A 104,099-nucleotide genomic window follows, 5' to 3' on the forward strand; every position below is an offset into this window, starting at 1 on the left:
CCTGTCTCTTGTAGCTAACAAAGTGAGAAAGAGCCTGTGGCCTAGGGGCTAATACTTCTGCTTAACATGCAGACAGCCCAGGTTCGAATCTCGGAAGGGTATGTCTGGCTGATGAAAACCAAATAAGGTTAGAAATAGCTATCCCAGTACTCCCTTAATTCTTTGTTAGCAATCCAAATTTTGAAATATATATATATATGAATTTAGATCTTGTATGAAAATATGATGGTCAAATAAATGTAGTACACATTTTATCTTGGTATAAACATTAGGTCCAATAATTCTCTAAAAAGTCTTTCTTTTCTTTTCTTTTTTTAGCATTCACTACCCAGTTGCCTCCTAATGCAACCCTCACCTACCCTAGTTTAACCAAGGTGCCCACAGGACAGCCTCCTGTTGAAAGGTGCAGTATTACTCGATATGGAACTTACAAAGCAACACTTACCATTGTAGGTATGCATCTGCATCAGTAAGCAAAGAATATCATTTTGATAGATAGTGTGTGAAGCGTTTCAATTTCATTACATGATTAAAATAGCTTTTGGGTTCCTGCTATGGTAGAATTTTTCTGTACACAAAGGGCAGGATATTTGAACATTTTGTAGTATCTATTTTAAAATGAAGCCTTAAAATAGTATTATTTTGATTGCCTTGAATATCATATTACCAATAGTGTTATAGCTAAAGATTTCCATCCATGAACAAAAAGAGATTTCTTTGTACAGTGGAATTTGTTCCATTGGAGGAAGATTGCTTTTGTCTACTAGAGTTCTTCCATTCATAGAAAGGACCCAACTCTACCAATTATCCTTTGTGGAATATTTAACTAAATACCTCATCAGCAATATTTATGTTTGGCTGGGAATGTTCTTGTCACTTTGCCTAGGTGTCACCTTACACATTATTTTAAACCAAATTTCAGCATACAGCATAATTGTTGCCTTGTTCAGTTTTGTCATCTTGTTCAGGAATAGCAGAGTCCCTGGAATGATATAGCAAGTTCAAATTAAGGAGTCATTCTGAAAATGATAGATATCCCACTGAGTTTATATATATATTTAATTTAAAAGAAAGATGAGTCCTAATATTAAGGTAACACTTTGAGTATAATGATGTACATATTCTTAGCTGGAGTAGTGGACAAAATTCTCAAATTCTACTCCATTTTTTTTCAAGAACCTGAAATTATCCATATACTGGTATAGTTCATATACATAGTATTAAAGAACCTCAATCCAAAGTTTCAGTATTGGAACTGCCCATAATATATATTTTTTTACATTTATGATTTGTAACGTACTGTGTGATGGTCTGGAAGATAGGGAGTAATTATGTTGCTGTTATTTTTTTAAAATGAGAATCAGACAGCGTTATCTTTTTTCCAACAATAAAAAACTACCCCTAGCTTCAGACCTATCTTTTTACCATCTTGGTTATAAATTATGGATCATTCATATCATTCTTTGGGGCTGGAATTTAAACATCTAATGACCTGAGATGCTTTAAAATATTAAATGCCTGAACCTCTCTCTGTGAGGATTACAGGTCAACAAAAATAAAAAAATAAAAAAAATAAACTTTTCTGGGTGACAATCTGAAACAAAAACACAAAGACATGACCAAGAATAAATAGGATTTCATGACTCTGCCTATTTTTGGGTCGAAGAATCAGAAACTATTGTCAACAAGAAACTATAAGCTAATTATCCCACACTTGAGATCTAGAAAAAAAACACTTCTTTTCCTTGTTTTCAAATTTTGCACTTAAAAAATCTTGGTATGTTATCAGTGGCTTACTTTTGACAGAGGGAATCCTTGACGTAAACATTGTCCAAATGACAAGTGTCCAGATGACAGCTACTCAAATTGGAAGTTCCCTGGTTGATTTCGTGGTAACTTGTCAAGGGAGGTATGTTTTTCCTGGCTTTTCTTCAAAAACCCCCCAAAACAAATCCTTACATATTGTGGCATCTTATGCTACACATTTAAATAATTCCTCTCAGCTAATTGAAAGAGCCCTGTACAGAAGACCAAGGAATACCAGTATAATTATCTTACCATGGTTCACTGTGTTAATGTATTGCTAAACACAGAGGTTGAGAAATAAGAGAACTGCAGTCCAGCATGCGTGGATAGGACTAGAATATGGAGGAATATGGAAATAATCTTGAAAACATTATGCAGTTATGCAGTTAAGGGAGATGAAAGCCCTATTAATTCTGGCAAAAGAGAAAGCATGAGAAAGAAACTTAAAATAACCCTACCTTGAGGGGATAACTCTGTCAGATTTTCAATATTCTGTTATTATATCTTAGAACAATGAAGTAGCGTTCTTGTAATGCTGACCTGATCTGTTTCCTGACCTGTCCTACCTCAAATGACTGGCATTGGGCTGGGGACTGTTGAATCATACTATTTGTGTAGCTAAATCATGTGCCTTGGCACCTGATTTTTCTTCTGGTCCTCAGCAAGTGGCAGCATCTAGCTGACCATGACTGGTACTGGAAAGAAAAAGAGAGCTTGGTTGGATGTAATTAATACCAGTGTGTACTTGGCTGTAGCCTAAAGCCCTGAGCAGAGAAATGATGAAATGCTGGCCATTTCTTTTTCTTTTTAGCTAAAAATTGATAAGAGGTTTAATTAGAAATTTACAAGACTTTCTCTTCTAATTTACAGTAAGCGTCAGAAAGACTGTGAAATGTGTGTGTGGGTATTTTATATCTAATACAACAGCAGAAGGGTGAAATGTCCCTTCCTTCCTTCCTTCCTTCCTTCCTTCCTTCCTTCCTTCCTTCCTTCCTTCCTTCCTTCCTTCCTTCCTTCCTTCCTTTGAGTTTGACAAGAGTTCTGCCAAATTTCCCTTCTAGCTCAAGTTAAAGAAAAAATAGGAAAATGTCCCCAAAAGGCATGCCGATACAAGAGAAAACAATTTTCTGATATGTGTGGGAGAGAACCACCATTCAGGGGCTATGTTAATTCTGCTCCAGGCCAAAGTGGAGGAAGAGGATGAAATCCAGGAGATGTTTTCTTCAACTGGATTTATTTCTAGGCAATTTACAAAATTCAGTTTACAAGATGCAGACAAGATTCTAAAGGCTGCCATATGGGAACGCTCCATGTATTCTCTTTTGCAGTTGAGTTGGCTTCATTGTAATATATTCAGTAAACAGGGTACTAGGATTTATAAACCAAAAGATTAAGTGGAGCATTAATATTTTTAGAAGGTTTAAAAGAGTTACCCTCCTTGTGAATAATAATGATCATAGTGTGATTGCAACATTTTACTTCTCCTGTTTGGTCATCTTTATTGTTTGAAATGACATATTGTTTTAAATACATATATGCCATGCTTAAAAAAGAATAATAAATTGATTTGAACCATTTTGGGCAGTGTTATGAAAAAACATTACATATTATAAATTAGTCCATTGGTTCTGTATAACCCAAACTGATTAACTACCGTATCTCTTTTTGTCTCTTTTCCCTACCCAGTCTACCTACAGATGCCTGCACATTAATTGCTGATCCCACATGTACAATTTTACAGAGTGAGTCATGTCACCCTGTTGATGTTGCTGATATATGTTTCCTGACCATAAGAAGAGCCTTCAATGAATCTGGAACTTATTGTGTCAACATCACACTGGCTGATGCAACAAGTCTAGCACTCACAAGTACTTTGATTTCCATCAATGGAGGTAAATCCTGATTTTTTAGAAGTTGGCATGGTTATTTCTCAAGATATGTTAATTTTTCAAGTCTAAGGGATATTGCAAACTTGACAGATTAACAGGTGCTCATAAGAACCTTTCCACATTCTAACATTACACTAATATACAAGCATAGAGTTCCTAAGATAGAGAAAAGTTTGCTTCTTAGGATAAATATGCATAGCAATTCATCAGTTTCATCTGAAGTTCTTGGTCCTTCCTAACTCTATCAGCCCAAATCTGAATAATAATTCTACTAGTGCCACACTTTCCCAAATGTCCGCATTTGAAGAAATGTAGAATGAAAAAGACTCAGCCATTATAGTATGTGCTGTGTGAGAAGCAGTGTTGTGGGAAGAATGTTTTTCTGACCTTTCATACTCAGGCAAGTATAGAAAGACAGATCTAAATAAACAGAAGTAATGCAACTGAAATAAGTTTGGAGAATTATTGATTTTTCTCTGTATTTTATATTATTTATTTATTTGGTAAATTTATATATCACCATTTCATGTGACTCTGAGTAACAACAAAGTTACAAAATAATATAACATAATAACATCCCCCCCCCCCCCAAGAAAAACAAAAATAATTTTAAAATATTAAAAACAATAAAAGCATTGGTTTTAATTAGGAGACGGGTATGGTAAACCCATATGGTGAGATTGCAATATCAAGCAATGTAGAACATATTCCAGAGCATTATAAGAATATATTATTCACTAATTAAGTTCCCTTTATTCTGTTTTCTTTAATTTATTCTTTAAGCTAAAGCATCCTTTTCAAGAACAACAGAAGGAATTCTGGTTACATCTGGTTTCTTGGTGGTTCTTGCTGGTTTCCTGGCTTTCTTTCTTTACAAGTAAGTTGCTTGGTATAGTCCAGGGGTAGGCAACCTTGGCTCTTTTATGACTCGTGGACTTCAACTCCCAGAATTCCTGAGCCAGCATGGCTGGCTCAGGAATTCTGGGAGTTGAAGTCCACGAGTCATAAAAGAGCCAAGGTTGCCTTCCCCTGGTATAGTCATTAACATGGATCAGACCATTGGTTTAATGATTTATAAAATTTTCAAACTGATATAATACTGATATAAAAATTTGTAACAGAAGGTAGATTCTATTTACCCATAGAAAAAAGCAAAAACCCAGTGGCTTTCCTTCTCTATCTGACTCACTCCTGAGATATAAAACACACCAACCCATTAACTCCCTGGTGTTATTTTTCTTTTATATTCTGTTTTTTTTTCAGATTGCTTTTTAAATTATTCATAGAAGCTTCCAAATATTACCGGACAGAGTGTACAATATATCTATGATTGTCAAGAATAATGTCAAAGCTCGTCTATCTTCTTTTTCTGCAAAGGGTTGAGGCAACTGTACTTGGTGTGATATTGAGGAGTGGAAAATAATAATCCAAACAGCATAGAGATCCCGTAATCATTAGAGGAGAATATTTGTAGCTCAGAGCTGAATTGTGGGACCCTTAGTGCCCTCCAAGTTTGGTTGCTTTCTTGCCGACATTTCATTACCCAACTAGGTAATATCATCACTACTAAAAGGAAGTGGGGTTTACTCCTTGTTCTTTACAAGTAGTAAACAACAATCCAATCAAGGAACTACCAAGAACATTCCCACCAATACTAACAGGGTAAGCCACTTGTATATAGAGATCAAACAGAGAGCCAACTCCACTTCCATCCAGCCATAATGATGTTACTTAGTTGGAAAATAAAATGTTTGCAAGAATTAAGGTCAGAGAATACCAATGCCCCAATGTCACAAGTGAAGGACAATTTAAACCAGGGGTAGTCAATCTTGGCTCTTTTATGACTCGTGGACTTCAATTCCCAGAATTCCTGAGCCAGCTTAGCTGGCTCAGGAATTCTGTGAGTTGAAGTCCACGAGTCATAAAAGAGCCAAGGTTGACTACCCCTGATTTAAACCATAGTTCCTGCCTATAAGTTTGAATCTGAAGCTGCAATATCCCATTGTCCCTGCTTTTTAAAAGGTTTCACAACAAGAATATACCTCGCAATGACATAGTATTTTTTTCTTTATGAAAGAACTCTGAAAACATTTACTTACTACTGTAGTATATTCCATTAGTGAGTGATGCAGTAAATTTCTATAAGCACAAAATAGGTTATTTTCTTTTTTGTGTCTCTCTCCTTTAACCCTGATATATATTATCAACAACTGTTATCTAGAGCTGTATTAAAAACTTTTTTCCCAGTGGTTTTTTTCACAAATATACATGTGCAATAACAATTTACAGAGAAAAACAATGCAATCCAGGAATTGTGGGTTTTGTTCATACAACAGGAAAACTTTTAATAACTTGATCTTCACATTCCTTTAGGAGATATAAAGAATATAAACCTATTGAAAGAAAATCAGGCCAAGGGAAATCCAGCGAGGGACTAAGTGTTTACTTCAATAATGTCAAGGCTGTTCTTTTCCCAAGAGGCAATGAGAGAGACCCTTTGCTGAAAAGCAAGCTCGGAATTGTCTAATTCTTCAGGTTAATATTTTAAAATCGCATGTTAAAATTTCAAACTTTACACTCAACTGTAATTCACTGTAGGAATGCCTTAAAAAGGGAGGAAAGATGGCATACTTGCATTACATACAAAATAAAAGCTATTATTCAATTCACTTGAAATTATAAAATAACAGAACATAGAGAAAATGTAATATTTTAGTTGCTTATCTTGGATATGCTATAATGTATCAGTTAATGAACCATTTATATTGGGTATTATATTCAGTATCTTAGATTATTGCAGAGATTTGTCTAGGCAGTCACTGGGAGTCAATACTGCATGAAAAGCATAAATAAATGAATAAATAAAATCATTTACTCCTGAGGTTCAATAAATGTCTGCTTGGCTGAGCGTTTTTCTTTTACTAAGCAATTTAAGCTTGCAGTGAATTCTACTGAATTTAAAGGAAATTATTTCTGTGCAAGCATGCTAGGATCATGCTTCAATGCAAAGTTCCTTCATCTTGTATACTCAGTCAGCTTCAAGTTAACAAGTTTTAAAATTAGTTTGAAAATTACAGGCAGTGCTCGACTTACAACAGGTCATTTAATGACTGTTCAAAGTTACACTGAAAAAAGTGACTTATGACCATTTTTCATGCTTAGGACCACTGTAGCATCCCATGGTCAATTGGTCAAAATTCAGATGCTTGGCAACTGACTCATAGTTATGACAGTTGCAGTGTCTGGGGTCACGTGATCACATGGTAATTTTGCAATCTTCTGACAAGCAAAATCAATGGGAAAGTCAAATTCACTTAACAACTAAATTACTAATTGAACAATGCAGTGATCCACAATAACTGTGGCAAAAAAGTTGTAAAATGGGGCAAAACTCACTTAACAACTGTCTAACTTAGCAACATAAATTTTGGGCTTAATTGTGATGATAAGTTGAGGACTATCTGATTATTAGCTGGATGCTTTGGATATCCCTTACTGTTTAATTAATACACAGTTTAAACACAGCTTGGAGAACAATTTAAAGGTGTATAATTTTTGGTTCTTTTTTTGTTTTTTTAAATTCAGTCTAGTGCATTAGAAGGGAATTTCTTTTATACTAAGAGAAGGAGAAAGTGGCTATGTCCAGCAATAGCTTTGTCTGTACTTCCTCAATATGTATCTTTTTAGAACTGTTATGAAAGATTAGGTGAACTCAGATTCTCACAATTGTGGGAGAAAAGACTTTTAAGAGGGAACTTGTGAATTTATTTTTATCCTGATGTTGATTTACGCATTTTCTGTCCCTTCTCACTTGGCCCTTGAGATACAAGTTGAAATCTGTTTTCTCTACTAAAGGAGGATATCTCCAAAATTTATTATAGGTTTGAAAACACAGGTCAAATAACACAAAGACAGGTTCAGTAACACTTCATGGCAAGACCTGAAAAACAAAGAAAATAGAATGTACTTATTTTCAAGCAATGAGGAATTAAAAACATGATTGATTACAAAGCCTACTTGTTGTTAAATATTTGCTGCTATAGGTTAAACTCTTACTGTACTCAAAAGCTTCATGCTAAAACATTTATTAATATTGAAATTGCTTAAATTCTTCCATACTATCTATCTATTCATCTGTGGCTATCCAACACTTTCCCCAATAAAATACAGTATTATCTTAGTCAGTGCTTTTTTTGTAAAAAAAAAAAAAAAAAAGGTGCCGGAACTCACACACATCATACAACCCGCCTTGCTTACCCTACAAGGTTCCATCCAAAAAAGGTGCTGGAACTCCATTCTGGGCGTTCTATGAGAAAAAAAGCCCTGATGTATGATGTTGTCCTGCACTATTTTATGATCTGGCTTGAACAGCAGGTTAAGCCATTTACAAACCCAGTGATTGGATTCACAGATCTCATCAAACAAGCGCGCAAAGGAATGCACTTTTACTCAGGTGAATCCTAGCACAAAAGAATACTTGCTATTCTGGTTTATACTAGACATATTAGAAAACATAATACAGGTAGTCCTCAATTTACAACAGCTTGTTTAGTGACTATTCAAAATTACAATGGCACTGAAAAAAAATGACATGAGAGTTTTTCATACTTATGAAAGGCCACGTGATCAAAATTCAAATGCTTGGCAACTGATTCATATGTATGGATGGTTGCAGCGTGCTGAGGTCATGAGATCACAATTGGCAGTCTTCTGACAAGCAAAGTCAATGGGGAAGCCAGATTCACTTAACGAAGAGATTCACTTAATTGTGGCAAAAAATGTTGTAAAATGGGGCAAAACTCACTTAACAAATATCTCACTTAGCAACAAAAATGTTGGGCTCAGTTGTGGTCATACGTCGAGAACGACCTGTAAATTATTTGTTTGGCATGAAAAATGGCACTCATACTGTTGATCTGTCTTCTCTATAGATAATATGGATGCTTCAATAAGCACAGTGCTTGGTGTCCAAATTTTGACTCAGGAAGAAAGATATATTTTATTTTGATTTTATTTTGTTCAGGATGGGGCTCATGTGACCTTGTATTCGAAGTGGACTTTTTGTGAGCAATATAGAACTCCATGGCATGCATGGATCTGAAGCAAGGGGATTTTTCCTTTGACAGACATGAATTATAGGTGGAGAATGATGCACATATGTTAATATTTGTATCACTTCTCCATACGTGAATGAGCATGCAAGAGGATTTGGTCCTGCCTACCTCAAAAGCCAAGCCCTCTTCACTGACAACCCCAGACTTTTAATATCCCACCTCTTGGGGTCAAAAGAATTAGCAAGCACCCACTACTGGTCTAGAGCTCTGATCTGGAACAGAATAAATGACTTGTCTACATGCATAAGCTGTGCAGATTTTGCTACATTTATTTTGTACATTTGTAAATAAACACAACGCTTGCAAATCAGTGAACTTCAAAAAGAAAGCTAAGGCTGGACAAATGCTATGGATTATCAGAGATTGGTATTGAAAATGTGAAGATATCTCCTATCCTACAGAATTCCAAAAGAATAATTTAAAAATTCTAGCACTTGGAAGCAGCTGTACACCTATCCAGGCTTCCATCTTAAACTGTAATTTCACCTTCCTTTCTGAAATATATGACATTCCAATGATCAAAAATCATCAGAGTCGATAACAGCAAAGCTGGCTCCCAGGAACAAATTCACTACGAAGACTGTAATGCATCGGCTGCAAATGCAAAGATGACCAATAGATGGCAGTAAAGAGATTGTCCTGGTCTTTGTGAAGCCCAGATATACTGGCCCTGGATTTAATAAAATACTCCGAAGCCCTTTCCATCCTTAACCAAACAGCGCCTGCGCCAGCAGTCCTGCCTGTCACGTGAGAAACGCAGCCAATCCCTAAAAGCTATTGAATATACACCCTCCAATCAGGGAGGAGAGGGAGTTTCCTAGCTAGATTCCCTTTTGGGACGGTTCTGTTGCCCCTTCCGGATTTTTTCCCCCCTGTGGAATCGCGAGGCGCCATGTGGCGAGGGAGCCTCTGCCTGCGGCTGTTGCAGACTCTGAAGTCTCCGGGAAGCGTTGCTGCGACCGGAAGCGCCAAAGGTGTCCAAGGATGGGTTGATGCCATGACCCGAAGGGCCGCAGCGGCTTCCGTCTTTCCTTCGTGGATGTCCTGGGTAGGATTACGAACGTTTAGCACCGTAGGGAAATCTGAGCTGTGGGATAGAGAAGAAGGAGCCGGAGCGGAGTTTCAAAACTTGCAAGAAGCGGATAGAGATGGGCAGGAATCGAGCATCAGTTCAGGTATCGATGGAGCTGGCAGTCGTTCGGTGAAGAAATGTCGCAGCCAAGTCGACCTTGCGTCCCGTTTACTGGCAAGGCTTTAATAGCCTCACTGTACGGTAGAGGCAGCTGGCTTGACGATTAGGCAATCGATATATTTATTTTCTCCCCACGGCTCTGGGAGATGTAAATCAGTGGAAATATAACTATTTTGCGCGATAATGGTGGTGGTGTTGCAGTCTAAACTCCTGACTTGTAGCTAAACCGACAGATCCTTAAATCCTGATGATCAGTCCAGAGAATACTTTATGTGTACAAGGGTGGGAAAGGTGGCTTGCAGAGAGTAATAACAACACAGAGATGGTGCTGCCAATCATTAAGTGGAAACAGGAGCGGTAGAAATGTAGGAATCTACCTGAGATCAGTTCCACTCCTGCCAATACTGGATGACAACAAATTATGATTTTACATGCCTTTGTAGTTTTTAGAAAATTGGATGTTCATTCTAGGTGTAACAAAGGAAACTGTGGAGAGAGAGGTCAAGAACTGCTTCTTCTACCTGTTCAGTTCTAGTTCAAGATCTTTCACCTCTTACCTTTCTACATAATTTACATTTTAATCATTTAAGCATTGTCTCTTTCAGATCCTGTTCCTTCAGTATTCAGCATTGATGATATGATATCACTTATGAGACAAGAAAATGCCAAAGATATTTGTGTTATCAATTTGCCTCCAGAAATAAAATACAGCAATTATTTTATAATTTCCAGTGGATCTTCTACAAGACATCTTCATGCCATGGCACAATATTTGGTAAAAATGGTATGGCATTTTTATTCTTTTAGAGATATGGAAGAATTTTTACAAGCTACAATTGAATGACCAGTTAAGGGATGGAGAGAGGTAGATACTGCAATATGAGTGCTGATTATATTGAAGCAGATAGTATTTCTAAGCTGCAACTAAAGAAGGATTAGCTTTGACTGCTTGGGAAATAAAGCCTGTTATATGAATGTTTATAAATATTAAGCATAATGCAGAATTTTTTTTCAGCAGCTATATGTTTCATATTTACAGAAACGGCTTTGATTTTTTACTGCATTCCTACAATAGCAAGGTCTTTTTCGTGGAATAAGCCAATATGTACCCTGCCTCATAATTTAAGACAGGTGTAGCTCTAGACAGCTGGTAATGCAGCCCCCGCAAGAACTCTCCCAGAGGAAGTTTAATATTTATATACATTAACTATATTATATATCTTAGTGTGGCCCAAGACAATTAATTCCTCTTCAGTCAATGTGGCCCAAGTGAGCCAAAAGTTGGACGTGCCTGAATTAAGATATCTTCCTAATATAACGTTAATGTATGTTATTGTGTGGTGGTGATTCTCATTTGCTGAATTTTAAAAGATATTTCATATTAATTGGCAACATATTTCACCTGTATAACTAATATCAAATTCAGTAAGTCTTAAGAAATGCAGAAACATAGTGTTAATTGTGGCCAACTCCACATGCTGAAAATAGCAGTGCATGAAGATATTTAACTCAAAACCAAGTTTGAATATTTTGCTAATATATTATTAAATCCAGATTAAATCAAACTTCGAATAGAAACATTGTTATCAGTGTGCCCTGGGTATTCATGATTAAAAAGTCTCATTGATTTGGATCAGGGGCTTCGCCTAGGGGCTAGAAAATTGTAGCATTCAATCAACCTTTTCATATTACATTGTAACTGAAATGCATCCTTTCAGGGAGGATGTTTAGTGCAGTGGTTAAGGCACCGGACTAGAATGTGAGTTGTAGTTCCATCTTAGGCCTAAAGCCAACTGTGACAGTAGGCAGTTACACATTCTCAATCCTGTGAAGGGGGCAATGACAAACAATTTCCAAAATCTTGCCATAAAGGAATTGCAGGGACTTGTCCAGTCAGTTGCTAGGAGTAAGTATTGACTTGAAGGTACTAAAAGACAAAGAAAAGAAAATCCTAGCTGCCTAGGATGTGACACTTGTTAAAGAAGTTGGACTTTACATAGTAATCCTATGCTCACTGGGATAGAAGTTTTATTGAATCAGTAGGGCCTATTTCTATATAACGAGATATAAATGCAGGATCAACTGAACAGTTTAAATGTTTGTAGAAGGTCTATATTCTGTTAAAAAGGATCTCATTGTGGCGATGATTCATTAGAATTTTCAGTCATTAAGCCTGGAGCTGGAAAGTCATTTAGATCCTCAGTATCCTTACCTACCAGCATTGATGAATCCCACTCTGCAGAGGTGTCACTGATTGTCCATACATGAATTTGTTAATTCATAAGAGCAAATTCTCTGGCTAGGTTTACTCCAGTTTTATTTATTGTAAACATACGGTGAACCCTAATGACCAGTCATGTGATGACTTCATCATAGGGCTTTCAGTTGGAATAATTGAGCCATTGTCTAAAGAGTTAGATGAAGGTCTTGTTGGAGGGAAAAATATCTGTGATATTTATTTATTTATTATTTATTTATTATTTGTAATTTACTATTCCAGTCTTCTAGTCTTTCTAATCAACCATATCCACTTCTTGTAAGGACAATTTTTTAGTATTTAAGTAATAATAAGATTACTAATAGTCCTCTACTTGTTATGTTCTCAAACATTCTTCCATCTACCTACAGTAAATACTCTCAATTTGACTAACTGACTGCCTGTATTATAGTGGAAGAACTAAAATTAGTTTTATGAGATAAAATGCTTGGAGTTCCAGCTTTGTTTTACATTTTGTTATCAGCATACAGTGCTTCTGCAGTAAACATCTTATCACAGTTAAACCACAGCTGATAGTGATGCTGTGTGCTTCAATTAAGAAACCTCCCATCCAATATTTATAAAATAAACCTTAAAATTATCGCAGAGCTTGCATATGTGCAGCCTGCTGTATCGCAATCTCGTCAGAAGTCCCAACAATTTAAATGAACTCTATTAATTGTTAATATACACACAGGTATTCACAGGAAATAATCTATATCTTTATTTGTACTTGTCTTCCAGTACAAGCATAAGAAGAACGATACTGATCCTCATGTTGTGATAGAAGGAAAAGAGACTGATGACTGGCTATGCGTTGATTTTGGTAAATATTGTTATTACTGGTAAAGTAGAGAATGCAAGTGATTTTATTCACATTTATTCATTCATTCATTCATTCATTTCTACCCAACTCAACCAACTGATTCTGGGTGAATACAATGATAAAATAAAAGAATATAATTATTCTAAGTTAATTATTTAACAATGTTTTTATTGTTGTAATTGTTTTAAAACAATAAAACAATAAAAACATTCACAACATAAAAAACACAAACAGCAGCTATGATGATTAACCAGCTAATAGTAAAGCCAAGCAGCAGATCCTTAATCCATTCTGAGCCTCGTGCCCAGGGACATAGCCAAGTTTTCAAAGCTTTGCAGAAAACCAACAGGGTTGGGGCCATTCTAATCTCTGAGTGCAAAATATTCCAGAAGGCAGAGGCCACAGCAGAAAAGGCCTTATTCTGGCTCTCACCAGTTGACACTCTTTGGCTGATGGGATCAGCATACCCAATCTGTTGGATCGGATTGATGGGTACAAAATCTCTTGGAAAAAGACAATCCCTCGGGGTAACTCTGTCCCAAGCCATGTAGGGATTTAAAGGTGACAATCAGCACCTTGTATTGCACCTGGAAATACACCCGCAGCCAGTACAGCTCATAGTAGTGTTACATGTGCCAATACCATTTATTACCTGTACAGCTGCATTGTGCACCAGTTGAGGTTTCTAAATGTTCTTCAAGAGCAGCCCCATGTAGACAACATCACAGTAATCTAAACAGGAGGTTACGAGGGCATGAATGAGCAGGGCCTCCTGGTCCAGGAATGGGTGCAACCTGAATGTGTGCAAATGCTTTCCTAGTCACAGCTGCAATCTGCTCTTCAAGGAGCTGTGAGTCTAGGAGGACTCTCAGATTGCTTACGGGATCTGTCTGGGCTGGTGTCACCCCATCCAGAACTAAAGATGGAAGAACCTTGTCGCCGGAAGGTCCAAATACCCACAACCATTCCATTTTGCTAGGGTTGGCACAGAGCCTATTTGCCCCATCTAGATTCAAATAGCCTCCAGACACAGCACAGCATCATTCAAGGGGCATGGAACAAAGATATAAACCTAGGTGCCATCCACATGTTGATATCTCACTCAAACCACCTTACCCAGTGGCTTCATGCAAATGTTAAATAAGAGAGGAGGGATAACTGAGCCCTGAAGCACCCCACAAAATAGAGGCTACAGCCTTGATCTCCTACTTATCAACACTGACTGAAAGTGACCCTGGGGGAAGGAGGAGAACTAGCACAATGCAGTCTCACCCCCAATTCCTGGAGCCAGTCCAGAAGGATACCATGATCAATGATATATGCCACTGACAGGTCAAGAAGAGCCAAGATAGTTACACTACCTCCGTCCCTCTCCCACCTAAGGTCATCCATGAATGTGATCAGTGCCATCTCAGTCCCAAACCCTGGCCTGAACTCCGATTGAAAGGGTTCTAGATAATCTGCTTTATCCAAGGTTCTCTGCAGCAGCCACATGACCATTCTCTCCATTATCTTCTCTAAGGAGGGAAGATTGGATATTGGGTGAAACTGCCCAGCTTGTTGGGTTGAGCAGTGGTGCTTTGAATAGGTGCACTACAACCTCTTTAAGAGCTGGTGGGACCACTCTTTCAAGGAGGAATTAACTACCCCCCAAAAAAATTCCAATCCTACATATACTCTTTAATAAAATGAGAAGCATGTGAATTTAATACAAAAATGGCTATACTAGCAGCTGAGAGAACCTTAATCCATTTTGGCAAGTTCCATGGGCTCAAACTTCCCAGGGCAACTGGCAGGACATAGCTCCCATCTCTTCCACAGATCCTACTTTATGAAAAGGAAATATATGTGACTTTGTCAGCTACATGCATCATATTCCTCGCAGTGACACGTTAGGTGAATTTTGGTATTATTCCCTCCAAGTCATTCAAACGGGGCCACTTGGCAATTGCCAGACGCAATAAGGGCAGAGAAATAGTTATACTTCTTCACTCTTATCACCATATGGTAGGCCTTAATAGCAGTTCTAGCTTATGTCCGGTCATCTTCTCTTCTTGTTTTGCCAAAAGTGCTCTAATTGTCAGTCTATTTAAGATCACTCGGTTCCTTTATATACATTGGAGAGCATCGGGAATCCTGGGTACAGTGTAGAGCAGTGGTGGCAAACCTATGGCACACGTGCCAGAGGCGGCACTTAGAGCCCTCTCTGTGGGCACGTGCGCCGTCACCCTAGCCCCTCCTTACCAGCAGCCCCCCCACAGAGTTGCCCCCGAGTGCAGCCAAGGACATAGCAGCCAAGCAGCAAGGACAAGACTCTGCCCTTGCGCCCCATCGCACGCAGTTGATGCTGTGGGGCACAGGGAATGGTGTGGCTGCCATGGAGCTGCTGGGCCGCCTGGGCAATCTGTGGCAGGCCATGGAGGCGGTGGGTGGCCCTGCAGGGGGTGGGACGGGGGTGGGGGGTGGGGCCGGGCTTTGAGCACTCGGTTCGCCATCACTGGTGTAGAGGTTACTTAGGCACAATCTGATCTACTTTTTGCTGTTCAATGCAACCACTAATGTTCTCAGTCGAATAAAAAAATCAGGTTATATGTGATTGAGTTTACAAACTGAGAATGCTTCACCTCCCAGAGATTTTGTACTTCTACTCCATTCTTATTTTCCATCATTTACCTCACTTCCAGAGTTTCAGACTTATGCTTTGGAAACCATTATACAGGGTTTCAAAGGGCTATGGATTGCCCATGCTTGCCATAATGACAAACTACATTTGAGTTTGCATACTAGCATAATATTACCTTTGAACTCAGAGATTGATTGACCCAAGACATATATGTGAAGTAATTTCTTGCAATGTGGATTCAGAGGTGTGATTATTGATCAAAAACCTCTTTCTGCTTAATGTAATTTGCAACATAATTGGTCACAGGTTTCAATTTTCTTTCAAATGACACTGAATCATTTCTCATTAACATAAAATGAAATCCCTTGAAATAATGGATAACATTTTTATATTAAACTTCCCAATCTATTAGGAAAATCTGAAATTATAAAAAAAACCAACTTGTGATTTTAATAGTCCTCTTGGAACTGCTTGCAATTAGGATTTTTTAATTTACTTTGAATTTCATCAGGAACTCATCATAGTTATAATCCATAGATTATACTTCCCCCTAAAATGATTTGGTACTAATTATAGCCCTTCTGGATTTTGTTGGAGTGGTTCCAATTACTATCTCTAATCCAATATCTATGTATTAATTGATTTACTTAGCAGTTTTTACAAAAATTGAAAAATCAATCTGATAATTTTGTGACTGCTGTTGCTTCTTTATTGCTTATGTGAACAGAACATAAATTGTTGTTAGCTGTCTGGTTTATTGCAGAGCTGTGAACATGGATATGGATTTAAAAGCTTCTTTGCCATCAGTTGAATGCCTACATGTATTTGTACATAAATGCACAGAGAATTTTAAACAGGATTCATCTGAAAAGGCAATTGTTTCTTCTAATAGATTTCTGGATGATTTTTGGATAATTTCTGGATTCTAATAAAAAAAATTGATCATGTGAATAACCTGCTCCACTCTTAATAAAAACCTTGTTTTAATCTTCAAGTGCCAACCAAACAAGATTCTCCTGGTTCTTATATACAAGCCTGTCACACGAGTCTCTGTAAATCTGTCACTTAGTACAGTGATGCTTAAGTTTGTGAATACTTTTGAATTTTCATAAATATGACCTAAAATGTAATTTGTTTTCCACACAAAATATTTTTATGTCTTTATTGATGGATATTATTCAAAGCTACATATTTATGACTGCAGTTGGGAATTTTTATTTATGTTGTAATAATCGTGGATTGAGGCACTCATATGACAAGACCCAATTTTTTACGCCAGTTGTTACGTGAATAAATCCGAATCCATTCTCCTAAAGGATATTTTGCTGTAAACTGGCAAAAACAAGGGTTACAAATTGCAGTCACATGAAGTGAGACACTGCAATCAGTCATAAATGTGAGCCAGTTACCAAACCCAAAACTTGGCTACATCGCTGTGGAGGGGAGAGGTGCCACATTTTACAATAGCCAGAATTGCTTTACAGGCTGTTGTAAATTCCAGCAGTGGTTAAATGGTCAGTTATGAGGACTACCTTTATTAGTGTGTGGCAAAACAGAAGACAGCAAAAGTCGGCAGCGGAGATACTTGGCAGAGTTTAGGGGGAAAGAGTTCAAAAGGGCAGAGATGGGGGGGAGAACTAGGTGGGTGGAGCATATCAGGGCAGAGAAAGCATGAGATCCTCCTGTAATGATGGTTCTGTCCTGCCCTAACAACTGCAATTGGTACTACTAGAACTTTCCTTTCTAAGTAATAACAGTTGTGCGATGTTTTATCTAGCAAGTGCATCGCTTAGTGATGGGAAGTTCCAGTCCCAGTTGTGGTTGTAAATCAAGGACTACTTGCTCTAATATATGGTCTGACTTTTAAGATCATGAAACCTAATTTAACATGACTGGCACATATAGAAGCTCCCAGGGTTTGCCATTCCTGCTTACTTGGACTGCCACATTATGGAAGGCATTTAACCTGAGGTGGGTCAGAAGGGTCTGATGTACTAATCTCATTCTTCACTTACTGTGCTGCCCCATCTTCTTGCAGGCAACATCGTAGTCCATTTCATGTTGCCAGAGACACGAGAAATCTACGAGTTGGAAAAGTTGTGGACACTCCGCTCTCATGATGATCAGTTGACACAGATGGTTTCAGAAACTTTACCTGATGACTTTGTGTTTGAGCTAGATTCGAAACAGCAGTGATTCAACCTCACATCGAAGGATCAGAAAGAACTTTGCCCAGTGGCTCGCAGTGGTCCACTTGAGTCACTGAGCCAATTCTTGGGAAGACGACGACGAAATGGAGCACATCAAGCTGCAACTATGAAGTGTCAGCATTAGGCAGTATTGATAAGTACAGGTAGTCCTTGACTTAGAACCATTCATTTAGTGATGAATGGAACTTTGAAAAGTGACTTACAACTGTTTTTCACAACTGTTGCAGCATCCCCATGGTCACAGGAACAAAATTTGAATACATGGCAATTGATTCGGGTTTGACGGTTGCAATGTCCCAGGATCATGTGATCATCTTTTGCAACCTTCTGACAAGCAAAGTTAATGGGAAGCCAGATTCATGTAAAAACCCTGTTACTAACTTAACTACTGCAGTGATTCCCTTAACAACTGTGGCAAGAAAGGTCATAACATGGAGCAAGATTTACTTAACTATCTCACTTAGCAACAGAAATTTTGGGCTCAGTTGCGGTTCATTAAGTAGAAGACTACCTGTATAGAACTTATGAATGGGAAGTCAGTAATGGCCCGTGGGAAAGACACTGGCTCTTGTTGGAATGGCGAAGCTTTTGACATGTGGATAATAGCTATTTGAAATAATTCCTGTCGACATTTGGGTCTTTTGGATAGTGGCTTGTTCTGACATTGACTGCTGTGCTACCTATGTCATCAGTCGAATAAAGTTTTTTTGAAATGTTTTTAAATTATTCTCATAACTTTATTTTGGTGTATTTTTTTCTAATGTCTGTTGTTACCCCATAAAATCTGATAGTTCCAATAATAAAAACTCAGTATAGGGAGAATTTACTTTGAACTGGTATCATGTTGAAATTCAAGGTAACTAGAAAATGGTTGCAGATGTAATGGTTTACTCAGTTTGATGCAAGACGTAATGAGGATAGAAGGCAAACTGCTGCCATGGCATTAATATCAACTAGATTTTCCACAAAATAATCTTGATTTTTAAATTATCTCTAATTTTCCTAAAATAATTGGCAATAGGATACCATTCCATCAAATTGAAAATTGCATTTAAGAGTGATTTTGAATTAACTGCCTCTTTTCCCTATTCAAATATCAAATAGGGAGGGCTTCAGCAGAATTCTTTGCAGAGCTATCAGAAGATGTTTACGTTCTTAATTTAGGCAAGAAAAACCAATGCACAGGTATAATATGAGTGGTACCTGATTCAATAGTGGTAACTATGAGAGGAATCTTGGAGACCTAATGGACAGTCACTTACATATGAGCCAGCAGTGTGCTGCAGCTGTTAAAGAAGCCAATGCAGTCCTAAGCTGCATTAACGGTTAGAATCAAGATCATGTGAATGTTAATGCCATTGTATACTGCCTTGGTAAGACTACACTTGGAATACTGCATCCAGTTTTGGTCACCATATTATAAAAAAGATGTTGAGACTCTGGAAAGAGAACAGAAAAAAGCAACAAAGATGATTAGGGGACTGGAGGCTAGAACAAAGAACAATTGCTGGAATTGGGTATAGTTTAATGACAAGGAGGACTAGTAAGAGTGACATGATAGCAGTGTTCCAATATCTCAGGGGCTGCCATAAAGAGGAGGGAGTCAAGCTATTTTCCAAAACACCTGAAGGCAGGACAAGAAGCAATGGATGGAAACTGATCAAAGAGAGAAGCAACCTAGAACTAAAGAAAAAAATCCTGGCAGTTAGAACAATTGATCAGTGGAACAACCTGCCTCAAGAAGTTGTGAATGCTCCAACACTGGGAGATTTTAGGAGTTTGGACAACCATTTGTCTGAAAGTTTATCCTGCCTGAGCAGGGAGTTGGATTAGAAGACCTCCAAGGCCCCTTCCAGCTCTGGTATTCTGTTATAGCAGTTAAATTGACCCTAAATTTTTAATTATGTAAAAACTAAATCTGATAATGATAGGAAATTATTTTTAGATTTTGCTTTGGAATGAACGTATCAGGGCTTACACTAGCCCAATCAACCACACACAAAACTAAAAAGCTTAGTTAACTATCTTGTAGCTATTACCACCATTCATATATGCAGAAAAACCTTTAAATTAATTTACAGGCTGCGTTCATGCAACAGAATAATTACAAGGATGTAAAGCAGGGGTGTCAAACTCAATTTCATTGAGGGCCACATCAGCATTGTGGTTGCCCTTGGGGGACCGGGTGGGTGTGGCCTACTGGGTGGGCGTGGATGGAATGGGCATGGCCAGCTCTACATCATTCGCGTCAAGGGTGCCTGTGGGGGCCTGTGTAGGAGTGGGACAGATCTGAGGGTCTCTGGCAGAAGGGGGTGGGACCAGGGCAAATGCCAAGGCATGGTCCACTGGAAGAGCCTCACTGTTCCTCTCAGGCCATGTGAGGGGAGGCTGGATGGTGGTGCGGGCTGCCCGGAGCCCTGGGCAGCAGAGGTCAAACAACCAGTCTGGCCCTTGAGCACCCGCGGCACCAAGCCCAGCCCCACTTTCCCAAGGGGGTGCCCAGCTGCATTTATCTCCTCAAGGCTGCTGCTGCTGTGCTTGCTCTCCTTAGCCAGGTCGCTCATGATGGGTACGAGAGCAAAGTCAGAGGGAGGCCCATTCCCTTTCCATGGGAGTAGACCCGGCTTTGTATCCAAAGCTTCCTTAGCAATAGGATGGGAGACCCCCAGGATAGGCCAGGAGGAGGGGGCAAGTGGATGGTGAAAGGGCAGCAGGGCAGGACTAGACTAAGACAGGAGTTCCCTCAGACCCTTCCTCTTTCCTTCCTTCCTAAGTACAGAGTGGTGGGAAAATATTTGAGATGAGAGGGAGAAAAACAGGCAAGAAACGCAGCTGGGGAGGTGTCACCCTTTGTGAGGAATGAAGAAATGAACCATCACCTGGAAATAGCCAGCACATGGCCCTCACCTACTTCACATATCTGGCTTGGTGGGCTCTGGGAGAGGGGATGCCATGAGCAGCGTGAGAGTCAACATAACCTGTGCAATGCCACCCAGCCCCCAGTCTGCCTGATTTCGGCAGGTAGAGGGGCACTTTCTTCACAGCGCCAAGAGGCTGAACCGGGCGGCGCAAATCCAAAAACAAGCGCAATGTCGCCCAGCCCCCAGCCTGCCCAGTCGTGCTTCTTTTTGGATTCGGGCCGCCCAGTCCAGCCTCTCGGCACTGTGAGGAGAGTGCCCTGCTGCCTGCCAAAACCCCTCCTCCAGAGCCCATCAAGCCGAATAGGTGAAATAGGCGAGGGCCATTTGCTGGCCACTTACAGGCAATGGTGCATTTCTTCATTCCTCACAAAGGGTGACACCTCCCCAGCATGCACCCAGAGGGCAGGGCCGACGTAGCAGGGGCTGGTTCCAGATGGTCTTGTGGAGCTAAGACTGAATGCGTTTCAGCATAGATGGCCACCACAAAATTGTACATTGGCTCCCGGCCGGCCTGGGCCAGGGCCAAGGCAGTGGGGGCCATTCCCTCACTGTTTCCAGGATGGCTTCGCGGGCCACATGAAATCATTCCACAGGCCACATCCGGTCCCCGGGCCTTGTGTTTGACATGTCTGATGTAAAGCAAAGTTGTATTTTACCTCCCTTTCATTTTAATTTTTGCATCAATGCTATGGCAACAAGATTTTAAAAATTAGATCACTATCCAAACCTGACTTGTAGACTATTGTACTACTCCTACATTATGTAATGTAAGTAGGTTTATTATAAGTACCCATTTGTTCAGCATCATCACAACTCTGAATGGTTGCTAAATGAGCAGATGTTAAATGAGGAATACTGTACCTGTAAGAATAAAGTCAAACATATTCAGGCCCTCTATACTTGGGAATTGTTTTCCATGCCACTGGCTTATGGAGGCCCCAAATTCAATCACCAAGAGATCAGAAGTATATCCACAATCTGGTTGGGGTTTTTTTTATTTGTTTTTGCATAGAAGGTAATTATATGGTGGACTAAAAATGTTCTGATTTCAAAATAATGTCACAACCATTTTATGACTCCTAAATGTGTGCATATAATTTAAAACCATTTGAAGTTGTTCAGTCAGGCTTCTTAAGGAACTTGTTTTTGTTTTTTATTGTTTCTCACTCAGTCTTTTAGGCTGAGGCTGGAATAGTTACAATTTAAACCTGTACCAAGCACTCATTAGTAGTTCAAGCTAATCTTTAACCAAAAGTATCTGGCTTTTTTTTAAAAAAGACAAATTTTAGACTTCCTTATAGAAACTGCTTAGTGTCATCGTAAAGAATTGTGGAGTTTCCCTCATGTATGGATTCCAATGGAATTTCATCAGGCTAAGGTATTTTCATGAGAGCCAATTATTGCCTAGAAAGCGATCCCATCCAGGTGCCATTATATATTATTCCACTCAATGCAGAAAAAAATAGTGCACTTACCCATTATCAGTACATTATCACTCCTAAAAAACGTTGGAAGAGCTTTTACGTTTACCTGCTATAATGCCCTCCCACCATTTTGAAGAGAAGGCTCTGAAACCTAGCAATTCTGCCCTTGTGATGAGGGGGAAATTGAAACTTTGGGACTTGTGGTTATGCTGTCATTTTAATAGAGCCGTCCAAGATATATATATTTTCCTCTTCATAAAACAATACCTATGTAGGACAGAGACTGGATTATCTTATCTGCTGCTAGGAAACCAGAACACGGGGATTTCAGGCAGTGTTCCCCAGTTCAGAATCCAAGCTATGACTGAATGCAAATGACTTTTGCACAGAAGCGATACTGAATCCGAAGTTACCATACTCGGTAACTCATTTTTTTTCTTTCTAAAAAATATCATTCCAAATAACTCTAGATTTTACAGGTTGTCCTCCCTGAGCAACAATTTGGACTGGCAACTCAACAAAATTTGCTAATTGAAACCAGGTAGTTATAATCTTACTTTACCATTCCTTTGTTTCACAGGCCTGCTTAGATCATAAAAGCAAAGATAGGGCATAAAGTTATTTTTTATCACTGGTCATAATTGTGGTCACTAAATAAGGCAGACATTAAATAAGAAAAATCTATATTATCCTGCTTCTAGTTGGTTGGATTACAGTTGTAATAATCCCAATCAAATCCTAATTACAGCAGATATCGGACCTTTTCAAATTAGCCTAGTTTTAAATTATTATGTCTAGTATGTTTATGTATTTATAATCAGTTATCTACCTTAACTATGACATTTTTACTATAGATTTCAATTATATTTTTTCTCTAGTATTGTATATTTTGTAATTCTATGCCAGTAATTTATCTTATTAGTACTATATTTTACTTCTTTGCATTTTTTTAAAAAAAGTATGTTTTATGCTGGTCTATGACCGAAATAAAAACAAACATACTAAATCAAATGGAGCTACCTTGACGTCAATTAATGCTGCAACTTACAAAATGATACAAAATGTTATAACATTCAAAATATTAAAGATCTTTGAAAACTGATCAGAAGATCAGAATCAGAAGTTAGTAACTACAATATAAAGTGTCAGCAATGTCTGCTTTGTGGCATGGCAGCAATCAGGTTGTGCAAAAAGCGAAACCCCATCTGTGGGATGCGGGCAGCATGCAAAACCATGCCCCCTCCGGTCCATGGAAAAACCTCTTTCCACAGAACCGGTCCCTAGTTCCCCAAAAGTTGGGGGCCGCTGCTTTACTGGACATACAAGAGTTTGTTAAAATCTTGAAGAAATTTGTGTGATGGGATAAAGAAGAATTGAAAAGAAATAAAAACCTATTTTGTCAACATTTAAGTGAATTAAAGACTGTTAGAAGGAATATAAACTTGGTTTATTTGATCAAGATAAAAAATAAGGCATTTTGTTGCAATGATTGCTGACACCAAAATTGAAAAGTTGATATCTGTTTAACCTTATAGAGGATGAAGATATTTAAAAATTTGTTTATACTTCTTGTGATGAGGTTTAAAGTCACTCCTTTATATATCTTTCTTTTTATTACATTCTTTTATCTTCATTCTAGAAAGGAAAAAGCTCTTTCTCTAATTTTATAAGTTTGTATTGGTTGATACTACTATAATTCTTAATAAAATTATATTTGAAAAATGCTTATATATACATAAACTAATGCTTACAAATAAATTTCACTCTGAAAGCATGATCAGTATTTAAATTTGATAATAAACATAAAATTCAGAGCTACTATTTTTACAACTAACTACTTTAGATCAAACAAATTGCTCGACTTCTGCTTTATTGTCACTGCAATAATTTTTTCAGAAAATTAGTCTCACAAGATTTAGTTAACAAAACTACCCAATACTATTTATATGTTTGATAGAGTTATACTCAAAGATGTACACAAAGCAGCCTGCCAGTCTATTATCAGTATTAAATTTTCCAAAATAAATCTTTAGGCATGAAGGCAAATTTATCCCACAATTTTACAATATGAATATTGAATCATGAGAGTTCACTTATGCTACATTATCAATTTCAGTTCATTCTCTTCTTGATGAAGCAAATTTCAGAATCTTGCAGCTGTGTGTTGTGTGTATTTAGAATCATAGTATTAGTACAGCCTCTTCTTTAGGCATCTTATACATAAGATTAAATATGAAATATATCTGAACTACAAGTCTGTGAATTGCCATGTTAATTATTCTTTTCAGGTAAGGATTTCCACTTCAGTCCCATGAATCAATACATTTTTAAAAAATGGACATAAACTCATAAGATCTCCACCATTTTTTCAGTTTTTTTTAACCCCTCACTCTTACCAAATAAAACAAAGACACATTTGTCTTATAGTAGGAGTTAAACTCTTTATTCCATTCAGAGGCATCTGGCAAGTGAAGCTGCATAGGGGGCACATTACAGAGAAGAAATGATCAATATTTATTGAACACTGAAGTCATTTAAAAAATCACTTCCTAGCTATATGAAATACTCCATGTTGCCATATCTTAACTGAAACTAAAAGACATGATTTTACCACACTAAACTACAAATTTAAAGAAAAATGACAATATTTATGTCAGCAGGTGTAAATGTAGCAACTTATTTTGTAAAATAAAGCTATTAAGGAAAACAATCATATCAATCTTTGCCAAAATTAATATCGGACTCAAGATTTAAAAAAATCATTATGTCCATCTCTTACTTCAGTAAATGTAAAAGTTCATTATAAGAAAAAAAAATCTCCTAAAGTTTAGGTAAAGTATTGTTCCCCTTCCAAACCCCCAAGAAACTTGTTTTTCTTTCTTTCTGCTAAACTACAACATATACTTGTATTTTAAGCCAATTAGTAAAGAAAAATGCAGTAAAATAAAAGAAACTTCCCCCCCCAAAAAAAGTTATCTAATCTGTATAACCATAATCTTTGGGCAAATGATCTATTCTATGTAGAAATGCCTCTATTTTCTTATCAATCTAAGAGGTAGATCAACAAAATGGTGAAACAAACTGTTTTTGCTAATTGTGCCCCTCCAAACAGTGCAGCGTAGCAGTTCCAATCTTCTCATGCACAGAAATATTACAAACAAAAGGGTCCGAGGTAATAGCATGGCTCGTGCACCCGGAGAGGCATGCACACGCACAGCAGTCTTTATGCACCATGTGTTGCCACATTGTTAAACTGAGGTAGACTGAAGTTTGTGTAGAAACTTGAATGCATATTACCACAATCACAATTCAAATTACATTCTGAAATTAAAGAAAAAATTAAAATTTTTCTGTGATCCCTGCTTTTTAGTACATATTTTTAGTTTGTGGTTGTTGCAGAATGTGCATAAATGCTGCTGTAACTTGTTTGTAAGCCAAGCTTGAGGTTGTATGAATTCATTTGTTTTTTAAAAAAACCCTTCGAAGTGGCTTAGCGTGGCCTTTAATAGAGGATGTGTAAACTTAGCCTTTCATTACCTTTAAATGGGATCATCAAAGTATGTTGATCTCACCTCCCTCACCAACACCCAATACAATAACTGAAAAGAGTATGAAGCAATTGCTGGAAAGCAGAGAACCCATGCCTCCAAACTGCTCTAATTGATCAAGCATATTATCAAACTCAACATGAAGCTTGCTCTTTGAATCAGAACATACAAATGGGCTGCAAATCTTTTAGCATTAGTAGGCAGAGAGTGATGGTCAAAGGCACAAAGGGTTCATGCATTCAATCAAGTAATACAAGGAAAAAAATGTCCAGTTCTAACAGATTTTCTAATGTTTACTCAGAAGTCCCAGCCTCTTGCCATCACTTCCTTGTTCTGTTCCCAACAAAGTACCATCAATGTTTTTCATCCCATCTTAACAGAAAAATAATGGCATTGCTGCAATGAGTATATTGGCATTTGTTTAGGTTATAATCTGAACATTCACTGATTCCCTACTCCACCCCCACCCGCCCAAAAAATGATTGTGTTGATACCCTCATATATAATCTGAAACTAATTTTTTTCCATCTCACTCCTGTCAGCCAGCAGTTAGAAGTTACCCACAACACTTGTTCTATCACAATAAATTCTGCAGTGCTCCTAGACTGTTGGCTGATCAAATTTATCATTTTTTAAAAAAATAAAATGCTCAAAAACTATTAGCTTTATAAAGTATACAAAATACAAAAAAAAAGCAAAAAAAGGAAAAAAGGAATAATTTCTTATTTGAGGTATTAAATGCCTGAGGTAGTTTAGTAAAATGCATATTCATCTTTTTATGCCTGGCCAACATCACTGAAACCTCTTAGTTTATTCATGGCAGTATTGTATATAAATGCAGCCAAAGGGTTTTTTAAAAAGCCACTTGGTTAACATTGGGAATAACACTTAACCTCTTTGTTAATGCCCTTGTTCTAAACTCCAGTCCCATCCCCAAATCAAACCTTTCCATTATCTTTGCTTCTTTTACAAGTGGAATAGAAGAGCAATGCCTTTACTTTTTAAACCAATGAACTCAAAAGAGAAAGCTTCATTAAATCAATGCCTAATACTGCTGGGGAACAGTAAGAACCATGAAAGAAAACTAGCAAGTTTATGTTAAACTGTGAGAATAGAACAAAAGGGAAGTGAAGGGGGCCTTAGTTTAAAGCTGGGTTTCAAAAGTAAGAGAGCCTAAAGAATACATTCTCAGAGACAGTATGCCAACTGCGCCTGGTTCTCAAACAAACCGGCTTGGTGAAATTTTTGTATATCATTCCAACAGGTGCCCATAACCTGTCCATTACAGTTTAGTCTCTCTCTCTTTCTCTCTCTCTCTGTCTCTCTCTCTTTGGTTTGGCATCTGTCTCTGAAGGGTCTTTTACTAAACCTTTATTTTCGTCTCTGCTGAGGCTGTCCACTTGCTGCTGTTTTCTGTTGTTGTTGTTGTTGTCTTCTTACCTGAGCCAGTATTTCCTGAATTTTTCGTTGGGCAAGCTATGTGACAGAGAAGAATTGCCATTAGAGAATTTCATGCCTTTTTCCTCCAACTGCTATCCCGTTTCTTAAATACATTTGAAACTGTGCACAACCAGAGCACATCTGTGTCTGAAATATTTCATCGGGAATGACTGCAATTACAGTCACAATTCTTTAACCCATTTTTCTGATAAATAGAAAAATCAGTAAATAAAAAAGAAGCAAACTAAATAAGAAAAGTTGTACACCACCACATTGCCAATGTGGGCCTATGCTAGACAAAACAGGGGAGAGCAAGAAAGATTTTTGTGATTTAAAAATAACCAAAATAGTAAGCCATTGGCATTTACACACAAATCACTAGTTTTAAAAAAAAAACCTTTTCTCAAAAGTACTTCAAAAGGAAATATAAAAGTTAGTGTACAGGTAATCCTCAATTTACGACCATTTATTTAACAACAATTTGAAGTTATCATGGCTTTGGAAAAAGTGATGACTCATCCTTGAAGTTATAACCATTGCCCTATCCCCACAGTCATGTAATTGCAATTTGGGCACTTTAGATTGCAGTCATGTGGATCCAGTCATGTAATGACTTGGTTAATGACTGTGTCACTTGGTGATCAAAATTCTGGTCCCAATTGCAGTTGTAAGTCAAGAACTACCTGTAACAGATAAGTTCAGTGGGAAATGCCATGTGCCTTTTGAGATTGCAATTATTAAACAATGAAAAAGTCAAAGAATTCTATTTCAGACAGAAACTTCCACCAACCTGGCATGCATAGAAATGACCAGTAATTTTCACAACCACCTGATCATTTTCATCTGGTGTCTGATCACGAGGAACAACAACTTCTGCACTTGTTAAATTCTGAAGCTCATTTACCTGTTAAAAAATTGTAAAATTGCATTGGCTTTTCAAATCTTGTAACTGAGACTTATTCTTTGTGGGTGTACTCAAGAAAATAGTAAATTTGTTGAAATATAAATTATATTAAAATAGTTAGCATAATTATTCCCAGTGTATGCAACTATTTATAATGTTTTATTAGAAATTATTTTTGAGAGGATAATGTCTAAATGAGTATTTTTATGAGAGACTATTTTTATTTTTTAAAAAATAAAACAGTAAAAAATGTGTGCTAGCAGGTGAAGAAGATAGGGAAGGAAATCAGATTTGTGGGTTTGAGAAGAGTGGGGAATAGGAGGAGAAAGAAAAGATGTAAAAAATGCGGAAGTAAAAGGATTTGCAAGAAAAGTGACTCAGTATAGATTGTAGATAGCATACAACAAAGTAAAAGAACCATACAAACAAAGCAGAATAATACCATCAATGAAATTCCATAGTGATTCCCAGAAGAATGAAAATAATTGTGCTGTTGTACTACTTTTATGAATTGTCAGGAGGGAACAAGGTTCTTAAATTCCCCCCCACAGTATAGGACAGTGATGGTGAACCTTTTAGAGACCGAGTGCCCAAACTGCAACCCAAAACTCACTTATGCATCGTCGGGTGCTGGGTGCGTGTGGCCCATTGGGTGGGCGTGGCTGCGGTGGTAACAGCAGACTGGGTGGGACTAAAAAGTTCAATCAATCAATTCCAACTTTGCAAGACCTTTTTTTTCCCCGGTGAGAAGTTGAAATTGACTGATTGATTGAACCTTTTTTTTTTTGTACACGGCGGCGGAGGCCTAAAGTGAAAAGGTTTTATAAAACCCAGCTGAAGGACTAGGACTGGGGCAACAGCGCGCGTGCCCACAGAGAGGGCTCTGAGTGTCGCCTCTGGCACCTGTGCCATAGGTTCGCCACCACTGGTATAGGATGTTCCAAAGTACAGGGTTAAAAAAGAGAAAAGGTCTGCCTGGTTCATCTGAAGATCCCAAGGTGACCTCAGGCTGTAAGGAGCTGGACAAGGCAATACATAGCAACTGCCCAACTAATTCTCTTACTTCCTTTACACTCATTCCTGATGGGGCTGCATTCCATATGAAGGAGGTGGTCGGTCTGTAACTTGTGAGTCTTTCTGGACTGTGCCTCCTTCAGCAAGTGGAGCTTTGGCTGGTATTCCTGTGGTAGCCCTTTTCAGAGCAGGAAGCTTTCTTTAGTTATGGTCAATCACTTCTTTATTATTTTGAATTAGGAGTACTTCAATCTACTTTATTAAGGGCTGCGCTAGAGGATTACAGTCAGCCCCTGATTACAATGGGAATTGGGACCAGAATTTCGGTCATTAATTATGAAATTTTGGTCAGTAATTTTGCCAGTCTGACATAAGCTATGGGGCGGGGGGGGGGGGGGGACAGAAAGGAAGATGGGGAAACAGAAAGTAACCTTCCTATATCTGGAGTCATCCCAAGGCCAAGGACAAGGACCTGGGAATGGAATGTAACACCTCTCCATCTGTTGCAGGGATAGTTACCAAAACATCTTCAAATGTGAGTGGATGATGGAGAGATTGTGTGTGTGTGTGTGTGTGTGTGTGTGTGTGTGTGTGTGTGTGTGTGTGTGTGTCAAAAAAGGGAAAGTTATCTAGGGAATCTTCGCATGTGAACTCTTAATTCTGTCTTTGCTTACTGTAAACACTTGGCTTTTAGTAAAAGTAATCTTTTTGCTACAAATGGAGTCGAAAGTGTTTCTTTCCTAAAGGACCAAGCTGGGCCAGGTCTGACAGTTGTGGTCATAAAACATGACATCACATGTCTCTGCTTAACAGCAGCAGTCCCTACAGTCTCTGTTGCCATTGTTAAGTAAATACCTCCTCACAACTTCCTCCTAGCTTCCAACAACCAGAGTTAGTGGAAAAGCCATCAGGAAGTTGCAAGTCCCAGGGGGATTGCAAGCAGGCCCGCAGTAAGGAAAGTGGCTTGCAGTGGCTGCTGCCCAGCAAGAGACGGTGTGTAAGTGGCCAGGTGGAAATATGACAAGGTTTGGGGGGAGGATGTGCAGAAAAGAGAGACTTACCCAATTTATGACCTTCTCTGCTGGCTTCCCTCTTGTTTCGGTTTGTGGGCAGGGAAAATCGCAAATCATAATCATGTGATAATGCATTTGGGAGAGGAGAGTCTCAAAGAATCTGTTCCTTGGCCTCGAATCAGAAATTTTTGTTTTATAAGATAATCTGGTAAAATATTTTTTCATGTTCTAATACTTGCCGTTTTGCCACCTTTGCCAATAACTCTACCAGCAGCATAGGATGGCACTTTTATATGAGCTTCAAGTTTCACTTCTTCTTTAGGTCCAAAAAAATTTTCTTCCTTAAGTTTCCCATAGATTCTCCCTTGGGCCTTTAAGTAAAACAAACAAACAAAACCCAGTCAATATTATCAAACACTAAATTTCAGAACATAATGCACAAAGATGAAGACTGTGATCTTTTTCACCATTCCATCCTTTTCATTTTCTTCTGTCAAAATAACATAAAAACAGCAGAAATAAATCCCAAGCTTTAAGAAGTCTTAAACAATTTTTTCCCTCATCAACTAGCTCAAGGATATTAGAATGTGATTTTCTAGAAGGACATTGGAGCTGATTTTCCAGAGATTAATCTGCAAGCAGCCAGTGGCACAGTGATCAATAGAGTATGCCTCTCAAGATTTTTTAAAATCACCTTTTTGGAAGATATAATATCCGATTTGAATGCTGCAACAAAAAATGCCCAGTAATAAATATTATTACAAGTTGGCCATAAGTGAAGAAATATGGGTACATTTTGCTTCATGCACAACATATCTAAACTTAATTCCAAGCCATTGTTTGCCTCAAGCAACTGTTTGAAATGTAGAAAGTCCTTCATATCTTACTATTGTATTAAAGACTTTATATGCCCTTTATTTAACAGTCAAGCTGTACAATTTTGGCACTGGTGTCATTTTTTAGTGGAATTAAGTTTTCCAATTATCTTCAACATTTATACCTTTAAAAATCACAATGGCAGTTTTAGTTTACTGGGCAGCATTTTTGTATTTATAAACAGCTTAGTAGTATCTGATTATCTAATTCAAGCAGAATGTTGAAACTGTTCAAAAATGTAGCGGTGCACAGCTTTTTGGCTATTCAAAATGCTATAGTGACAGCTACCCATTGTTTCTCTAACCCAAGTATAGGAAAACATCTCAGCAGATGAGAGCCATTCTGATGGCCAAGGGCCATAGAGAGTTTTCTTCCCATGATCTAGAAATGAAATCACATTTTTGGTGATGTTAGGTTGATGATTGGGAGGGTACTGCAAAACAGGGGACTAAGGTAACAAATTATTTGCATATATCTGCTGTACAAACAAACAAAGAGTATTAGAAACTTTAAAATGATACCTTGAATTGTGCCTCAGGTGGTCCAGTAATTATCACCATTCTCAGTTTGGCATCTGGTCCTTCAGGAGGTGCTATCTAGAACACAAGTGATATATTTAAGAGATCATTAGATCCTCTTCCATTCCCTGGACTCTAATCAAATCAATCAATGTTTATTATGGTCAAAGATCAGCACTACTAATAAAAGCATTAACACAATAATAATTGTAAAAACAAAAATAAAAGACACAATAATATATTACAATTGGTGATGGATTATCAGTGGGCAGTTAGAGTCTGCTTAATTCTGCATACAGCGTAAAAGAATTTGACCACATTCAGAGAAACTATTTTTTATTGATCTGACAACAGTAGTTGCATGTAAGAGTATTTCCTGAATATTTTATCAGGTGAGCTGTTATAAACTGAGTTCATGAGTCTTTATAGAAGATACAATATAGCAGGATGTGAGCTATAGCTTCAATGGCCCTTTGTACACAGGGGCAGTTTCAGCTCATATGATATTTTTTTCTATCCGTTGTCCAAAACTGCTGTGGAAAATGCATTGCAGCATGCTAAGGTTAATGGCCTCCAGATTTTTGGGATGGTTATTGTTGCTTTAAAGGAGAATGAAATCACTTTTTTAAAAAAGAATACACTTATTTTAATTCTAAAACACATTGGTTAAACATCTTTTCATGAGAGTAGGCATCCAGATAAGATTCAATGGTGGACTAGATGTCCCCAAACAAGAGTGATCTGGTTGTGGCAACGAATGGCAGCCAGCAGGGATTTTTGAGTGGTAAAGTTGTTGTTCCAGATAAAAGAAAAACTAACAAGTTGTCCAACTGCCCCCTGGACTGCTGCTTCTCATGACGAGATGGAAGGTTTTCTTGAGAATAGAGTGGCAGAAGGTCAAGGGAGAAACAGTGTGCTTCCATACACAAGACACAGCCTTTTAAAGGATACCAAACCCTCAAACCTTCAGTTTTAAATACAATCAACTGAAGCCTTTGAAAACAGTGAGACAAAGAAAACTCTGTGACTCTTAGAATTTTCTTTCTGAATTACAGAAACTAAAGCAAAAATGAAATAATACTTTTAAAATATTTTAAAACAGCAATCTTTAACAAACTTTTTGGGATGATATAAGGCAGCAGAAATGACTAAGTGTATAGAATCAATACATGATTTTCAAAATTAAGAAATGTACCAAAGGGTATTCTTGTGTACTTTGTCAGAAAGAAGATTAGACTCAAGTTTTGCAGCAGCATTTTATTATCAAACTCAAGATTAATAATGCAGATGTGATTGTACTTAAAAAGAAATCCTGATCAGAATACTGAACCAACAAAATTATTTTTTTTACTAACAAACTCAAATAGAAAAAGATACCATTTTGATGGGTTTGGAAAGAGTGATCTCCACATTTAATCATGTCTACCATGACTTGCAAAAAAGCCAGAAAATCTTAGGTTAAAATAGATATTGTGATACAAATAATTTTAAAGATTAATATTCAGTTGAAATCAGAGCTCCTCTTGCTGAGACTAAGGAACAGTTAGGAAAGAGTTATGGAAAATTGTTTTTTTATATTATAATTTCTGCAAGATTAAATTCACAAAAATTGAAAGACTCTGAAATAGAAGAATGGCTGGTGAGGATAACAGAATTAACAAACGTCAAAACTGACTTGTTGATAGAGAAAGGTCAATAAGTACATTTATTAATGACTGGAAATTCCTTACAAACTGTTTTGCTGGACAAAGAAAAAGACAAAAATTAACATGATTTATCGGTTTGATTAGAAAGGAATGACTATTGATAGAAGGAAATTTTGTTGTACTATTAGAGAGGGGGAAAAATATAAATCTACTTAAAAGCTGCTTCTTTTCTTTCTCTTTTATATTTCTTTCTTTGTACTTTTTCACATATTTCCTCTTTACTTTTCTTACTTTTATCTTACAAAATTTGCATTGTTTTTATTCTTATAAAATTCAATAAAAATTATTTAAAGATCTGTTTACGGATTTTTACAGTACAGCTGTTAGTAACAATCTTTCTCTCTAAGGTACTTCTTTCATCAGAATCATATCTTTATGTAAATATATATCCTGCTATCAGAGATCTACCATTTTGGTAACTAGAAATTACTGGAAAAGAATTATTTATTGTGATTTATTTGATTAGCTGATTGTGAAGAAAAACAGTAATATTTTTTATATCTTCTATCTCCTGAAAACTAAATGCTTTCTGCTATAATGCTGCTGTACTGGCTTTTCTTTACTCAGCAAAGAGCTGACCTACCTGAACTAAAGTGAAATCTAGACAAGTGGACTTCTCAAATGGTGAACCATTTGCTTCTCTTGTTTTGAATTAAACATTAAAAGTTGTGTGGAAACAATTAAGCTGCACTTCAAAAACATGGCCTAAAGCTTTCATGCTAAGAGCAATTATGTAAAAGTCACGACCACCAAGAGGGTTTGGTTTCTTTTTTACAACTTCTATTTCGCCTCTCAAATAACTTTTAAAAATATTCTTATAATTATCTTGTCTCTGAATGAGCCAGGAATACCCATTCTAGAAACAGGAAGTACCAGTTATTGCTTGATATGCAAGGTAGGGTGTCTGAGGTAGCCACAGAACAGGGCCTGCAAAAACTTGCTCTTAAGAGTCAAGAAGACTGTGGTATAAATATCTGATATTACCTTAATAGAGGCACCTGCAAAACGAGAAAGTTGCTTGATGTGCTGCCCTTGTTTGCCAATAATGGCTCCCACTGCTAAGGCTGGGATAAACAGATGAACCGTCTCAGACTCTAGTTGTTGCTGAAATGCAAAAGCAAAGAAAATACAGGCGGGCTATGAACAACCATGAGGCTAAACTTACTCTTAAGCCAAGATTATACCTATAAATATTTTGATTTAAAAATGTAATTAAATACACAATTTAAATCAAATACATAACAGAGAAAGATAATTACACACACAAACACCCAAATCTTTAACTTCAAAAAAAGCAGTGGTTTAAAATGAAGCGTAGGCAGTAAATTCAGAACATATGCAGTAAAAAAAATAGGTTTAAAAGAGCTGCAGCCTGTTCAATATAGAGAATTTTATCAAGTTTTGCTAATGTGTTTCCCATTTTTCATGTTTTTTTAAATATAAACTTTTATAAAGGTCATAACAGAATTATAATTGATTAATATCTTTATATGTCTGTCCATCTCACAAGACGTGACTCTGGTCAGAAACGGTAAAAAAAAAGGCATGAACAGTAAGGATACCAAACACAATCATATTAAAACACATAAACACATACACTCATGTACACATACATACACAATTTGATCAGCAACAGAACCACATTAAACTCTTTGTCAATTCTATATGATTTATAAGTATAATTTTAAAAGGAATTAAATGGCACTAAGAATTCCAATGGTGGAGATTGCAAATTCCATATTGAAGTTTGACATTTTCAAGAGATCTTACTGCATGTAATATTATTGTTTATACAACACTAGGACACTCCACTGATTTTAAAGAAATATTTTAAAGAAATATTTCAAGTATTATTAATGGATGACATAAAAAAAACCTGAAGAACATCTGAACTTGATTTATTTAAAACCAAGTTGAGATTGTAACCATTCTTTTTGCAGCAAATATATTCAGGTATAAGGGTTTTAATTTATAATCAAGTCTGACTTTATTTCTATTATAAAATTTAATTTAGACTATTTTTTGTATACTTAAATACTTGTTTTATCATTTTACAAGTTTTTCAAATGGATGAACTTGCTCATCTGTATTATAATAAAATAGCTGTAAACGTTCTACCATTATTTGTGACGATTAAATACATAACACTTAATTATTGTTTTTTAACAAGTATGTTGCATTTCTTTGTGTCAAAGAGAAAAAAGTAGTCAAGCTTTACAATCAAAACTGTTTTAGAAAAACTATTGAAAGACTAACAATAGAAATAACCATCCTTAAAAATATCTCACTGAAATACAAATTATATAAATGCATGAAGATGAAAAGAAAGGGTCACATATACACATTTTGTCTCTAACAACCTATGCAGATGCTAACAATACTTCAATGATTTAATCTTTGCATAAAGAAATCTTTGGTTTAGTACCTGGCGTCTGTAACTGTAGGAGAGAAAATGGCAGAACCAGGGGAAGGAATAAAAAGTTTTGATTTATTATGTAGCCACAAAATCCAAATCCCCTTGATAGTGATTGGCCCTCATCCAATGCTAACCAATATTGACTATTGGTTGAGAAGATTCCTGTGCATAGGTTTTAAGCAACAAATCATGTGAGGGCTTGGTTTTTCATGCCTGACATTAGGGCAGTCAGAAACCAAGAAAGCTGCCAAGAGCTTTAGACAGCTGTCTAGAAAATTCTGGAAACTAAAGTTCATCAATCTTGAACCAGATTCGAGAAAAACAGGAGAGACCACATGAACTAGATAAGTCATCTTCTTCAGCATAAGATAGCTTCTTGTGTTTTTCTTAACCCAAATCATGTTTATTGGAAATCTACCCCCCAAAGAGAAATGAATGAGAGCACAATATAATCCCAAACAAAAACACCTTATGGAAGAAACTCTGAATCATAACATTCTTGCCATAATGACATATCACCCCTTAGATTACTTTCCAGGAACTCTTGTTGAATCTCTCTCACACACACATATACACATACTACAATTAAGTAAAAGGAGCTTGAACATATGGTTTTAAATAAACAAGCTTCAATGTGCAATATATTGACAGAGGAATATGGCTAGACTATAATAGAAAAGAATTGTTGTATATTCCAATAGGACAGCGATAGACATAATTTTCAAACGGTAAACTTATCAGAACAACAGAATAACAAAGTTGGAAGAGATCTCGGAGGTCTTCTAGTCCAACCCCCTGCTCAAACAGGAGATCCTATACCAGTGATGGTGAACCTTTTAGAGACCAAGTGCCCAAATTGCAACCCAAAACCCATTTATGTATCGTCGGGTGCCAGGTGGGCGTGGCACATTGGATTGGAGTGGCCCATTGGGTGGGCGTGGCTGCGGTGGTAATGGCAGACTGGGCAGGACTAAAACGTTCAATCAATCAATTCCAACTTTGCAAGATCTTTTTTTTCCCGCAAGAAGTTGAAATTGATTGATTGAACCTTCTTTTTTTGTTGCCCATGGCGGCAGAGGCCTAAGCGAAAAGGTTTTATAAAACTCAGCTGAAGGCCTAGGACTGGGGCGACGACGCGCATGCCCACAGAGAGGGCTCTGCGTGCCACCTGTGGCACGCGTGCCATAGGTTTGCCATCACGGTCCTATACCATTCCAGAAAAGTGGCTGTCCTACTTAACCCTAACCCCGCTCTTCTTTGTGGCAGCCTCTCTCAAATATTGGAACACTGCTATCATGTCACTCCTAGTCCTTCTTTTCACTAAACAAATTCAATTCCTGCAACCGTTTTTCATGTTTTAGTCTTCAAACCCCTAATCATCTTTGTTGTTCTTTTCTGCACTTTTCCCAGTCTCAACATTTTTTTATAACATGGTGACCAAAACTGGCTGCAATATTCTAAGTGTGGTCTTACTAAGGCTTTATAAAGTGCTACTAATACTTCACATGATCTTGATTCTATTCCTCTGTTGCACTGGCTTTTTTGGCTGCTGCCGCATACTGCTGGCTCATATTTAAATGATTGTTCTTTAACAAGATGTATATGAATAAGAATCATGTGCTCAAAAACCAAGTTTCCTCCATTTATTTCTGGTTCTCAGGAACATAGCTGGTCATACTTTCTTTAGATGTATATACTCTTCTCTAAATATTCTGTGAATTGTTATTTTCTTCACATGTTGTGCTATCCTAATTCAAGATTTTAATATCATAAAAAATCACACTAAATATTTCCATTAAACCAGGGAAACCAATATATTTTCATGCAATATATAAGTTATAACCTACTGTGCAAAATATACAAAGAGCTAAAATTACCCCAAATGGAGGATATGAAGAGGAAGCAGTGGCTGGAGCAACACCCACTGTGGGAGGTGGTATCCCTGAAGAAGAAGGTGGGAATAAACCCAAGGCATTCAGATTTAGCCCTGGAATTAAATGTGCTTGAAGCTGGAATAATATGGAAGATAATTAGTTCAGCAACATAATTAAAAATAATTACTATCTTAAATAAAGAATTCTTTTTTGATTAGCAGTCAAAATGTAAATAATTTAAATGGAGTGAAATTTCATGTAGCTAATTAATTTAAAAATTAATATCAGAATCTTTATCAACATCTAACTATATATACACTACAATTCTGACAAAAGCAACTATTAATTGGTTCTATGAAATAATGTAACATAATGAAATATTTTCACTAAATATTATACCTTTAAATCTGCATGTTCTACAATTTTAGCCTTCACAGATAATTAAATACATGAAGAAAGATTGCAACACACACTAAGGAGAAATAAGAACTGTCTTCTTAAAAGAATTGACATTATCATGAAATCACTTGAGGCTAAAATTTTCTACTTATTATGTCTTTCAATATAATGGCTTACAGCACCTTTCAATCACAATAATCAAGAGAGAATGAATGCACTTGCAACTGGAGTACCTAACTAACTACTCTGGACCATTAGTAAAGCATCATAATCAATGCATTAACACGACCCATTTAGACAGTTATGACTTCTTTCTGAATCAAGTATTACCTGAAAAAAAAGACATGCCTTTAAAGAAATGCTGCACTCATAAGCATACATGTTCAAATAATGTCTTTCAAATTATTTTCAAAGACAGTAAGTCTACCTTAATAATGTAATCAGGAATATATAAAATTCTATTTCTGACATTAACACAGAACTAAGCAGGCAAGGCTTTTCTAAGATGATCATTTGGACTCTCCAACTGTGAATAGGGATAATTGGGTGGTGCCTATTTGGATTTCTTTAATATGTATTCATTTTATTAGATTTTTCCAATAGATAGGACAAAATATAAACTTTTTTTCCTGAAACTGATTTAGCTCTATTGTAATTCTTTGGACAAATACTAAAATAAAATGATAGCAAATTTACACCCCTCATAAGAAATGCACTTACATTCATAGCAGCAATATCATTTTCATATGACTCCCTGATTTTCTTCATTATTTCCTCCTCAGCTTTGGCACACGTGTCAATACTGCCTTTAATTGTAATGGTTCGTTCTGGATTATATAGTGTCAAGTCCTGCAATCTTCATAGCAGAAAGATGTGAACTGATATGCATGTAATAGCTAATATATAAAGCTGAAACTGAAAATAATTATTTTTCAAACAAACCTAAGTATTTATAATTCTTCAGATAAAATAGTAGACAAAGCTTTAGAATATAGAAATCCTAGATGTACAATTAGTAACCCAGGTTCAAGAATGCCTGACTGTCAGCCAATCCATTTTCATGAATGATATAGTCAACTGGAATGCCAGTCATTTAACAAAATATAGTTCATTAGTTGAGTCATGTCGCGACATGGATTGGTTGAGAAGAAAAGCATATAGTATGCAAGAAGCCAGTAGGATCTAGCCTCCCTTTTAATGTCTTCTACCTTCAGAAGATAATGTTCAACAATTAAGTTTCTACTCTTCTAAATCTGATTATTTAAGTGTACGGGTTGTATTCGTGTATATTAAAAACCACATATTTAACATGTCATCACATTGCTCAGTGTTTAACATTTTGAAGCTATACTATTACTTTTACAGCTGCTATAGGGATAAAAGGCTTCACTGTTCAATTCATGGCTATTGATATAAGCAATTTATTGCAAAATTGAACAAATCCAGAAATGTGTACAATTAAAAAAAATCAAAACATGAGTCTTTTGACAATAAAACGCACTAGGATAAATTTCTTTTCCTCTTTCACAAATATATGGATCCTAATCTTGTTCCATCTAACATGCAAACACAGACACATACACATATAACAATTATTAAAACAGACTGAACACAAAATGTATCTTAACTACAACATACTGGCCAATTCAAATGATACTACCTGTTACAACTTTTCTATTTAAAAAAAAAAAAACCTCCCTCACAAAAGTGAGGATCAACAGTTCTCTGTGCTACTGACTTACAAGAGGGAAGGAGACCTGTGATTCCCCTGGCTTTCCAGATGCAGATTTTTAAAATGTATAGTTTAAATCAATTCAGTATCCCTGTGGAGTTTACCACCGAATACTGGACTTACTGCAGAATGTGTCATGGAGAGTTCCTCCTCCCATGTACTTGGAAGCAAAGCTGATCTTACTAGATTTCCTGCCTCAGGAGGTGGGAGGGAGTTCCCACCCAGTTTGAGAGCTGTAGTCCATTGGGTGCCATAAAAAAAATTAAGAAAACTGCACTGAAGTGTTTTCTTTTATTATCCAACAACTCCAACAAAGAAACATAAGAGGAACAATGCAGAGAAATGGAGAACAAAACAAAAGAATATTTTTTTTTGATTCTGAGGGGCACAGGGAGCTTGTGATAAAGAAAGATGATCTCTTAATAATTTGCAGTAGCCCTCAAAACTGAGATCGGTGAAAATAGGTTGATCTCCTTTCTTTCAAAAATGTTGGAAAACACTGCCCCTTAACTGATGTATCGATGCCTACTGTTAGAACTTGCTACAAAATTATGTACAACTATGTAAAAAAGATTTGAGAAACATCTGAATGCAGTATGGCCTTACATAGATTCCCTAAAGGATGACGCATTGATGTCTCAGACATCCATCCTTTAGACAAGGATGTTTGCAGATTCCTTTAGTTCAAGTTATTCTTCACTGGTGAGTAAAATGCCACTCCTGATCCAATGTTATATTAAATATTACCAAGGTGTGCAACTTTTCAACTCAAATAGAGCAACAAAATGAAGCCAACACTGACGTAAAACAAAATATATTCCCATCTCACCCCAATAGTTTGGATTCTTGTATAAGCATCCAATCCTTTCTTCTTTCAAATATCAAGACAGAAGCAAGAAACACAGTTAATACCCAGTAGCACACCATTTAAACATAAAATGTGAACAGATGTTTCTGAACAACTATTTTGTTTTTAGATTACTTACACTTGTAAAACAGTGTATCTTTTTGCATCTGTAAAAAAAGCAGATTCCATCTCCAATTCTATGAGCCAATGCAACTATGTCAAGACAAAGGACCAGCCCCAAGCAACTTAAGAACAGAATGAAGAAGGACTCTATAATTTACATGAAAACATAAACTCTAGTAACATATGCAACATAGTATGCATTCAGGCAACAGCAATTTCTTTGAGACACAATTACACTGGGAAATCTGAAGAATCCCTACTGGGAAACAAAGTACCATTCCCTGTGGGCTACCAGCAACCTCTGACATTCCTTTCCTTGAATTTAAACCATGAATACTCAGTGATACAGAGCAACTAGAGAAGCATTTGACCCTCAATCCCGATTCCTTTTCACATTCAAACTGGAGGCATTCAAGTAGATTTTTGTTGCCTTGGTAGCTGTCTATTTCCTCTACCTAACCCAAACAAGAAATGCAGCATTCCTTCTCTGCCTATTCCCAGTCTGAGAAAAAACTGTTTCACAAACTATTCATTTTCCTGATAAAAAAAGAAGTCTTTTAATTGCATGGTAAGCATATCAGGAATGGGGGATGATCCTGTCAAAATCAGATGCAGAACTCTGGGTGGAATGAGCTCTCTCTTTGTGAATGAGTAAAACGCATAAGAGATACAATACCTCTATTGATAGTTTTGTATTGTGAGATCATGATAACATTGCAGCCACTTTACTACACATGGGATTATAGCTGAGAAAGCTATACTATATTCTTTCAAACTGGTACCAAATAATTCTCTACTAGTACACTTGCTAGAGCCTAGAAATATACTACACTGGGGGAATAAGACTTCTTCTGAAAAAACAAGATATGAATTTGGAAAATAAAGATGAAATCTCATTCATCAACTCTATTCTGATATGACTCAGAAATTACAAGGCCTTAAAGGTGATTATGAAATTTGAGTCATAGTCAAACTGAGTCAAAGTTCACTAACACTGAAGAAAAACAGCAGCTGTTATTTTCCCTTACATGAGATTTATGTAAGAGAATAGCATCAGCTGCTGTAACTTCATAGTGGTTGATCAAAAAAACACAGTATTGAAATAAAAATATTTAAAGGACAATAAATTATTTTAAAATGGTAAACAATCACAAATATAGATGCATATTACATGGAAAAATGTTTTGTGAATCAAACAGTTTTGGCTTTGACATTTGGCCAGTTCATTCATTCAACACTCTTTGGTTCTGGGCTTCAGCTAGGACAAATTTTGGTACAGTGAGTAAGACAAGGCCTTGTCCCTCTTTCCACCTAATCTTCCTCAACATAGTCTGTGCACCAGCCCACACTCTTAATTTTTCTAGCTCCTTCCTTCTCCCTAGCCACCAACATGCTTTAATTAAAATGTGGTGTACCTAACAGGCTTATTTGCTCTTTTCTCATTTTTCTTTCCTTCTCCTCCTTAACTGCCAATATAAGCCACTCCTGGGCTTGCCTTTTCTGTCCTCTTATTTCTGGGCACTCAAACTGGCTGTTCCATGGCTTGAATGTTTTACACAGCCTAAATTAAAAAGCTGTTTGAAACCTGAGCCTCATTTGCCCTAAGAAAAACCTAATGATTAAGGAGCAGCTGAGTCTCAGTCCCAATGTCACAAACTTTTGGGGGAAGCAGTGAAGCTTCGCCAAGGGCCCTACTGTGCAGCTACCAAGTAGAACAGAGTAGCAAGGCAGTTTGTGCAACACAGCTCTTGTGAAGCCCATCTTTCAGTGCTTCCCCCTTTCAGCACACATATGGGGTTAGGCATTCTTTCACTGATTCCCTCCTGTCCAAAGACACCATCTCCATCTGAGGTCTGCCAAAAAGGAAACATTCTCTTGCCTCACTGTCTCTCTCCTGCCCCAAAGTCACTTTAGTGCTTGCCAGGCCTTTTCCCCCTTCCACATACCAATTACAACTCCTATTCTCCACTCATCCATCTAAAAAAGAAAGGCCTATGAAACAATTTCTTTGGGCAATGCCCTCCCCCCATTTGCTGAATATGCTGTATGTTGAGTGCACCTGAGGCTACTGACAGATTGATTTTGATATGCTTCCCCCCCTTGTGTGTGCAGTTGCTTATTCTCTTCCAATCCATTTCTCTCCAAATAATATAAATACAAGGATTAATTCTCTTCTTGTAAATTATCTGTGGGGGTAATCATTCTAAAGGACAGGAGAATAATTAGGAAGCAAACAAAAGCTAAAGATGTGAAACTAAGTACTCTTTGTCATTTTCAAAAAAGTAAAATGTGGTCATGTGATCTCTCACTTAGCAACTGGTTCAGTTAGTGACAGAGCTGCCAATTCCAACTGTAGTTGCTAAATGAGGCAACTTATACCTTCATCTCCAATAATCAGCTCAGAGCAGGTATGAATAACTGTCAAGAAATTATAATTTTTTTCTTTGAACCTGTATGTGTTTTGTCTGCTTTTCTTTCTTCCAAAAGGTCCATGTTACGAGAAACAGGGTCAAGAATATGCAGGTACAATAGTGGCTTTGCCACTTTTATCACTACCATGGAAAGCTCAAAAGTGATCTATTCCATTACATTCACTTCTGATTTTTCTATCACCATCATACTAGGTATCTTTTAAGTCATTTCATTTCCCACAGTTCCATGGAAAATAAGGAACTGTTTGGAATCAGAAACTAGGAAAAGACCTTACTGAACTTCATCCAGCACATTTTTTGATGGAACTTTCTGCCAGGTGGCCAGGAAAATCTTCAAGTGCTTTCTGGAATTCTTCTGAATCCATTTGCAGTAGACTATTCTAAAGGGCCTGACTTCCATGCAAAAGTTCTGATCTTTTCATCTGCAATTTGATAAGGAAGTGATCTGACCACAATAAAACACAGATGTCAATGTCCTTCATCTTCAGATAACATCTCATCTGCTCTGAAGTAAAGATCAGCTCCACTGTGTCTTGCCATGTGTTGCAGGGATGGAATTACCTGCAATAAACTCCATGATCCCTATGGAAGCTATGAATTCACAAGCCTTCCTCAGAACATGGAAGCTGAAGTAACCCAAGATTAAAAGCTTTAGAAACTCCAAACTAGTGCAAAAAACTTCCATATTAAAAAAAGTAGTAATGAAAAATATGAAACTTGATAATATACAAATGAGTATGTCATGAAATTCTAGTCAAATTTAGAGACAATAGAATGCACTGCATTGGAAACATTAACATCTCTTGGGAATTCTGTAACATTTTTCAAATGCAATATACTGAACTGAATACCTGAGAAACTAACATATATGTCATAATCTTTATTTGCATTTATGTGCATAAAAATAAGTTTATGGTGTAACAAATGATATTTCTATGCCAAGAAAATATATTATCGCATAGACATAACCGAATGGAATTAGCAACTCTGTGAATGCAGTTAATACTTTTTTCCTAAAACCCTGCTGGCAATTAGTAGTTCTAACAAGTATATCAAAATTGATTTGTTATATCCTTCCTTGAAACACTAAATACTTACGGAGATATTGTGATTTTAGTGTCAGTATCCTGTTCAATTTTTTTCAAATTCCGTCCCTCTTTACCAATGAGTCGGCCAACAAAATTATTATGTGCCAGTATCTTCAAGGGAATGTCTTCTGTGCTGTAAACATTCCAGACATGTGTATTAATGAAAGTCACATAATTTATCAACCACAAATTAAGAAGCAGAGTCGTTTTTCCATGATCAAGTTTGTAAAGTTTATTATATAAGCAAGAAATTCTTAAACTATCTAGGAAAATTAAATTTCCTCAAGAATAAAAGTTGAAGCTTTAAACCCATCATTTCCAAATTGCTTTGAATATATTTACCTTTATACTATCTACTGAATATCAGTAACGTGACGTTACGACGTATCATAACTTTTTTTCCATTGTCAGCAATGAGGTGGGCGCAGTTTCGCCATGACGCATCTGGCCCATGGGCCAGCAGTTTGACACCCCTGATCTATATGATCATTAAGAACACAATTTTTGTGTTCTTTTGTCTATTTTTTTCAATATATATGGACAGGATTAAGATGTAATATTCCTTTGTATATGTTTGCCATACTTAAGTATTTGAGATAGATAGATAGATAGATAGATAGATAGATAGATAGATAGATAGATAGATAGATAGATAGATAGATAGATAGATAGATAGAGGTAGGCAGGCAGACAAAAACATTTTTACTCACTATTTAGTGTCTTGAGCTTCCTTTTGCATTATTTCCATGATAATTTTACAAGCAGCTGAGCATCCTTCTGGAGTAGAATGGATTGTGATTGGTTTTTCAGCAGCTCCTGCATTTTCTTTACGATGAATATCAATCCTGAAAAGAGGAAAAAAATCTCAAAATATTTGTGACTTTCAAAATCTGAGTCCTATGAAAATAAACCAATAGAACCAAATTCAAATGTCATAACTGTCAGATTATAAGTATGCATTCTCATTAATATTGTGATACATTCAGTTCAATCCATTTGGTCTTGTTGCCTAACCTCATTTAGTTTGCATCTGCCCTAAGATGAATGAGCATACAGAAGATGTTTCTCATCAAAAAGCTCCTTTGAGGGATTAAACCAAGTCCTCAAGACAGTAATTTGTATATATTTTAATCCAATCAAATTTTAGACAAAGTCTCTCTGAAAATAAGCTTGGTTCCATGGAAATGATTTGTCACTATTGTATTCTGGGATTTTTTTTCCAGCTTCCCTATCTGAAAGCCTTGTAACTTTCAAATGACCTATTATACTTACCTTTTTAAAGATCAGCCACAATAACTCATATTCACCCATTATTTAATATATACAGAATAATAATGACTTCTATATTTTCCCTCCCTTGGGACTTGCAAAATTTCAAATTCTTTTTTCTCCTTGTAGTGCTAATATAGAAAATCAAGCCTTGATCAACTGCTTGCCATCCATCTGAATACTTGTAGTACTCCAATTCTAGACCTACATTAATTGAGGGTCACTTTCAGACCTACAACTCTATGTGACTGAAGAACACATTTTGGTTCAGTGAGGAACAGGATGTTATGCTTGGCTTTTAAACAAACCTAAAAATTCACTCAAAAATGGATGTCAAAATAATCAATAAAGTGCAAAAACCTGCAATCAGTGAATACAGCTAGAAAAATAGGCTTCAGTTTTATTTGCTTCAACAAGGACAATACAGGAATAGTACAATGAAATGCAAAGTCTTCATTGGATATTGTTCAATGCAAAAATACTACCTCTTCATATTGGCCTTATTCAGATTCCATTCTGCCAGATTATAATTTTGATAACTGGAAACATTTTATAGACATCCATGCTTCTCTTATTCATACAAATGCATCTCTTCCATTCTTAGTTCACAAATTGACTATGCTTTCAGTATTCTACCTGAACTTGGTTTCAACTTACAGAAATCTATTTTTTTTTTATTTTTAAAAAAATCTTTCTTAAAAGAAGTGAAAGTATATATTAAAATATCATACTGAATGCACTTTTAAAAAATGTTTTAAAAACCCTACCTCAATTAAGTTTATTAAACTTCATATAGTGACTTACTTTGACTGTGTCTGCTTTGTGATGTTTCTGATTGTGGCCCCTTCTTTTCCAATAATAGCTCCTACGAACTGGGTTGGAACAAGTATCCGTAATGGAACATCAGACTGTGGTTTCTGTCTTGTTGCTGCACCTGGTGAACCTTGTCTAGGGGGACCTCTCTGCCCAAATCCACGTCTACCTTGAGGATGCTGCTGAGGTGGTGGTTGGGCTGCCATTTCATCAGGGATATATGCAACTTTTAATGAATAGTTTTCAAGCTGGAATCCGTTCAATTTTTCTATTGCTCTGTACAAGTTTACAAAGAAAGTAAGTTGTTGCAGATGAAGCAGCAGAACAGCCAATCAATTATGGTATAGCATTTCATTGGGAATGGTAAGCTGTCCCATCTGGCTCATGAGGTCATAAATAACCCTTCTCTTTATGCCTAAAATATTATCTCCTTCCTTCCTCATGGGGAAACACCTTAAGATGACTCGAAAGCAGCATTAATAGCAACTTGAAGCAGAATTTCTCTGAAGTTCTGCCTTTTTCTTATTTCCTTAGGGCAAAAAGTACTTTAGGAGCCAGCATCTGAAAGTGTTCCCAGTAATAAAGTGTTTTGTCTGTTGGCTTTTGAAGAGCCACATTTAACTCCTTTCTCTTTATAGATAGGTAGAAATTGCCAAAAAAAGAGCCCTCTGGCAAATGAAGATGTGATTGGCTGGAAACTTAAAACTGCTTATCATTGGCAGATGACAACATGATAAGAGGAAGAACTCTTGTCCTAATTTATGACACTACAAGTAGAAGGAAAAGAACTGGACTTTGGGCTGGATCCCATTCTCCAGCATGCTCAAGAAATTCAAATTCCAAGTATAGGTAATAACTGTCCTATTTAATGATCATTTGGATTTACAACAGAGGTTAAAAAATGGTTTACAATGGGTGCTTGAACTTACAATGGTTGCAATATCCCTTTGGTCGTGGTTCAGGCACTCAAAAATTGGTGCACATTTGTGACATCTGAAGTGTTCCCACAATCATATATGATCACCATTTGTGACTTTCATAGCTGGCTTCCAACAAGCAAAGTCAATGGGGAAGCCAGCAGTAACTCACAAGTTGTGGTTATGTGATCCTGCTTAACAACCTTGGGTGATATACTTAACAACTACAGAACTCACGTTGTAAGTTGGACAAGATCATTTTTCACATAGAAACAACACTTATCAGCAGAGTTGCCAATCCCAATTATTATTAAAAGATAATTATCTTTTGATAATTTGAATTGTCATTCTTTCATCTTCCTTTCTGCTTTTTCCTTCATATTATATGACTCTTCAGACCCCAAATCTGAAGGTAAGGTTTTATTGTCTGCTCTTAAGTAAAGGCTTTGCCTTTTAAAACTACAAACTACAAATCCTGCATGAATAGGAAGGGGAAAAAAAAATTTCCTCCTGCTCTGCCTTCCCCAAATAACCAAGTTTTAGAAAAACCTATATACAATTAAAATATCTAATCCAACATCTGTCAACTCAAAACATGAATTTCTCATTGAATTCCCCATTTATATTATCAGGGGTCTATTTAAACCATTTGTCTTCCTAACAGAACAATTCCTGTTTCCTCCATTACTCATTTTTGAATCAGTGTAGCAATATATTATAACGTTAATCCCTCACTCATACCAAACTCACCTCAGATGAGAGGATTAAATACAGCAGTGAAAGCATCCTTATTTTCTTTCTTTTGAAGGGCAAACAGCCAATCTGACTTGGCAAACTTGCTCTTTCTCCCTTTTTCTACTTACATGCAGCTGTTCATGAACTGCACCTGGCAGCCTGGAGGCAAGTGTTACTCACTTAGGCAAATATCTAATTACAATAATGTATAAATTAATTGAAATTATCAATTGGTTAGTACTGACCAATTTGTAACATTAAAAAAAATGTCACGGCGTACTTGAAACCTAATTAACCAAACAACTAGTTTACCTTTTCTTATATGAAAAGTGAATTTAGGAAAATAGTTGTGACTTTAAAATCATAGCAAAGTAGTATCTATGAATATTTTATTCATTATTAAAGTTTTAATCCACATGCATGTGCGTGCACCCACATATATATTTCCCAGAGACAAAACAGAAGAGGATGGAACCCAATGTGAACAGCAGCTTACTTCAAAACTGCATCCTTGTGAGGGACGTGTACTGAAAGCAAGGTCTACTAAAGCAGGGGTCCCCAACTCCCAGTCCGTAGACCAGCACTGATCTGCAGCATGCCAGCAACCGGACTGTGCAAACAAGAGAAGCCCTATCCATGGGATGCAGGCAGCATGCAAAACCACGTCTCCTCCTGCCTGCAGAAAAACCTTTTTCCATGGAACTATTAACTGGTGCCCAAAAGGTGGCAGGCCACTGTACTAAATCTTTCAACAGATAAACTGTTTCTTGTAGGGAAATGATCTGATACTATGTTGTTCAGCCAACTCTTACAACACACAATTCTAGGAACCTTACTTCTATAAAGGCTCTTTGAAAATTGTCAATTGCATTAAATGATTGAGGAAAAGCAAGTGTAAAGAACCATATAGAAAAAAAATAAGCTATTAATTTCAGTTAGCCACTAGGTGGCACAGAATTCCATTTTAATATTTTCACTGTATTGTGGAGTGACACTAGATTTACCAAGCAAACGTAGATATCAAAATATTACAAGTGATAAAATTGGTAGAAAAAAATATCCAAGTAGTAAAAGTGCATATATGTGTAGTAGCTATTTTACACATCTCCATTTGTAATTTTATGGTATTCTTTGATGCAGCGTTGAGTCAATATCACATTTTTTTTAAAGTTAATGTATCCTTTCTGCAACTGTTTATCGCCAATAATACTCTTATATTATAAAGGCTATACAGGTAGTCCTTGATTTATAATCAGTCACTTAGTGTTTAAGAAAAAGGAGACTTTGCGGATATTCTCAATCATCCAGGTCATGATTCTCCCAAAGCATCCAAAAAGCATCTGGACATTCTTGGTGCTTTGAAAATGTTTCGCTTCTCAATTGAAGAAGCTTCTTCAATTCAGAAATTGGGGGAATTACAACCTGGATCTAAAGTTCCAGCAGCTTTTCCTCCCATCCAGTGTTCACATGACCGCACTCTGGATACTCAGCAACATGACTACATTTATGTTCAGTTGCAGCACTCCACAGTTATGTGATTGGGTTTTATTTCAGCCATAACTTCAAGCAGGGATCATGTCCCTTTGTTCAGTACTGCCATAATTTCAAACAGTCACTGAACAAGCACTAGTAAGTTGGGGACTATCTGTATACTATAAAATGTGATTCCTCACATGTATATGGCACTATGATTTTAAGAAAGTACTCTTGACTTAGCAAAAATAGGGCAGGGCATGTAGACAGATCAAACTTTTACTGGTGCCTACTGCTGCAGAATTTGCTTTTACTAGAGTGATAGACAATTATGAACTGTGGTCATTTTATACAAGACTGTACAACCTGCTGTACCTAGTAGAAGTCCAATTCCTCTGTTAATGTGTGCATCTGTGGCAGGAGATTTTAAAATATAAATTCCACCAAATTTTCAATAAATCATTGCAGACATAAAATAGCAAACCCACTGATAAAGGATGTATGATTTTGCAACTTCTACATCTCTCCAGTATGTTGATATTTCTGCATTTATTTTTATGGTTTGATTTTATAATGTTTTTAATTTTATATGTCACATTGAGTCTTTTTTGGTCTAATAAATTGTCAGTGATTACTCAAATGAAGGTTTCATTGCTTCCAATTCTGCAGTCTTGAAATACTTAACTAAAAACTGAAAAAGACTTGCATCTAAAAATAATAATAAAGTACAATAAACCCAGGGGTAAATAGGGGTAAAACTGGAATGTGTGTGGGTGTATGGGAGGTATATTATATAAACCAGAAGAAATACCTCAGTTTCAGATAAAGCCAACAGCTTTCAATCCCTTTAAGACATTATAATCTTCCCAAAGTTTGGCTTTTCTTACTATTAAAAAGAAATTAAATGAGTGTTCCAGATTCAAATCCTTCTATAGTTGTCTTCAATCTGGGCATTTTTTACTTGTACAGATCAACTCTTTTCAAGAGGACATCTGGTCAGAGACTTCAGGAAACCGAATATACCAATTAATGAGGGAACTGTTTGATGTTAAATCACCTTACTCCCTTATAATAGTTTACAAGTGCAATTCTACAGTGCAATTAGATATGTTCCTATTCAAAACGTAATCCAACTAAGCTCAACATGCAGGCTAACATATAAGCAGTTGGATGAAGAGTGTAACCTTAGTATTTTGATTTTAAAAAGTAAATATAAAATAAAAGACAAATAAGAGACTGTATCAAATGTTAATACATAAGAGAAAAACTATTTTAAAGGTAGGAAAAAAACTAAAAATAAATAAATGAGGACTTACTGCCTGGCCTGGTCCTTATTGGCGTATGTTACATTTACTACTGCAGTCTCTGTGTCAGTATTCACTAGAACAAAAAAGGATGTATCGAAAAAAATAAATTAAAACTTCCTTTGATCATTTCATTAAAAAAAACTATTTGAAAATTACACCACCTTGCTCACAGTTTTCCACAGTTCCATACTGTGCCAGCAAACCATCCAGGACCTATTAAAAAGAAACAAAGTACAATGTAAACTTTACACAAGCTATACAAATTTATATAACAATCTTTCAGCATAATATATAAAAAAGTAAAACAAAAATCCCAATTATGTTTATGTCTTACAAAGTTAGTGACATAGTTTTTCCAAAGTTTCATAATCTTTATTTCTGAATGTGAAACTTCCACATTCAATTTGATCTCTAGGAATTAAATGAATCTGTTAATAGCAAATTGTATGGAGTTACTTGTAAATAGATAAATATACAGAATTAAATTATATCTGTAACAGTTCATCATACTTTTGTTTCAAATACATACTGGATAAAACTTTACCCTATTCAAGATTTAAACAAAGTTAAAGAGATTTCAAGATGTCAGAGTAAACTGTAATATGTTACATACAATTGAACAATTACCATTAAAGTTACATTTCTTCATTGCAAAATCACCACAGGAAAAAGTAGACTCGAGACTTAAATCAGCACATATTGAAACAGACTTTGTAATTACTATAATTTTCCTCAAAATCAAAATAAAACCATGCTTATTTAGCAAAATGGTAGACTCCGATAAATGCAGTATTAAAAATATTTCAACTGCTCTTATTGTAGTTAAAAATTTACAAATAGATTTTAAAAAATAGATGTAGAGGTATTTACAAAAAGTATAATATTTACAGGAATGTTTATTGTAAAGGAACCTGAATTGAGTTAATGTGCTTAAAGGGGGAGGGGGGAAGCAACAAACAAGTGATTATTTTTTTAACTTCAATAGACTGAAAAATTCCTTGCATATTCTGGAATGTAACCTTTCAGGTTAGACAGGACTTAATCAGTAGTTATAATAATTATTTTTAAATTTTACAATAGCTAGCAATTTTATTATGACTTAAATACTTCACAGAGACAGAGATAGAAATGTTCTCTGTGGCAAGATTATGTTCTCTTCATTCATTTTAAATAAGAATTCACCCTGCTCCCTTTTACAAGCGTAACCTAGTCTGATCAAGCAACAAATAAGGTTTATGTAGAAGCAAACCACTTGAAGGGACTTTATTGGATATATTTATCCCAACAAACTTTTTAAACCTATTGAAAGCATCTTTCCTGATGCCTGGAAGCTGATTACTAAAACATGAAATATAATAAACATACTTTTAAGCTAAATTATTTTTTGAGCAGAGGAAATGAAAAATCGTATTTCTACTGGTTAGTGAGTTTTGTAACCCACTTTTCAAAGGAAGAAAACTGTTGGTTAGATGAACACTTAATTCATGTCTAGAACAAACACCCAAAGTCAATGGGATGCAAATTTAAACCTATATCCAACCATTATTTTTGAATCACTTTTTAACACAAGACAATACACCTTCCTTTTAATATTAATCTTTGTCTAATGTTGGCTTACTCCATCATGATTCTTATATTCTCTCTTTGTGGGGAAAAAAAGAAACTGAATGCAATGAGTTTATAAATAGACATACTTTTTCATCAGTAAATATGAAAATAATTTCCAATATAAGCAGCATTCTATAAAGGCAAAATCACTATAAATTGAACGCAAAAACAAAATAAAGAAAAATAACCAAGGAGTTTATACTCAAACCATAACCACTGTAGTTCTGGCCTCACAATCTAATAATAATTTCACTTCTTAAATCCATATATACACGAATGAATCCAAGAAAAGCATGAGAAACATTTGCATTTATATGCTATCTTTCTTACTTACCAGGCTTTTCTTACATTTTTATAACTACTCCCAATTCCTTTTTGATTTTATCAAGTGCAATACATTTTACTTTTATTCATAAACAATCAAGTCCTTTAGTTTTACTCTAAAAACAAACCAATTCTTTCTAAATTGTTCATCTGCCTCTCAATCTTCACATGTAGCCTTATTGGGCAATAACAGAATTTCTAGCCAAGCTAGTAGTGAGATAGCAATCTTGATGAGCAACTGAACAGAAAAATTTGTTTGTATGAATATTTACTCTAGTTAGAAAATAATGTATTCCTTTTTTATGTAGGAACTCTAGCCTTTGTCTAATTGGGGTCTCCTCCTCTTGTTATAACACAGATGCCTTTCTTGCACACAAGAAGCTGCAGTTTTTATACTATAGGCTTTCATTCATCAGACACTAAAAGCCAAGTCATACAGTATTATAAACAGTGTTACCCTATATACCCACTCAAAAGCCACAATAATCTTTAACAAAGAGCCACCTAAACAAATACTATATTAATATTTCTAAGCATTGAAATCAAATATATATAGTTCTGTGAAAATAAAACAGCCCTTTTGGATTTCCTCAGTTTTTGAGTATCTTTGCTACTGTGTGTTCTTCATGTGAGTTCTACATAAAGAAAATGAATGAAAAATAACACCAATGTTTTATTTATTTTATAAGCAAGTAATTTAACATGCTATATGCCCATATAAAAAAAAAATCACCTTTAGGATTCAAGAACCAGTTTGCTTTTTCCCCCAGGAACTGTAGTCAAATGTTTCCTGTAGCTTCTCATGTAGCTGTTTAAGAATTTGCGACTCCAATTTGTTTAACTGTGCTTTCTTTATCTACTTTCAGAACTTTTGTGGAGGATAGATGTTTGAGGTCACATTTATACAAAAACATTTGAAAATTCACGAACTTTTAAGAAGTTCGTACAAAATTTGTCTATACTGATTACTAGCATCATACAAATTATGCTATATGAATGAATTAGACTATAAACATCATGAAGTTGGAAGCATTCCTGCCCCAGAGCTAATTGCCTCAATGTAGGCAATTGGGCATTCAGGATCAAATTGGGGAATCTTGAAATTCTGTCCAGTAAACAAATCACAAGCATACAAACTTGGTTGCTCTTTATGATCCCCGATTTGTTCAACACACCATATTTAAAGTATATTATGTACAAATCATGATATATGGTTTATTTATTTCAAATCTGTAAGGTTTAATAGAGATTTTAATTCTTAGTATTACAGCCAATTATTTAAATGGTGGGTGTATGTGTATGGAATTTATATACACAACCTCTTACAATTTCATGCATTTTAAAAGTAGTCTGTCAGTAACAAATCATATTTCTGCATGCAAGCTTTAGCTGAGACACCAGCTTTGGTTACTTACCTGCCTATATTTAATTAATCTATATGTACACTAACTTTACTTTATGAACTTTCTTTCATCTAAATTTAATTCATTTCCCACTATATCAAACTACTTTTATCTTTCTTTCTATAAGAATGCTTTTATGGCAACTGCTCCAATGTGTTACCACCATTATATGAAAATTTCTATTTTCCCCCCAGACATTTTAAATATTTTATTTTTACTACACAACTAAGATATCATTCTATTATTACACTAGTGTACAGTCTCTCTAAAATGGGGGAAAGTGGTGAATAATAGAGATAAGTACTATTTTTGATAAATAAAAAAATATTCAAAGACTTCTACAGCTCTTCAACATCCAAAACTTATCAAATAAATTATTTAGGCAAACAAATATAAATTTTACAAATTATATCTGGGAGAGGCACAAATAGAAAGGAATCCTCATATTCTTGGGATAATTGCTATCTTGATTTTATAAAATCTCTAGCCAGCATGGTACTCTGAAAATATTTAGAGACAGAAGATTAATTATACAAGTTCCATCACAATGTTCATGTTTCTAAAGATCATGAAAGGACTAATGAGCCTTTAAAGTGGGAATAAATGAAAAGGTTACTATTCACTTAGAATTGTACGTTAGAACTCTGAAAATATTTAACTCCAATTGCCCTCCATTTAACTTCAACTGTCCAATAGGGGGCAGTATAAATAAGTATTTGGATGCTTCTGCTCTTCAAAGATACAAATTAACAACTCAAGAACAAAAAACTGTTCTTGTCAAATTCTCTGTATGCTAACAGTTAGAAAAGAAAAAAGTGACAGAACAAAAGGCAAGATGGTAGGCAAAAGGCATACCATCAATTTATCCTCTTAAACAGGTTGAAAATTTAAAAATGAATGCCTACCTCCCACTGCAAGTGTGGTGGAATATTTCGGATTTGAAGTTTTCGACTCCTAGTGATAGAAGTTGGGGGAGGGGAAGAGAGAAAGATTGTTATTTATTTATTAAGTTAAAGCACTACTGAATATTTCTAACAATATATGGGGAAAATCTTATGACAGAAAATATGTCTTACTTCAAGCTTTTTAAAAAATAACCAACAGAATGGACTGTATTTTAAGATATTGCGTTTTATGTTTAATGATGTACTGATACTGATTTTTTGATACTAGAAATGCATTTCTTTCAATATAACCTCCCCATGCATATTGTTTAGATATGCAATTAACTGCTTTTTACACTTATACAAGTTTATTGATTTATTTAGAAGGTGCGTACGGCTGCCCACTTATTTTCAGTGAATCTGGGCACTTACAAACAATAATTTGTATGTTATTGCCAAGGTTCAAGTTCCCAAAATGGCATCAATTTAATTAGCACTTAAATTTCTAAGACTATATGTCTCTCAGATTTTGATCGACTATTACATTCTCATCTGTTTTTAAATACACATCCAGATATGAAAGCTTTTTATCTCCAACAGTACAGCAAGATCTTACTTGTCTTTTTTTTACTCATCTCATAGCTGCTTTTGCCAAAAATGAAATTATCTACACTCAAACAAAGTCATGTATCACATAACCTCTAGGACCTACCAGAACATGGAATCATGTATAGCAACACCCAAGAAATAAATGCATTTTAAGTCATATATAACTATACATAAAATATATATACTGCATGTAATAGATATCAATGCTTTGAAACACAAAAAACCTGGAAAAAAATATTTTGAAATTTAGTTAGGTATATATTCCATTACATATTACATCTATTACATAAAACCCAGTAAGAAACACCCCTAAATAAATTTTAGATGCTATGTCCAGTATTAAATTCTGTGCTTTCAACACTTATCTTTACTAGTCTAATCGTTTCATTCTTTTTCTTCTTATATATCCGAGATATATAAAGCAGCAATGCTGAAGATGGTTCTAATTTGTCACATTTTAACTATACCCAATTTATGGGCTCCAAACACAAAAGAGCCAACAACAAACAAGTCCCTAGACAATATACACAAACAAGCATTCGTAGCTATTACTCACCACTACTCCATTCTTTCTCATGCTACTCCTACAACTCCAACTACCACCCATGTGAGTTCGGCTGTTCCTAGTGAGCATCATTAGGCAAAATTATTGTCATAAGTTCTTTTAACTACATCCAATTTACTGGGCTCCAAACATAAAAAGCCAACAAAGCAAGTTTCTAACAAACACACACAAACAAGCATTCACAGCTATTGATCGCTACTCAACACTACTCCATTCTTCCTCACTGCTATTACTGCTCCTACAACTTGTTACTATACCTTGTGAGTTCTGCTACTCCTAGTGAGTATTCCAGAGAAAAGTATCTCCTTCTAGCTGCTTCAGACTGCTTTACTTAAACATACCTTCTTCTTACTGTCTCCCACACACCACAACCAGCTGTCTCTGAATACAGCTTTTATAGTCAAGGTTGCAGTGCTGGCCAAGGAAAGAGCTTAAAGAGACAGGACAACAGCAGCACAGGTGCTTGCCGTTTTCTGGGCAGTCTGCTTTCTCACATAAATGTGAGAAAAAGCATCAACATTTCAAGACAAAAATAAATTAAGAAATTCCACCTAACTAATTAATTGCATAGAACTTAAGTTTTTACAACAGCTTGTCTTACATTAAGAGTTCTTCTGAAAACAATCAACCAACCAACCAACCAACCAACCCAGTATTTGTTTGAGATTCTGTTCTATCTATTCTGGAATATAAAAAGCAATGGAATTAAATTTATGTACATCTAGACTAGAAATAATGTAGAGTAGGAGGAGTAGAGTAGAATGGAATAGAAATAGAAATAGAATTGCTTTATTGGCCAAGTGTAATTGGCCAAGGAATTTGTCTCCGGTGCGAAAGGCCTAGGTGTATATGCAAAGCAACAGAGTAATAATAACCATAATAATGATACCAATAGAGAAGATGGACAGTATAATAATACTACAGCTATATAACATAGGTAAATATATTTAGACATAAGACAGGACTATGAGAATTAGGCGTTCAGCAAAGTGATGGCACAAGAGAAAACTAAAACAATGCTCTTAATATATATAAAAGTCATTTAGCTCTTTTATATAGGGCAGGCAGGCTAATATTTTCTTGGTTGCTCTCTTTCCTAAATTTCTTCCTACAGGTTAGCTGATGGCAGATAGTCCAGAAGGAAAGATAAAATAATTGCTATTGGTACAGTCCTGGGGAACTGTCAATTCTCATTTGACTTAAAAACAATTTATAGCCTGGAAATAAAAAACTGTTATTTTCCTTGATGGTCATTTTTAAAGCAAAAAAAATCACTTCAGAGAACTTCATTAATCTCTGGAAAGGTTCTTGATGTTAAGTACTTGCAATGTTTACATTAATTTCTAGAGCAGCTTCATTAGTCTGTAACCATTTAAAAGTCTTATGTGATCTCCAAAGTAGCTCCATATAACTAGACATGCTTTGTCATCAAAGCACTATGCATTTCTGAAACAGTACTTCTACAATCTGCAGCCCGGTTTTAAGTGATTTACTGTTTGTGAGTTTGATGTTTTCTTTTTATATACTGTAAGTACCCTTGGATTTTGCAATATTGTTGCTCTAAATAGGTATTTGAAGAAAGATACAAAGATACAAATACTCAGCTGGTTCACCAAAGTTAGTTGTTACTTCCAAGAAGAAAATGCAGACACTGGACTTTCAAAAGAATTTTTTTTCTTTATAGAACTGAAGGATAAATATTCTTCTATAAATAGTATAAAGCAGGGGTTCACACCCCTCAGGCCATGAACGGGCAACTGAGCAAAGTTTAATCTGCACATGCACAGAATCTAGATTGTGTACAGAACCACCACCACCCCCGGTCCATGGAAGAATCGTCTTCCATGAAACCAGTCTCTGGTATCAGAAAGGCTGGGGATCGCTGCTATAAAGTATGCTTATTTAGTGGATTCAGTTGATGATGAAGAAATTTAGGGCTAGATACTTGTTTTCTTTTGCTTATTACAGAACCAACTAGATAACCTGCTGAAGTAAAATAAGAGATTTGTATAAGGGAAGATGTGACAATCTTAGATAAGATGATGAAGGATAAAGATTCTCCTATAGTAACCAAAAACAGAATAGTTTAAACCAGGGGTCTTCAAACTTGGCCCTTTTATGACTTGTGGACTTCAACTCCCAGAATTCCTCAGCCGGCATGCCTGGTTTAGACCCCTGGTTTAAACAATAGTCTTTTCTGCAATAAGGTATGACTGTGAAACTGAACACTGAGAAACAGTTTTGAATCATTGTTTGGAGATGGTTACTAAGAGTACCACGGTCTGCATAAGAACAGCCAATGTTTCAGTCCTGAAGAAAATAAAGACTGGCTGCTGCCCTGATACACATTATTAGCAAGGAAAAACTCACATTCATTTGGCATATAGTGTAAATGGATGGAGCAAAAAAGAAGAAGAAGAAAGAACTATGCTTGGTAAGCTAGTGAGGGAAGTAGAGAACAAAGACAACACATAAGATAAACAAATGGAATCAATGATATCAGTGGGAATATCCCTGGAAGAGTTGTGGATTATCACAAGGACCAGTCAAGATGGGAGGCATTTGTCCATACACCAGTAGTCAGATCAAACTTAAGGACACCAAAATAATTATAATTAATGCTGATTGAGTTATAATCATTGTAATTTGAGAAGTGAAGGATTTTTCATGCGATGTTTCATTATCTCAATTTTTCTATTGATATATATATTAAATTGATATTCAATAGAAGTTTTGTTACAATAATGCACTTTGATAACAACAATAATAATAATGTTGGAAGGTGCCCTGGAGGTAATCTAATCCAACCCCCTGCTCAGGCAGGAAACCCTATACCATTTCAGACAAATGGCTGTCCAGTCTCTTCTTAAAAACTTTCAGTGTTGGAGTATTCATAACTTCTGGAGGCAGGTTGTTCCACTGATTAATTGTTGTAACTGTCAGGAAATTTCTTAGTTCTAGGTTGCTTCTCTCTTTGGTTAGTTTCCAACCGTTCGGGTGCTTTGGAGAATAGCTTGACTCCCTCTTCTTTGTGGGAGATATTTAGAGATATTGGAACACTACTATCATGTCCCCCCTTGTCCTTCTCTTCATTAAACTAGACATGCCCAATTCCAGCAATCGTTCTTTATATGTTTTAGCCTCCAGTCCTGCCTTCAGGTGTTTTGGAAAATAGGATGACTCCCTCCTCTTTATGGCAGCTCCTTAGATATTGGAACACTGCTATCATGTCACTCTTACTAGTCCTCCTTGTCATTAAACTAGACCAGGGCTTTTCAACCAGTGGTACAGGTACCACCTGTGGTACATTGGCACCTGGCAGGTGGTACGCGACCATCCTAGAAAAGTGGAAGCGGGGGAGGGGAATGAGCTGAACCGGTGGCAGAACCACACAAGCCTGAGAGAGAGACGGGTGGAGCTGCAGGGCTGTCAGGGCTCAGCGGAAGCGCCAGGATCAGTGCCAGGCTCCAGCTGGAGCTCGGCGCTGATCCTGGCGCTTCTGTGGAGCCCAGAAATAGCACCGATCAGCTGGAATGTTGCAGCCTCTCCAGGGTCTTGTGATTTACATTCAGATGCTTGGCAACTGATTCATATTTATGACGGTCACAATGTCCCAGGGTCATGTGAAGTGACCAAAACCTGCTGTAACCACCCAGCAGATGGGTGGAATAAAAACCAAATACCCCCCACCCCACCCCTGCTGCCCATCCTCAACAGAAATGCTCACAACAATGAAAACCTCAGACAGGAGGAAGAGCGCCACCGGGCGGGCAGGCAGGTGTCTTGCTCCGCTGTGGCTTGGGGGGCACTTTTTTCGTGCCATTGTAACTTTGAACAGTCACTAAGCGAACTGTTATAAGTCGAGGACTACCTGTACTTTATCACTTTTTTCCTTTTTGGGGGGGGGGTCAAGTTTTTGACACCTTGCTAGGCGACTGGTGGTACTCAGATATTGCCATATCCTAAAAGTGGTACAATGGGTGAAAAGGTTGAAAAGCCCTGAACTAGACATACCCAATTCCAGCAACTGCTCTTTGTTCTAGCTTTCAGTCCCCAATCATCTTTGTTGCTGTTTTCTGTACTCTTTTCTAGACTCTCAACATCAGGGTGACCAAAACTGGATGCAGTATTCCAAGTGTGGCCTTACCAAGGCATTGTAAAGTGGTATTAACACTTCACGTGATCTTGATTCTATCCCTCTGTTAATGCAGCCCAGCACTGTGTTGGCTTTTTTGGAAGCTGCAGCACACTGCTGGCTCATATTTAAATGATTGTCCACTAGGACTCCATGATCCCTCTCACATCTCTTCCAGTCCTCTAGTAGTTCCCCTGTGCTCCAGGATCTTTGAAAGATATAGTTCAGTGTGGTTCTGAGATCACATCTGCCAGTTCCTTGAGAACCTTGGGGGGTAATCCATCTGGTCCTGGTGATTTGAACTCGTTTAGGGTGGACAGGTGCTAACTTATCATTTTCTTGCCTGTCTTAACCTATGTTTCTCATCTGTTTTTTACGATACTGTTTTTGATAAGTTGGACTGTTTTTTCACCTATAATCAGCAGAGTTTCATATAAATGTTTTAGGCTTGATTTAATACATTGCAATATTAATTCATGATTGAAAAACACTAAATATTTTCTTTCTTTTCTTCTCTGAATACATAATATGTATGTACAACTTGGCAAAAAAAATCTTATTCATGCAATTGTGTAATGAGTTTTTGGAAGCTGAAATTATATCACTCTTAAATACTTGTGCCAAATAAGTACAGAAATCAAAAATTGCCCAATGTTGATATATTTTAATAAACTATATCCAATAATAGTTTAAACCAAATCCTAAAGGGATAGCATGTGTACAGTCATTCTTAATATATATTGCTGATTTTATCAGTTGTCCTATTGAAGGACAAAGCTCTTCTTTGTGAATAGGATTGAAAAGTTGTCACTGTAAAACTACTGCATGTCTTCTTGGGAGTTGGTATACAGCAGCGGCCCCCAGCCTTTTGGGCACCAGGGACCTGTTTCTTGGAGAGAGGTTTTTCCATGGACAGGAGGGGGTGTGGTTTCACATGCTGCCTGTATCCCACGGATGGGGCTTCATTTTTTTGGGTGTGGTCCAGTTTCTGGCATGCCATGGACAGGTGCCGGTCCACGGACCAGGGGTTGGGGACCCCTGGTATACAGAATTTCACACCATTGTTTTGCTTCTTGTGTTTTCTAGGAGACTTCATCTAAGAATGGGTTTGCATTAATCTGTGGATTATATTCAGTACATTTTTATTTTCTATTGTATTCTAAAGAGGCTACAGAAGAACTAAATCAGCCTCTCCCAAACATTTGTATCAAAAAGATTTCTGGCTGCTCTGGCTGTATTTTTGTTTCCTGATGTCATTGCCAGCAACAGAAGAGAAATGAAATTTTAGAACAGGAGTTCAAAATTTTTGTGATATGATACTATCTTTATTAAAGGAAGAAGTTAGCTGTGTATATTTCTTCTGGTTTGTGATTGCATCGGATTTCTCAGGCATAACTCTACGAAGGTATGCTCTTGCCATTTTAGGTTGCTGTACCAACTGAATCTATAATGGTTTTTAAAAATTTGTAAATCTTTTGAATTTTCAATATTTCTGCATAAGTATAATGTAAAAGACCATTTCTCCACAAGTCTTAAAACTAGATAAATTAAATGAATGAACCAAAAAAGTTATACTTGTTCATTGATTTTCTGAGGAAAATGCTCCAAACCTTCATATTTCTGTATAGCAAAAGTATGTGGACCTTTGCTTTTAGTATTGTAAGCAGTGTGACCTCTTGGGAAGCAGTAATTTCAACTAAATGTTTTCAATAACTGTCAATAATTTCTGTCTATTGGCTTAGAGAACTTTTAACCCATTCTTCCATAATGAACAGCTTCAACTCAACGAGGGCAGGGGGCTTCAGGTCCTTCCATAATACATTTCCATAGGATTAATGTCAGGATTTTAACATGATCATTCCAAAACATTAATTTTCTTCCCCTTTAGTCGTACGATGTGTGCTTTGGATAGTTATTTTCCTTCATGATCCACTTTCTTTCGAACTTCAGTTTACAGACAGATCCCTCAACATTTTCCTATAGAATTTGCTGCTACAGTCCAGAATGTATAGGTCCCTCAACAATGGCAAATTGTTCTGGCTCACAGATAGCAAAGTGGGCCCAAATGATAACATTACAACCACTTTCACAAATGGATAAAGGTTCTTACATTAGAATGCAGTGTTTGCCTTCATTAAACATAATGCTTTTCATTCAAGCCAAAAAGCTCTATTTTGATCTTATCTGTCTACAGAACAATTTTTCAAAAGCCTTTGGGCTTATTTTTGTGGTCTTATGGGCTCATGAACACTAACATTTGCCAATACAAAAGAGGCCCTTTGTTCCTTAGACATTACCCTGAGTAATTACAAGTATACTTCCCTGAGTATTACAAGCCTTGCTTTTGGTGTGATCTTGGTGGACATTCCTGGGGAGTTACAATGGTGTAAATTACCTCTATTTGTACCCAATCTGTCTGACAGTGGAATGGTGGAGTCTTTGGAAATAGTTTGTAAACTTTTCTACTCTGGTGAGCATCAACAACTATTTTTTGGAGGTTCTCAGAAATTTGCTTAGTTTGACCATTACCCATTTGCACATACCTTGATTGTAAAGAGCAGATTTGAATAGCAAATATCTAGAAATCTGTTCTTTAAAATAATGTAAGATTTCCACACTCATACCTAATTATCATCCCTGTGACTGAAACAGTTGTCTCTAATTTGCCACACAAATATGTGGTTTTGAATCATTTTCTTCAATAAATCAATGAACAAATACACTGTTTTTTTATTTGTTTAACTGCTTAACTTTTCTAGTTTTAGGACTTGAGGGGCATAAGAGATCACGTATTAGGTCACCTTTATGCAGAAATATTGAAAATTCAAAAGATTTCGCAAACGTTTAAGCACCATTATATTCCAAAAAGCCAAATGTAGCTGTGGTGATACATGCCTTGGTTACCCTTAGATGGACAATGTGAGTGACACTGAGCAACTACTGAACTATTGTGTGAAACTTCACTGTTCCAGAATGTGACAGTAACAATGGGGTTGTATTATATTTTTCTTTACATGGAATTATCTGTTTTTCTGAAACAGTTGCAGTGAATGCTTATGTCTTCTGAGCACAATTTAAAGCATTTGTCAATAACTGCCACATCCTAAATAATCTGATCCCAGTGTTTTTTATGGATCATCTCCTTCTGTACTTGCCTGCCGTCCTTATACCTGATGAAAAAGCCTTTCCCTAAAGGTTAATTATTACAAATGCATACAAGAGAAAGATCCATTTCAGAAGTCTCACACTTTGAGAAGTTCAAGTTGTCAATTTTTTAAAATCGGAATTAATTATACTGCCTTTTGAAACACCTAAATCTAAATCTACCAGAAACACTTTCTCTACTGAAGTCACCAAAAACATATCTTCTATCATGAAAATTAAAGATGAAAAATGCAGAAGGAATAGAAAAAAAGTATAAGAAAGGAAATCTCAGGATTTGCTAACTTCTCCATTTTTGTTCAGTCATATACTTTTTCAAATTTTAATAACCATGTGCAATGAAGCACAGTTGTACCAGGACTTCAAAATAGTGCTAACACTTATATCACTTGATTGTTGAGCTTGATTGTTTTCTTGCAGACATTTCATGACCGAGCTAGGTAACTTAATCAATGCTAGAAGGGAGAGGGGGTTTGCTCTCATTTTATATACTAGTGGTCTGCCCAGTCAATGTTGATGAGAATGGTCTTGGTGCTTCTTTGGTTAGGATTTTTCCTTCCCATTCAAAATTACTACAAAAATAAATGTGACCTGCAAGCTTTCCATCTCTTCTTTATAGCATAAATTTCACATAAACCACAAGGTTCCTAATAAGTTTTTAAAACAAATATTGAAAATTATCATCCTTCCGCAGGACCACTTTGCAATAATATTTATTTCTTTTGTTTAGATTCATTGGCAAATATGTTATTACATGATATTTATCATATTTTTGCTATTTGGTTTATTTAGTCCTTGAAAACAAATACATAATCCTGGCTTCAATTTCATGAACAAAAGATTAATTTTCTGAAAAGAACATTTAAGTTTTATCCTCCAAAATGTTTAGTGTATTGTTATATAGTATATACAGGCTGTTTCAGCATATAGTTTGCATACCCAAACTTGCAAGAGTTGTGATCATTAAAACAAGAATGCTAGGTTTTCAGTATTGTTTGATATTACTGGGTCTTTAAGAATATCAGTAGAAAATGCCCAAATGACTGTGGCTAGTGAAAAAAACATATGGCTACATTTGTTTCAAGCAAGGATTACCTGAACATTGTATGTAAGGTAACTGAAAATGACATTAGTACAAAGTATTAACTTCATTTCCCAAGGATCATCTTCAACTATCTTTCTTTCTAGGTCTAATGTTATATTTACAAAACATTTCTCATGACTCTAACCCATGCAATCTCTGAATATGATAACAGAAATAGAGTGCTAAGAAAATATCAACATAAAAGGAACAGATGTTAATGGACTCCTCTAAACGAGCTTTTTTTTTTAGTCCCAGATAGAAAATGCTACCCATTTTCTGATCCAGAACTGCTTTTCCAATCATAAAGTCTGTGATTTGGACCACTAGAAAAGAATGTTATTAATTCCCTTTCCTTATTGTAAGATGAGTTATTTTTAATTTCATTTTCCTCCACAGTTCTCTGTATGTGAGTCAGTGAGAAAACAGTGCTTAAAAAAAAGTCAGACAATAACCTAAATCCATAGCAATATACAAACCACACATATGAAATGACTTGAAGACCACAGATATCTAGTGAGAGAATTCTGATGCAGAGATGAACTATGATTTGGCAATACAATATATTCATAAAATATATGAAAAAAGCATAGAGGGGGCTGATCCTCCCAGCAATTCTCTTCTGATGTTTATTTTATATTTGTTAGATTTATATGGATGCCTATCTCATTAAAAGTGACTGAGCAGAGTGTAATAAACTAATAAAGCAAAAAACAACATATTACTTAAGATTAAGATATATAAACCCAAGGTATGGAGAAAGAGAATATACCTATCTCAGTAGTGTAATTATCTGACCATCTTCCCTGTTTCCTGGGACCCCAGACCTGATGACTTAAGGACTACAGAGCATCAAAAAGGATGGAGTTAACCAAACATTTCAGGAGAGAATGTTACACAAGTCGGCAACCATGGCAAAGAAGATCATCTCCTAAAATCATCAAATATAAGTCCCTGACAAATGGTAATTGCAGCAGGCCATCTCTGTTTGATCTAATGGGACAGGCTCATATAATCAGGCAGAGGCGGTTCCTCAGATCATGAAAGTCTTTAAAGGTTAAAAGTTAAAATCAGCAATTTGAATTCAACCTGAAAGCAAACTGGCAACCAAAGCAGCTCATGCAGCAGAGGTGTGACATGGGATGTTTTAGAAGCACACACAACTTGCCCACTGCATTCTGCACCAGTTGAAGCTTCTAAATATCTTCAAGGGCAGTCCTGTGTACGAAGTATTACAGTAATCCAATATGGAAGTAACTAGGGCATGAATCATTGTGAGCAAAGTCTCTTGATCAAGGAAAAGTCCTCCCAGACACAACTGCCACTTGTTCTTCAAGCAGTCATGAATCTGGGAGGATTCCAGAGTGTGCACTGAGTTTTCCTGGGACAGTGCAACCTCATCCAAAACCAAAGGTGGCAGAGTCCTGGAATCACTCAACCCCCAAACGCAGAGCCGCTCCCCTTGTCAAAGTCCAGCTGAAACCTGATGTTTCCCATCCAAATCCTAACAGTCTCCAAGCAATGGTTTAAGACATCCATAGCATTTCTTAATTCACCAGGGCAAAGATTTAAAACAGGATATCATCAGGATACCTCACACCACAGTGACAGATGAGCTCATCCAAAGGCATCACGTAGATGTTAAAAAAGAGGGAGCACTGAACCTTGCAGCAGCCTACATAACGGGGGCCACCGATGGAATCTTTCCTCCCCGATTAACACAGATTGGAGAAAGAAGGTGAACCAATACTGTGCCCTCGACCCCCAAACCTCTGAGCCTATCCAAAAGGATGCCATGGTCAATGGTATTGAAAGCTGACAAAAGGTCAAGTAGGACCATGTAAGAGGTTCTATAAGCCCTCTTTACCCAAGACAGCTCATGTCACCCTGAACAGGGCTACAGGGCATCAATCTGTGGGCACATTATGGTCAGAGAAATACTGGCTCTTCCCAGCCCTTACTGTCACAAGATCAGCCTTAATAGCCACTCTAATCCTTATTTGATCAAGTTTATCCATTACTGAGCACTAGTAGCGCCCCAGACATCTCATCTCTTATTTCGTTTTCTTCAACTCCTCTGTGTACCATAGAAAGTCATGAGATCCCCAAGAGGCAACCAAGACTTCTAATGGAGCATGGAGCAGATCAACAGAAACCCCTAGCTCCCTCTGAAAGGCTTAAGAATGTACAAATTTATGGAGTTTTAAGCTAATTTAACTACGATTACAAATGCAAGATACTAAGCCTCATACTGAACTGAGCAAAATTTTTCAGATAAGAAAATAAGGCAAAGATATATTTACCAGCAATGTCATCCAAATCTTCATAAACAACTTTCAAATACTTAAGACAGGGAAATGGCAAACTGACAATAAATTTTCATTGCTATTTTGTAGTTATTTCCATCATGGCAAAACAATAGTTTTTTTTAAATTGTTTGGGAAGTTTCAACATTATTTATATACAGTTTCAGTATGTGCAGGTGGTCTTTGACTGACAATTTAGCACCAGTTTTAAGTTATGATAAAACTCCTCAAAAAATACTTGTAACTCAGTTCCAGTTTTGGGCAAAAACACCTCTTAGCGAACAATGGGTTTGCTTAATGATCCCATATTCACTTGATCACCACCATTAAAAAGGTTATAAAATGCTCTGTATGACCATCATGGCATGGGGAGGCTCCATTATTGTCTTAAATCAAGGACTATCTATATTGCATTTCACCTAGGTATAAAGAAAAACCAATCTTCATAACTGAAACCAAAAAGAATTGCAGTTGTTCTTCAAGCACATCATGTAAGATAAATTACTATTTTAAATTAAGAGACTATTTGATACTTTATTTTTAAGACAATTTCACACCTTTATCCCTAAAGCAATCATAATGGAATGCAAGCATGTGAGTTGATTAAACCCACCAAGTTCCTATGCTAATCACCAAATCTCTGTGCTAATTTAAAAAATTTAGATCCTCTTCCAATATACTAATAATATATCAATATTTTTAATCCAAAATTCTTCAGTTTAACTATTTTGCTGAATTTATCATTAATGTTTAATACATTCTAAATTACCAAAGTTGTCCTAAATATGTTTATTCTATAACATCACAGTCAACATAAAGTTTTAAATTAGGAGACCCCCCCTTTTTTTCATATGTTCGTATCTCCAAATAGGGATTTAAAAACAAATTTAGCTTGTGTATAATAAACCAATGGGATTTGACTTGGTCTCTGTTCTTATTTGGTATCTATTGAAATTTTAAATTAAACTTTATACTAAAATACTTTTACCTTTTTTTAGATAAACACCTGTTCAAAGAGCTAAGCAAACATCTGATATAATTTATTTCCAGTCTGGTCTTAATTTTGTAGACTATTTATATTTTAAGAACTTTATAATATAAATATGGAAATTCCTCAAACTAGATAAAATTATCTAGTTCATAACAAAATATTGTAAACTTTTTTTAAAAGCAGAGTGTTTACTAAAACAACTATTAAAGGCATATTAATTAAATGCACAGGTACAGTGTAGGTACCAGTTATCATAGTAACTGTGAGAGGGATATCGGAGTCCTAATGGACAATCACTTAAATATGAGCCAGCAGTGTGCTGCAGCTGCCAAAAAAAGCCAACATAGTACTAGGCTGCATTAACAGAAGGATAGAATCAAGATCACGTGAAGTGTTAATACCACTTTATAATGCCTTGGTAAGGCCACACTTGGCATATTGCATCCAGTTTCGATTATCACAACGTAAAAAAGATGTTGAGACTCTAGAAAGAGTGCAGAGAAGAACAACAAAGATAATCAGGGGACTGGGGGCTAAAACATATAAAGAACAGTTGCTGAAAAGAAGGACTGGCATGATAGCAGTGTTCCAATATCTCAAATATCTCCCACAAAGAAGAGGGAGTCAAGCTATTATCCAAAGCAGGACAAGAAGAAATGGATGGGAACTAATCAAGGAGAGAAGCAACCTAGAACTAAGGAGAAATTTCCTGACAGAACAATTAATCAGTGGAAGAAGTTGCCTTCACAAGTTGTGAACGCTCCAATACTGGGAGTTTTTAAAAAGAGACTGGACAACCATTTGTCTGAAATGATATAGGGTTTCCTACCTGAGCAGAGGTTCAACTAGAAGACTTCCAAGGTCTATTCTATTCTATTCCATTCTATTCTATTCTATTCTATTATTCCATTCCATATGTTTAGATCACAGAAACAGCTGACAGAAGTTGCTTGTTAGAACAATTATAAAAAATTATAATTTCAATTATATTCAATCCCAGAAGGAATATAATAATTTAATGCAATCTTATTTTGCTTTGGCAAATAGAAATATTATTAACCTAGTCTGCAAGCCACACAAAGCAAGTCTGATGTCAGAAAAAGAGATCTATGGCTTGGGCAGGGCAATCCTAACCTACCCTAACCCTTTCAATTCAGTCTCTAAAAGGTTTTTCAAAATCATGAGATGCAAATGCAGCATCTCTCTATAATAGCTGTCCTGTGAGTTCTCCTGTGTGGTCTGAAATGCTATTTAAACTGCTAATTAGAATGCTGTATTTATTTACTTTTGCTTGATATTAATCCTAAGTTTCCTCCAGGAACTCAAGGCACCCTATTTTTAAGATATTTTCAGTACTTAAAAAATTAAAACAAAATACATTTGTCTACAAGAGAATTATATAAGAAAAATATAAAATATTTGATTTATAAAAATTTGGATGAAAAATTTCTCTCAGCAGGAATAAAAAAAAGAAATGGAGTTGTTCTATATATATATTAATCCTCAACTAAAACCAGAAAGCCTATTGATTACTGAACATGATAGATTGATGAGACAGAATATTTACTTACATCGGGCTAAGACTATGGTATTGGGAATTCACGCCCTTGCTTTTATAACTTTTGTAACTCAAGGAGAGATTAAAATTGGGTACTGGAATGGAATGATTTTTTTCCAACAAATTTCTTACTCAAGATAAATTACCAAAACTTTTTTTTAGTTTAATGGACAATATAAACTTAGTGGATGTGTGGAAACAGAAAAATGGTAATTCTAGAGAATAGATACCTGCTTTTCAAAAAGATAAGGAGCCTTTACAAGAATAGAGTATGATTTGGATCTCAAAGAACTTCACTGCTGAAATTTGAAAGTTTGGTTCGTAAAAACAAATCACCTTCTTTTAGAGGGAGATTAAAATAAATGTTATGCAAAGAAGAAACAGTGAAGGATTGTAAAATAACAAATTAAATAAAGGCACTATTTTAAGAATAGTTTGGGACACAAATAGTTTTTTTTAGAGGTTATTTTATACAATGTAATATTGTATTAAAAAGAAGAATGAAGAGAAAACACAGGGTATTCTGGATGATTAAAAAAAGAAGAGTTAAAGAAAATTACCAGAGAAGTATTTATGATTAAATCAAACTTTTACAGCAACAGTTAGCACGGTTAACAGTAAAAGAAAATGAACTATGTATATATAAAATATATGTATTTTTTGTTGTTGTTTTGATAGTGGGCATCAGAATTTCATTTTAATGTGTGACACTGCACACGTAGAAAAATGACAATATCTTATCTTATTACGCTATTATAAATGTTTTGACAATAAACGTTTACAACCTTACAACTTCTATTTTACAGGGAGGAAAATTTTAGAGACTAATACAGCACTAATATCTAAAGAGGGACAAGATATGATTTTAATAAGAAATTATAGAACAATATCATTATTGATTATACATTGTTTACAATAATCCTAGCTAATAGATTGAAGATAATTTTGCAAGAATTTAATCATGAATATCAGTGTGGGTTTTTACTTACAAGACAATTAAAAGATAATGTCAAAACTGCTAGATATTCTAAAATATTTATTACAAAACAAACTGCCTTGATTTGTTTAGGTGCAGAGAAACCCTTTGAAAATTTGAAATGAATTTTTCTATTTTCAATTTTGGAAGATATGAATTCTGGGAAGAATGTTATAAAATGGCTATAATCGATTTATACCTCACAGAAAGTACAAATTATTGTTAATGGAGATTTAACAAAACCATGTGAAAAAGGAACACAACAGAACTGTCTTCTTTTTGTGTTCTTGACATTTTGAATAGAGATGTAAGATAGGATGAGGGAATAAAAATTTAAAAAGAGACTTATAAGTTAAGAGCTATGGCAGATGACAGTGCTGTTTCTGGAAGATCCTTTAAAAGGTATTAGTGGGTAAAATAAAAGAATTTGGTGCATTAGCAGGTTTCAAGATTAACAAAGACATTAACACAAATAAAAGGTAGACCAGAGGAATGCTGTGGATATAATTTACTTGGACTTCAGTAAGGCATTTGATAAAGTAAACCACAACTTACTACTTGATAAGATAGAAAAATGTGGGTTAGACAGCATCACCACCAGATGTATTTGTACCTGGCTGATCAGCCATACTCAGCATGTGGTCCTCAATGGAACTGCATCTACATGGAGGGAGGTGTGGAATGGGGTGCCCCAAGGCTCTGTTCTGGGCCCAGTGCTCTTCAAAATCTTCATCGATGCTTTGGATGAGGGGATAGAAGGGGAACTCATCAAATTTGCAGACGACACCAAGCCAACACTCCAGAAGGTAGGCTTAAAATACAGGAGGATCTTGACAAACTTGAACATTGGGCACTATCTAACAAAATGAAATTCAATGGTGAAAAAAGGTTCTACATTTAGGCAAAAAAAACCAAATACACAGATATAGTATAGGTGGTACCTTATTCAATAATAACTGTGAGAGGGATCTCGGAGTCCTAATGGACAGTCACTTAAATATGAGCCAGCAGTGTGCTGCAGCTGCCAAAAAAGCCAACACAGTGCTAGGCTGCATTAACAGAGGGATAGAATCAAGATCACGTGAAGTGTTAATACCACTTTACAATGCCTTGGTAAGACCACACTTGGAATACTGCATCCAGTTTTGGTCGCCACAATGTAAAAAACATGTTGAGACTCCAGAAAGAGTAAAGAGAAGAGCAACAAAGATGTTTAGGGGACTGGAGATTAAAACATATAAAGAACGGTTGCTGGAATTGGGTATGTCTAGTTTAATGAAGAGAAGGATGAGGGGTGACATGATAGCAGTGTTCCAATATTTCAGGGGTTGCCACAAAGAAGAGGGAGTCAAGCTATTCTCCAAAGCACCTGAAGGCAGGACAAGAAGCAATGGATGGAAACTAATCGAAGAGAGAAGCAACCTAGAAATAAGGAGAAACTTCCTGACAGTTAGAACAATTAATCAGTGGAACAACCTGCCTCCAGAAATTGTGAATGCTCCAACACTGGAAGTTTTTAAAAAGAGACTGGACAACCATTTGTCCAAAATGGTATAGTTTCCTGCCTTAGCAGGGGGTTAGACTAGAAGACCCCCAAGGTCCCTTCCAACTTTATTATTATTATTATTATTATTATTATTATTATTATTATTATTATTATTATTATTATTATTATTATTATTAATCATCGCAGTCAGCCAGATGTTCAGACTGGACTTGGCATTTTTGTCTACCTATTGAGTCCTTACCAAGGACCTGGGATAGGCAGATGTGGATGTTTGATGGTATTACAGATATCGTTGCAGGATGGAAGCAATTCCTAGTAATTGCAATTGACTACTGGCGAATTTTTCAATGCCAATGGTGTTCAAGTGGTGCTCCAGTTGTTTTGGGATTGCACCCAAGGCGCCTATTACTATTGGCACCACACTTGCTTGCTTTTGCCACAGTCTTTCTATTTCTATTTGTAGGTCTTTGTATTTTGTTATCTTCTCCAGTTCTTTCTCGTCTATTTTGCTGTCTCTAGGCACTGCCACGTCCACTATCCAGACTTTTTTGTCTTTCTTATCGACAATTGTTAAGTCCGGGGTGTTATGTTGCAGGTGCTTATCTGTTTGAATTCTGAAATCCCAGAGCAGTTTAATTTTATCATTTTCTATGACTTTCTCTATTTTATGATCCCACCACTTCTTGCTTACAGGCAAATGATATTTCTTGCAGATCTTCCAATGCACCATTGTTGCTACTTTGTCATGCCGTTGCTTGTAGTCAGTCTGTGCAATATTATTATTATTATTATTATTATTATTATTATTAGTAGTAGTAGTAGTAGTAGTAGTAGTAGTAGTAGCAGCAGTAGTAGTAGGTTATAAAATAAAAAATTATGAATAAAATGGGTTTTAAGATTGAAAGTAAATATATGGGTATTAGTATGATAAATAAGTATTGAATATAAAGTTTTACAAGATGTAAAAAAAAGGTGGTTTGGGATTACCCTATTTAAAATTGTATTTTGCAGCTTGCTATTTAGTTGGATGAAAGAGTAGATGTTGGTAGAAAAGATTTGGAGCTAAAAGCACATGACTTGAAACTTGGGTGGTTTGTATATTTATAGTAGGATAAAGCCACGTTTTTACTCAAGGCACCCTATTTTTCCACAACAATTGAATAGCTTGAGCTGAGAGATTATGACTGGTAGAAGTCACTCAATGAGCTTTTACAATTATGCTATATTTAGGGTTTTTTATTTCATTACTCACTACTGTTTTTAATATTGATCCTATTATATTATTCTTGTGATATTTTATTTCAGTAAATTTTATTGTTCATCTTGAGACTATAATATATAAGGAATATAATTTTTAAATACAATTAACTCTTCAAATTATATTTTTTTCTGAAGATGAAATAAACCTGTTCTATTTTTACTGATGCAATTTCATAAGTGGTATCCAATTGCTAATTATTGTGTAAGCATCATTCCACTTATGTATCTTTCATTTACCAGCAAATCTGTTTAAGAAAATATCTAATAATATATTCCCTTAATAATAATAATTACATTTTAAATCAAATTATTAAACAACTAAGACATCATCTATTTAGGCTGCTAATTCTAATACAGTTATAAAGCATTGGCGGGGATTACCCTACCAAACATTTCTAATGAAAAATAATTTTGTATTAATTTCCAATTTATTTTTTTCTATTCCATTCTATTTCCCTCAAACACACATAAACAAGCACTACATAAGAAAAAAAAGGTTTGATCCATTTTACTCACTACTTTGCTTATTTTCTGAGTAATATTTTTTCTAGAATCTCAGGAGTTATCTATCCCACCTGATACAAATGTCTAGTATAAATCTCAATTTCTAACTTCAGGAGTTAACAAAAAGGCATCTTGGTGAACAGCATGCTAAAAATTCAATAGCATATTTTAGAAAGGTCAGCCAAATGGACATAACAATCAAAGAGATTGTAGATTTTTTTTGTAAGTCTTACAAAAACTTAGGTATAATACATACAAATACAATTTGCAATATCTTAAAAGAAAATACCAATAAAGTATTATTTGGTGTATTTCATAAGAAAGTTTAAGGTCAATTTATATTATAAAATAGTACTACAGAGTACTTTTGCATGATTATATTTGTGACACATCTGCATGGGGCACACTGGAGCTTCGCAGAAGAAAGTCTATGTAGAGACTGCCTCTGCATGTCCTCCTGCTAATAGATTATGATGATACCCTTCTCCCCACAACATTGCCCCTCCTTTGGCAAGCACTATAAGGAAGCATTGTAATATGAAAATCAAGGCATATTCTATGCATTTTAGTCAAAAACTATGCTTACTGGAAAACCTTATCAGGATATTCTTTATGACTGTCAAGTAAAGTATTATTTCAGACTCAATGAATAGAAAGTATTCACTTATGACCATAATTGACCCCAAAAGTGAGACATTTGTTAAGTGAGTTTTGGCCCATTTTACAATCTTTCTTACCACAGTGAAGTGAATCACTGCAGATGATAAGTCAGCAACACGGTTGTTAAATGAATCTGATTTTGCTTGTCAGAAGTTTGCAAAAGGTGATCGCATGACCTTGGAACAGAGCAACAATTGTAAGTATGAGTCAGTTGCCAAGCATCTGAATTTTGATCACATGATCATGGGGTTGCTACAAAGGTCAAAAGTGTGAAAAACGGTCATAAGTCACTTTTTTCAATGCTGTTGTAACTTTGAATGGTCACTAAATGAACTGTTGTAATTGAGGACTACCTGTATTCAATTGGATTGCAGAAAAAAGAGAAACCTATTAACTAAAAGTAATAATAATACAAATATGAGGAAAACAGGATACAGGGAAAAGAATTATGTGAATTTGACATGAAAAAATCTCTAAAAACATATTGAGGCACAACTCTTATTCAGTATTTTAACTAGCACATTGTAACTTTTATTTTTCTCAGTAGTGATTTACAGAATGCCTTTCTTGAATTTCATGTTTGTGTTCTACTGGGAGATAAAATTCATAATTTGTGATTTACCTACCTATTTAGTAAAAAAAAAACACAAAGTCATATTTTCTCTGAATCTATACTATTTGTGCATTGTAGCTTTATAGCAAAGACAAAAAATACTTTATTGAAATTACATGTTTTATTTTGACCAAAAAATGAAAACCAATTTTAAAGACAAAAAAGCTTAATGCAAAGTTTTAAAGACTTCTTACTAAGAAATTCTTCAAGAAATATTCCAGCTAACTGCAAGTGCACAAGCTCCATTGTATTAAAAACACCCATATGAACCTCTCCATGTAGCTTTTTGTTAATAAGAATTCTTAGTTCTGGAAAGGGAAGGTCTTTCTTCTCTCAAGTTAATGTAAAATTTCACATGGGTACCCAAAATATTTCACAGTAAGCTCTACTGGGACGAGTAGTTCAGTCATCTGTAAAGAAATATTAATTCTGAAATATTTCTTGTATGTCCGCTTTAGTCTCCTTTTCTAATATGCATCAAATACTATAGGTAGCACAAGGGACAAAAATTTCAATCACCAAGAGGTGGGGTTGTAAAGTGACACAATATGTGACCGAATTCCTTAGTGAATTCAATTGTGGCATACACTGTTGCTGTGCTGTGCCCAGAAGGTCTTTGCAAAAGAGCTGCTTTTGCTTTCCCCTCACTCCCCCTCCCCCCCCCAATCAAGCCTAGCCCTCGTGTGGCCCAGCAACCAGGCCATCCAGGCCTCCCAATAGGAACAAGAAGACAGCATGTGTCTGCTGGATGGCACAGCCCATGATGGAAAGGGGTCAAAGGGCACAGATGGAGTGGGGATAGGCAGGTGGCAGAAGTTGATATATGCTCTAAATGCAGAATTTTGGTCATATGACTGCAAATGGCATTGCAATGGCTGTAACTTTGGACATGGATTGTAAGTCCCATCATTCTTAACTTCAGTCACTGAATGACTGTTCATAATTCAAGGACTACGTATATTCCACCATAAGCAGAGTGTTTAGGTTTAATCACTGACAAAAAGTACTGTATTCTATGAGCTAGTCTAGAGTCTGCATTGAGCATATTTAATACTGTTCACTTAAAAGATGTGCATCTGCATAAAAGTTAACATATAGATAATTGATAATGTACTGTTTATGTGATTATCAGTCAACTAGTGATAGAATCAGTATGATACAAGTAATCCTTGCTTTTCAACCACAACTCAACTAGAATCTCCATCACTAAATGGTGTGGTGATTAAGTAAATTACGACCAATTTGTGACTTCTTTTTTTGCCATGGTTGTTTCATGTAGCCATTAAGTGAATCAAGCTTCCTCCGTTGACTTTGCTTGTCAGAAAGTCACAAATTGTGCTCGCATGATGCAGAGATACTGCAACACTGTAAATATATGTCTATTGCCAAATGCCTAGATTTTGATCACATGACTTGTGGGAATGCTACAATGATCATAAGTGCAAGGACCATTCATGAGTCACTTTTTTCAGCACCATCGTAATTTAGAATGATTGTTAAACAAATAGTCGTAAGACAAAGCCCACTTGTAGGTTGATAGCTTTAAAGCGATTTTTGGATCCACTGACTTGGATACAAAAATGAGTCTTTAAAACATCACACAGCTAGGGTTGGTTTTCCTGGAACAGCATAATATTGCTACCTTAAGTAGTCTGATTACAATAAAAGGAGTACATAAAAATTACTTATGTGGACATAACTCAAGGAGAAAAACAGATCTACAATAATCCAGCCCAGTCTGATTTTCAGGCAAGTTATCATAGGAAACTGATAACGGAGACAGTTTATCATTAATTTATTACTATCCCTGAATAGGAGTTTCAATAATTTTTCCATAATTTATTTTATTTTTGTACTAAAATTGTATGTTGTCAAATCGAGATGGGCCCGTCATCTTACAACAAAAGAAACAACATATGTAAAAGTAGAAACAATAAACATGAATAGCTAAAATGTCCAAGTAAACCCACCCTCAGTAAACTCAAATCAATAAATGCAACCCCCACCAAAATCAAGGAACTCCTCCATCAAAATGATCATCAACTACTCAAGTCTCTGTTGAATAAATGTCTTCTTTGCTTTCTGAAAAACCTGTACCAAGAAGGAAAAATCTAAATCTAAAGAAGCCTGTAAAGATGGTGTCATTCTCCACTTCCATTCACTGTAAGGATTCAGCAGTGTGCATTTCTTCATAAGGAAACAGTTTCAGTTCAATTTCTAAATTTATTTTTTTAGGATGGGAAGCAGAAGTGTAAATTTTACTTTAAATATAAATATGGCCATCATATCCTATATGAAGGATTGGGGGCTATTCTATATATGATACAAGGTATGAAACAGAAGTAGGAAAAGAGATACCAGCTTCATCCAAAGTCAAAATAAATAAACATCTTCATACCTGCATGAAGTCACAGAGCTTATTAGGCTATCAATCTGCTGTTGAAATTGGCAACCTATTTCTTGTGTTCTGCCAGTTTGGAACTCAGGGAAGAAATGGTTTCACAGACTATAAAAGTACCTTATTAAATCAAACAAGACTCCTGGTAAATGCATGGACACATCTATGTAGTGTCTTAGCAGTTTTATAAATAGATTGCCATTAGAATTTTTTCAATCTAATATAAAACCCAATAGAGATATTCCTTGACTTATGACCACAATTAGGATCAGATTCTTCATGATTTGAACTAAGCAGTTGTTAAAGAGAGAAGTTTTGCTCAACAATCACAATCCCAATATCCCTGGTTGTAGTTGTTAAGCTATCTTATGGGTTGTTAAGCAAACAAAGTCCCAATAAGGAGTACATGGTACCTTGGGGGGGGGATAGGGATACCTCTAGGAGGCTCCACACAGGAGCTAAAAAAGCCTCTGGCAAAATCCAAGAAGGATTTTCATCCCCTGAGCAAAGAAAGGCAGGGGTGGCCTGCACTACACTTTCTCGACCAACCTATGGCATCCTGAACTTCTTATCTTACTCACTGCCTGTCTGCTGTCTGCTTAGATTTTGTCTCTCTCATCTCTTGAGACTTGCTGAAAGAGTTGTCTGCCAAAGGACTTCAGCTTCCCTCTATGCACAGAACGGAACTTCACTGGTGATTTGCAGGAATGGAGCTCAAATCTTCAGGATTTGAACTTCATTTCTGCATCCTGCCAAGGAGTTCAGCTCTTTTGGCAGTTTTTTCAGCTAGCCCCCTAGAGCAGACCTAGGCATTTTATGGCTCCGGGCCACATTCAGCCCTTTGGCTGTCTCTGTTCAGCTCACATTGCGGAGGGAAATAGGAAATTAGAAATCACATGTAAATAAGCACACTGCAGGACAGAAAAGAAGAAGCTGATTTGATCCGGCTCTGTGCAATTTCTGTGCGCTACTTCAGTTGGCTGGCAACTGCAAGTGGGCATGTAAAGTGCTTTTCTGCACCTGTACACTGCTGGCCCCTGGAACAGTTGAAGTGACAGGGCTGAAGACACCAAATTAGATTACACTGCTTCAACCCTTCACAATACCCCAGCCTCCCATGTGGCCCCTAGGGAAAATTAATACCCCTGCCTTAGAGACAAATGAGTCCTCTGAAAGGGCAGCAATAGCTTGCAACCTTCCCTGTCAACTTCCCATTTGATTTTTGGAGGAAGCTGGCAAGAAAGATCGCAAATGGTAATCACATGATAGCAAGGTGCTCAGTAACTGGCCATCAGTGAAAAATAGGTTGCAAAGTACCCAGACTGCAATCACATGACTGTGTGAGTGGTGCAACATTTTGGCATGGCCTGAAGTGCTTTCTAAGTACCCTTTCCAAGACCATCATAACTCAGATCATCATTACATGAACAGTGTTTAAGCTGAGAATTATATATATTGGTTGCTCCCATCCAAGCATTAACCTGTTGCGATCCTGTTTAGCCTCCAAGTGTAGATGAGGAAAGCGAGATGCCAGTTATCACCTTATAAAACTTACTCTTTTGTCCAGACATTCAGAATCCTTCAAATGATAAGGAAAATTCCAATTTGCAAAGAGAAACTGATTCTAGAAAATGTGCACTTCCCAAAACTATTTTACATTTAGAACTTTTCCTAGGAATAATGAGAAATATGAAACCAGCGAATCCTTACATCAATAGATGTGTGTACCCCTTAATTCCCAATACGAACCACTATGTTGGTTCTGAGGCCAAATCTGGGGTAGGGGAGGAGGGAGGGAAAGTTCATACATTTGCCCTTCATTCAGAAAAACTGGACAACTGTTGGTTATTTTGCCAAACAAATGAGCAGCTGATGGGAGCAGGGCAGTGGAGAAGAATAGGTGGGTAAATGGCTGCCTCATTTTAGTTTTTCTCTCATAATGTTCTTGTTCTTTCCTTCAACATTTTATCAGAGGCCCATAGTTGAAAATAGCAATTTCAAACCATTTATATGCAGTTATCATTGCCGTAACCAAAGAAACAATAATTTTACGAATCCTATTATATTAGCCCCAAAATCTGTTTCCCAATGATTACTCATCAATAATAAAACAGTTCTGATGTTGATTTTGTCAACATTATCATTTTCTGTGGCAATTCCCATGGTTACATCACTGGGTTTTTAAATGTTTTGGTATATGAATTGGTTTGAATCTTTTTAAAAATATTTTAATAAATAACTAAAAACTGACCACTTTGCTAAGTTAACCCCACTAGTAAAATTTAGTACTATGTGAGAACTGTTATGTCTGCTTTCTCAGGCCAGAAGACACACAAATGCACATTCAGGGCTGCTACAGAACCCTTTTACATTAATGCACACATGCAACCAAAGCCTGATCGACCTCTTTCTCCACCTTTCTATTCACGGTTACAAGGCAGAAGCAAGTAGGTATATTAGAAATGCCTCCTCCTAGATCACCCCTGTAGTGTACTACTGGTATTAAAGTGGGCAGTGCACTATAATTGCTTCTTAAGATTAATTTACAAAATTTAAAATTTCATATTAGTAAAAACATCCTATTCTAAGGAATACTTGCATTAAAAGCAGATTTTATTTTAGATTCAGTTTTTCAAAATGTTAGAAAGAACAAGAAAATTAAGGGACTTATATGTGTATAATTACGGTTTGTTTCTGGGATGGCATTCTACAAGATAAACAATGATTACTGTAAGAGCAGTAAGCTTACATTATATTGTGGAACTGGCTTAAATGGAAAATCATTCTGTTTTACAGGATATAACTAATTTAGAGGTCAAAAGAGCAGTGACTGTACTAATGGTAAAACTAGTTCAGCTATATTTGTCTCTATTTCATTATAGGAAGTATGGGATGAAAGTTAACTTCCTTTTTCTCCTAAGTATACTTATAAGCCAATCTTTAAACTTTGTATCAGCATACACTGATACTACTGGTTAATTTTCCAAGTATGCTGCATATTTTATCATCTATGTCAAAAGCCATTCTACTGTATTTCTATGAAAACATAGCACCAGTATTTTCAATTACTTGTATTTTATAAAACCTGGTTATGCATATGATAAAGTAAAAGATAAAGATGCTCTTGACATTAGTAACTGCATCTTGGCAGTTTTCTTGGCTTATGATCAAAGTAATTTACTATTGCCTTCTTCTAATACAGTTGGAAGAATCTCAGTCCAGTTAACCATCCTGGAATTCCCTGACAATCTCCCTCCACTAATCAGAGCCAACAAAATTTATATTTTGGGATTATCCACAATCACTTTGGTAGTGCTATTCCTTTAGACATATTTTATAGACTTTTTAATACAACGATTTGGATATAGAACTATAAAACATAAAATCTAATATGAAAGCCAATATGGGGAGACTACATGACAAACTCAAAACCTTTAATCCCTTATATAGAACTAGATTTCTGAAGAATATTTTTAAATATCGATCAGATTTTCAGTATTTTTCTTACCCATATATTAAAAGAATTATTAGACAGTTTACATTTTTTTAATTATTCAGTAAACCAGAACATACCACATTTTGTGCAGAAATCTGATTTGAATACAGTATGCATATGGCAACCCTGTAGTCTATCTATACCCTTCAAGTAGTTTGTACAAGTACTAAAGTTGCTTTTTTTTTAATCACCAAATTTAAGTCTCTCATATAAACGTTACCAAATGGAATGGCAGATGAAGGCAGCTCCTTTTCCTCATAGCTGTTCTTGATCCATAAAACATTTGACATAATTACTATGAAAAACAATTTAAATTAAGAGGTCAACAAGCAAACAGTTTCATCTCTTGAGCCATCTCCCTCTTCCAGTTCCCTAAATCACAAAGCTTCTCAATTTGGGAATTTGGGTGGCAGAGATGAGTTTATAAAATGTTCAGACAAAGAAAAGGAAGGCTTAACCTTGGTACCTGAAGTATAAGAGTTAGAAGATTGTTTTTATGTTTGTTTTAATGTGCAGGAACAGTTCATAATATACCAGGCACTGCTATACATGAGCTTGGAGACAAAAGAATTGCTGACTATACTTGTTTCACTTCTAATCATCTGTTACAAACTAAAAATACATGGTTAGGATAGTAACACACATACATATTCCCCCCAAAACACACAGAGATACATGCTGTAAAATAGATTAGCATCTCTTCTCAAAACAAGAGTAATACTTCCCAAGAAGATTCTAATTTTAGGGATAATGTCATACCTGTGAAACTTGCAAGGATTAAATAATATTTATATTCCTCAAGGACTGACTCCATATAATGTAGCCCCAGCCAGCAAGAATCAGGTTCCACTCCAAAGCTAAACTATTCAGATGATACTAATGTTATTTGAATAATCAGTCTCTGGTATGTATATCACCCAACAAAGTAACAGCTGCCGAAGCAAACTAAAAACTATCTAAAAGGCATGCATACAAAGATTTCCAATATGCATGCATGAACTTGTTTTATATAGTTTTTCCCTTTTGTGGGAAGTGAAAATCATAGTTAAGAATACTACCCATTCTTTTCAAACATGTGGCTAAATAGCAGCACTGTTACAATGTCATTTCCAAGTTCTGAATAAAGTAACCTAAACTTCCATAATATAGTAAGATATTTTCTATTATTCATAAAGTTGTGAACACCAAAATATTATATTCTTATGATCCCTTGAGGTTTCCTAGTAAGTTAGAAACCATTTTCTGAATATAACTATATTATACATATTTTGCTCTTCTCCATCTCCTCTGTTTCCTCTTTTAATCTATTTGGAATATGCAGACCACTCCCACTCTCACCCCACAAAATTTACCATTTGCCTGTCTCCGGATTTCAACAAGCATTCAAGAACACTAAAGTTCTATACTGCTTTTCACAGAAGATATAAAGGTTAATTCTTTAAATATTGATGCAACATATTTTAATTTAGGCGCTCAAACTGCTGGAATGCAATGACTTCTTGAAACTTTTTCCATAGAAAAAGAGGTACTTCTTGCAATAACTGGCCCTACAAATGTAATTTATATTTGTAAGAATATTGAAACCATTAATATGAGAATAGATGGATTAACAATATACCCTTGGTCTCACCAAACTAAGTGAAAGAAAAATATCTAGTAGAACAGAACATAAACTAGAATAATTATATGGAAATAGACATGCCTCTAAATAGTTTGGAATTTTTATCTCACACAAAAATTCTTGTTTTAATACAATTTTTTCTTAATAAATATAATTGTCAAATGACCAATTGAAATATTTAACCAATCAGATCAGTTCCAGATCAATTGGTACCAACTGTATACATTTTCTACTAAGAAACAGAAGCGGAAAAAGAAAGGGAGGAGAGTTTATAATGCATTTTATTACTAAGTTTAGTAATAAACTTAGCTAACTTAAAATTTATAAAATACCAATTAAACATATATTTTGCTGTAAGGTTATTCAATTATCTATACAGATCTTTATACAAAGAACTTTAAAAAAAGAAGTTATAAAAGAAAAGCCATTAGCAAGCAATGAAAGATATTTCTTCCCAGAGAATGTTAGTTTCTTACTTAAAGAGGATTGTACATTTTTAAGTGTTAACAATAAACAATATTATTTACAAGCAAACACATTGTTTACATTATTTCATTGGGAAGTCTTTCCAAGTTCAACAAGACTTTATTTCCAAATGCGCATAGAGCTATAGCTTATATTTTTATCTAGCCTTCATGTCAGATATTATACATATGCATTCTGTATTCTATTAAACATTTATATCATGTTTTCACAAATACTTTAATCATTGATGGCATTTTAAATAATTTTAGCAAAAATCTCTTCAATGCAAAGCAGTTGAATTTGCAAATAAAATAAATGTATTTGCAGATGTTGTTTTTCAACTAGATGCTTGGTATATTTTTTTCTGTATACTCAGCTTTAAAGCAATAACACAATGAAATAAAAATGAAAATATATCAAGAAATTTTCAACATTTTAGCATTTGGTACTGCTTGATAATAATAATGTATTACAAAAACTCATTGTAGTTTCTCATTTTATAAAGTATGATGATGTTAATATTGGCTATTGTACTACTTTGCATGATACTAATTTGAAATGTATATCTTAAGAAATTTATTTATGGTACATATTTTCAAAATTGATAGCGTATACCTGGGAACTAGGTCTTAATTTTTAATGAATTTTTAAATAAGCTTATGCATAATGGATATTACTAATGATTTTACAAATGAAATATGAATGCTTAAGTATTCAGTAAGCATACCAAAATAAATACCAATAGATTTAAGATACAACAGGTAGGGCAAATGACATTGGTATCCTGCCAACTACCTAACCCTTACATTTCCAACTAAATTTCTTTAAATAGGTTTTATATGTTTTAATTCTTAATATGAGATAATCTAATTTATACGCCTCAAACTTTTTATGAAGGTCTTTAAAAAGATTTTTAAAAGTTTTGTTTTGAAGATTTGTTTTCATTTAGTTAATATTCATAACTAGGTTTAGAATCCTAATAAGAATAACAACAAACACAACAAAAAATTGTGTTTTTTAAATGCTGGGAATACTTTATAACCCTGATCATTCAGGAGGTGAAAACAGATGTACTTGTCCCAAAGTTAAGTTGCTCTAATAGGTAGATTCGTATGTATCAACTCCATAAAAACTGTACTGCTAACTACTCATTTCACTGAGTTAACAAAAAAAAAGACTAATTATGTATAAGCAATATATTGTCATAAAAAATTTAACTGCTGTCTACTATATAAGAATATCTTTTGATGAGAAAATACTTCAACTTCAACATGTTGGCCCTTCTCAAAATAACAGTATCTTCTCCAATTTCAGACCACCAGCCTTGGAAGATGACAAACCTTATATATCTTTTTAAATTTCAGCATGCTAATTCTTAATGTTAAATTATTTATTTTAAGTTCATTGCCTTATAAAATATTTTAATATTTAAACTTTTAATTGTAACAAATTTCACTACAATCACAACTTTCTTGACAGCTTCCCAATAAATATAATTACTAACTTCAGATTAAAATACTTTCTCAATCTCTTATAAATAATGCAATTTTCAATTTAGACATTAAACTATTATGTGTATGTAATAAAATACCTTTGTCTTTTGGGAACTGAATGTTCAACTTCTAGGAGTTTACCATGCAGCTCCACTTTACCTGCAAACAGTAACACAACTCATTATAGAATGAATTATGTGCTCTCTCATGCCTTCAAATCTTCTAATGCCCTCATGAATTGAATATGTAATGATGCAGAACACGACAAATACAACACATTTATGGGTTTTTTAAAATTGTTGTAGGATAGTGGGAAAGTCACAAAGGTTACTTTAGAAGAGGCCAAGATAAATGCTCAAACTAGTACCAAGAGGTCTTCCTTATTTAAAGTGGATGCTTCATTATTTAACCTGCGCTTTCCAAAATGTGGAAACATTAACTGCACAAAGACATATACATATGTATGTCTCCCTTGACGAAAAGAACAGGCCTCTAATAACTTGTCACGAGGAAACAGGAACTGCTGGTTTCAGTGAAAAATGAGCGCGCTCCCCACGCGTTTTTTCCTGGAAATACACCCTCTTATGTCTTCTTTCATATGCCTACTCCCACAGTCACCGGCTGAGACAAGGTTTCCCCCCCCCCTCAGAGGTGGAGGAGAGTGAAAACAGGAATCAAATGAAATCATTCAGTTTAACCAGCCTCCCCCGTTCAGCCCGCCAAGTCGTCTTTCACACAAAAACAGGATGTAGAAACTGAGAGGTCGAGATGCTCAGTGAATGCCTGAGAGCCAAAGGAAAAGCGAAATGACACCCAGAAACAGCGGCGAATTGGGCTTCCAGGCCTCGACCTCTCTCCTGAAAGAGGCAGGACGCCGAGGAGGAGGAGCCCTTTGTTGTTTTTGTTTTAAACAGCCAAAGTTTGGCTTCTAAAGTGAGAAGGAATCAACTGCCCCACATTCGATAACTCTTCCCCCCTCACAAATTCGAAATAAATGGGGAGGGGGCGTGATTTAGAGAAGCCAGCGAGAATCTCCGGGCGCGCACGCTTTGCGCTTCCAGCAAAGCTTGAGGCGCCGCACGTTTTCTCCATGGAAAGGCTCGTGTTTCCATTTCCACCTGCCCCACGGACAACTGGAAACTTACATCTCTCTGCCGCGGTACTCCGTGTGCCAGCGTTTTTAGATCGAGAGGGAGCCCCTGCGCCACGAAGTAGGTGGCTGCTAGTTGGGCCCTGGCTTGTGCGTTTCTGCGCGCGCGCCTCCCTTTCTACTACTGTGGGCGACGTTTAGCGCGCCTTCTCTCCCTCTCCGCACGCCGTTTTCTCGAACGCATTTGAAACGCTATTTTTTTTAAGTGGGGGAGAGAGCGAGCAGCAAATTCTCCGAGCCCCAGTGGTCTTGCAATCCCTACTCTCAATGCTTTTTCTTTTCTCCGAAAGAAACCACTTAGACCCCAGCCATTCCCGCGTTACCTGACGGAGTACCCGAGGGCTGCAAGGAAAGAGAAACAACCTCCTCGAGCGAATCTAAGCACTGCTCTCTCGGGGCCCCCAAATAGCGCGGCTGGAGTCCTTCAAAATAAGCGCAGCCTAATATACCCGAACCCCGCACCGAAAAAAAAAACACGTCAGGAAGAGCCTTCGGACCAAATTGAGGGATTATAATCCGGGAGTGGGAATTTTAGATCAAAACGACGAGGGCAATACGCAGAGGGGTGGGGCGGAGAGAATTCTTACCGGGGGGGGGGGTTATTGGAGCAGAGGAAGGCAGCGGATGGCGCCCTGAAATGAGCGTACGGGTAGTAGGAAGCCAAGGCTGGGATGGCTGAGGGGACTTCACCCACCTGAAAGTGCCTCGATGGCCTTCATAGCCCAGCTCTCGTCAGGGCAGTCCACAAAAGCATATCCCGTCTTCACAAGAAACTGACCGGTGAAAGGAATCTTGGACTCTTTAAAGATACTTTCCAGGTCCATAGGGCACACGTTTTCGCCCAGGTTCCCGATGTACAGCTTATTCATCTTCTTAGTGAAAAATAGACCTTTGCTTAACGACAATTAAAGAAAACATGCACAGCCTGACTTGAAGCAACAACAAAAAAACACACCCCCTCAAATGATTCTTGGAATCAAAATAAGAGAGGGCGGGTGCAAAGAGAGAGAGAGAGAGAAGACTTATAACTGCAGCTTGTATCCGTCCGTCTCCCACCCACCCCTCTCTCCCTCCCGCTTCACAGAAGGGAAAAAAAAAAGCCCGTGCCCAAATACTGAACGTTCGCTGCGCTACCCGAAGCTACGGCAGAAATCACGATGCGTTCGGAACTGCGATGGCGGTTTAAAAAAAGGGAAAGGGAGGAGAAAGAGGGGAGGGGGGGAAACTACTTTTTTGTCTTACCCCCAAACCCCTTGCAAGCAGCAGGCGGAGTATGAAAATGTTACAATACGAGAACGCAGGCACCGCCTCTTCCAAAAAGAGAGAGGGAGGAGGGGAAAGAAAAAAAATCACTTGAATAGTCCGGCTTTTTGAATGAGCCACGTGTTCATACTACCAATCAACTTCTCACGTGAGGAATACGAACGCCTCAATTAGATAACAGCAGATTTAAGCTCAGGGAGTCACAAAGGAGTAGAAAGCGAGCTAGCTTTGGCCATTCAGAGCATTTTTTTTTAATTATTATTTAAAGAGCGAGATTTGATCGGCTAGGAATCCTGACCGCGTGCTCTTTCCCCTGTTTACTACTTTCTCCTTCGGATTTGTTGTATACACGAACTATTATCTCCTTTATGCCAAGTTTCTCTGCCTTCCGAGACTCGGAAGCTCCCTCCCCTGGATCGGGACAACTGTATAACTACAAAGGGTCAAGAGAGGCGAAATTCTCCCTACCTTTAATCTAGGGGAAAGGCAGAAGTGCAGTAAGGAGGCCAAATGTGATACAAGGGCCACCCATTCGCCTTCCCCGCAATCGCTGGGGTTCCCCAAAGTGTGCCTGGGCCTGATGAGAACGAGCTATATAGCTCCCAAGGAACCTCCTTAGGCAAAACACCGATCTCGGAGCTGGTCTTCCACTACAAATTCATGAACACAGCGCTACTACCACTTCTGTCCGGGATTTCGCGTTTGGTGGCTCCGTCTAGTTATCTTGTTCGCAATTGGCTACACGCCAGAGAAAGACCAAGGGGTCTCGTAGAGGGCGGGAGGAGGAGGAACGACCGTCTCCTTGAAACAGCTCCCACCCACCCTTTTCCTTCCTGCATAATAATGTTTCTGGCAGTTTGATGAGCGTTCGTTGCATCGATTCTAGAGCTCAACATTATGAATCAGAGGACAAAGGGGTGGAGGCCAGTTGGAGGGTGATTAAAAAGTGGGAGTGTGCAGGGGGAAGAGGACAATGTGCTCCTCTGGATGTCTCCCCCTTCCCAAACTGTTTCCTTCCTCCATTATTTCAAATTTAGTAATGGTGATTTCTGTCTCAGAAAATGGGAGTGATTGGACAATATAGCCCTGCAATTACCATAGGACCAGAGGAATCCATCCACCCCCATTCTCCTCCCCTCTTTGGTTCAAGGAACCATTCATAATTTTCAACATTTGTAAGTGTACAATAGTGGGTTTGTGGTGGGGGGGAGTAGAATGGTGTGGAGCCTGGTTCCAGGGGAAACAAAATGAAGCCTGAAGATGAAGACAGAGTATGGAAATGAAAGCCAGCACTGTATTTCATAGCTAGGAATCCAGTAGGTTTTAAGAATTCCCTTTAGTTGAAAGGGTTCATTTATTCTGCATAGATGGAGAAAGTAGTTACAATGGGTAGATTAAAACGGTTCAGCATTTGATTTAGTTTACAATGGCAATCACTGCACTGATTTTTTGTTAAAGTATGCAGAAAATAGTAATACATATTCTCATATTTGCAGGTAAACAAAATGATTTTTAGTCTGCAGAAATACTCTAAATACTTTTTAATTAACACTTTTTCTGTGGCTATGCTTCTGTCTAATCAAATATATAATACAAAAAAAACTGATACCACCTCATAGTTTTGATAGCACTTGTATCAGAAACATGTTTAAGAAGCAAATATGTATGTATAAATTGCTACCTTTTAGCACTATCATCAATAAATAATAGTTTTATGATACTAACATCCTTTTTCTGTTTTAGAACAAATTTTTTTAGGTATGAGAAAGTATTTTAACAGATCAACTCTTAGATCAAATCAACTTCCAATAAAATAATTAGATGAACATGTCTTCTTGAATGCTACATTTTCTATAATATCTTTGATTAATATTCTAAAGAAAAAGAAATTTTAAAGCAACTTAAAATAGGAGCTTACTATATTTCCAAAGTTGTAATTTAGTAACAATTTATAAAATACACATGCAATTATGTTTCTATAAATGTGACACAAAAATTAACGTAGTTTCAGGTGCTTTATGTTAATACTGTTCAATATCTTCTTAACCAAAAAACTAAACATAGGGCATATTTAAAGTTTAATCAGGCATTTCTGAAATTAGCTACTGTATGAAATATTTTAGCGAGTTTTGAAATTGATGAACAAACATGGTAAGACCCACGGGTTAGTTTCTATAAAATAAGTACCTTAAATTTTCATTTGGCAATAAGTATTTTTAAATATAAAATACAGATTTTTACCCTATTAAATGGTAATAGAATATAAAACATTTTATGATGAAAGATCCAATTTTTAAGAAAAGTATTGTTTTAGCTCCTTCAAATGACAAATTACAAGGTACATCTCAAATATCTGATAACAATTTACAATTAAAATGCTAGTTTATAGATGAACATTTCTAAGTGGTGTTCAGTTGCTTTTAAAAGGTTCACTGTTGATAAAACTACATGGTCACTGAAATTACAATGGAATGACTACTTTAAAACAATGCCAGAATTTTCCATTCTGACTTAACAATCACAAGTTTTTTATATTAATAGGTATATTTTATACTTTAATGAATTTTGATGTTAAAACTGATGCAATTCTTTTACATTTTTAATTAATATTCTTTCTAAATTTTAATTGTCTTAAGGATCCGAGTTCTGAAAGAATAGTAGCAAAACTGAGGTAGAATGTTTAAAAATATTCTGAACATTTTGAGTTATACTAAGATTTATTCTTAGGTATAGGCACACAAAGTACTGTAACGGTTCTTGCAACTGGAAAAGGTAAGTCTCTATTTGAAGAACTGAGATTTATAATGAATTCTGGTTTATTTTTACAGAATTAAGCTCCTTGGATGAATATTTTAATACAGCTATCATTCATGCTATTTCTAGGAGTCCGGTAAAGTGAAGATAGATTTTTTTTAAAAAGCCCCACATTTCAGATGAGCAAGGAAAACAGGAGAAAATGGATTCCCGCAATTACAGGGGTGGGGGTAATTACCCTAAAGCAGAACTCTCAAAGTGTTGGAAAAAATGTCATTGGTCAGCTTTGCTTTCCCTCCTCTTCCTTATTTTCCTCTCCGCCTCCAGCCTGAATTTAGCATAATTATAACTTCGCATAGTAAGTCATGGATACCTTTAATCGGCTCAAAAGTATCCGCTGCTGGTTCAGATGTGAACATCCGTCCTTTACTCGTTGTTGATATCACAAAGCATAATCCTACACGAGTCTATTTAAAAATAAGGGCCTCTGTGTTCCATGTAGCTTACTATAAGGAAACTAGAAAGCCTTAAACACAAACTATAAGTACGTATGGCTTCGTGCTCCAATTTGTCAAGGTTGAAAAATATGATTATGATATTAAAAATAAGATATTCTTTTTCCCCTCCCGTTTTATTGATTTACTTTCTGGTTTGAGCATTTAACTGATACTGAAGTACATACCCCCCCCCCCAAAAGGAAATGAAGGGGTGGGAAAGGTCTCAGCCAACCTCGTCACGTAACACGCGGTTGCAATTCATCAGCCAACGCGAGCTGCAGGGAAGTGGCCGTAGTAATCGTAGTAAGCCTCACGTTAACTCTAGGATCTGATTCTTGCTTATGCGTAACAGGGATGCGTCCTATTGGTCGATGCGTCTACCTATCGCAGTGCTCAATCACAGTGGCGCTGGCGACACCAGCTCTCTGATTCGCTCCCGCTTCTCTCCATTCACGGGCTTTTGGGGCAGTCTTTAGTGCTCTGCTGGCTGTGGCGCGAAACTCGCTTGTCTTGCCTCGCGCAGTCGTGCTTCTGTATACTTGGGACTTCTTTTGTTTGATAGGGTAATGGTTTGTAGGGTGGCTTAGATGCTTACCCCGTTTATGCTAATAAAGGCAAAATTATTCCGCTCTCCTTTTAAGTAAAGAGGATAGGGAAACGAACGGATTGATGGAAGAAAGATGAGGACGTTGTTTGTAGTCTATGGGTTTCCTACAATATCGTTTTCGCACTTTTTGATGGCTGACGGAGGAGCGGTTCTGTCGGGGCTTAAGGGTTGATTGCAGTCTTACACGAATATATATATAGTTGTCCCTTCTTGGCGTTTTCTTAGAGCAGGACTTAACACTAAGTAGAACGGAGCGTGCATATCTCTAAAACAGTCTAGGTAAGGAATGTCCTCTATCATTCAGTATGATTTATCTAAATCATACTTGCATCGCCAACATCAAAGAGTCGAATCGCCTGTTAATGTACTTATAATCAAGAATACTATGTAAACAAAGACCAGAAATGTTCCATGAATCTTGAATTTGATGTATTTTTTTAGAACTATGAATCTAAAAATATGTCAGAGTTAAAGAGGTTTATAGCAAAATCTTCAAGAAAATGTTAATGATGGGGGGGAAGGGAATGAGATCACTAAAGATTCAGAAATATTTTAACAAAACATGTTCGACTTTCACAGACAAATGAAGACTACAAAGGATTTAAAATACTTTGTTAACTCCTGAAAAACTTATTTAAATTGAGAAAGTAGGATTTAAAATGCATTTCTAATCTTCAGAAAAATGGTGCAAATGCACATTTACTGCTGCTTATTTAATAGATCCAAGAAGATACAGCACTGCTGTTTCTTTGCCAGCTTTCTGTACCTTTTACAAGGAAAGAAGCAGAAACTATCAGATTGCATCTGTATTTCACCTGTGTTAAATTTTTGTTGCCCTGATAGCTATCAGAGGCATACTGAAAGTGTGCCAGAAGGAAAAGACAGAATCTGGGCAATTCTTAATGTTAATGCTGGATCAACACAAAGATAGAGCATTAGGTAAATGTATAATCTATTCTCTAGCCATAACATGTTTGCTTGCATTATGAACATTTGTCTGATTTTTATTTTGGGGTATGTAAAGAGGCTATTTTGGGAAGAGTCTAAGCAAAAAAAGAACATATTGGCATAATTTTATATTTTATTAAATATAGAAATTAAATTTATTTTAAAGTAATTTATGTACTGAAATATTAATCTACTTTTAATAATGGGAATTAAAACCATTCTATGACAGAAACTGATATTCTCTCTACCCAGGAAGGATTTGTATTTACACAGAAGATTATTTAATGGGTTAATATCTGTGGTTTTTTTGTGATACACCTATTTTATTTAGTTTGGATACCAAATGGTAAAATAAAATTGTGTATAATTAATTTGGGTTTTGATCTTTAGGTTTGCATGTAACCTTGTATGTAATATTGAAATGTTGGAAACAAGTGATCACAATAAAAATAAATTCATGTTATGAAGCTATAGAAGAAATCATTTATTAATAATTTAAAGCTCAGATAACATAGGTGGATGATGTTTACATGCCTCAAGTAGCATTTCTTTTTGATTAGCTATTGAAATGTGTGGGTTTTTTATGGAAATTTGTAAATTAACATTTTTGGGGGGTTGGTGCAGACAGTATAAATGTTTGGAAATTAAACCTAATGTTAGCTTGTTTTGTATATGAATTATTTGTTTTGCAAATGGGGAAAATATTGTTTTGCAAAATGGGGAAAATAATCTCACTGCAGTGAATCTGCCCACCACTATCCTTAAGAACCACATTCCTTTGCCATTCCAGGTATAATGAGTACATTTCATTATCTTTGATGAATTTTAAATATTTTTAGGATTGTAGTTATGCAGAAGAACCCTGTGAAGATTTGCTTAAAAATATCTCCTATTCAGTGAAATGGGCTTTCAAAAGAAGATCAGGACTTCACAATGTGAATGCTTAATAGATGACTGGAATTAAGTTGTTAGAAATATCTTTTAACTTGGTGAGTAAGTGGCAACTTTTAGAAAATATTTTAATACTTTTGGGAATACATTATATGATATTTTTATGCTTTTCAAAACATTCTTATACAATTAGGTCAAGAATAACTCAACATACTAGATCACTAGCATTTTAAGATACTGTTGCATTATTTAATAAAAGGAGAGAGATATATTGAGATAACTAGAATTTATTATTACACAATTTGCTAATGTTAGTTGCAAAATACTGAAGTTCTAACTATATTTAGTTAGAAGCAAAATCCATTGAATTCAGTAGGGCATATACCTGTAGAGTTGCAGTTTTAAGACAGAAAGTGGATCTGTCTCTGATCAAGTTGGTTGCATGGATTGGTGAACAGTTAAGTGTTTTCCCAATTTATTTCCAGGAAAAGTAAGGCTATCAATACAGTCTTATGCAGGTTTATTTAGAAACAAGTTCAGCCATTGTGAATAGTAAGCATTCCTGGGTATGTGGTTTTTCTTTTGCTTTCAGAGTAGCCACTTACATGGAGCTTAAAACTGGGATCCAACTAGGTCTTTTGGTTATGTAGTTTATATTCAAGGAATAGTTTTGTATACAACTTTAGTGAAAAGGCATAATAAATGCATTTCAAATTAATTCTATCATTGTTACCATCTGAAGTTTAAATTTGAGAGTGTATAAAATAAGTTTTAATTGTTTTATTTAATTCATAGCTTGATTATTTGAAGCTGAACTATCAAATAGAATATGAGCTTTTTATTTTTATCAGTTTCAAATACAACTCTCTAAAAATCTTTAATTCATTTAATTTAGCATTCTTGTTTATTTATTCTCATGTTTTAAGTTGCAAATGAGGTGAATTTAGTTAGGAAAAGATAATTAAAAAGCAGAAAGATTACAACATATTTGTTAACTTTGACCCTGGCAACGTAAGTATAAAAACTAGGTATTATTGATTTAATTGGGTTATCAAATGTAAAGTATTACAACTTGTAATTCAAATTTGTTGACAAATGGATGAACCCATATAACCAGAATTTCCTGAAAACAATACTTGTCCACATTTCAAATGATAGGTTTTGCCCTCTATAAAGTTTTTCAGTGTACATGTTTGGCTAGCATTTTCTAGCTACCCTTAATTAAATGGAAAAATTTTAAATCTTGAATTCCCTTCCTCCCAATCTCCAATGTTTCTGCATAATCTAAAATTTTTATATAAGTAGGAAGATATTTTTTATTACTTATGAAATTGTTTTTAAAGGTAAATTTGTATATAGATTATTTACCTGGGATACAGTAAATGAATTTTTGATTTAACCAAATAGTTATGTTCTCTTGTTTCATATTTTTCAAGCTTGGATATTGATTTCTCAGAATACAAGTTAAAATAGTATCATAAAGGGGCCACAGGAAATTCTGTTTTGTTTCAGCAGATTTGTAATATTGCAACTTATCAGGAAAAAAACCCAACTTTCCTCTTTTGATTAAAATGCTGTTTAAGGGGTATCAGTATCAAGTTTGTAACCAAATCTAATTTAATGAACGGAATTGGTTGGTATATATATGAATAATATATTAAAATACCTGCTTCCTTTAAATAGGCAGTTTAGTTAATGTAAGAATCTATTCCCTTATGCTCCTAGTAGAACAATTTTTTAAACTGGAACTCAAAGCTTCTTTCTTTATATCATTGTAATCTTCTCATGTGGGTAACTACTTTTTTCCTTGACAATACTCTTGAGCCGAGGAATATTATCAGTCATCCAGGTAGAAATTGAGTCATGGCAACTGAACCTTTTTTTTCTTTTTGGTTTGAAATGTTTCACTGCTCCAAATAATACTTGGATAAGCAGCAAAATGTTTCAAATCAAAAAGAAAAGAAGTCCAGTTGCCATGACTCAACTTCTAAAATATTCTTGAACTTTTCTCTTAAATACTAGCAAAAATTTTAAGTATTCCCTCGTTATGAATAAGCAAGGGGGATTATAACTATTCAATTTCTACATCTTATATCAATATTTAAACTAAACAATGGTTAAAAAAACATTCTCATTGCCTTCATTTTTTTCTTCTTATATAAAGTCTGAGGCTTTAAAGATCATTAAGCTGTTGGGGCCATTCAAATTACAATGGTTAAATAGTGGAATGAACCTAGATATAGATATATAGACAAAAATGTTCAACTTTCTTCTTTGAGGGCAACTGCTTTACTAATTTTAATCTTAACAATGTTCATTTCCACTAAATGAAAGTGTTTTGTTTATGTTGATGTAAACATTATATATTGATTTCACCATTTATAATTCAAAATCCAATCTTAAAACTTTGAACAATTGGATTACACAACGAAACATAAAAATATAATTTTGGAACTTGAAATGGAAAGAATGTTCCCATGCTTTCTCCATCTGTAAGAATTCTAGCTGTACTGAAATTTTATTGCTGAATAAGTAAAATACATTGTCCAGATTTAAAAGCAATACTAAACCCTGAGGATTTAGATGAAATTGCTTATACTACAAAAGCAAAGAAATATCTTCAGTAACATGATATGATACAATATACTTCACTGATTAATCAATTGACCATATCAAACATGAGCATCAGCCACACTAAAATACAATAAAATGAGATGAGATACAGTTAAGTGAGATAAAATAATTATGGTGAGATAAAATAGAATAAAATATAGTAGATAAAGTGAAAATAAAAGATAAAATAATATAAGGTAAAATAGAAGAAGAGGACTTTATTAAGTCGATTGTATCAAATATATGAAACTGATACAAAAGTACAAATAGATAAAAAGAAAACAAAATTTCATAATAGACTGTCACTCCTGCAGTTAACTTCAGTCTAATCAGGGTCTTCTGTCCTCTTGGATCTGGACTTTGAAATGAAGAGTGCAATATTATTGATGAGGTGCAGGTTTGGTTCCCTACTATAAGTAAGATTGTTTCTCCCAAATGCCCCAATATTTTTTAGTTTTTAAATAAGGTTCTAAATCAGTGACCCCTTCTGCAGATTTGTACAATTTGCAGTTGATGAGAATGTGTGCAGTTTCTTCAAAGGCTGGTGCTTTACAACTGTGACTTAAACATTCTTTGTAAAAGGAGTTTCATATAATGGAATTTAAATACACTTTCCTTTTTGTTCTATTCCTATTTCTATTGTAAGCTGTCTAGAATTCTAGTAAAATAATATCAATGTATAAATATTTGCAATAATTTAAATTAGGTTAGTTTTTACAATAAGATACAGAAAGATAGAATTCATAAACAATCATATGGCCATTTAGGAAAAATTAAAACAGGACATAAAACTGGATTGCCTGTTCTTCCAGAATTGTATAGCTCCACATAGATGCATTGGATCTTTCTATGAACATATTGCTATTTTGCTGCATATTTTCTGTTTTTCTTAAATAAGGTTTAAATTAAAACATTAATGAACTAGAGATTACTATTTTATTACTTTCAGTCAGAAATCAGCAATTATAAAAAGGTATTTTCCAGGTGATTCAAGAAATTTAAAGCTGCTGTAGTTAGGATTAAACTGAGAAAGAGCCTTTTCTACGGCAGCACCTACTCCTTAGAATATCATACCCTGGAGATTGCATTAGTCTCAAAAATACTTAGTCTATTGCAAGACTTGGCTATGAAACAAGGCAACTGGGGTGCAATGTATGAAAGATGGTTATATTAGTGATTGTTTTTGGTTTTATCTCAACTGCCAAGTTTGTGGGCTTTTTTGTTATATTGTGTTTTTAATTGTTGGCTGCCTAGAGATGACAATGAGATTGACAGCTATATAGGTAATTGAAAGAATTAAACTACAACGAATAATCTGTTGTAGATCAGCTCTGTGATAATGGGACAAAGACATTTGAGGCATTTCTCATATGTTAGTGTCAGTAATGAATAATTGCAATCATGAATTGGAATAATTTAATGCAGAACAAATTTAAAACTCTCCTGAAAACTCTACAAATAAAACATATGTAAAAAAATAAAAAATGAATAAAATAACTAAAAAAAATCAGAATTAATTAAAATCATAATCTTGCTCAGACAATCATCATATAGCCACTCTTGTTTTCAATAGTTTTACCAGAGAGATAATAGAAAATCATGCAGGTTTAATTGATTTATTACATATAATTTTATAAATCTGTACTCCTCAATTGAAATATAAAGGTTCTTTCCAAAGGAAATATTTAATAATATTTGAAATTTTTACCTCATTACAGGTAGTCAGATTCAGTTAACAACCGTGTTACTAACAACTGCAGTGATTCACTTAACAACTGTGGCAAGAAAAGTCATAAACTGGGGCAAAATTCATTTAACAACTATGTTACTTAGCAACAAAAATGTTGCATCAATTGTCATCATAAGATGAAGAGTACCTGTAATTAATCTTTGAAATAGATTAATTCTTCTCTTCCTAATCTGTAGCAAAAACATACAGATTGTATATTAATAAGACTAAAATCAAAGTCAGTTTTGTGCATTGAGGAGTTGATTGACTATCCTGTGTTTTAGAGAATTTAACTTAATTTAATTTTAATTTAAACTTAATGGGTGGCATGTTTGAAATTAGATACTATATGAAACAGCTATGGCTTGCTCTGTGATAGAAGTATGGTGATAAATTCCTAACCATTAAAGAAGTAGTAACCATAATGTCTCTGTATGCTCTATAAAACGGCAGTTCTTTCATTAGAGATTTATATTGCTCACCCTTGAATGGAAACTGAATTGAGACTATACTTAATGCTAAAATTCAGTGCATTTAATGACATTCATATAAAAATAGGTTACATGTTTTAAAGCCAATTGTACAAGTAATCTAAAGACAGTTGGAAATTTGAGTTTAAAGATACAAATTCCTTGGAAGTTTCCAGCCAAAGAATAGTCTTCAACATCATATGCTGGCATTACATTCATAATCATATGAATGTAATACAAAGGAAACAACATAAGAAAAGAATGACATTATCTGTTTCCCAATGAGTTGCAGTTTGTCATTTGAAGACTTAAAATTCTGTGACTGAAATCTTTCTTCTGAAAGCTAAAAAATCTGACTAAATGTCTACAAAGAAATATGTCTATTCCAATGGGACTGGCTACAATTTGTATTGTAATAGACATTTGTAGTTGAGGATCCAGACAACAGAATAAGCAAGTAACATTGGTGCAACCTTTGTCTGAACATTTTAACTCTTACTCTAAGTGGAAACTGTGAAATCTCAAATTCAAATCATATATTGAAACTTGCTTGGTAGCTTTAGGGAAATGGCTATTTTTACAGACTTCACTCTGAAAAAAATGTTTAAATTAGAAGACAATTCAATACTTGTCATTCATTTTCTACATACAATAGTTGATGGGATTTGTGATTATTTTTGCAGTGTATGTTTTCAAAATTACTAATTTTAAGAACCACTAGGAACTCAGTATTGTATAACTTAAGTCAGAAGAAAATCCGAAAAAAGGGTATTGTTAAGTAAGGCAAAAAAGATTATTTTTACTAACCCAAAAACAGATAGGACTATTTCAAGCCTGTCAGCTGTCATGATCAATTACAGCAGGAGGGTGGTCATCTTTATAGAAAATATTTTTCTATATTCAAGACTTCCCCCCCCCCAAAGAATCAGGATCATTCCTGTACATTTAAAAAATGCAGCCTTTTTCAAGTTCAAATAAGTTTAAATATGAAGCTCAAAATCATGAGCATCATTAATAGAAACAAAATGTATCAATTTAGCAATGGGCATTTATCGTATAAACCTGTCTGTGCCTTAAGATCTCTGGATGAAGCTCAATGCCATGTTGAGTCACCTTCTTAAAAGAGACAGTAAATGATTGGTATGAGGCAGATAACTTGAAAGTTGCATCCAATTGATTTCTTTGCCACAGACCCAAAATCTCTAGACCTCATATACTTATTGAACATATTTTTATTTCTGAAGGTTTTAGGTGCAGAAAACTTAATGGAGTGTTTTGTTTCAATTTTTCTTTGTTGAATTCATATTTGTGGTTTTTTTTTATTTGGCCCCATCTAATTTGAAAGGTTGTAAATGTAAATGAATGCTCATTTTAATGTAAGTAATCAGCCCTAAGTATTTTGGTTGCAGTAGAAAAACAAGTAATATATTATTTTAAAGAAGCAAACAAGCTTGCAAAGATTCACACATGTTCTGAGCTAAGTGCTATGTTAAGATGACACTGTATTTCATTACCCCTGTGTGTGTGAAGAGAACATATCTTTAAATTTAGCTTTTGCAGAAACATTTGACATTCTGTCTCCTTGGAAATTTCAGAAATAGTTAAAATATAAATGTTTTCTTGCCAACTAGTTTATAAAATCAAATAAATTCAGGTTTAATTGCCTTAATGAATTATTAACTAAATGTGTTCCAAGGGTTTACTAGCTGTAGGGGTTTGCCAATATCGGCATTTAATTGGGTATATAAAGTGACCACTTGCTGATTGTTCATTTTAACATGTTTACTACCCTTGACTTTAACACAAGAGCTAGGAAGCAATGTGTGCCTAAGTAAATGGACAAAAATAAAATTTTCTTAATAAAAACTGACTTTGCTTATTATCCATATCTTGTCTGCCAGTCTATCACTGAATTTCCTAAGGTTTGCTTCCATAGCCAGATCTAGTTACCTTTGCCTACTCTTCTTCCTATGGGATAAGTGGAAGCTGCCTTAAATTTGGTTGGATGGTTTTCCATCATGTACCTGCTTGAAACTGGAATTATGTCATCAATTTAATATAATATAGGGTGTCCCAAAAGTGCAGTTGTAAGCTTTTATAGCTTAAAACTATTAACAATTCTGGGACATTCTGATTGTACTCTGTTACAGAGGTACATTCCTTTTGGTGGAAGTCAAATACTTGCTGTGACTTTTCTTTTTAAATTATACATTTTAAACCTCAGAACTAATGGCCTACTCCTGAATTGCCATGCTTTTGTAATGAAAAGAAAAAGAACCATAAGGCTGGAAGGGACCTTGGTTTTCTAGTCCAGGGGTCCCCAACCCATGGTCCGTGGACTGGCACCGGTCTGTAGCATGCCAACAAGAGGGCTGCACAAACAAGCAAAGCTCCATCCTCAGGATGCAGGCAGTATTCAAAACCACACCCCCTCTGGTCTGCAGAAAAACTTTTCTCCATGGCACCAGTTCCTAGTGCCCAAAAGATTGGAGACCTCTGTTCTAGTCCAACCCCTGTCCAAGGCAGAAATCCTTATATACCATTCCAGACAAATGGATGTCTAATCTGTTCTTGAAATCCTCCAGAGATGGAGTATCCAGAGCTCCAGAGGCAAGTTGTTCCACTGGGTAATTTCTCTCACTATTAGGAAATTTCCTCCTAGTTCCAGTTTAGATCTCTGATGAGCTTCCACCCATTGCTTTTTGTCCTGCCTTCAGGTTCTTTGGAGAATAAGTCAAATTCTTCCTTGTTTCAGCCCCTCAAGCACTGGAAGACCGCTTTCATGTTACCTTTAAACCTTCTCTTCGTTAGGCTAGACATATCTAGTTTCCTTAACCTGTTTAGTCTTCAGACCTCTTATTATTTTATTCCTCTTCTCTGCATTCTTTCTAGGGTTTCACCATCTTTTTTATATTGTGGCAACCAGAACTGGATCCAGAATTCCAAGTGTATCCTCACTAGTGCAGTATGGAATGATTATTGTGTTTCATGATCATGATGATACAGCTTATGTTGATGTGACCTAGGACTGCATTGGCTTTTTTGGTAGCTGCAGCACATTGCTGACTCATACCTAAGTGGTGGTCTACCAAGTTACCTAGATCCCACTCGGTTATTACTGTTGAGCCAGGTACTGCCTATTCTGAACTTATGCATTGGGTTTTACCTGCCTAAGTGCAAGACCTTATTTTTCTCACCACTGAACTATATCTTATTGGATGGGTCTCTTGTTCAAGTCTGTTAAGATCCTTCTGAATCTTGAGTCTATCTTCCAAAATGTTAACAATCCAGCCTGCAGCTTGGTGTTGCCTGAAAATTTGATACGTTCCCCTTGTATCCCATCATATATATTATTTATTTATGAAGATATTGAACACTGTGCCCAAAACAACCTTGAGGTATTCCACTACATGCTTTTCTCCATGTAGTGAAGTAATTATATTGAGGCCTACACACTGAGCGTGGTTGGTCAGCCAATTGCAAATCCATTTGGTAGTGATACTATTTGTCCCACATTGTTCTATCTTACAAAGAAGGAGACTGTAAGTGTACTATATCCACAGCATTTCCTTGATCCACTGATTTAGTCAAAGAAGGCAATAAGGTTAGTTTGTCACAATCTCTTGCGGGTTTATGTTAATTGCTTTGTTCATTTCTAGATGCTCACAAATCCACTACTTAATTATCGTTTCTAGGATTTTCCCAGGTACTGATGTCTAACTGATTGATCTGTAGTTTCCTAGTTCCACTTTTTTCTCTTTTTTGAAAGTTGGAACCATAGTAGTTCTTTTCAGTCTTCTGGCACTTTGCCCAGGCTCTAGAATCTCTGATTTTGTTCAGTAGTTCTGAGATCACATCTGCCAGCTCCTTCAGAAGCCTGAAAGCAAAATGATATCTTGTGATAGTATCTGAAAAGACCTGTTATAGGATTATTAGACCAAATTATTATCCATTATTGAATTTACCGTGTTTCCCTGAAAATAAGACCAGGTTTTATATTAATTTTTGCTCCAAAAGATGCATTAGGTCTTATTTTTTTATTAGGTCTTATTTTAGGGGAAATAATAAATGCATCCATCTGGCTGATGATCTTAACTGGGGCTTATTTTTGGGGTGGGGTTTATATTACAAGCATCCTGAAAAATCAAGCTAAGGCTTATTTTCCAGTTGTGTCTTATTTTCAGGAAACACTGTATGTCAGATGAGATCAGATAAGCTTTATTGTCATTTTTTTCCTGTGGGCACAATGGCACACATTAAAAATGAAATTTAGTTGTTTGCTCTCAAGTGTACACATACATAACATATTTAAAACATACTATATGAAACATATGTATAGACCTACACCCTTACATATAAGTAACATAATATTAATCACTGTCCATCTTGAATACATAACAAAAGGAGGAAGCTTTAGAGTTCACAAGGTTAATACTGTATGGAACAAATAATACTGTATAGAACTGTATGCATATGTTTGTTTATATATGTGTTATTCAAGCTTATATCCAATTTTAAGGCAAACATCATGTCTGCAAACCTGATTAATAGGAACCGCTAATACTAATCATCAGAATTCCTAACATGCCTGGAAATTATTCCACTATAAGCAGTCACAACCTGCAGGGGGTTATTTTCACTTCAGTCCCTAAAGACTTCCTGGAACTATCAAGCCTTGATGGCTTTCTGAAATTCCAGAAGATCAAAGTCCCATGGCTTTTCTATGTTTTGTTCTGCCCTCCAGGTCGACTTATCTCCTGCCCCAAATAGAAAGTTTTCCTGTATTTGCTCTTCTTAAGGTACAGAAACTGTTGTGAAAATCAGAATATTAGTGCAGACAACTCAAAATCCAAGGGATTTATTTAAAAACATGCGTTCTTGCTGATTTGACAGTTTGTGGATGGGAGTTCACAACAAAAAAACATGACAAAGCTTAATTATCCCAGAGGGCAAAAGCTTGTGAAAGGAACTCTGAAAAAAACTGGTAAAGGTAAAAATAACTCTCTCTCATACATAACCCTCTCAGCTTACTACTGTAACTGGAGTATAGTACTCTCAACTGAAGTACTGGAAAAGGTAATATTGAGGACTGATGATCTATTACAGAGGTCCCCAACCTTTTGGGCACCAGGGACCCGGTCTGTGGAGAAAGATTTTTCCGCGGACCAGAGGGTATGGTTTCATGTGCTGCCTACACCCCATGAATGAGGCTTTGCTTGTTTGTGTGGCCCGGTTGCTGGCATGCTGTGGCCCGGTGCTGATCCACAGACCGGGGGGTTTGGGACCCGTGATTTATTAGAAAAAATAGAATCCATTCTAAATTATCCCAGAGCAGACATAAAAGCAATACTTATTTTATTAAAACATACACATCAAACCTTTCTTTCTTTTGTGAAGTCAAGGTAGCTATTAATATTGGGAGAGGAGAAACTTGGTGCTGGGCGTTCCCAGCCTATAGACCCACTTGCTAAAACAGCATCTTACATATGGACTTCAACTCCCAGAACTTCTCAATCCAGATCCTAACCCTTTCCACCTTCTGTGGGTGATTTCTGGTCTACTTTTCCTAGCACACCAATCTTATTTGGGTTTGTATAAATGTATATAAAGTACAGGCAGTCCCTTGACTTATAACCATAATGCCAATTACGGTAATAAGTCATGATGGTGATAAGTTGGATCATCCCATGATTGGTCCAATTTTACAGACTTTTTCGCTGTGGTAATTAAGTTGTGGTTGTTAAGTGAATGCAGTGGTCAGGAAAGTGGAAAGGGGGGGTACATAACTAAGTCAGAATATCAGCAAATAGCCCGAGCCTGTAAAGATGAAGTAAGGAAAGCTAAGGCTCAAAATGAACTAAGGCTTGCAACCAAAGTCAAAAATAACCAAAAAAAGCTTTTTTTAACATGTAAAAAACAAGAAAAAAGTGAAGGAAATGATTGGTCCATTATTGGGTGAAAGTGGCAAGAAGGTGACAAGCAATAGGGAGAAAACAGAACTATTTAACTTATTTTTTGCATCTGTCTTTACACAAAAGGAAAAAACAAACCAACATATCAAAAATAGTGCTATAAAAAACAGAATAGAAACACAAGTTAAGATAGGCAAGAAAATGGTAAGTGAGCACCTGTCCAGCCTAGACGAGTTCAAATCACCAGGACCAGATGTATTACACCCCAAGGTTCTCAAGGAACTGGCAGGTGTGATCTCAGAACCACTGAACTATATTTTTCAAAGATCCTTGAACACTGGGGAACTACCAGAGGACTGGAAAAGAGCTGATGTAGTTCCCATCTTCAAAAAAGGGGGGAAAATGGATCCAGGGAATTACAGATCTATCAGCCTGACCTCAATACCTGGGAAGATTCTGGAAAAGATAATCAAACAACAAATCAGCGAACACCTAGACACAAACAAAGTCATTACTAAAAGCCAACATGGGTTTGTCAAAAACAGATCATGCCAGACAAATCTTATTGCATTCTTTGACCAAGTGATAAAATTAGTGGACCAGGGGAATGCTATGGATATAATTTACTTGGACTTCAGTAAGGCATTTGATAAAGTAGACCACAACCTACTACTTGATAAGATAGAAAAATGTGGGTTAGACAGCATCACCACCAGATGGATTCGTAGCTGGCTGACCGGCCCTACTCACATGTGGTCCTCAATATAACCGCATCTACATGGAGGGAAATGTGGAGTGGGGTGCCCCAGGACTCCGTTCTGGGCCCAGTGCTCTTCAACATCTTCATCAACGATTTGGACGAGGGGATAGATGGGGAACTCATCAAATTTGCAGACAACACCAAGCTGGCAGGAATAGCCAACACTCCAGAAGACAGGCT

General features: G+C 35.8%; 3 protein-coding genes across 3 annotated transcripts in view; 2 read left to right on the forward strand and 1 right to left on the reverse strand.

The window, feature by feature from the left end:
• Positions 1-6,611, forward strand: part of GPNMB (glycoprotein nmb) — a 19,819-nt gene extending 13,208 nt beyond the window's left edge. The window contains exons 7-11 of the mRNA XM_015810572.1: positions 319-453; positions 1,807-1,909; positions 3,493-3,698; positions 4,479-4,572; positions 6,069-6,611. Of these exons, the coding sequence (XP_015666058.1) occupies positions 319-453; positions 1,807-1,909; positions 3,493-3,698; positions 4,479-4,572; positions 6,069-6,222 (692 nt within the window). The 3' untranslated portion in view covers positions 6,223-6,611. The remainder of the gene's footprint in view (positions 1-318; positions 454-1,806; positions 1,910-3,492; positions 3,699-4,478; positions 4,573-6,068) is intronic.
• Positions 6,612-9,676: 3,065 nt separating this feature from the next.
• MALSU1 (mitochondrial assembly of ribosomal large subunit 1) lies at positions 9,677-18,313 on the forward strand. Its single transcript, XM_015810611.1, has 4 exons — positions 9,677-9,984; positions 10,607-10,785; positions 13,003-13,084; positions 17,746-18,313. The coding sequence occupies exons 1-4, from the start codon at positions 9,702-9,704 to the stop codon at positions 17,901-17,903; spliced, it is 702 nt and encodes a 233-aa protein (XP_015666097.1). The 5' UTR covers positions 9,677-9,701; the 3' UTR covers positions 17,904-18,313.
• An 8,827-nt stretch (positions 18,314-27,140) lies between these two features.
• IGF2BP3 (insulin like growth factor 2 mRNA binding protein 3) lies at positions 27,141-86,359 on the reverse strand. The gene is made up of 15 exons (XM_015810612.1): positions 86,170-86,359; positions 84,424-84,484; positions 54,947-54,995; positions 50,868-50,919; positions 50,716-50,779; positions 46,266-46,550; positions 44,903-45,037; positions 44,203-44,325; positions 38,691-38,826; positions 37,575-37,706; positions 34,266-34,385; positions 31,579-31,653; positions 30,421-30,552; positions 28,041-28,154; positions 27,141-27,286 (listed from the first exon to the last, which is right to left on the reverse strand). The coding sequence occupies exons 1-15, from the start codon at positions 86,342-86,344 to the stop codon at positions 27,182-27,184; spliced, it is 1,758 nt and encodes a 585-aa protein (XP_015666098.1). The 5' UTR covers positions 86,345-86,359; the 3' UTR covers positions 27,141-27,181.
• Between the last annotated feature and the right edge of the window lie 17,740 nt (positions 86,360-104,099).

This window comes from Protobothrops mucrosquamatus, unplaced genomic scaffold, assembly GCF_001527695.2.
Source record: "Protobothrops mucrosquamatus isolate PMUCROS unplaced genomic scaffold, P.Mucros_1.0 scaffold12, whole genome shotgun sequence".
Taxonomy (NCBI): domain Eukaryota; kingdom Metazoa; phylum Chordata; class Lepidosauria; order Squamata; family Viperidae; genus Protobothrops; species Protobothrops mucrosquamatus.

What these genes read in the sequence shown, in the direction of transcription:
- IGF2BP3 (XM_015810612.1), bottom strand. Translation starts at nt 86,344, where the DNA reads ATGAATAAGCTGTACATCGGGAACCTGGGCGAAAACGTGTGCCCTATG. An exon ending in GAAGCTCAAGACACTAAATA is followed by an intron (nt 44,326 to 44,902) that starts GTGAGTAAAAAT and finishes GAATGTTTACAG; the next exon opens with CACAGAAGACATTCCCTTGA. An exon ending in ACTAAAATCACAATATCTCC is followed by an intron (nt 38,827 to 44,202) that starts GTAAGTATTTAG and finishes TCTGCTATGAAG; the next exon opens with ATTGCAGGACTTGACACTAT.
- MALSU1 (XM_015810611.1), top strand. Translation starts at nt 9,702, where the DNA reads ATGTGGCGAGGGAGCCTCTGCCTGCGGCTGTTGCAGACTCTGAAGTCT. An exon ending in GGAATCGAGCATCAGTTCAG is followed by an intron (nt 9,985 to 10,606) that starts GTATCGATGGAG and finishes TGTCTCTTTCAG; the next exon opens with ATCCTGTTCCTTCAGTATTC. An exon ending in CACAATATTTGGTAAAAATG is followed by an intron (nt 10,786 to 13,002) that starts GTATGGCATTTT and finishes CTTGTCTTCCAG; the next exon opens with TACAAGCATAAGAAGAACGA.